The sequence below is a fragment of the Ursus americanus genome, chromosome X (genome assembly GCF_024610735.1).
Source record: "Ursus americanus isolate L20-20 chromosome X, mUrsAme1.1.p, whole genome shotgun sequence".
Classification (NCBI taxonomy): domain Eukaryota; kingdom Metazoa; phylum Chordata; class Mammalia; order Carnivora; family Ursidae; genus Ursus; species Ursus americanus.
The window spans coordinates 94,274,528-94,418,706 of record NC_142164.1 but is presented as its reverse complement, the minus strand read 5'-3'; positions in this window follow the sequence as shown (position 1 = coordinate 94,418,706).

Sequence of the window (144,179 nt, the reverse complement as noted above, 5' to 3'; positions counted from 1 at the left end):
TAACCACAAAGCAAAAACTTACAGTAATTACACAAAAGAAAATGAGAAAGGAATCTAAACATAATACTAAAGAAAGTCATCAAACCACAAGGAAAGAAAGAGAAAAGGAAACAGAGCAAAACTATAAAACAGTCAGAATAGTTAACCAAATGGCAATAAGTACATACCTATCAATAATTACTTCAAATATAAATTGACTAAACTCTCCAAACTAAATACATAGTGTATCTGAGTGGATAAAAAACAAGACCACGTATATGCTTCCTAAAAGAGACTCACTTTAGATATAAGAACTCATACAGACTGAAAGTGAAGGGATGGAAAACAATATTCCATGTAAACGGAAACCAAAAGAAAGCTGGGGTAGCTATACTCATATCAGACAAAGTAGACTTTAAAACAAAGACTGTAATAAGAGAAAGAGTGGCACTACATAATGATAAATGGAGTCAATACAGCAAGAAGATATAACATTTATAAATATGTATGTATCCAATATAAGAGCACCAAAATATATAAAGCAAATGTTAACAGACCTAAAGGGAGAAAATACAGCAATATGGTAATATTAGAAGACTTTAACACTCAACTTACATCAATGGGTAGATTATTCAGACAGAAAGCCAATAAGGAAACATTGGCCTTAAACAACACATTAGACCAGATGGACTTAACATATACAGAGAACATTCCATCCAAAAGCAGCAGAATACACATTCTTCTCAAGTGTGCATTATGTTGCAACAACATAGATTGACCTTGACGGTATTATGTTAAGCAAAATAAGTCAGACAGAGAAAGACAAATACTGCACAATTTCACTCATATGTGGAACCTAAAAAACAAAGCAAACAAAACAAAACCCAGGCTCATAGATACAGAGAACAAATTGGGGGTTGCTAGAGGGGAAAGGAGTTGGTGGGGGCTGTGGGATGGGTTAAAGGAATTAAGAAGTACAAACTTCCAGTTATAAAATAAATATGTCATGGGGATGTAATGTACAGTATAGAAAATATAGTCAATAACACTGCATTAACTTTGTAAGGTGGCGGACAGTAACTAGACTTACTGTGGTGACCATTTCACAACAGATACAAATGTCAAATTACTATGTTGTATACTTGAAGTCATATAATATTGTATGTTAATTATATCTCAAGAACTAAAAAAATACTGTGAGACAGGGAATTTAGTTCAAATAATAAAGCTTCTCTTAATACACAAGAAGTACACACACACACAAATCTATCATGTTCTAAATTGTTTACTGATCACTGTGAAACATGCATGCTCTTATATAAGTTTTAAAGTACCACAGGGGATTTATAAAAATCTTAAATTATTTGTTTAGTTTCAAAATCAGAGGTTTTGTGCCAGATCATGTGATATGTTTCCATTTTAGATCCCACACCAAAATTGCAAAGAGAATCATAATACCTCAAATCCAGAAAATTCTGGTTTTTAATTTCAAGAAAGCTGAGAAGCACATGATTAGCAAACTAAAGTGAACAGAGACATGATGACTGAATGCAACAGACTATCCTGGATTCAATCTTGGATTGTAAAACAATTGTTATAAATTATGTGATTGGGACAATTTGCATAGTTTGTATATGGACTGTAAATTTGATAATAATATTATATCAGTTTGAAATTTCCTAACATTGATCATTGTGGTATGGTTATATAATAGAACCTCCTAGAACTTAGAGATGTACGGTGAACTATTTAGGAATAAAGGACTATTTAGGAATAAAGGATCATAATATTTGCAATTTATTCTCAAATAATGTGTTACCTGCAGAGAAACTGAATGTTTTATACACATTCACACACACACACACACACACACACACACACAGGAAGAAATTTATTATAAAGAATTGGCTCACACCATCACACCATTATGGAGGCTGAGAAGTCCCATAATCTGCTGTTTGCAGGTTGGAGACCCAAGAAACCTGGTAGTGTTATTATAGCCTGAGTCTGAAGGTCTGTAAGCCAGAGGAGCCAGTAATGTAAATTCTAGTCCAAGGGAAGGAGAATAACCAATGTCCCAGCTCAAGTAGACAGGCAGGAAGCAAAAAAGGGTGAATTCCTCCTTCCGCTGCCTTTTTGTTCTTTTCAAACCCTCAACAGATTGTATGATGGCCACCCACATTTGGGAGAGCAATCTACTGAGTCCACCAACTGAACAGCTAATCTCATCTGGAAACACCTTCACAGATACACCTAGAAATAATGTTTAATCTGGGCACTCCTTGGCCTAGTCAAATTGACACATAAAATTAACCCTCACAATGGGTTAGCAAAAGTAATAATTATTTTACAATTATTATTGTTGTTATTATATGTGATAGAAATTATACTATAGGTAGTGAATAGTGTGGTGCTTCCACCCAGGCTTTATCCTCAGAGTCAAGGCATCCTTCCCCCCAGCTGCCAGAAATATGAGTTGCCAATTCATACAGCTGTGTAAATCACTGGAAATTATACTTAGCAGCAGGCAAATGCCTAGTCCAAGATTAGATACCTCTCAGGAAGCATGACTTGGCCAATGACTGCTTAACATGGTGATAAATATGGCCTAGCCTTCCTCCCTCAATTTATAACAATGCTGAAGGCCCATCCAGCTTCACAAATCTTTATAATATCGCCTGAAACTTTGGCCACAATGGCATTATGGGTCACTCTGTCCCTCTACCCAGGCTTTCCCTCTCTACTTCCCTGTTGAAGCATCTTCCTAACAGGGGTATCTCCCCCAGTGCATGCCCTAACAAATCTTGTGCCCATAATTATCATTACCATAGTCTGCCTCCTGGGAATTATGTCTAAGACAATTAGCATCAATATGATCCTATGAAGCAAACTCTAAACAGAGATTGTAGGGATATGTTACTTGCTATTCAGCAGGCAAATAGATACAAACATTACTAGTAGGTAGAATATGGTTATTATGGTTATCCCTTGACATGCTGTAAAAGTACAATTGTTCAAATCTTCACCAATGATGGACATAAATGGTATACTGGTTTTCTACCTAACAGGTAGAATATCCCTGCTGCTTAGGAGATGTGAGGAAAAATTTCTATAAATGTTATGGAATTGAGTGGCTGCTGCTATGCCCTGCAAAAGAGATAATAACAGGTTTAGAGAGACTAATCACCAATTCAAGGAAAAATATGAAAATCAGATGATATCTTTGACAGTATTTAAGGATATCTTAACTGATTGCACACAAAGAACAGAAGAGAGGACCAGGCTCTGGACTTAATTCTATGAGTCATGGAGCTTCAAAGGTTGAATTCTCGCATCAGCAGGTTTGCTATACCAAAGTCAGGTCCCTAAAAGGAAACATGGGAGTACCAAGTGAACCTGCAAGTAGAAATGAGTGCACCCCATCTCTTAATTTAAGACTTTGCAAGGACTTCAAATGCTTGCCTTCCTAAGGCACTCCCCTCGCCATGTCTTTTCCTGGAAACCATGGTATAACAACAGTCAAATTCCAACATAACTTATCTAAAAATGTGATTGGTTTGTGAAGAGATAAAAGTAAGTATATGTTGAAGGAGCTTGGTGATATATACTGGAAAGAGCAAGAAGAATGTGTATGGACTACATGCTGAGGGTTTTAGATCAAGGGGGCAGAGCATAAGATTGTTTAAGGCACAATTTGTAGATATGTAAATTCTCTCTCACGATACAGGATTTCAGCAGCCTAGCAAGGACTTCCAGTGAAGGTATTAACATGCTGCAGATGGCTTTTGGAATCTTGGAAAAAGTGAAGGAACACAATAAACAAAGTAGAAATTCCTAAAATGCTGTGACAGACAGTGGGGCAAGAGAGCAAAAGGTTCAAAGAAGTGGGCATGCTAGATGAATATTCTAATGCTGGAAACACCACCAGATGACTATGTTCTAAGGGAAAGCCTGGAGTATAATCCATTTACCAAAGAGATAAAGGATGTACCAGTATGAGGGGCAAAACCATTGCTGAGATATTCAGTATTGGCTATCCTCTGTAAGTCAGGGATGACAGTAGAAGATTCTGTTACAAAAGTAGGCCCCTGATAACAACGGTGAAGGTAGGAATCTGAGATACTAAAGGCCAGGTTGAGATTCTTATCTGTCACACTTAGGCACAATTATAGCAATGAATAACAAAGTCAGACTGGCTGCCAACAAAGCTAAGGAAATATTTAATAGACTATGACATTCCTAGTGTGAAGATAGATAGATAGCCAAAAGATTATTGGTAAATACACACAATCAAAAGAAATCCAGACGGATTATCAGGAGGCTGAGGACAACTGCCCTTTCAAAAAGTCATAGTCCATTGCAGTTTCTGGAGCTGAACCAATTCTTAGAGTTGGTTCTTAACTGCTGAGGGAGAGACTGTGTCCCCATGTAAAATGATCTTACACCACCTTAAGTGGATTTATTAGCAATTTCCCCAGTCCTTCCCTAATGCTACCTATGACCGTGTAGTAAGGTCATGCAATGGGGAAGGAAGATACCAAGATCTTTCAAGGATGGTTGGAAATGGGGTGATACCTAAGGGCCCAAAGTGCCACCATCAGACAACTCTATATTTTTTTAAAAAGATTTTATTTATTTATTCGACAGAGATAGAGACAGCCAGCGAGAGAGGGAACACAAGCAGGGGGAGTGGGAGAGGAAGAAGCAGGCTCATAGCGGAGGAGCCTGATGTGGGGCTCGATCCCATAATGCCAGGATCATGCCCTGAGCTGAAGGCAGACGCTTAACGACTGCACCACCCAGGCGCCCCCAGACAACTCTGTATTATCTATTGCTGCTTACTAAATCACCCAAAAACTCAATGGCTTAAAACAATCATTTATTATCTCATGGTTTCCCTGGGTTAAGAATTTACAGGAAGCTGGGAAACAAACTGAGAGGGGAGGGGGGCGGGGGATTGGGATAGGCCGGTGATGGGTATTAAGGAGGGCACATATTGCATGGTGCACTGGGTGTTATACGCAAATAATGAATCATGGAACATTGCATCAAAAACTGGGGATGTACTGTATGGTGACTAATATAACAAAATAAAAATTAAAAAAAATAAAAATAAAAATAAAAAATATAAATAAATAAATAAATAAATAAATAAATAAATAAATAAGAATTTACAGGAAGCTTAGGTGAGTGGTTTGGCTCAGGGATTCCAATGAGGATTCAGTTAAGAGATTAGCAAGGGATGCAGTCATTTCAAGGCATAACTGGTCTGAACGATCCACTTTTATGGTGAGTAACTCACGTGACTGGCACGGTGTTGCTGGGTGTTGCTGGAAGGCCTCAAATGTTCCCCATACAGATCTATTCCAAGACTGTTTGAGTGTCCTTACACCATACTCGCTGGCTTTAACCAGAGTGAGTGATCCAAGTGAGCATGGTGGAAGTGTGAATATCTTTATGACCCAGCCTCAGAAATCACACACTATCGCTTCCACCATGTTCTTCTTGTTAGAAGCAATTCACTAAGTCCAGCCCACATTCAAAGGGAGAGGAGCTATACTGTACCTTCTGAAAAAGCTTAAAATAATAAATGGACATATTTTTTTAAATGCAACAGCCCTTTTAGAATGGAGCACTATGGGAGCTAGATAATTAAAGGAGTCCATGGACCCACCTGATGGTCATTCTCCCAGTTCTAAAATATATAACTGAAATGAATTTACTCCATAGTTGGGAGAAATCTCGTAACAGTTCCTTGATACGTGAGGTAAGACCTATTGTAGTAAGAAAGGTGAAATGGGAGTCTTTAATATGATCAACCATATCAGACAATATGATCATTCAAAAATACCTCATTCTAGGGGAAATGGCTAAAACTAGTGGCACACTCAAAGACAATTTAATTAATAGACATACTCCCTAAAAACACTGGACTAATTATAAATTGAAGCAAATAGGAAACTCAATTGCACCTGTTGGATTGACATGGCATCTTTGCTAGAGAAAATTAGCCCAGCCTCTAGTATGTGTTGTCGGGCTCCTACTCTGGCAAATATGTTCTTTTCCACCCCTATCAGAAAGGCACATCAGAAGCAGTTCATATTCAGTTGAGGCTTGCATGAGTTTACATTAACAGTCTTGGCCCGGGTTTTAGGTAAACTGGGCTTTCTTAAGTAACACTACATAGATTAAAGGGACTTGGACCATTTAAGCATTCTGCAAATCACTGCATTAGTCCAATATATCAGGTATCATTTACCCCAGGTATGCTTTTCCAAGGTCAAGTTATGCAGAATGCCATTTCTGGAAATCAAATACTTTGTAAATTTTCAGATAGTGGTGATGGTTGAGGATCTGCAGGCAGGAAAGGAATAACCATAGTCAGTCTGAAAATCCTGATTCCCAGAGGTTCAAGCATTTTTAGCAGATAGCACAATAAAAGTCTCACTGAACATTTAGCTATGGTTCCTGCCTAAACACTTCTGGCTCTTTTGTTAAAAGACAGTAGTCACCATATTGGTAAGGGAAATTACCCTGATAATCAGGAAGGGAAAGGATTTCTGCTACATCAGTGTGTGCAGGGAACAATACGTTGAGTACTCAGGTGACTTTTCTGGTAGTATCCTGATGTGTTTCCATGACGAATTTTAAAAGTAAATAGACAAGTACAGCAGATATGACCTGAAAATGGCATAATAACCAGTGGCTCACCTTCTTTGAGGATAGTCTAGATTACCAAATGAGGCAAGCCTCCACATATAGCAGAATTGTCTGTTGAAAGTGAAAAGAAAATCTAGAACATGTAGAAGGGGAAGATGTATTAGATATGGCCTCAGGACCAACTACAGCAGTGATGGATATAGCTCATCCCACTAAACTTCCTCTTATAAATATCTCCCGGAATTGTGACTATAGAATTTGTGAGGGCTACGCCTGGATGGAGTAAACTTAAATCGAAAAACAAATGGATCTCTGCAGTGCAAGGGCAAAGGGTAGACTGTAGTAGATGTCATTTGGTGCCCTACCCAGAGCTACATTACTAGACTGATATACCTGAGCTGCTGTGAGTGTTGGCTGTTAATTAATTTCTTACATCTATGCCCTTTGCCAGAGAATTCCCCTCAGCTGGTAGGGGCTAATCTTTCATCTGAGAGGTTATGCCCCTCCATCGCCCTTCCCCCTTGCACATAGCCAGTGATTAACTGATACAAGGATACACAAAGCTGACCTCTTTGTCTCAAGGCAGGAAAACCCTGTGGTATAATTTATGTTCCAGAGCTCCCCTATTACCCCACTTAGTAGATCTGGTGAACCCCAGATTTTGGGTGAACCTGCATCTTTGATGGGCTGTTTCTTCATCATCCTGCTTTTAAAATTCCTTTTATAAGTTTTCCCTCAGGAAACTCCTCAGTAAAACACATGCATCTGATGTCCTGCCTCAGTCTATTTCTGAGGAAAGCAAGATAAGACCCCCGATAATTGTTAGGCATTCAATAACTTTGTCTCTTGATTTGTTTGATTTGGCAAAACACGAATGAATGAATGAATGAATGAATGAATGAATGAATGAATGAATTTAACATAGCACTAAAAATATATAAAAGGAAATACAATAATGTGAGTATGATTAGAAATGGCTTTCTTTTTAGCTCTAGAAAAATGCAGGTTGGGACAAGTTCATTAGGTAATATCCTCAAGAAAAGTATAAACTTTTAAAAAATCTTAATTACAGAGTCAGGGCAAGAGGTGGAATGACAAAATTGTGAAAATCTAAGAAATTAAAGTCTGTTTAGTGTCAAGTAAGGGGATAACATTTTTTATTCTTCAGTAGTGAACTGGGGGCACTATGATTACTTCATAAATATCAATCATTAGGATAACCAAAGACATTTTAAATAATTTATAATAAAGCTATAAATATTTGTTGAGTACTCGATTACATTATTAGGTTTAAAACACCATATGTAAGAGATTTATATTTTCATATTCATTTGGATCTTTTCTTTTATTTTTGATAATTTTTTTTTAGAATCTTTGAATTTTGGAAGTTCAAGGGACCCTAACAATCATCAAAACCTAGCCTCTCATTTTACAGGTAAGGAAGAAAAACCTAGAAAGATAATTTAGTATTTAACTTCTAAATCCATATAAATGTCCTATAATCCCTTCCAAGCACATTATATTTGAATAATTTCTCTCATATGATCTCTATATAATTTTTTTAACAACAAGGCCTCCAAATTACACATTTCCTATCGATGGTCACCCACAATTTAATACACTCTAAGAACTGTCACAGACTCTCTTTCAATAACAAGTATATTGGCTTTTTCAGATCATTGAATTATATAACAATATAATTTTATCCAGTTGTTTCTCTCACTGAAGATTAGGCCAAAGGTAGTAACAAACATGGCTCTTCTTCAAAGACAGCAGATGCCTAGGATATGGTAGTATTTTGTTTCAGAATGGTAAGAATAATTGTTCACGGAATGTTTCATCAAATTATCTATGAGGCATAAAATCAGGATTAAACAACTTTTAGAAATTTTCACTTATTTACCCTCAGCCCTTTTGCATCTCTAGGTCTAAGTGATGGAATTATGCTAATTAACCTATTTATGTTGCTTGCCAAACACATGTTGTGAATTATCATATAATAAATAATTTGTAGGCCTTGTTTCCTATGCTAAACTACTGATCTATAGAGATATTTAAACAAATTGACATGTTTATTTGGAAGGCAATAATTTTTTTTTCTCTTTTTAAATTCATTTTTGTTTCTTACATATATCAGGTACTCAGAAAATGATGCACAAATATTGTGTTATAAATGAAGGATGTAACATTTTACCATACATAATACCTGGTACAATCATATGAACGTATTCAAAGCAGTGAAGAGGATAGAGAAACTGTCCTATACTAAAAACAGAAAAGAATTTTAAAAAGAGAGAAGGCAAGAGAAAAGAAAGGAAAAAAATAGACCACACATATTTCATCACAAATAATAGTATCATGTTAGGTGAACCTAGTTCATAGGCACATTAGTTAACTACTGCATAACAAATTACCACAAACTCAGAGCTTAAAATACACTCATTTGTTTTCTCACAATTTCTACAGATCAGAAATTCAGTTACTGCTCAGCTCAGGGTCTCACAAGAGTGCAAAGAAGATGTTGGTCTGGCTGGATTCTCATTTGGTTCTTGGGTTCGTCTCCCAATCTCAGTCCTACAGTTAGAAGAATTCAGTCCTGTCCTTATAGCGCTGAGTTTCCCATTTGCTTTTTAGCTGAACGTTGCTCTCTTACCCTTGGCTATGGCCTCCTTTACCTTCAAAGCAAATAACAGCTTACCAAATCCTTCTCATGCTCAGAAATTTCTCTGATTTCCTCCTTGCCACCAGCTGGAAGAGATCTTTCTTTTCTTTTTTGAGACTTTTCTTTTAAAGGAACTTTAGGTGAGGCCTAACCCTAGAATCTCCATATTTTAAAGACAACTGACTAGAATTACATTAAAAAAAATCCTTTCCAGAAAGATTTTTTTTAATTTAAATTCAATTAGCCAACACATAATACATCATTAGTTCTAGATGTAGTGTTCAATGATTTATCAGTTGTGTACAACACCCAATGCTACTGAACATTTGGGAATGGGAATCTTGTGGGGACCATTTTTAGAATTCTGCCCATCACATGAAATTTACTTTTCAATAGGAAATATGTATTTGGATGTTGGTAGGTGCTGTCTGTGTATGTGTGTAGGTGACAGCATGTTGAAGATGAATGAGTGCAGCACACAGGAGGTCATGGAGGAGCAGCTTTCAAAGTCTTGGCAAAGAAACAAGCTGACAATACAGATCTATCTTTATATTTTTAAGGAAGAAGTAGGGGTTAGGTCAGGGTGATGTCTACCACTGTTTTTTTCCCCCACCCCCACAGACTGTCAACTATAAGTGAAACTCCTAGTGAAAAAGAGAGGAGCCCTGTGTTAGGAGTCGCATAAACATGCACTGTAATTCTTTCTATACTGTAGTCCTCTAGTGGGTAGTAAAAGAATCTTCTTTTTTGGTAACACCTAACATAAGGCTCAAACAATGCATAAGTTTAATTAGAAATAAATTTACTGGGATGATGAGAAAATACATTGGACTTAGTGTCATTCAAACATATCTTAACTCATTATAGTTTTTTTTCACAAACTATACAGTAGGGTGGCAGATAGTTCTAGTTGAAAAACCTTGAATGCACTCATTATGGTTGAGTAACTTGTTTGTTCCACAATTCTATGTGCTGCTGTTACTTAAGAGTCCTTGTGAATGACATCTTCTGGATTTTCATAAAACCCAACTTGCTTAATTACATGTGGTGGCCTTGTAAGTCAAGATACAGCTTGGCATGTTTTAGAAATGGCAACGAAAATTATAAATGGAATGAAGGTGTTTTCCTGAATAGAAAAGGCAAAAATTGGCTCTAGAAAGCTGATATCTGAGAATGATTTAACCTAGAAAATCCTACAGTCTTGGTTAGAATAACAAAATTGACATGGGACACCAAATTTCAGACCATTTAGAAATAGAAGTTAAATTATGAAGATAAATGGACATTCACTTAAGACAAATACAGAGTTGGCAGGATCAACCAAAATAAATATACATGCCCAACGGAATTATTATGAAAGATTTAGTCATTTTTCTACCTTTCAATATATTGTATATTCACTCCCACACTCTGGTCTTTGAAGTCTATGCTAGAGTCAAGCCTCTTGCTAAAATGACAATTCTTGTATTCATTATAGATTTCAAAAAATAATAGAGAATAAAGCTAATGAAGGTTACCTCATTTAATATTCTCATTGGTATTATGAACCTTATGTTATGAAAAGAGCATTACAATTCCAGGAATGAAGAAGATCATACTTGAAATAGATTTTGACCTTATTGGAGTAGGATGATTTAAACTGTTAGAAAAATAAGGGTATAGGGAATTATACACAGAGAAAAATAAAAAACAATACCATACATTACTCCAGATTTGACAAATAAAAATATATTTATTTTTTGGATAAGATGGCAGAGGAGTAGGGGACCCCTTTTTCAGCTGGTCCCCTGCGTCGAGTTGGATAGGTACCAGACAAACCTGAACATCCATGGAATCAGCCTGAGACGCAGGAAGATACATCTGGATCTCCAAAAAATGAACATCTCCAGCACTGAGTATTGAGGTATGAAGCGGGGAGCTGTGAATCTGTGCACAGATATCGGAAGATAAACAGAAGGGGGAGGGAGCCGCCGCGTTCGGGTGCCAGGAAGCGGTAGCCATCTGCACGGGGGAGCGGGCGGACTTGAGGACTGGCACCCACAAGAGAGCAGACTGAGACCTTGAGCCGGGGAACGTGCGGGGGCAGCTGGCGGCTGGCAGCTGGCAGTGTTAGAAACACAAAGGACAGAGACGCGCCAGCCCTGGGAGTGAGGGCTGGGACTCTGGGTGTGGGGCGCACATCCCGGGATGCTGCAGGGTTCAGCAGCACCAACAGACACAGAGTTAAAGTGGCCAGAACATCAGTGGAGAATGGTCCGCAATCCCTCTGTTCTGAGACAGAGGCTGAGATTCGGCCACTGATGCTCTGACTCTCAGAAGAGACACAGCAAACTGCCAGGGAAAGCTGCCAGACAACAAAAGCCTGGAAATACCGGCTCACAGTGTGCCCATCCCCATCCCAACTTGCAGGGGACACGGAGACTCTACCCAAACAGGGTTGCCTGAGTATCAGCATGGCAGGCCCCTCCCCCAGAAGGCAGGCTGAAAAATCAAGAAGCCCACATCCCTAAGATCCCTATAAAACAAGGGCGCACGGCCTGGGTCCCGGTCAATAACTTGGGCTCTGGACAACCCCGCAACCTCTCCTCATCAGAATGACAAGAAGGAGAAATCACCCCCAGCAAAGAAAAGACAATGAGTCTGTGGCCTCTGCCACAGAACTAATGGATATGGATATAACCAAATTATCAGAAATGGAATTCAGAGTAGCAATGCTCAAGATGATGTGTAGACTTGAGAAAAGTATTAATGAAAATGTTAATGAGAATATAGAATCTCTAAGGGCGGAAATGAGAGCGAATCTGGCAGAAATTAAAAATTCTATGAGCCAAATGCAGTCAAAACTAGAGGCTCTGACAGCCAGGCTGAATGAGGCAGAAGAACGTATCAGCGAACTGGAGGATGGGTTAGTAGAAGAGAAAGCTAAAATAGAATCTGGACTCAAAAAAATACATGCTCAAGAATGTAGGTTACCGGAGATTACTTACTCAATGAAACATTCCAATGTCAGAATCATCGGCATCCCCGAGGGTTGGAGAAAAAGAGAGGTCTAGAAGAGATATTTGAACAAATTGTAGCTGAAAACTTCCCTAACCTAGCAAAGGAAACAAACATTCATGTCCAAGAGGCAGAGAGGACCCCTCCCAAGCTCAACCACAACAAACCTATGCCACGTCACGTCATAGTGCATTTCGCGAATATTAGATCCAAGGATACAGTATTGAAAGCGGCCAGGGCAAAGAAATTTCTCACATACCAAGGCAAAGGTATCAGAATTATGTCAGACATGTCTACACAGACCTGGAATGAGAGAAAGGGTTGGGGGGGGCATTTATAAAGCTCTGTCAGATAAAAACATGAAGCCAAGGATCCTTTATCCAGCAAGGCTGTCATTCAGAATTGATGGAGAAATAAAGACCTTCCAGAATCGCCAGTCATTGACCAATTTCATAACCACGAAACCAGCCCTACAGGGGATATTAAGGGGGGTTCTATAAAGGAAAAAAGGCCCCAAGAGTGATACAGAACAGAAAGTCACGATCTATAGAAACAAAGACTCTACTGGCAACATGGCACCATTAAAATCATATCTCTCAATAATCAGTCTCAATGTAAATGGCCTAAATGCTCCCATAAAACGCCACAGGGCTGCAGATTGGATAAAAAGACAAGACTCATCCATTTGCTGTCTACAAGAGACTCATTTTGAACCTAAAGATACATCCAGACTGAAAGTAAAGGGATGGAATACTATCTTTCATGCCAATGGACCTCAAAAGAAAGCTGGGGTAGCAATCCTCATATCAGACAGATTGGATTTTAAACTAAAGACTATAGTTAGAGACACAGAAGGGCACTATATTATTCTTAAAGGATGTATCCCAACAAGTGGATATGACAATTACAAATATCTATGCCCCCAACAGGGGAGCAGCAAGATACACAAGCCAACTCTTAAACACAATAAAGAGACATATAGATAAAAATATGTTAATAGTAGGGGACCTCAACACTCCACTATCAGAAATAGAGCACCCATGCAGAAAATCGACAAAGAAACAAGGGCTTTGAATGCCATACTCGACAAGTTGGACCTCATAGTTATATATAGAACACTACACCCCAGAACCAAAGAATACTCATTCTATTCTAATGTCCATGGAACATTCTTAAGAATAAACCATGTTTTGGGATACAAAACAGGTCTCAACCGATACCAAAAGACTGAAATTATTCCCCGCATATTCTCAGACCACAACGCTTTGAAAGTGGAACTCAACCATAAGGAAAAATTTGGAAGAAACTCAAACACTTGGAGACTAAGAACCATCCTCCTCAGGAATGACTCGATAAACCAGGAAATCAAAAATCAAATTAAACAATTTATAGAGACCAACAAGAATGAAAACACAACGGTCCAAAAACCTATGGGATACTGCAAAGGCAGTCCTAAGGGGGAAATACATAGCCATCCAAGCCTCACTCAAAAGAATAGAAAAATCTAAAATGCAATTTTTATATTCTCACCTCAAGAAGCTGGAACAGCAACAGAGGGACAGGCCTAATCCACGCATGAGGAAGCAGTTGACCAAGATTAGAGCAGAAATCAATGAATTAGAAACCAGGAGCACGGTAGAGCAGATCAACAGAACTAGAAGCTGGTTCTTTGAGAGAATTAATAAAATTGACAGACCACTGGCAAGACTTATCCAAAAGAATAGAGAAAGGACCCAAATTAATAAAATTATGAATGAAAAAGGAGAGGTCACAACCAACACCAATGAAATTGGGAGGATTATTAGAAACTTTTATCAACAGCTTTATGCCAATAAACTAAGCAATCTGGAAGAGACGGAGGCCTTCTTGGAAACCCATAAACTACCAAGACTGAAACAGGAAGAAATTGATTTTTTAAATGGGCCAATTAATTATGAAGAGATTGAGTCAGTGATAAACAATCATCCAAAAAATAAAACTCCAGGCTCGGAGGGTTTTCCTGGGGAATTCCACCAAACATTCAAAGAAGAAATAATACCTATTCTCCTAAAGCTATTTCAAAAAATAGAAACAGAAGGAAAGCTACCAATCTCATTCTATGAGGCCAATATTACCTTGATCCCCAAACGAGGCAAAGACCCCATCAAAAAGGAGAATTACAGACCGATTTCCCTAATGAATATGGACGCCAAAATCCTCAACAAGATCCTGGCTAATAGAATCCTACTGTACATTAAAAGGTTTATCCATCATGACCAAGTGGGATTCATCCCTGGGATGCAGGGGTGGTACAACATTCGCAAATGTATCAGTGTCTTAGATTTTATTCAGAAACAAAAATTCAGAAATCATATGATTCTCTCAGTAGATGCAGAAAAAGCATTTGACAAAATACAGCATCCTTTTCTGATTAAAACCCTTCAGAGTATAGGAATAGAGGGTTCATTTTTCAAGCTCATAAAAGCCATCTATAAAAGCTTACAGCAAATATTATTCTCAATGGGGAAAAGCTGGAAGCCTTTCCCTTAAGATCAGGAACACGACAAGGATGCTCACTCTCGCCACTATTATTCAACATGGTACTAGAAGTCCTTGCAACAGCAGTCAGACAACAAAAATGGATAAAAGGTATCCAAATTGGCAAAGAAGAAGTCAAAATGTCTCTCTTCACAGATGACATGATACTCTATATGGAAAACCCAAAAGAATCCACTCCCAAACCATTAGAAGTTATAGAGCAATTCAGTAATGTGGCGGGATACAAAATCAATGCTCAGAAATCAGTTGCATTTCTATACACGAATAATGAGACTGAAGAAAGAGAAATTAGGTTGTCTATCCCATTGACAATAGCACCAAAAACCATACGTTACCTTGGAATTAACTTAAGCAGAGATGTAAAGGATCTATATTCTAGAACCTATAAATCACTCTTGAAAGACATTGAGGGAGACACAAAAAGATGGAAGAATATTCCATGCTCATGGATCGGAAGAATTAACATAGTTAAAATGTCCATGCTACCCAGAGCAATCTACACTTTCAATGCTATCCTGATCAAAATACCGATGACATTTTCAAAGAACTGGAACAAACAGTCCTTAAATTTGTATGGAACCAGATAAGGCCCCAAATCGCCAAGGAACTGTTGAAAAGGAAAAACAAAGCTGGGGGCATCACAATGCCGGATTTCGAGCTGTACTACAAAGCTGTGATCACAAAGACAGCATGGTACTGGCACAAAAACAGACACATAGACCAATGGAACAGAATAGAGAACCCAGAAATGGACCCTCAGCTCTTTGGGCAACTAAACTTTCATAAAGCAGGAAAAAACATCCAGTGGAAAAAAGACAGTCTCTTCAATAAATGGTGCTGGGAAAACTGGACAGCTACATGCAAAAGAATGAAACTTGAACACTCTCTCACACCATACACGAAGATAAACTCCAAATGGATGACAGACCTCGATGTGAGACAGGAATTCATCAAAATCCTAGAGTAGAACATAGGCAGCAACCTCTACGACATCGGCCAAAGCAACCTTTTTCATGACACATCTCCAAAGGCAAGAGAAACAAAAGATAAAATGAACTTGTGGGACTTCATCAAGATAAAAAGCTTCTGCACATCCAAGGAAACAGTCAAAAAACTAAGAGGCAACCCACGGAATGGGAGAAGATATTTGTAAATGATGCTACAGATAAAAGACTGGTATCCAAGATCTACAAAGAATTTCTCAAACTCAATACGTGAGAAACAAATAAACAAATCATAAAATGGGCAGAAGATATGAACAGATACTTTTCCAATGAAGACATACAAATGGCTAACAGACACATGAAAAAATGTTCAACATCATTAGCCATCAGGGAAATTCAAATCAAAACCACACTGAGATACCACCTTACGCCAGTTAGAATGGCAAAAATTGACAAGGGAAGAAACAACAATTGCTGGAGAGGATGTGGAGAAAGGGGATCCCTCCTACATTGTTGGTGGGAATGCAAGTTGGTACAGCCACTCTGGAAAACAGTGTGGAGGTCCCTTAAAAAGTTAAAAATTGAGCTACCCTATGACCCAGCCATTGCACTACCGGGTATTTACCCCAACGATACAAACATAGTGAAGAGAAGGGCCATATGTACCCCAATGTTCATAGCAGCATTGTCCACAATAGCTAAATCGTGGAAGAAACCAAGAGGCCCTTCAACAGATGACTGGATTAAGAAGTTGTGGTCCATATATACAATGGAATATTACTCAGCTATCAGAAAGAATGAGTTCTCAACATTTGCTGCAACATGGACGGCACTGGAGGAGATAATGCTAAGTGAAATAAGTCAAGCAGAGACAGACAATTATCATATGATTTCTCTCATCTATGGAACATAAGAACTAGGAAGATCGGTAGGGGAAGAAAGGGAAAAAGAATAAGGGGGTGTAATCAGAAGGGGTAATGAAGCATGAGAGACTATGGACTCTGAGAAACAAACTGAGGGCTTTAGAGAGGAAGGGGGTTGGGGAATGGGATAGGCTGGTGATGGGTAGTAAGGAGGGCACATATTGCACGGTGCACTGGGTGTTATACGCAACTAATGAATCATTGAACTTTACATCAGAAACCAGGGATGTACTATATGGTGACTAACATAATAAAAAAAACATAAAATATATATATATATATATTTAATTTTTATGTTTGTAATGGGGGGTGGTGGGAAATGACAACAGCATGTTAATTTAAATGCTATTTTCTTTTATTTCTCTAGATGTTCAACTACTTCTTAATTCTGTTAAAGGACACATAAATGCTTTAATAAATGTTTTGATTATACATAGGAAAATTAGAGATGATGTTTTGTTTGTGATAACAATGAGTTGTCAGGTAAACCTTATTAATTATGTTGAAGACTCTACTTTGTGACCATTTTTGTATGCTCAGTGAAATTTTGGAGGCTGAACCAAGAACAAAAAGTATTAACTAGAGAAATAAACCATCCTAAGTGCCCAAGCCAATAGACTGAGTTAACACAGTTAACTTCTCTCTCAACGATTTGAAGGATTCTGGATGGAGAGGACAGAAAATCTAGGAAGACCCCAGAATCAGAAGCTGGCAATAATTTAAGAATCCTTGGCTATTGTTCTCTAAAAGAGAGTCATAAGGGTGAAAATGATTATATACCCTATCTTCCAGAAAGGAGTAAGGTTCAAAAAGGTGTATCTCTTGAGAAGAACAGAAGATTCTTTAATTCCACTCATGGAAATAAATCTAAGTTTAGTGCCGTCTGTAAAAAAGAAGAGGATATATTTAATAATATAGACAAGTGAATCAGTCCTTCCATCTGGTCAAAAACACCCTTCTGCTGGTCACTTAAACCCTATAAGAGATGTAACATACATTATGAAGATAGATACTTGTACCTGCAGTTATCAGTTACAGGTGGAAATCATCTGGTTAAAACCTACCAGCAATGTGCATTTATTTGGAGATTAAGATGTAGAGGCTACTATGTTGAGTAAAGTATTTCATTTATACAAATATTAGACAAATATTCTCTAGAGAAGATCCAGACAACAAAGAGTCTGCTGTTCTGCACAGTAATCTGTAGTGGCTCTCAAATTTGTTGTGCATGAGAATAACATAGGTAATTTGTCAGAAATACTGACAACCTGGAATTCTGATTGATTACATAGGGACTGAGACCAGGTATCTGATCTAAAAAAAAGCAAAACTACTGTGATGATTCAAATTGATGTCAAAATTTAAGAAAAAATTCCAAATAAAATTTTATCTTCATTATTTGTGAAGTAAACTTTTTCTGAGGCCCTCGAAGGCATCTTTCCCTTTTGAAAACTAAATGACTTTTTTTCTGCCTTTGGTTTACTCTAAAATTGGGACTGAAGTCTGATCTTTCATGTGGAAGAAACAAGATAGCTTCTACAGTACTGTGTCACACCTAGAGCTAAGGATAGAGAGATTTATTTAGGAAATGTGTGGGGTTCCTTGGCCAATGCACTTGGGAAGCAGTCATGCCTCACATAGTCTTAAATTGGCTCTGTTGTTGTTGATGGCGACAGTGTTGATATCTCCAAGGTTTCACAGAATGCTAAATTTTACAGCTCTGCTTTGGGAAATAAAAGTCTGGACATCTGTCCATGGATGGAGAAAAGCATGTGTCCATAGGAGAGGAGCAATAATAGACAAGGGAAAATCAGTATCAAGGCCAGAAGTGATTTTGCAATATAGAGAAGTAGGAGTCCAAAAAATAACAATCCAAAATCAGGACTTCTTTGTGGAACATGCAAGAATAACTTCAGAATTCCTAGAATAACACTGCAAAAAGAATCTGGTAAATGTCCAAAATTCCAAAGTTAAGTAGCATGAGGGCTCACATTAGCATTTGGGCATTCTATAGATCTGTGTTTCTAGAAGGCTGGAGAAGTCAGAAAAAGATGCATGACATTTGTATTGATTTGGGGTAATGCTAATCAGTGAAGTGGGAGATAAACTGTGTTAAGAAGTATAATAAAAGTGTCACAACTTTTAAAAAATGTAGTTGGTTTTGGGGATCACTATATAGATATGACCTTATATTCCTTCAACCGAGCCATTGGTGACATAATATAACAGCTTTAAAGTTTGAGTGGTGATAATCCAGATCAATAATAGGTGCAAGAGTATGGCAATATGTGGTTTAAGTTCAACTGCTACTTCTTTTTCCAAAACATAAGCATATATTCTCTACCTCTATAGAAATGTTGACATGGGCCTTCCCCATAGGTCATTGAAAGAAAATATTTTTTCCTTTCAGAGAGATCCTTCTTGAATAAATAGCTTCAGGAAGGACACACAAAAAACTGTGAGTAGAGAAGAGAAAAATATTTAGCCAGCCAGATCCAGGCAGATTAATATTTAAATTAACAGGAGGAAGGCAGAGTAAGAGGACCCTAAACTCACCTTGCCCCACAGATACAACTAGATAACACTCACAGCAGTGTAAATAACCCATAACATGACCCATAGTCTGGTAGAACAAACTCCACAACTAAAGGTAGAGAAAAAACCACATTGAAGAGGGTAGGGAGGGCAGAGATGAGGTGGGGAGCTAAATGGACCACAGCCATCAATGGGCAGGAAGGAGCCACAAACAGAAAGAATGGAAAGAAACAGATTATCTCATGGGGGAGCCCATGCAGGGAATATGAATCCCCAAAACACTTGACTTTGAAAACCAGAGGGGCTGAGTTTCATGAGTTCTTATAAACAGCAAAATCTAAACCCTGGACTCTAAAAAATCAAAGAGTTTAGCTCTGGGAGAGTCCAGAGAACAATAGGAAGCTGAGTCCCAACCCTTAAAAAGACAGCACTACAAACAGCTTACAGAGATACAGCATAGAAACTACAGTTAGGAAAACATCTGGGGCACATGGGAGGGAGAGTTATCTACACATCTCACAGCATGTCCCATAGGGGCAGTGTTCATTGAGGGACTTCAGGAACAAAGGAGCTGGCAAGCACCATCTTCCTCCCCCACCCCCAGCATAAACACATGGCCACCTGCGGGAAATAGTGCAGTGCCCACATTCACTCTACCTAACTTAATTACACCAAGCCCCACCTCCCTGGGCTTTGGCAGATCTGGCCTTCCTAGTCACCTTTGCCTCAGTTCCTGTATTCTGGGTTCTCTCCCCCAGAACACTGCCACAAATCTTGCCAACACCACACCTGCCAACCCACATTATCTGAGGTGCACCTTGTTAAAATTGCATGCTCTGCCCACACAGCCAAGGTCCCAGCAGTGGTGTCAGAAAGTCTCATTTTGAATCAGACCAGTGTATCTTATTAAAACTGCACAGCGAGGGACCAAACCCTACCCACAACAGGGAGAGAGAGCCTCTGCAGACTACAGGACTGAAGGAAAAAGCAAGCAGGACACAACAGCAGGATGCACACAACACACAAAAGAGACACCCCTGAAGTGACAGGCTCTGGTGAAGAGGGAGCATTGCACCATAGGGCACTATAAGACCTTTTCTTTATAAAACACTATTTTCAAGAGCAGAGGACATAGCTGACTTTCCTAACACACAGAAACAGACACAAAGATTTAGACAAAATGAGACAGAGGACTATGTCCCAAATGAAAGAACAAGACAAAACCAGAGCAAGAGACCAAAGTGAAACAGATATATGTAATATGCCTTATAATGATTCAAAGTAATGGTCAAAAAGATACTGGGCTTGAGAAAAGAGTGGAGAACATCAGTGAGACTCCTTCAAAGAAATAGAAAACAAAAAAGTCAGAGATGAATAACACAATAAATGTGATTAAAAATATACTAGATGGAATAAATAGAGGCTAGAGGAAGCAGGGAAATGAATTAGTGACCAGGAGGACAGAGTAATGGAAAGTAATCAAGCTGAGCAGGTGAGAAAAAAAAAATTATGCAAAATGAGAATAGACTTAGGGAACTCAGCAACTCCATCAAGTGTAATAACATTCACATTACAGGAATCCCAGAAGAACAAGAGAGAGAAAAGGGGGCAGAAAATTTATTTGAAAAAATAATAGCTGAAAACTTCCTTAATCTGGGGAAGGAAACAGATATCCAGATCCAGAAGGCACAGACAACCCCCAACAAAATCAACCCAAGGAGGTCCACACCAACACACAAAGTAATTAAAATGGAAAAAAAGTAGTGATAAAGAGAAAAATTTTAAATCAGCAAGAAAAAAGAAGACAGTTACATATAAGAGAATACCCATAAATCTATCAGCAGATTTTTTTTAGTGGAAACTTTGCAGGCCAGAAGGGAATTGCATGATATATTCAAAGAGCTGAAAGGAAAAAAATCTACAGCCAAGAATACTCTATTCAGCAAGGCTATCATTCAGATTAAGAGAGAATTTCCCAGACAAACAGAAGCTAAAGGAGTTCATGACCACTAAACCAACCCTACAGGAAATGTTAAAGAGGACTCTTTGAGGGGAAAGGAAAGACCATAAATAAGAGTAAGAAAAGTAGGAAGCACAAAAGCAGTAAAAATAAGTCTATCTATAAAAATCAGTCAAGGGGCTCACAAAATAAAAGGATGTAAATTATGATACCATATGCCAAAAACATGGTGGGAAAAGGAATAAAAAATGGGCTCAAATGTAAGTGACCATCAACTTAATACAGACTGCTATATGCAGAAGATGTTATATACAAACCTAAAGCTACCACCAATCAGAAACCAGTAATAGATATGCAAAAAATAGAGAAAGGAATCCAAGTATATCACTAAAGAAAGCCAGCAAACTGTGAGGAGAGCAAGAGAAGAAAGGATCAGAGAAGAACTACAAAAACAACCACAAAACAAGTAAGAAAATGGCAAAAATAGATACTTATGAATAATTACTTTGAATGTAAATGGAACTAAATGCTCCACTCAAAAGACATAGGGTGACAGAAGGGACTTTAAAAAAAAAAAAAAAAAAACAAGACCCACGTCTATGCTGCCTACAATGGACACATTTCAGACCTAAAGACATGTGCAGACTGAAAGTGAAGGGATGGAGTAACACTATGCAAATGGATGTCCAAAGAAAGCTGGGGTAGCAATATTTATATCAGACAAAATAGACTTTAAAACAAAGACTGTAACAAGAGACAAAGAAGGACTCAATAATAATAAAGAAGACAATCCAAGAAGAAGATATAACAACTGTAAATATTTATGCATCCAATGTGGGAGCACCCAAATACATAAAACTGATAATAATAAACCAAAAGGAGCTAATCAATAGTAACACAATAATGGTAGGGAACTACACCCCACTTATAACAATGAACAGATCATCCAAATAGAAAATCAACAAGGAAACAGTGACGTTTAATGACACACTAGACCAGACCAGATACATATAACAGATATATTTAGAACATTTCATCCTAAAACAGCAGAATACACATTTTTAAGTGCATACAGAACATTCTCCAGCAAAGATCATAAATTAAGTCACAAAACAAGTATCCACAAATTCAAAATGATCACAGTCATACCATACATCTTTATTGACCATAACACTATGAAAGTAGAAATCAACAACAAGAAAAAATTTGGAAAGAGCACAAATCTATGGAGGTTAAATAACATGCTACCAAACAATAAATGGGTCAACCAAGAAATCAAACAAGAAATCAAAAATTACATTGGGAGAAATGAAAATGAAAACACAATGGTACCAAATCTCTGGGATGCAGCAGAAGGGTTCTAAGAGGGAAGTTTAGAGCAACACAGGCCCATTTCAAGAAGCAAGAAAAATCTCAAATAAACAACTTAACCTAGAAAAAGAAGAACAAATGAAACCCCAAACCAGCAGAAAGGAGAAAATAATAAAAATTAGAACAGAAATAAAGAATATAGAATCTAAAAAACAATAAAAACAGATCAATGAAACCAAAAGCTGGTTCTTTGAAAAGATCAACAAAATTGATAAGCCTCTACCCAGACTCATCGAAAGAGAGAATAGAGAAAGGGAGAGAGAGAGAGAGAGAGAGAGAGGGGACGCAGACAAAATCGGAAATGAAAGAGGAGAAATAAACAACTGACACCACAGAAATACAAAGGATTGTGAGAGAACATTATGAAAAATTATATGCCAAAAAACTGGACAATCTAGAAGAAATGTGTAAATTCTTAGAAATATATAATCTCCCAAATTGAATCAGGAAGAAGTAGAAAATTTGAACAGACTGATTACCAGCAATGAAATTGAATCAGTTATTTAAAAAAAAAAAATCCCAACAAAATGAAGTCCAGGACCAGATGGCTTCACAGGCAAATTCTACCAAACATTTAAAGAAGAGTTAATACCAATTATTCTCAAACTATTCCAAAAAACAGAAGATGAAGGAAAACTTCCAAATTCATTCTATAAGGCCAGTATTACCCTGATACCAAAACCAGATAAAGACACCACTAAAAAGGGAACTACAGACCAATATCTCTGATGACTATAGATGCAAAAATCCTCAATAAAATATTGACAAACCAAATCCAACAATATATTAAAAAAATTCATTCACCTTGATCAAGTGGGATTTATTTCAGGCATTCAAGGGTAGTTCAATATTCCCAAATCAATCAACATGATGCATCACATTAATAAGAGAAAGGATAGAAGCATATGAAAATAGCTGCATGCCTTAGTCATTGAAACCAGGCTGTACATCAGATGATATATGGAATTGTTGAATCAGCCACAGACGTCTACAGCCATATCACCCTGAACATGCCTGATTTCATAACTGTTGAATCACTAACTATATTGTACACATGAAACTAATATAACTCTGTATGTTAACTAAATGAAATTAAAATAAAAACTTTAAAAAAAGGCTGTATGATCATTTCAATAGATGCAGAAAAAGCATTTGACAAAGTACACCATCCATTCATGATAAAAACCCTGAACAAAGTAGGTTTAGAGGGAACATAGCTCAACATAATAAAGGCATCATATAAAAAATCCACAACTAGTATCATCCTCAATGGGGAAAAACTGAGAGGTTTTCCCCTAAAGTCAGGAACAAGGTGTCCATTCTCACCACTTTCATTCAAAATAATACTGGAAGTCGTAGCCACAGCAATCAGAAAACAGAAAGAAATTTAAAAAATCCAAATTGATAAAGAAGAAGTAAAACTTTCAGTATTTGCAGATGATATGATACTTTATACAGAAAATCCTGAAGACTCCACCAGAAAAACAACTAGTACTGATAAATGAGTTCAGTAAAATTGTAGGATACAATTTCAATGTACAGAAATCTGCTGCATATATATTGCACAGGAAGAACAAAGCAGCAGAAAGAGAAATTAAGAAAACAATCCCATTTACAACTGCACCAAAAATAATAAAATACCTACGAATAAACTTAAAGAGGTGAAAGACCTATACTCTGAAAACTATAAAACACTGATAAAAGAAATTAAAAATGGCACAAAGAAATGGAAAGGCATTCCATGCTCATGTATTGGAAGAATGAATATTATTAAAATGTCTATACTATCCAAAGCAATCTACAGATTTAACGCAATCTCTATCAAAATACCAACAGCATTTTTCACAGAACTAGAACAAACAATCCAGAAATTTGTATGGAACCAGAAAAGACCCTGAATAGCCAAAGCAATTTTGAAAAAGAAAAGCAAAGATGGAGGCATCACAATTCTGGACTTCAAATTATATTACAAAGCTGTAGTGATCAAAACAGTATTGTATTGGCACAAAATAGACACATATCAATGGAACAGAATAGAAAGTTCAGAAACAAACCCACAATTACATGGCTAATTAATCTTTGATAAAGGAGGCAAGAATACCCGATGGGAAAAAGTATCTAGCTACATGTGAAAGAATGAAACTGGACTACTTTCCTTACACCATACACAAAAAGAAATCCAAAATGGATTAAAGAACTAAATCTGAGAACTGAAACCATAAAAAATCCTAGAAGAGAGGACAGGCAGTAATTTTCTGATAATTTCTTAGAAAGCAACATCTTTCTAGATGTCTCTTGAGGCAAGGGAAACAAAAGCAAAAATAAACTATTGGGAGTACATCAAAATAAAAAGCTTCTGCACCCCAAAGGAAACAACCAACAGAACTAAAAGACAACCTACTGAATGGGAGGAGATATTTTCAAATGACGTATCTTATAAAGGGTTAGTATCCAAAATATATAAAGAACTTATACAACTCAACACCATAAAAATAAATAATTCAATTTAAAAATGTGCAGAGGACATGAACAGACATTTCTCCAAAGATGACATACAGAGAGCCAACAGATACATGAAAAGATGCTCAATATCACTCATCATCAGAGAAATGCAAATCAAAACTACAATGAGATATCATTTCACACTAGTAGGAATGGCTAAAATCAAAAACTGAAGAAACAGCAAGTGTTGATAAGGATATGGAGAAAAAGTTACCCTCATGCACTGTTGGTGGGAATACAAACTGGTGTACCCACTGTGGAAGATAGTATGGAGGTTCCTCAAAAAATTAAAAATAACTACCCTACGATTCAGTAATTGCACTACTGGGTATTTACCCAAAGAACACAAAAACACAAATTCAAAGGGATATATGCACCCCTGTGTTTATTGCAGCATGGTTTCCAGTAGCCAAACTATGGGAACACTTGGGCTAAATTGTTCATTGATAGATGAATGGATAGAGAAGATGTGGTGTATGTATACAACAGAATATTATTAAGCCATAGAAAGAATGAAATCTTGCCATTTGCAATAACATGGATGGATCTTAGAGAGTATACTGGAGAAACAAACCAGTCAGAGGAAGACAAATTAATGATTTCATTCACAAGTGGACTAAGAATACAGCAGGGCACCTGGGTGGCTCAGTAGGTTGGGCATCTGCCTTCAGCTTGGGACATGATCCCAGGATCCCGGGATTGAGCCCCACGTTGGGCTTCTTGCTTGTTCGGGAGTCTGCTTCTCCTTCTGCCCCTCACCCCGCTCTTGTGCTCTCTTTCAAATAAATAAATAAAATCTATTTTTTTTAAAAAAAGAAACAATACAGCAAACAAAGGGGGAAAAAGGAAACAAACCAAAAAAGAGACTTTTTTAAAGATTTTATTTATTTATTTGAGAGAGAAAGAGCACACGAATGTGGGGAGGGGCAGAGGAAGACAGAAAAGCAGACTCTCCACTGAGCAGGGAGCCCCATGTGGGGTTCGATGTGGGGCTCAATCTCAGGACCCTGGGATCACGCCCTGAGCCAAAGGCAGACACTTAACTGACTGAGCCACCCAGGTGCCCCCAAAAAACAGACTCAATTATAGAGAACAGTTACGAGAGGGGAGGCGGGTAGGAGGGTGGGGGATTAAGAATAAGAGCAAATTTATCTTGAGGAGCAATGTGTAATATATGGAACTGCTGAATCACTATATTGTATACCTGAAACTAATATAACACTATGTATTAACTATACTGGAATTAAAATTAAAAATATATAAATGAACAGACTCTTTAACATTTGCACCTGGATATCTAACAGGCATCTTGCAGTCTACAAGTCCAAAGTGGAATTCTTGATCTTCCCCTTTTGAAAATGCCCCTCTCATAATCCTAATGGCAATTTCATGCTAGTTATTCATCTCTAAAATCTTGGGAGGCATCCTTGACACTTCTTTTTTATACTATTGTCTCAAATCTGTCAGATAACCCTGTCACCATTCCTGAACTGAGCCACCATCATCGTTCTGTATTATTCCAATTGCTTCCCAATAGTGCATATACATATGTGTCTTTTCAAATCATTCAACCAATACCAATGATAATACATATTTTCCATATTGTAAAACAGTTTAAACTACCTACTAGTTGTCTACTCTTTCATGCAATGTTCAAATTTTTTGTATTTACCTAAGAAGATGTTCTGTTCTATTTCATCTAATGCAGATTTTTTAATTCTATGTAATCGTATAGATTCTCGACTGCATTACATACAATATTGTAATTGTATAATACCATATAAAAATTCAATAATAAGGATTTAAATATTATTTTTGCTTCCACTTTTTCTTCTAACAATCTACTCTTACTCTCAATACATAGTTATACTACTAAAACTTTAAGCACAAATTACCTCACTAGTAAAAATCTACCTGTAGCTTGTCATCTCACTCAGATTAAGATAATCTTTGTGAGGGTTTTATAAGATACTCAGCATTTAGAGCCTGTATGTCCTTGATCTCATTTCCAATGGTTCTCTCCTTACTTTCCGCTCTTCTTGATAAAGTCAATGAATTAATTCAACCTTGAGCAATATTTTTCTGTATAGCACTCTCATAACTACTGTAAAAGTCTTAAGAAAGAGTCCAATAGAATTGAAAATGGGAGATTACCAAGTCATGTTTTGTCTCTTTTATTTTTGGTATCAGATGAATCTAGGATGCGTATGTGATTGATGCTTTATTAACTGGAAACCAAATTCCTGCTGCCGGTTTCTTTTGGAAAGTAAACCTTATGAAGATGTATTATCAATTTTCTTTCCTGTTTAGAAGTTTCTTTATCTTATTACACAAAATTGTACAAATTGAAGCTGTTAAGAATTTTATAGAGCCGTCTGGTCTGGTTTGAAGCAGTTTTCCCTCATCGCTCCTTGACTCTTGTTCCTCCATTTAACTCACAAGGCAAATTGAACAGAAGAGCAGATGGAGTTACAACCTGTAGATGTTTCATTAGTGTCTTCATTATTCAGAGGCACTCATTTATAATACTCCAGACAGAGTCCTTTCTATGATGTATAGAAGATGGTTGGCTAAATCTGATAAGTTAATATACTCAAATCTTGTTATTTACCTCTGAATTTCTTTTTTGCCCTTAGAATAGAGTATTTTGTACATTTTAGTTCTTGATATAAAGACAAGAGGATAACAGTGGGCAGGATAAAATTGTTTTCCTTCTATACAACAATTTGAAACTCTCAAGGTTTCAGTATTACAGAAATGTTAAGCATATTACTCCATAACATCATTATGGCATCAAGCCATTGACTGAAAATTTGCATTTGTTCATGCTTAAAAATTGCTGTTGCACAGACAATCCTACTTCCCTACCTGACTATTTGCAGTTATTTTATACAATTCTGTGTTTACATATTCATTTTGTTGTTTCATTGCTTTAAATGTACACATTACACATTAACATTTAGAGTATTCACCTGGCTTCTATAAAACAGAAATAGCTTCTTTAAAAAAGATTTTATTTATTTAATTTACAGAGAGAGAGAGAGCACAAGCAGGGGGAGTGGCAGGCAGAGGGAGAGAGAAAAGCAGGTTCCCTGCTGAGCAGAGAGCCCGACATGGGGCTCCATCCCAGGGCCCTGGGATCATGACCTGGGCCAAAGGCAGACACAACCAACTGAGCCCACCCAGGCGTCCCAAAACAAAAATAGCTTTTTTTTTTTTCCCAAAGATTTTATTTATTTATTTATTTGAGATAGAGAGAGAGAAAGTGAGAGAGAGAGCACAAGCGGGGGTTGGGGGGAAGGGGCAGAGGGAGAAGGAGAAACAGGCTCCCCGCTGAGCAGGGAGCCCCTGATGCAGGGCTCGATCCCAGGACTCTGAGCCGAAGGCAGCCGCTTAACCAGCTGAGCCACCCAGGTGACCCCAGAAATAGCTTTTTAAAGAACAACAGGACAGATGTTATTTCATTTCTTTACTGGCATTTCCATGTGGCTTTGAATATTGCTTTTTGGTCTGAATTTTTCTTCACAGTTTCTTATAAGTATGAAAACAACTGTTTCCCAGGATTAGATATTTCATAGGAAACAAAAATTAATAAACTAACTTATGAAATCTTACATACTACAATATCAAGAGATTTTATGTATTACAATGTTTTCTGTGTTTCTACTACACTTTTGTATGCTTTAAAAATGGGAATAAAAGTGCTTTATTTCTATTATAGCACTTACCTTAATTTTGTATTCATTTACATGTTAACCTCTTAATATCTTTTATGCTTGAGATGATGCTTGATCTTAGAACCTAGTCTTGCAGGTTCTTAATAAATTATATTGTTGTTAGTAAATATATGATTATTCTATTTTGTGCTAAAGAGTTTTCTTATATGCAAACAATGAATCATGGAACACTGCATCAAAAACTAATGACGTATTGTATGGTGACTAACATATCATAATAAAAAAGATTAAAAAAGTTTTCTTCATAAACTTCATGTTAGGTTTTACCATCTACAGGTATTTTTGTTCTGAGGGATATGCACTTACTTGCTTTGTAATGTTCCTTTGATTTCTAGATTCAGACTCTAATTTTATACCTGAAACATAGTACAGAATTATTAAACATCTCTCCATAATATAATGTATTGGATTGACCCACAATGGATGTTTTAATTCATGTAATAAAATACATTTTTAGTTGTAATAAAAAATTCAGGATGTCAGCCTTCTAGCAGAGAAAAACAGTCACAACTTGTGCATTTTTAGATATTTTCTTGGTTATGAATTATTATCATTTCCCTTGAGTTTAAGGGCCTTAAAAAGAGACAAATTATGCCAAATACTTTTTTTGAGATGTCATTTTTTTAAATATCCTAAATGAGAAGAACCCTGAAATTTCTCACATAGGGTGAAATACAAATTTAATTTATATGCATTATAATCTCATAACTCTGGGAAGAAAATACACTGTTATGCATTTGTAAGTGCCTAGAGGTGTATGGCAACAATATCTTTAAAGTCAACATTAGTGGATGTAAAAACTATTACATGCTTTGTTAATATTGCAGTCACTGATGCCAATAATGTAAGTATATTCAGTAGACTAAATGTACTTAAAATTTGATTTTGGGAAAGAATAGAACTAGAAGACTTAACTACATAGAGTCTAAATGTAGTTCAAAAATATGTCCCTATTTCTTTTTGGTAAGTAAAAATCATGGTGAATTAATGATGTTACTACATATCATTACTCACTCACACTTTCCTCCTCCAAAATCCCCCAGGGAGGCAAAGGAAATGGCAAGGAAACCAATATGTCACACTTTGTTGGCTTATTTTGGAAGCTAAACCTAATACAAAAAATTTTGGCCAAGGTAGGTTAAAATCTTGAGAGTACTTTCTCTAGATGTGTACATTCTCTCAAAATAATATATATATATATACAATTCTATTCAATTAATGTTAGAAACAAGTACACTAAATCTATGAGAAAAAGGGGGTGCCTGGGTGGCTCAGTCAGTTAAGCGTCTGCCTTTAGCTCAGGTCCTGGGATCATGCCCTGTGTCTGGTTCCCTGCTCAGCGGGGAGCCTGCTTCTCCCTCTCTCCCTTCCCCTGTTTGTGCGCTCCTCCTCCCACCCCTCTCAAATAAATTAACAAAATCTTAAAAAAAAAAAAAAAGCAAAATAACCTTCTCCAGCTGGGAAGAGAAGAGATGAAGGAGAAAGATAACTCAGGAATATTTGAAGCAAGAGAAGGACTTGACTATAGTTTCTGATTTGAAGATGGAGAGGCAACATGATGAGGTAGCCATTAAGTTAAGTGACCCGAGATGAGAGCCAACAAGAAAATAGGAACTTGGCCCTAAAACCAAGAGGAACTTAATTTTGCCAACAACTTACATGAATTTGGAAAAAGATTGTTCCGTAGAGGCTTCAGAAAAGAGCTTAAACCGGTCAACATCTTGATCTTAGCCTTCTGGAAACTTAAGCAGAAGAATCAGCCAAGCCTACTATGATGCATGGAGGCGGAGCACAATGGTCAAGAAAGAATTCTTGAGATATTTTATGGTGAGAAAAGGTGCTTTTATTATAGCATGGGGACAGGACCATGGGCAGAAAGAGCTGCACTTGTGATTGTAAAGAGACTGATTATATAAAGTTTCGGGGGGAGGGTAGAGATAATGTAAGTCTCTAAAGGGATTTCTGTATGTTAAAGAAGAGTTATAGGATCTGGAGATCTGGCTATTGTCAAGTTAAGTTTGCTTTTAGACTCTAGCAAGACGTTAACACTAACGCAATCATGCATTCAGGAGGGCACGTGATGGAATGAGCACTGGGTGTTATATGCAACTGATGAAGAAACTAACAATGTACTGTTTTGGCTAACTGAATTTAAATTTAAAAAGAAAAAGAAAAAGAAAGAAGAAAAAGAAAAGAAAAAAGCCATGAGTTCCTTAAACTCTGCATATCTAAGGTAATCAACCTGGCAATCAACCTCATTATTCATCAGTGGGCTGAAAGTTGTGAGAAAATTTAATTTTATCTATATTTCCCTTGATTTTGTTATCCTCATCACATACCAAACTTCTGATCTATAGAAACTGTGAGATAATAAATGTGTGTTGCTTAGGACTATGAAATTTGTGCTAATTTGTTATAGCAGTTATGGAAAACTCATACAGTCATATGCAACCCACTCCTAGCATTCCCCACATTCAATCAAGCAACCGAGTCAGTGCAATCTCTATCCAAATTGCAATTATGTTTTTTGCATAAAAAGAAAAATCCTTTCTAAAATTCATATGGAACCTCAAAGGACCCCGAATAGCCAAAATAATCTTGAAAAAAAGAGTAAAGCTAGAGGTTCCATACTTCCTGATTTCAATATTTATTACAACATTTTAGTAATCAAAACAGTGTAGTTTAGGGTTAAAGACAGACATATAAGCCAATAGAACAGGATAAAGAGCACTCACATATGCGGTCAAGTAATTTCCTAACAGGATGCCAAGAATTTAAAATGGGGGAAAAGATGGTCTTTGCAACAAAGGGTATTAGTAAAACTGGATATCCACATAGAAACAAATAAAGTTAAACATTTATTCCATATATAAAAATTGACTCAAAATGCATCAAGAATCTAAATGTAAGACCTAAAATTATAAAATCCTTAGAATAAAACAGGGGAAAAGCTTTATGACCAATGATTTATTTGATAAGACACCAAAAGCATGGGCAACAAAAGTAGATTTTACCACTATATTATATCAAATTTAGAACTCTGTGCATAAAAGGAAACAGCAGAGTAAAAAGGCAACCTATGGAATGGAAATATAACTGTGAATCATATATCTGATAAAGGATGAATATTTGGAATATAAAAAGAACTCCTACAACTCAACAACAACAACAAACCCAAAATAACCTAATTAAAAAATTGGCAAAGGCTTAAATAGACATTTCTTCAAAGAAGATACACAAATGTGCAATAAGCACATGAAAAGATGGTCAACATCACTAATCATTAGGAAAATGCAAATCAATATTACCATGAGATACTATCTCACAGCAATCAGGATAGCTACTATCAAATAATAATAATAATAATAATAATAATAATAATAATAATAAAGAAAAGAAGGAAGAAAGAAAACAACTGTTGTAGGGATGTGGAATAATCTGAATTCTTGTGCACTGCCAGTGGGAATGTAAAATGATATTCCTGTGGAATATTCCTGTGGAAAATAGTATGGTGCTTCCTCAAAAAATTAAAAAATACAATTACCATATGATCCAGTAATTCCGTTTCTGGGTATACACCCAAAGGAATTGAAAGCAGGGTCTTTAGATATTTGTACACTTATGTTTATAGCAGCATTATTCACAATAGCTATTCACAAAAGCAACCCAAATGTCTATCCAGAGATGGATGGAAAAGCAAAATGTGGTATATACATACAATGGTATATTATTCAGCCTTAAAAAGAATGAAATTCTGCAATATTTCACAATATGCATAAACCTTGAGAACATTATGCTAAGTGAAATACCCCAGTCATATAAAGGCTAATACTATGTGATTCAACTTACATGAGGTACTTAGAGTAGTCAATATTATAGAGACAGAAAGTAGAATGGTGGTTGCTTGGGACTGGGTAGAGAGAAGAATGAAGAATTATTATTTAATAGGTACAGAGTTTTGGTTTTACAAGATGAGACGATTTCTGCCGATAGATGGTAGTGATGTACACTGTACAACATGAGCATATTTAATACCACTGAACTGTACACCTGAAAATGGCTAAATAGTAAATTCTATGTTATGTGTATTTTACCACAGATTTGTTAAAAATGGAAAAATTAATAGAGCTAAATATTTTTTAATTTTTTTTATTATGTTAGTCACCATACAGTACATCCCTGGTTTTTGATGTAAAGTTCGATGATTCATTAGTTGCGTATAACACCCAGTGCACCATGCAATACGTGCCCTCCTTACTACCCATCACTAGCCTATCCCATTCCCCCACCCTCCTCCCCTCTGAAGCCCTCAGTTTGTTTCTCAGAGTCCATAGTTAATAGAGCTAAATATTGACTCTTTGAAGAGAATAACAAAATTGATAAACTTAGGGCTAGACTGATGAATAAATGAAATATAAAGCATACATTATTAATAAAGGGAAAGCACAACACTAAAGATTGTCCTTATAAGAAAATTAGAATATTTTATGCATAACTTGATGCCAATACATTTAACAATTAACATAAAATAGTCCAAATCCTAAAAAAACACAAATAACACAAGATGTCATAATCCAAATTCCATTAAAGTTAATCCTTTTTAAAAACTTCTCACAAAGTACACCCCATACTCATATGACTTCAGAAGTAAAATCTTATATATATTTTAATAAAAATATCACCAATTTTTTTAAATTTAAATTCAATTAGCCAACATACAGTGCATCATTAGTTTCAGATGTAGAGTTCAGTAATTCATTAGTTGTATATAACACCCAGTGCTCATCATATCACATGCCCTCCTTAATATTACCAATTTTTAAATAAATTCTTTGAGACAGGAAAATGAAAGAATATTTATTTCACTGTATAGGCATAGTATAATTATCCCAAAACCTGACATAGGACATTATAAGAAGGAAAAATCCCAACACATGCTATTTTTTTCTCATGAATAGGTGCCAAATCATAAATAAAATATTGATAAACCAAATACAGTGTTAGATGAAAACTAACACATAATGGTCAAGTTGGTTATATTACAGGAATCAATGTAATTCTCCTATTAAAAGAAGAAAATTAAAAAATATTATCATTTCAATATATATAGAAATAGCAAACAAAAAATAGCAACTAGAAGGTAAATCTGTTAGGAATAGAATGGAACTTCTGTAATCTGATTATTATCTACTGATTGCCTGCATTAATTACCATACAAAATCCTAGATGATTCAATAAAGCAAGGGATAAATAAGAGTGTATATAAAGAGTTAAAACACTGCTGTTTGTGTATAAAGTTGAAAAGTTTCTACTGATGAACTCTTAGAATGAAGAAGTCAAATACCTAATTATACAGTACAGGAAGTGAAAAATTCTACACAGAAAACTATGAAACATTTTGAGAAACTGAAGTACTTATGCCCTAATAAATATATCAGGTCCTTAGATTGGAAGATTTGGCATATAAAGATATAAATTTTGAATTTCAACTGAGCAAAATAATGAAGAGATACCTCACTATATACATATATATTATATAAAGATATATATATCTTTATGTGCCTATATAGCTTAAATATAGATATTAACATAATAAATATATATTTGTTCTCCCAATGGCTAATAAATATATATATATATTTATAAATAAATATATACATATGTATATGTATATATATATATGTTTGTTCTCCCAATGGCTAATAAACTTAAGGCCTGGCAATCAACCTCATTATTCATCAGAGAAATGAAAATTAAAGCTCAATGAGATACTCCTACACTGCCACCAGAATGACTCAAAAGAAAAGAAAAGAAAAAAGAAAAGAAAAGAAAAGAAAAGAAAAAAGAAAAGAAAAGAAAAGAAAAGAAAAGAAAAGAAAAGAAAAGAAAAGAAAAGAAAAGAAAAGAAAACTAACACCACCAGATTCTGGGAAAGATGCAGTGCAAATGGAATTCTCATACACTGTTGGAAGTTTAAATAGATAAATACATAGTATCACTTTAGGAATCTGGTTTCTATTAGAGTTTAATATAAACATGCCATTTGTTCTAGCAATTTCATTCCTACACAAATACACAAAAGGAATGCATGCATGTATTGACCAAAAGGTATGCACAGTAATGTTCATAGCACCATTATTTATAATAACCCCAAATTGATATCATCCTAAACATCTTTCAACGATAGAATGGATAAATATATAATGGAATATTCGTACAATGGAATATCAACAGGCAATGCAAATGTACTTTATAAACTGACAACATTTTATGAGAGACAACTAAGAATAATGCTCATACAGTGCAGAAGGGATGTTTGTTTTAAGAGAAGAAGATTACCAGGATAGTGAATAATTTTATAAATTACTATGAATATTTTTGTTCATAAATGTTTTTGTATTTCTTAAAAATGTTTTCCCAAACACAACCTTATTAAGCAGAGGAATTTTATAATGAGTCCTCAGAAAATTAAAATTCTACTATGCCTTCATTAAGCAATATACACAGTGCATATATAGTTCTGACTAGAGAAAAAACAGTTAAATACAAGATTGTTAGGTAAATTTTCACAAATAAACATGCATAAAGTGTAGGAAGAGACCAGTGAGAATCAGGCAATCAGACAGTACAAATCCAATAAGTTATCATATATTACTTATGACGGTTAGTTTTATGTGTCAACTTGCCTAAACTATAGCGCACAGTTCAAACACTAGATGTTGCTGTGAAGATATTTTGTAGATGTGGTGATGATGTGGTGGATGATGTATGATCTACAATCAGTAGATTTTAAGTAAAGGAGATCATTGTCAATATTCTAAGTGGGCCTCATCTAATCACTGTATATACTGTAAAAACAAAACCGAAGTTTCCCTGAAGAAAAAGAAATTCTGCCTCAAATAGCAGCATCAACTATTGCTTGAGTTTCCAGCCTACAGGCTTGCCCTAAGCTTTTCAAACTTGCCAGCCTGCACAAACTGCCAGCCAATTTCCTGAAGTAGGTTGATCTCTATCTACATCTGTATTACTATCAAGATATATATAACATGTTTATCTACGTCTATCTCCTACTAGTTCTGTTTCTGTTTCTCTGGAGAACCATGACTGATACAGATTTTGGTATCAAGAGTGGTTCTAAAGGAACATAACCTTCAGAATGAGTTTAGGGAACTGATTTTGCAGTTTCTGAAATGTGTTCTGTAATCTGATTAGCTTTAAAGCATTAATGACTTTATTTCCAGTGTAAAAAATGGCACTAAAAGTCCATGCTGTAATGTGGCAATAGATATATGTAAAATATCACTATTGGATACTTAAAATATTTATAAAAAGGCAAGTTTCTAGGTTATCATAAACTTGATACCTTAAAACATTTTTTAGGTATCAAGTATAATGATACTGGCTGCTTAGTCCTAACTGTACTGAAGAAAGTGGGGGAAAGAAAAGGATGAGTGCAGGGCTTCAAATTCCCAGCTCAAGCACCTTATAAATGAAGGAAAATGTCTGTATTCGTCAGCTAAGCTGCATCTTACTCCATTCAGGCTGCTATTTTAAAAATACCTTAAACAACAGACATTTATTCTCAGAGTTCTTGAGGCTGGAAAGTCCAAGATTGAGGTCCAGCAGGGTTTGACTTCTGGTAAGTGCTCTCTTCTTGACTTGTAGACAGCCACCTTCTTGCTGTGTCCTCACATGGTCTTTCCTTGATGCATGTGCAAAAAGACAGAAACAGATGTCTCTCTCCTCTTCTTATAAGGTCACCAATCCTTTTAGTATAGGATCTCACCCTTATGAACTGGTTTAATCTTAATTGCCTCCTAAAAGCCTTATTTCCAATATTGGAACTTCAACGTATGAGTTTGAAGAAGGACACAATTCAGTCCAAATGAGTTATTATGTCTGACCTGAAAGAAACCTTTATTTCCTATAGCCACAGGGCTGACATTGCTGAAAACCAAACACAGAACCTCATCCTATGAGTAGTTAAATACATCACAAATTGAATAACTAACCTTGTAGGTATCTTCTATTAAAGTGAGGTCATATGTTAGGAAAGAGATAGTAAATATTGGGATGGGCACATATGAGTAGATCCCAAATAAAGCTGGGGACATCAAATCCCTAAGTTCCATTAAACCTACTTTGCCAGTAGAGGTAGTCTTTCTACCCCCACCTAAGGAGGTTAACACCACTTTACCTGAGGAACCATAAAGTACACCAACAATGACATACTGCCTTGCAAGATATTATTGATTCTCTTCTGGACCCACTCTACTGTCTTTGCATCTAGACCTAAAGACTCAATTTCCAGCAAGACTTAAAAGGTGAAGGTGAAATAAAGTTTGACCCATGAGGAAGTGTGCTCCAAAAGAACTGGATTATTTTTTCCAATTTATATAGATAGAGACATGGAGAATATATGTGAGAATGGAGATTAAGGGTGTGGGCTAAGGGTGGGAAAAAAACAAAGTTGGGTCAGGCCAATTTACTGATATGGGCCCACTAAAGAGAGACTTTGAATTCAGTTTTGTAGCTTGAAGGGTTAGAAAAGGATCTTACAGTTTATTTAGTTGGTTGGATGAAATATGGACCAAAAGGTACCTACTAAACATGAATTTCAGTGCCATAATTGCACTAGTATACTGTAGATTAAAGGCTTAGAGAGATTGGGATATTGGCCAGTTTTATTATGTAAGAAATGCTCACCCACCTGGGTAGTGTCCAGAGGGCATATATTTCACCACAACTATGAGAAATAAATTCGTAAGGGGAGCCACAGAATTCTTGAAAAGCTCTATAGTCACTCTTCTTTGTAGGTCAGACATTACAGCAGAAACTGATGCCAGTTAACTGAGATTCTTACAAGAAATGGTGGTAATTGTATCCTAAAGTAGCAGGCACCAAGGGGTAGCATTTATTCACCAAAGATAGGTGGGTATGATTAACATAATGGAAAGCAGAGTCAAAGCAGTAATCAGAATAGCCTAACTGATAAAGACCTATGGCATTGGCTAGTTAATTACAGTGTCCCCAGAAGAGAAATAGATGGGCAGTCTACAAAATTCTTATTTGACCTGTATATATGGAAGAGTTCTAGGTGGAATGGGTATTAAGGAGGGCACGTATTGCATGGAGCACTGGGTGTTATATGCAAACAATGAATCATGGAACACTACATCATAAACTAATGATGTACTGTATGGTGACTAACATAATAAAAAATTTTAAAAAAAGAAAAAAAAAGGAATGAACAAAAGTCTAACTTGAATCACCAAAACAGAGAATCACGACCCTTCAATCAATTCCCAGAGTTGAGTCAGTTTACAGACCCACAGCTCTTCGAACGAAGGAGAGGCTGGGTATCCTTGTAGAAGGATTCGGCTATACTGTTTATACCTTTAATCTTTTTCCCAGCCTTCCCCATGAGACATACAGACTTTTATCAGAGTAACTGTGCTTTGAGGAAAAGGAGATATATTTTTTTAGCAATTACTAGACACTGGCATTGAATTGATGCTAATTCCAAGAGAGCTGAAACATCATCATGGTCTACCAGTCAGAGTAGGGGCTATGGAGTAAGTGATCAATGGAAACTTAGGTCATGACCATCTCTCATCACTCTGATGAGTCCCCAAACATACCCTGTGGTTATCTTCACCCTTCAGGAATGCATAATTGGAACAGACGTGCTTAATAACTGACAGAATTCAAATACTAGTTCCCCCGTCTATGGAGTGAGGGATGCAATAGCAAGAAAGGCCAAGTGGAATCACTAGAATTGTTTCCACTAAGAAAAAAAGTAAACCCAAGCAATACCTCATTCCTGGATAGATGGAAAAATTAGTGCCACCATCAAGGACTAGAAGAAAACAAGGGTCATGATTTTCACCTCATCCCCATTAAATCTGCCTATTTGGCCTATGCAGAAAACGGATCTTGAAAAAGAGCAGTGGATTATCATAAACATAACCAGGTGATGACTGCAATCATAGCTACTATTCCAGATGTGGTTTTGTTACCTGACAAATTAACATATCCCTAATACACTGGTATATAGAGTTGATCTGACAAATGCTTTTTTTTTCTAAACCTGTTGTTGGTAAAGACCACCAGAAACAGGTTGTTTTCATCTGGCAAGCCAACAATAAATCTTCACTCTTCTAAGTTAGAGGTATATTGACTCCCCAGACCTCTGTCATAATTTAGTCCACTGAGGCCTTGCTCACCCTTCCCTTCCACAAGACATCATCACACTATTCTATTAAGTTGATGACATTCTGTTGATTGGGCCTAGTGAATAGGTAGTAGCAACAACTCTGGCCAAACTCTGCCAAATGGTGGGGAATAAATCTAACAAAAATTTAGGTACCTTCCACTCCAGTGAAATTTCTAGGTGTCTAGTGGTGTGGGGCATAATGAGATACTTTTCTAAGGTGTTGCATCTGATTCCTCCTATGATTTAAAAAAAAAAAAAACAAGGAGCCCAATGCCAAATAGGCCTCTGGATTTTGGAGGTAATGGATTCTTCATTTGGTTGTGCTAGGCCATCCCATTTACCGAGTGGCTCAAAAAGCTGCTAGGTTTGAATGGGGCCAGTTCTGAGAAGAAGAAAGTGGTCTGCAACAGCTCCAGGCCACCATGCAAGCTGCTCTACCATGTGGACCATATGATCCAGCAGATCCAATGATATTTGAAGTTTCAGAGGAAGATGGAGATACTATTTCGAACCTTTGGTAGGCCCCTATATATGGATCACAGTGCCAAGTCTTATGAATTTGGAGTAAAGCTCTGCCATACTCTGCAGATAACTACTCTTCTTTTAAGAAGCAGCTTTTAACTCACTACTAGGGCTTGTAGAGACCCACTTAACCATGGGTCACCAAATTCCCACGGAGCCTGAGCTGCCCATCATGAACTGGGTGTTAGTTGACCCATTGAACCACAAAGTTGGGGATGCACAACAGTATTCCATTATCAAATGGAAGTGGTATAGAAAACACTCGGCGTGAGCGAGTCCTGAAGAGACAATAATTACATGAAGAAGTGGCCCAAATGCCCATGGTTCCCACTTCTGCTTACTGTCTTCTCTCTCCCAGCCTGCATCTATGTGCTCATGGGAAGTTCATTACTATCAGTTGGCTGATGAAGAGAAAACTCAGCTCTGGTTTACAGATGGCTCTGTGCAATATACAGGCAGCACCCCAAAGAGGACAGCTACAGCACTAAAGCCCTTATCTGGAACCTTGCTAAAGGACAGTGGTATACAGAAATCCTTCCAGTGGGCAGAACTTCAAGCACTATATCTGGTGGTTAATTTTTTTTTGAAAGAAAAATGGCCACATGTGTGATTTGTATACTTCTTCATGGGCTGTGGCTAGTGGCTTGTCAGGATGGTCAGGGACTTGGAAGGAACCTGATTTAAAAATTGTAACCAATTTGGACTCCTCATGTCTCTGAATTGATGGGCTAAGAAAATAATTACTATACCTGCTGGGTTAATTTATTTTTATTAGTAAGGGGAAATTGATTTGCTTCCACATGATAGAAGTAAAGAAGAATATGTCTGGAATATAGGAGATCCCTTAGGGTGTCTCCTAGTACTACCATGCCCTGCGATTATAATCAATAGAAAACTTCGACAACCCAAAATCAGGAAAAACTACTAATGACCCAGAACACATCATGAATGAAGGTTTGGGGTACCCCATTAGGCAAAGAACCATTACCAACTGTGGGACTTGCTGAGAACAAAGGAAATATAGAAGGCATGGTGAAAGAAAGTAGTTATAAATACCAGCTATGATCATGTGACTGGTTGAGGAAATGAAGGCTATAACTGTTATGAGTATTTTTCCTTATTTTGTTGTAAATATATCTATATCTATCTATCTATCTATCTATCTATCTATCTATAACAAATATTATGTTATCTTCCTTTTCTTAACTACTTATATATCATAAGATGTATTCATAATAGTTGTTTACATGACAGAATTTATTTATTTATTTTTAAAGATTTTATTTATTTGACAGAGAGAGAGAGAGCCAGTGAGAGAGGGAACACAGGCAGGGGGAGCGGGAGAGGAAGAAGCAGGCTCCCAGCGGATGAGCCTGATGTGGGGCTCGATCCCAGGACTCTGGGATCACGCCCTGAGCCGAAGGCAGACACCTAACGACTGAGCCACCCAGGCGCCCCTACATGACAGAATTTAAATTACAGAATAACATGGAGAAGAATGAACACATCCTAAGGATTTCAAATCCCCTTCTGGGAAAAGGGTTATACATTCTTGTTTGTACACAAACAGTTGTCTCATGTTAGATGGAATTATGGCATTGTTATTGTGTTTATTTATAGATTAAATATGGTTAAGAAGATACATACGGGTGCCAAGTTGACAAGGGATAGACTGATGGCTAGTTTTATGTATCAATTTGGCTAGGCTATAGTACCTAGGTATTCAAGTACTAATCAATTGTGTTGATGTGAAGGTATTTTGTAGTTGTGGTTAATGAATATAATCAATTGACTTTAAGCAAAAGAGATCGTTCTTATTTATAATGTGGGATGACCTCAGCCAATTAGTTGGAAGTGCTTAAAAGCAAAACTAAGTTTTCTTTAGGGAAGAAAAAATTCTGCCTTAAAAGTCCAGCATTAATGCCTGAGAGTTTCCAGTCTGTCAGCCTGCCCTACAGATTTCAGAGTTGCTAGTCCCCACAGTTATGTATGTCAATGTCTTGACATTCTCTCTCTCTCTCTCCCCCCTCCCCCCACACACACACTGGTTCTGTTTCTGTGGAGAACCCTAGGTAACACACTAGTCCCGAATGTTTTTTATATTACTATGTTAGGCACCTGTTACTCTAGTGTGCTGTGTAGAATTTTTTACGGGCACCTGACTATTAACCTAACATTCAAGGGCAATGAAAATGCTCACAAGGCTTGAACTTTGTAGAGGACTATATTTCCCCTTAAACAAATAATTCCTCTTTCATGTTATTCTTGTTTCTAAAGGTAAAAGGAGTGGAACATTTTTAGATAAAGGATGCTTATCACTTGAAATTCACGGACAGAGCTCTTAAACTGTGAAAGCTCTCAACCCTGCTAACTTTACTGCTTTTGGAGCAAGCGTAATATAGACATGGATATAACATTTTTAGACTGACATCTCAGAAGACAGTATATATTTTAAAATGAAATGTTGAAGAAATTATCAGTAGAGTGTAAAAATTGAAGAAGAAAAAATATTACCAATATACTGTGTTTATAGAGTTATATTGTATTTTTCCTTTTCATGTAATTATTTTATAACCTCCAAACTCTAATCACACTTCTTTTTTTTTTAAATACAGAAAAGTTATTTCTTTTTTTTTTTTTTAAGATTTATTTATTTATTTATTCGACAGAGAGAGACAGCCAGTGAGAGAGGGAACACAAGCAGGGGGAGTGGGAGAGGAAGAAGCAGGCTCATAGAGGAAGAGCCTGATGTGGGGCTCGATCCCATAACGCCTGGATCACGCCCTGAGCCGAAGGCAGATGCTTAACCGCTGTGCCACCCAGGCGCCCCTCTAATCACACTTCTGCCTCCTGATACACTTAGCTAAAATTTAAGTATTAAATAATATAAAATATACACATAGAAAAATCATTACTCATCCCCCCTATATCCTCCTAGTCCCAAATCCCAAACATAATCATGATCAATTGCTTTATAAAAATCTTTAAATGCTTAATTTAAAGGCTACAACAATAGCAAAAATAATTTTGAAAAATGAAAAAGAAAATCAGTTATGATCCCACAAGCTAAACACAATTTTCATTTTTGCATATAAGCTTTGAGATTTTATGTACATAGATATTCTGCATAACTGTCATGTTATATGTGATATATATATTATGTAATGCATATATATGTGTATTTTTTACATAATACAAATGTAAATATATAATATTTTTATGTATTACATATTCCATAATTGTTTATTAAAGGCTGCATAGAAACAAGATTAAGCAGGAGTTCAGAGTATAAGTCACACTCAAGAAAGGGGAAAGAGTTATCCCATGGCAAAACCTTTTCCTGGATCTTTTGTGCAAAACCAAATACCTATTAATGGTTGTTTCCAATTTAATGCAATTTATATAATGCTGTATCATAGGTAAGAATAGCTTATGGCTACTCTTATCAGAAACCTAGAAACAATTTCTTAGAAACAAACAAACAAACAAAAACCTGAGGTGGTCAGTCCAGCGCTAATCTTGTTTTCTAAAGATACATCAATGATTTAGGCTTTTTCTATACCTCTGCCTTTATCGTTTTTCACATGGTGTCCATACTCAATATCATAAGATGGCTGCAAGAATCCCAGCCATCATGTGTAATGCCAGACAAAAGGCCATCAACTATTTCTTGAGAGATTTCCATATATAACTTGTATGTTATGTGTTTTGTATACAAATATAATTAGGTAATCATAGCTCTAGCAACACATGCATATGAAAAGCTTATATGAATACATGTGTGTGTATGTATAAATACATATACATATATATAATTTAACTAAAAAGTAGTTATTGCTCAAGTAACACATTTATATGAAAAGATATATTTGAAGGAGAGACCTCAAGGAAGTTGACAAGAAAGTAGAAGTCGACAGATTAGTCTAGGAAGTCAATTACACCATTCAGCATAAGACTTTGATGATAGTAGACCTATGCATCCCAGTAGACTGAAGATGATGCCTACCCTTGGAATATCAGAAGTGATGCTGACTCCTTTAGCCTTGTGGATAAAGTGAAGATGCCTGATAACAGAGATTTTTGAAAACTTCTGGGATTGTGTTCCATAAGAAGCATTTGTATTAAAGTTGATATTATATTGTAAGGACAGCTAAACAGGGGCAATTTAGGATGACCTTGAAGTAATGAAGACCAATCAAAAATATCCAGCTAATAATCTGTTATAATAATCCAAATATAGGCTAACATAATTCAGAACAAAGACAAAGGCAAGGAAAAAAGAAAGAAGGAGACATAATTAAGAGGAAATTCAAGGAAAGAATTTTTCAACTTTTAACAGCTTGTTCATACGGAACACATTAAATACATCAAAAAATGACATCACGATATCCAGCCTTGATTGCCTGAAAAAATAGTCACACTCTTGAGCAAAAATATACCAGTATTTATATTTGCAATTTCCTTCAGAAAGCTCTCTCTTAAATGTGAAGGATTAATAGGCATTAATTGGATATGTGGCCTACAAGTTATACATTTAATTCATTTTATATTTAAAATAATATTCAACCTTTATTAAAAATCAGTGAATCCCCACTCATTTATACTGCTGTCAGCTTTCTCTAGATGTTTAGATGTACCTTGCCAGCTATTTTACTCTTTGTTATTAGATTAACACAACCATATCTGGAAGTCTCAAAATGCCAGGCAAGGAGGTTTTAAGACATTCAGATTTTCTATGTCAAGGCCATTGTTCCTAGTTTCTTTACTGAAAATAGCATCATGGTGAATAATTTCAAACTTTTAATTGATGATTTTTCCTGTTTCAACAAGAATGTTTTCTGCAGTAAACGAATTGTTCTAAAAGCCCATAGGAGGAGCAATCTTGCTTTGGCACTTTCATTTTATTCCATAAGATGAGTGATTTGTGAGTGAATTGAGGGAATTCTATAGAACCATTTCTAAAACTGTTGTGTAAAAATGTCTTCTATAGATCATCGCATCCCTTCCAACAGTTATTAGATACTTGGGAAATGGGAGAGGAAACTGAAATACAGTTTCTTTGAAGTTTAAAGTTAAAAATATGATTGGTTACTTGGAAATTAATAATTAACTAGCTTTTAACAAAAAACCCACCCTTAACAAATTATAAGAAATTCCAAATTTATCTAAACATTTCTGCTTTTTATTTAAACTTTTTATAGATTTGGATTTTTCAAAAAGTGAAAATTTTTCTCTTGAGGTCATCATTTTTAAGCTGTAACTACTTAACAGTGTTTTATGTAATTCCTACCTTATGCAAATAAGGTTATCAGAAATAGATCAGGTGGAAATTCCCTGTGCCATGTGAAAAAAGTTATTAATACCCATCTTAAAGAAGCAAGGACTATTCAATAAAATGAGACTAGCAATCACCCAGAAAGGACAGGAGTAACCACACATGAGCTATACAGTTACACAGTTGAAATATACAACCATAAAAAACCCAAATGGAATTCCATTTAAAAACAATGGATTTTTATGTTATGCTATTTGGTTTCAAAATTCATATATTTTCTCTTTAATCCATAAGGTATTTAGATGACTATCCATTATTTTCCAGTAGAGAAAAATTATTTTCAGAGGATCATGCTTTTTTTTGGATTCTTTGCTTTTGACATCTGATTTTTTTAAGGTCTGGGAATAAGGTCTGAGAAACAAAAATATTTGTTTGGGAGAATATATTCAGTTTTTGGTTTGCAGCCAAGCTCAAAATAGATATTTGTAAGCTTTATACAAATAAAACAGATTAATATATACTCTCTTATATAGGGTAAAAACTTACCTTCCTACAGAGGCTAGTCCCTTCCCCTCACTGTCTATACTCATAAGAAAATGTTATTGTATGAAATTTATGAAACTCTAAAAATATATTATTGTATTGCTTAAATCCCAAGCAACCATACTCCTTTGGCTTAAACAAATACGTTAAAACATTTTACTATGATGTTTCTGGATTTGGGTATTGTCTAGGACTTTTTGCTTTACGTATTTTATTGCTTTTTTGTTTGGTGCATAAAAATTGTGGCAGTTTTATATTCTCTGTTGATTATTAATTGTGTTATTATAAAAACCTGTATTAGTTGTATATTTCTGTTATAACAAATTACTACAACTCAGTGGCTTAAAATGATGCACACTTATTATTATCTTACAGTTCTGTAGATTAAAAATTTGACATGGGTTTCATTGGATTTAAATCAACTGCATTCCTTCCTGAAGGCTTTAAGCGAACATCAGTGTCTCTGACACTTTTAGCTTCCAGTAGCCACCCACATTCCTTGATTCATGGCCCTCTTTGTTCATCTTCAAAGCCAGTAATGTTATAACTCTGATCCTTCTTGTAATCACATCTCCCTCTTATCACATGCAGAAAAGGTTCGCTGCTTTTAAGGACTCAAGTGATTAGGTTGGGTCATCCCAGATAATCCAAAATAATTTCCTCTTCTCCAGATCCTAAACCTGAGTCACATTTCCAAAGTTTCTCTTTTTATTTTTTTTAATATTTTTTTATTATATTATGTTAGTCACCATACAGTACATCCCTGCAAAGTTTCTCTTTTTAGTTTAAGTTAACATATTCACAAATTACAGGGACTAGAACATTCACATCTTGGAGGGGGGAAATATTCTCTCTTTTATCGTAATTAATGATTTTGGTTCTGGCATTGAATGCTGCCTTTTATGATATAAATATTGCTTGTTTTGATTGATTTTTGTTCATATCTGTCTGGTGAATTGTTTCTCATTCCTTCTTCTTTCAACATACCTCTGTTATCTTTCAAAAGTGATGTTTGGGAACTAAATATTTGCCCAAATATTTGTTCGCTTTAATTTCTGGCATTCAGGATGAATTAGTCTATTCTAATTTATTATGATAACTGATATAATTGGTTTTCTTTCTTTCATCTTATTTTAAGTAAACTATCTAATAATGTTCATTTTATTAGTACAAAAGAAAGGCAGTCAGCTCTTAAGTGCCCTGACTAGGATCAATTTAGTTTGTTAGGATAAATAACTTTGGAGTCTGCCTGTATTTCCATGATGAGGTAATTTCTTCAAGAATTGCACGCAGCAATTTATACAGTCTGGATTTCCTATACACTGCAACTTTGGGTCTCTGGAATAGCTGGGAAGCTATACTCTTGGCCCCAGGCTCTAAAGGAGGAATACAAATTATTACAAACAATGAACTTTAAGACCTACTGTCTTTTGTAAAAAACTTTCCACAAATACATCTAAAATTTCCAACAAATATATATTACCAAAAAATTTTCATTTTTCTCTTCTTTATTTGATTTAACAGAGTTAACTGTTCATAATAACTATTGCAACAATGTATTAATTATAGCTTACAGATAAATTAAATTAATGACAGCTATGTTTTAAGGGATGAGAGGGACAAATTGGAAATACTCTGTCAGAAAGTACCTGCACTACCATGAAATAGTGGAGTATTATATGAAAATGAACTTAAATTACTCATAAATGTACATGTATTATAAATTCTACAGCAACCACAAAAAATCTTCAAAAGTAGTATAATGGACATGCTAAGAGAAGAGAAAAATTGAATTATATAAAATAATTAAAATCAAAGAAGTGAAAAAGAGTGGACAAAAAATAAGGAAAATAGAAAGTAGTTACACATATGGTGCATATTAATTCAACTATATCAATAATCACTTTAAACTGTGATGTTCTACATACGCCAAATAAAAGAGACCTTAAGAACGGATAAAAAGACAAGACCTAACTACATGTTGTCTACAAGAAACCCACTTTTTTTTCAAATATTTTATTTATTTCAGAGAGAGAGAGACAGAGAGCACAAGCATAAGCAGTGGGGAGGGGCGGAGGGAGAAGCAGACTCCCTGCTAAGCAGAAAGCCTGATGTGGGGCTCAATCCCAGGACTCCAGGATCATGACCTGAGATGAAGGCAGATGCTTACCCAACTGAGCCACCCAGGCACCCCAAGAAACCCACTTCAAATATAAGATACGGCTGTATTAAGAGTGAAGGGATGGAGAAAGATATATAATGCTAACACTAATCAAAAAAGCTTGCATAGCTATACTAATGTCAAGTAAATCACACTTCAGAACAAGGAAAATTATCAGGATTATAAAGGGACATTTTATCATGATAAACTGGTCATTTCCCAAAAATGATATAACATAACAATCTTAATGTGCATGTGCTTAATGGGAGAATGTCAAAATAAATGAGGTAAAACTGATAGAACTGCAAGGAAAAATAGATGAATCCGCTATTATAGTTGGAGACTTCAACACCACTCTATCAGTAATTGACAGACCAGCAGGCAGAAAATCAGTGAGGTTACAGTTGAACAGAGCAGCGCCATCAATCAACTGAATCTAATTGACATTTATAAAACACTTCATCCAACAACAGGAAAATACACATTCTTCTCAAGCTCACATGGAATAGTCAACAAAATAGACCACCTTCTGGATTATAAAACACACTTTAAGAAACTTTTACAAAGAGAAATCATACTTTCAAACCACAATGGAATTAAGCAACAAAATAACAGAAAGGTAGCTGGAAAATAATTGGAGAGTAAACAACACACTTCTAAGTAGCAAATGGGTCAAAGAAGTCCCAAGAGAAATTTAAAATGATTTTGAACTAAATGAAAGTGAATACACTACTCATCAAAATGTGTGTGATTTGGTAAATAGCATCCTTAAGGGGACATTTACAGCATTGAATACATAGATTAGGAAGGAAAAAAACATCTAAATCTAACAGTACAAGCTTTCACCTTAGGAAACTAGAGGAAGAAGAGAAATATAAACCTAAAGCAAAGAGAAGAAAAGAAAAAAATAGAGCAGAAATGAATGAAATTGAAAACATGAAATCAATAGAAAATTAGTAAAACCAAAAGTTGGTACTTGGAAAAGATTCAGGACATTGATAAAACTTTAGCCAGGCTAACCCAGGGGGGGGGGGGGAAGATACAAATTCCTAATATCAGAAAAAAGGAGGATATTAGTACTGATTCCAAATCATTAAAGGGATAATAGAATATTCTGAAGAACTTTATGCCAACAAATTTGATAATCTAGATAAAATGGACAAATTACTTGAAAAAGACAGCTACCACAATTCATACAAGCAGAAATATATAATTGGAATAAGCCTATATCTACAAAAGGAATTTAATTAATAATTAATTACCTTCCAAAACAAAGCACCAGGACCAGATGGTTGCACTGGTAAATTCTACCATAATTTAAGAAATCATACCAATTCTTTATAATCTCTCCCAGCCAACGGAAGCAGAGGGAATACTTTCTAAGTCATTCTATAAGGTCAGCATTTCTCTAATACCAAACCTCATAAAAACATTACAAGAAGGGAAAAGTGCAGACGCAAAAATCCTCAACACAATATTAGCAAATTGACTTAACAACGTATAAAATGAATATAGAATGACCAAGTGGGATTTATTCCAGATATAAAAGTCTCATTCAATATTCAAAAATCAATTAATATAATTAATCCATCACATCAGCAAATAGCTTATCCCACTGAAGGCAGAAAATCAATACTAATCCTTTCCAGTAAGTTTTGATACATACTGTGGACCAACAACAACTGTGAATCCCTTCCCCTTCCACTTAAAATGAAGTTATTTTATTCCTTCTCCATCATTGCATAATGAATACATTGGGGGCGGGAAATTTGTCTTTTTGGATAAAGGAGCCACATCTGAATTTAACAAATACATGCAAAAAAAACATCATTTGTTTCAAGCTAGATTTGTTAACTAGATGAGCCTGTTGGCATTTCTCACTTTGAAAGGCTACAAATGCATTGAATGAAGAAAAAAATTAATATGTATACATTGGGGGAAAGCACCTGTATATTTAAATAGGAAATAAATGGACATGTCACTGCTGGTGGCTTTCCCAAAGGCCCACCAGCCTCCCCCATTCCTTAGTTTATAGAAATCCAATTTATTCCAATAGCAATATGTGTGTCATTCTCCAAGCCTTAGGGAAACCATGATTGACCTAAACCAAGCTAAATAATCCCATTACCATTTTGTGAGTGATTCCTTTTAGGGGTAAGAAGGTAAACGCACTTATGCGCAGAACCATAAGGTAAAGGATACTGGAGATTTGGGGAAAATTATACTTCTTTTAACTTTGAATGAAATTTATTTTATGAGAAAAAGATATTTGGAAATGCTTCAGTCACTTTGGGACCATGAGAGTATAAAACTAAGAATAATATGCTGAGAGTGGCATAGGGGATACATAGGGAACAAAACAAAAGCCTAGCTATCTGCCACCAGTTCTTAGGCATTTTTGCCAAATCTGGAAACCTCCAAATTTCCTGTTATATAATAACTAATTGTCTTTATTGTAGAGTTTTATTTTCTTTAGGTATTAATTAGTATATAAATTACTCTGCTGTAACAAAGACAGCCACAAATATAATAGCTCAAACCAGATGAGGTTTTATTTTCCTGTATGTAACAGTACAGTGATGCATGGGCTATCCAGGGAGAGTAGGCTGCTTGATTCTACAATGCTGGGAAAGAAACTAGGTGTATTCTGTTTCTTTGCCAATCCCTCCTGGCTCCATTGGTGGTGTCCTTATCAACATGGTCAGCATTGACACGATGGCCATATCAATCACTGTTCTAACCCGTAAGGGGAGTAAAAAAGTGGAGGGAAAGAAATTCTATTTTTAAAATAATGTGAGCAAAATGTTGCACACATCACTTCTATTCACTCCGCAATAGCCAAAAGTTAGTCTAATTGTCACATGCAGTTTCAAAAGCTTCTGGGAAATGTAACCTACAGCTAAGAGTTCATGCCCACTAAAACTCTGAGTGAATTGGTTTTATATTGCTCAAAAGATATAAATGAGAAAAAAAAGTAACAGTTTTTTTCTACATTGTTGCAACTGATAGAGTTGTCCAGGAAGAAATGATCAAAACAGTCATGTGATTCTGAGATTTTTAATAAGATGAGCATATCAAAGAATTTTGATTGTGAAATTCATGAACAATTATTGGCTGAATGAGCATGCCCCAACATTGAGAGGTAGAACCAAATATTAATAAAGTAAATTCTGTTTTCAGATATTTAAATGTTAAACTATATGTTCTAGCAATAAATACAACAGATAGTGATTTTTTCCTTTTCATATATCATTGATTGGTGTAGGAAACAGTTTATTTAGGATTTTTTTAATCTATGCTTTTAGAAGACATTGATCTGGATTTGTTCCATTTATTAAAATGTATTTACCAGATTTAGGAATCAAAGTTTTGCTAGCCTCATAAAGTGAGTTAAGAAATATTCCTACTTTCTCTCTTTTTCAAATAATTCCCTTAAGAGTCAATTTTCTTGCCTAATTTGTTGGTAAAATTCTCAGAGCAAGCCATCTGATCCCAGAATTTCTATGTGAGAAGATTAATTATACATATCAAGCAATCATATTTTCTATTTTTCTGTTCTGTTTTATCACATTTTTAAAATAAATGGAATAAATTCATTTACATCCTTTTGTGTTGGTCTGTGTGACATGTAGTATTACTCCCATTCTTATTCCTGACATTGGAAGTCTGTGCCTTCCTTTGTTGTTTCTTGGTCAGTTATGACAAGCAGTTATAAATTGCATTAGAAATTTCTGAAAACCAACTTTTAGCTTTGCTGATTTCCTATATTTTATATTGTTTTCTATTTTATTAATTTCTGCTCATGTCTAACTTATTTCTGTCTTACTTTCTCTGCTGTACAAATTATATACTATATAGATAATTCACTTTTAACTTTTTGTAGTTTTCTACTGTATGCATTTTTTTATTCTTTTTAAGGATTTATTTATTTATTTATTTATTTATTTATTTATTTATTTGAGAGAGAGAGAGAGAGAGAGAACACAAGCAGAGGGAGAGAGAAGCAGGCTCCCTAGCCTGATGTGGGGCTCCATCCCAAGACACTGAGATCATGACCTGAACCGAAGGTAGACGTTTAACCAGCTGAGCCACCCAGGTGTCCCAAATGCATGCTTTTCAAAGCTATTAATTTTCTTTACACACTGCTATAGCTGCATTCAACAAGTTTCACTGAAACATATTTCCAATATCATTAGTTTGTATTATGATCTACTTCATATTTTGTCCTCTTCTATGAATCTTGTGTTATATAAAGATACAGTGCCTGATTTTTAAACTACTGGAGGTTTTGTTGTTATTTTTAAGTTTTTTTTATTAATTCCATTGAGCATAAATAAAATAGTCAGTATGATTTTAGTCCTATAAAGTTTATTGGAAGCTTCTTCATAATTGAGCATATAATTAATTTTAGAAAATTTATAAATGCTATAATCTCAGAACTACAGACTTTAGGATGTTCTGCCTATAGGTTCTCTGTGCAGTATGGTATACATGCAAATTAGATAAAGTTTGATAATCGTGTCCTGAGTTTTTTGTATCCTTACTGATTTTTTGCCTAACATGAATTGAGAGACATCTGTTAAAATCCCCCACTTTGATTGTAAAGTTTATCTTCGTAATTTTGTCATTTCCTTTCTCTATATATTTTTAAAATATGCAATTAAGATCATAAAAATTGAGTAGTTATATGTTCCTAGTTGATTGACCATTTTATCATTATGATACTTTTCTTTATAATTAATAACAATTTCTAATTTTAAGACAATTTTATTTGAAATTTGTATAGCTCTACAAGTTTATTGTTGAATATTTCCATCACATACCTTTATTATTTTATTTAACGTATTTATCTTACTTATATTTAATGGTTGTCTGTTTTGAGCAGCATACAGCTGGAATTTGATCCAGTCTGATAATCTTTGTCTTCAAATTAGAGGAGTCAAACTTTTAAAATTTTGATGTAATTACAGATTTATTTGCATTCACTATTTCCTCCGTTATTTCCATTCTGCAGTTTTTTTCTATCAAGTGAATTTTTTTGTCTTTTTTTGTTTGTTTTTCATCTTTGTTTTCTGTGTATTTTCTCTTTTCTTTCTTTCTTTCTTTCTTTCTTTCTTTCTTTCTTTCTTTCTTTCTTTCTTTCTCCTTCCTTCCTTCCTTCCTTCCTTCCTTCCTTCCTTCCTTCCTTCCTTCCTTTCTCTTTGTTAAAGCCCTACCAGTTCTAAACTTTCCATTTGATTCCTCTTTATAATTGAAATTTTTTCTGAGATATCCTTAGTTTTAAGAGTTTGTGATTGCCTCCTAGTCATTTTTGTAATAGCTATTTTAAATATTTGTTATATTATTCCAACATCTGTGTCATGTTGGCGTTTGTTTCTGTTCCCTGTGCATTGATACTGGCTTCACTTAACATATTTTGAGTATATGTACTTCACCTAGATATTTTGAGTATATTATGAAACACTGCATCTTGTTTAAATTCCAAGAATAACATTGATGTTTTTGTTTTAGAAGCTGGTCAACCTGTTTTTTTCCATCTCATATTTCCATCTCACATTCTGTGGGCTATGGTTCCAACAACAGTTGTTTTCAATGTATTTGTAGTACTATTCTTATTTGTCTACTGTGTGCCGTCAGTCTGTAATCTGAGCCTTGGTCTATTCACTGGTTTAGTTTATTAGCTTATTCAAACTTTTTGCTGTGTGAATAAGAAAAGATCCACTGTATGAGCCATTTAAGAATGAGCCTAGAATTTCACAAAACAATGTTATGTGGTCACTGTCCCAGCTCCTCCCTCTCAATGATACCTCCTCTTTTCCCCTAAGGCTGCTCTTTTCAGTTCTCTGTCCAGAAAGTTGGGCTTTGATTTCCTGACTCTACTATACACTTACGCAGTTTTACCTGTATGAGAGGGGCCAACCATAGGAAGAAAAAGAGAAACAAATTTTGTCCTCATACTTTTGAACCACAACTCCACTGAATAGAAATGAAGGTTCCCCTTAATCAGAATTTTGGCTCCTGCTGCCAAAACCACCATAGAATTTCTTGGGGATCGGACAGTGAAAGAACAGAGAAAATAAAATATATATATTTATGAAGGATTTTCACATTCTTTCTAAACTTTAGTAGTACCCTTACATTCTCCTTTAACTAGAATTAGAGGGCTTCTCCAGTCTCTTTCTGCATTCTGGTGACACTTTGATTAATTAACTTCAGGCTGCGAGATACTGGTAAAGAGAAAATGGTAAATTTGCCACCAATTTGGGGACATTTCAAATTCCAGTCATTTTCCCTAATCTGACTGTTAATATTTACTTTTTAGAAATCTCAATAGCTGCCTTATGTATTCAATCCAGATTTTATAGCTGTATACAGAGAGAAATGCAATGGAATGTGTTTACTCCATCTTAATCCAAAATTGAAAGTTCTGAGGGTCTCCTTTCCTTCAAGCATTCTATGAAATCTCCTTCTGTTTTTGCCATCTTCTTACCTTTCCACTTTTTTCTTCATGAATTTTATTTTACTATTATTATACTAAGAATGGGAGCTAAAATAGGCTAGCAGTGAAATTGGACCGGGAATGCAAATTTAGGAAAGGATGGAGACTTTCAAAATGCAGATAATGAGGAATGGGAAACAAACTGTAATGATGCAGTGCCTTATAGAACCCCAAACAGAAGGGGAAGGGACAAGAGTAAAATATTTTAAATTTCAAAACACCAGATTAAGGCAGAACTTTTATTCTAATTGAAATTTTTATTAGTATTTTGTTCTACCTGCATAGCTAATTAAAAGTTACCAGCAAGTAAGAATTCACACAGTGAAAATCTTAGCTCATACAACAAGGCATAATACAATCTTACGGATGCTCATAGCCATAAAGAGAATAGTATTTTAAAGCAATATGAAAGTATATATTCTCTGAAGAGATACATTTCAGACATTATGATGAAATAAATGTTTTGCTTGGAACAGTAAGAGACGGTGAGTAATAATCTTTAAAAAGTTCCAATAATTGTAAAATTTTTAGTTATATGTTAATTTTCAGTCTGATATTTTGTAATAAATATAAAAATAATATTATTTATAAAATATTTTAAGGCATTTTATTTTCATCATAAAATCAATAAATGGAGGAAATGTTAAGTTGAATTGTATTCTAAAAATGCACATAAAAAGAAAAAGCCAGCAATGCTTAGCCCCATAGGACTTTGCATTTAAATAGAAATTGTTATAAAAAAGCATTATAATAGCAGTTTAAAAGCACTGGGTGTGAAGGCAGGCTTGAAAGAACACCATTAGTAATATAGCAATAATATTGCATATGTCTGAAAGCATATTAAAATGATAATGAAAATGAGGCCCATTTTTTATTAAATGTTTATACTTAAACATCCTGGTCATCACTAGAAAACAATACAATTAATTTTACACTTTTTCCATTCTTCTCTTTTAAATTTGAAGATTCCACAGTGGTATTTTCAACTACTTTTGGCAAATTTCCCTGCAGCTTCCTCTTGAAATCTTTTGAAATAAAAATCTTGAAGGATTTTTTCTGTGTGTGTGTGTGTGTGTGTGCGTGTGTGTGTGCATAATAAACATATCAATAAAAGCATCTAGCATATTGATTAATGCAAATTGAGGAATAACAATTTTGAGCAACTCTAGCCCTTTGTAAAATATACTGACATTATTTACAAAAGTGGTATATATGTCAAAAAACTATGGTTATTGTGGTCAGTGATTTTCTGTCATATATATTGTTTAGCGTTTTTTATTGTCTAGCCCCAGATGTTAACACCCAGGACATATCAAATTAAGAAGTAATTAGTAATTTAAAAATTCTGATTATCACAATGTGATGATTTAATAATTGTTACTGATAATAAAGCATCATAATTAGCTTCTAGATTTATACAAGTGCACTGGTTTCACTAAAACAATATAATCAAATTCTATGAAGGAGATTTTTTAATTATTAATTTTCTGTAAAAAATAAAAAACATTAATTTTTTGTAAAAAATAATAGAGGGTTCTGTTAATTATAATGCTTTCAATAACTATCAACTTCAAGAGGGAGGAATAGCATTAGTATTGCCCTGATCAACTCTGAAGTCACATATTATATAAACCTATAAAACCTATAAATGGCAGATGAATGCTTAAAGAGGGAATCAGACTATGGACTCCAGGAAACAAACTGAGGGTTTTAGAGTGGAGGGGGTTGGGAGGATGGGCTATCTCGGTGAAAGGTATTAAGGAGGGCATGTATTGCATGGAGCACTGTGTGTTATGCAAACAATGAGTCATGGAACACTACATCAAAAACTAATGATGTACTGTGTGGTGACAAACACATCATAATAATAATTTTAAAAAGAGGGAATCATATTCCTCTCTGTAACCAGATTCTACATTACTTCTTGAGAATGTATTTCTCATATTGGGAATTATGAGAAACTTTAAGGAAGACTGATTTACATATAGTTTTTCTCTTGATTGACGAATGTACTTATTATTTTGAGGATAATTCACTGTGACTGGAATCCTGCCAAAAAAGAAGGCAAGGGCAAGATAGCAGGTACGATGTTTATATTTTGTAAAGTACAAAGAAACGAGGAATGGGGGAAAATCCTTTAGAAATAAAGACTTAAAGGATGAACAAATGGCTGGTTATACAGAATAACAGTTATTACACCAAACTTTAGCTTTGTAATAAATCATTTTAGAGTAAATGAAGCTGGAATGGAGTTAGCAGACTATCTTGATGAGAAAAATATTCCTCTCAAGAAGCTGAATTTTATGTGCAACTTTCAGGATATTTTCACAATAGTCCACTAATTTATTGATGTTTAATTTGCATGCCAAATGTGTGGCATTTTGAAAGAAGTACAAAAGACTACTATGTTCAATCTAATTCAACAAGTATTCATGAATCCACTTACGTATTCAAGGCACTATAAAGAATACAAAAGAGATAATGAAAACTGCCCCAGCCCTCAAGCAACTTTTAAACTACTGGGGATGACACATGGCACCATTAAATAAGTAATTAGCTGCCGAAACAACTGGTACAAAGATTGGGTACTATAGAATTTCAGACTAGAGATAAATAGAAAAAAAACTTGAATGATCAGGAAGTCTTCATGAAAGAGAACGGCATTTTTGCTGTCACTGATATAAAATTTTTAAAAATTTATATCCAACCAACATATTTTAGTACCATCTATGTGTGAGATTCTGTCCTATACGGTGCAGAACATGTAAAAATAATTGAACCATGTCCTCAAAGATTTTATAACCCAGGAGAATAATGAGTTCACAAATAACTGTGATATAGGCAAAATATCATATGTTGCAAATGAAACAAAATATAGAATAAAAGTATAACAAGTTCAGAGAAAGGAGTTATCACAAGTAAATAAAAAGATTCAGAAAAATAACATGGCATTTCAAATGGTGTTCAAAGGAAAGTTTAGGATTTTAGCTTTCTGCAAGAGAAAAGTAGCTCCACTAGTAAGAAACAATCGGAACAAAAGCTCTGGAGGTAGGAAGAGCACAGGTTCTATTTGACATAAAGTAAATAGCAGTAAATAAATGTAGAAAATGGAATGAATTGTCATACTGTACATTGCCTTAAAAGTGAAGAACACCATTGTTACTTCTCTAGGTAGTGAAGAACCATTGAAGTTTTAAACAGAGAATAAATTGATTAGAGCTGTGATTTAGAAAATTTAGTGGAACAGAAAGTTTTAAGGGTGAAATGAAAAGAAGTTACTATAGCCAGGTATATATATGTGCCAGAATGGATATGAGAAAATATACGTTTGGAAAAACTTAATGGATCCAGGAAAGGACCTATCAATAGTCAACCACGGTCATTCCCATAAAGCACTTGGCTCAATAAGCCCCATCACATGTTTAAAGCTTACAATTGGCTTCTTAATTTCTCATTCTTTTAAAGCTACCAAAATTTTTAGGAAAGTCTTAACATATGAGACCAAGACAAAAAAGCTGAAAAAGAAAATTAAAAAATGAAGAGACAGTATAGGTAGAACAGTGGCTCTCAACTGGGTACAATTTTTCTCCCAAGGGACATTCTGTAACATACGCAGATAGGTTGATTATCACAATTACTGAGGTGCTGCTGGAATCTAGTATGTGGAGGCCAGGGATGGTTGTTAAACATCTTACAATTCACAAAATATCCCCCCACGACAAATAATTATTTTGCCCCAAATGTCTGTAGGACCAAGATTAAGAAATTTTGAAATAGAAGAAGAAAATAAAGCAATAATAAATACAAATTTTCTCAAAAATAAGAGAACTTAAAGCATCTATGAAATAACAGAGGCTATTAAAAGTGAGAATTCAGTGATCTCACTATAACTCTGAGTTTAAGAAATGATGAAATTTAAAAAATAATAGAGACTTCTAGTTTCTGTTCTGGCATGTGAGGAGCTTGGAAGTCATCACTCCAATCCTCACAAGAAAAAAGCTGAACACATTGAAAATGAACACCTCTTCTTAGACCTATCAGAGAATCAACACACAGAGCAAACTACAGGATCCATAATTGAAGAGACAGGAAGGTACATAGAAAGAATCATAACTTAAGGGAGCAGAAGTTCAGGAGCAGAAACAAATATGGGGATTAATGCCAAGTAGGCAAACATACACTATTATGATGAATTGCTGGAGGCCCAGTGTGGACATAGTTGAAGGTTAAAAACTTCAGCAGAAGGCCCCATACTTTGGTGAGTTTTACCTCAAGGAGCCTCCTGGGTTTCCACAGTGAAGATCAGAAGAAAATCTCCTTAAGCTTCTAGCAAGTAGAGAAGAAAAAATTGCTCTTTTGAAATTCATCCAGAGCTTCTTTGTTCTTAACAAGGTTCACCTTCAAGAGTATCAGTTTTACTAGAGTCTAACTACCTAACTCCAGCCCCATTTAGCCTTCTATGTGGGGGGAAGGATAAACCAACTTCAACCCCCTCTGACCTTCCTGTTTCATCTAAAGGGGTGGTAGTCCCTGAGAAGCACTTGTGAAGGTCACAAGCCAGAGCAAAGTTTCACCAATAGTCTAAGATCCAATCATAGGCCTATAGAATACTTCTCCCATATTTTACCACAACATCAGTAGGGGTCCTGTATAACAATAACAATAGAATACAATTGAAAGAATACCATATCTCAGACTTATGATGAAAAAAAAAGAATAATTTTCTAGGGAAACCCTAAGACATCAGGGAAGGCAAAAACAAGGACACCAGAGGAAAAATTAGCTTCTGACACCTACAGCTACAGCCTAATGCCTAGCCAGACAAATCTAAAACCTAACACTAAAGGACTATTTTCTTCAATTTTTATTCAATACATCATATCTGGCATTCAAGAAGAATTAAAAGTCACAGTAAACTAACATAATATAATAAAAAATCATTATTAAAAAAAAAGTCACAGTAAAAGTTAAGAACACAGTTGGAAAAGATGAAGCAAGCATCAAACCAGGCTCAGATATGGCAGCGATTTGGGGATTATCAGAGTAGGAATGTGGATTCCATTGTTTCATGAACTGCTCTATAGTGCTATTTGGGAAGATTATTAAATATTGATTGAATGTCTTTGAAAAAATAGTCTTCTTCAGACTATTTCTCCTTTGTGATTTTTGATAAATTGTATTTTCAAGAAATTGGTTATCAATTTTATGATTTTTTTATGATTTGACAAAATCTAGGTTATCAAATTTATGATCATAGAATGGTTCATAATTTTTTTATTCATTTAATGTCCATTAGATTAGTAGTGATGGTCCCTCTTTGATGTCTGATGTTAGTAATCTATGTCTTGTTGCTTTTTTTCTTAACTTGGGTAGAGTTTTATCAATTTTATCAGTTTCTTCAAAGAATGAGTTTATGGTTTGGTTTAATTACTGTGTACAACCTCATGTTCTGATATATGTATACCTTTTGAAATTATTGCCATAATCAAGATAATTAACATATCCATTACTTGACATAGTTATTTTGTGTGTGTGTGGTGAGAGTTTTTAAGATCCATACTACTAAACAAAATTAAAGTACTGATTTCCTATTTTCAATTTCATTGATTTCTGCTCTAAATCTTATTTTTAAAAATTTTCTTACTTGTGGTGAAATTTATTGTTACTTCTAGTTTCCTAAAGTAGAAGCTTAGATTATTCATTTTAGATCTTTCTTCAATTCTATTGTATGCATTCAATTCTATGAAATTCCCCAGCACCGCTTTCATTGCACCCCATAAAATTTAATAAGTTGTGTTTTTACTTTCCTTTAGTTCAAAATATTTTTAATTTTTATTGAGGATTCTTTTTTGAACCATGTGTAATTTAAAAGTGTGTTGTTTAAGGGGAAAAAAGAAACATTCCAAAAACGAGACTCCTAACTATAGAGAATAAAAAGAGGGTTACCAGAGGGGAGGGAGTTTGGTGGGGGGACGGGTGAAATAAGTGATGGGGATTAAGGGTGTACTAATCACGATGAGTAAAATACAGAATTGTTGAATCACTATATTGTACACCTGAAACTAATATAACACTGTATGTTAACCATACTGGAATTAAAATAAAAAAAAACAAATTAAAAATGTGTTGTTTAATCTCCAAGTATGTTGGGGTTTCTGGCTATCCTGTTATTGATTTCTAGTTTAATTTCATTGTGGTATGATAGCGTATTTTGTATGATACGTATTATTTTAAATTAGTTAAATTGTGGTTGTTTTATGATCCAGAACGTGGTCTATCTTGGTGAATGTTGTAGGTGAGCTTCAGAAGAATGTGTATTCTGTTAGTGTTTTATGAAGTAGTCTATACATGTAGATTAGATCCAGGTGGTCAATGATACTGTTCAGTTTATGTTACTACTGATTTTGTGCCAACTGAATTTGTCAATTACTGACAGAAGTATGTTAAAGTCTCCAACTATAATAGTGGATTCATCTTTTCCCCTGCAGTTCTATAGTTTTTGCAACATGTATTTTGATGCTTTTTTGTTAGTTGTATGCACATGAAAGATTATTACATCTTCTTGGGGAAGTGACGATTGTATCATTATGCAAAGCTCCTTTTTATCCCCGATAATTTTCCATCCTCAGAAGTCTGCTTTGTCTAAGATTAATATAGCTTCTTCAGGTTCTTTTTGATTACTGTTAGCATGATGTATCTTTCTCCAATCTTTGACTTCTTTTACTCTGTCTGGCTTTTTCACTTAGCATAATGCCCTCCAAGTTCACCCACATTTTCACAGATAACAGTATTTCCTTCTGTTTTAAAGCTGAATAATACTGTAGTGTGTGTGTGTGTGTGTGTGTGTGTGTGTGTGTGTGTGTGTGTGTGTTTGGGGGCAGGGGTCACATTTTCTTTATTTCTTTATCCATTTAGCCAAAGATGGACATTTAGGTTGTTTCCATATCACTGCTATTGCAAATAATGTTGCAGTGACCATGGGAGTGCAGATTATCTTTCCAAATTCCAGATTTAATTTCCACTGGATATATACCCGGAAGTGGAATTGCTGGATCATATGGTAGTTCTGGAAATTACAGAGTTTTCTATAATGTCTACAGACAGCAATTACATCCCACTAACATTGTGTAAGTGTTCCCTTCTCCCCACAACTTTGTTAACATTTGTTATCTCTTCTCTTTTTAATAAAAGATATCATAACAATTTTTCTTGATAATTAGTGATGTGCAGCACCTTTTCATGTACCCATTGGCCAGTTCTATGTCTTCTTAGGAAAAATGTCTATTTGGGCATTTTATTAAATTTTAATTGGATTATTTATGTTTGCTATTGAGTTGTATTAATCCCTTATATGTTTTCAATATTAACCTCTTATAAGATATATAGTTTGCAAATATTTTTGTCATTACATAAGTTACCTTTCCACTTTGTTGATTGTTTTGTTTCCTGTGCAGAAGCTTTTTAGTTTGATGTAGTCCACTTATTTATTTTTGCTTCTATCACCTGGGCTTTTGGTGTTATATTTTAAAAAATAATTGCCAATACTGATGTTAAGTTTTCCTTATTTTCTTCTATGAGTTTTATCTTTCCAGGTCTTACACTTAAGTCTTTCATCTATTTATTTAGAGTTAATTTTTGAGAATGATGGGATATAGGAATCCAGTTTCATCCTCTTGCATAGGTATCCATTCAGCCACACTATGTCTTTTGATTGGAGAATTCAATCTATTTACATTTAAAGTAATTATTGATAGAAAAGGACTTACTAATTCCATCTAAATAATTGTTTTATAGCTGGACTGTATTTCCTTTGCTCTTTTCTTCCTCTCTTATTGGCTTCCTTTGTGAATTAATGATTTTTTATAGTGCTATGCTATGGTTCCCATGACTTTTTTCTCTAGTTTTATTGAGATAAATTTGACATACATCGCTGTATAAGGTGTATAGCATAACTGTTTCACTTAAAAATATTGTGAAATGATTACTTTTGTAAGTTTAGTTAGCGTCCACCACCTCATAGAGATACAATAAAAATTTTTGATTCCTTTGTCTTTATCTTTTGTGGATCAGCTATAGGTTTTTGTTTTCTTGCTATTATGAGGATTATATAAAACATCTTTTAAGAGTACATTTCAAGCTGCTAGAACTTAATTTCAATTACATACAGAAACTTTCCTTTCACTCCTTACCCCCTTATACTTTTGATGTTACAATTTACATATTTTTATATTGTTTATCCATTAACAAGTTAGTGTAGCTATAGTTGTCTTTTAATACTTTTGTCCTTCAACCTTTATACCAAAGTGACTAACATATCAACATATACTACTAGAGTATTCTAAATTTGACTATACACTTATCTTTATTCAAGTATTTCATATTTTCATATGTTTTCATGTTACCAATAAGCATTTTTTCATTTTAACTTGTAGAACTCCTTTCAGCATTTCTTGTAAGACATATCTACTGATAATGAACTCTCAATGTTTCTTTTGTGGGAAGGTCTTTCTTCTCTTCATTTCTGAAAAACCTCTTTAGTAGGGAAAGATTTCTTGGCTGGCGGGGTTTTTTTTCTTTCAGCACTTTGAATATATCTTCTCATTCTCTCTTGGCCTTCAAGCTTTATGCTGAGAAATCTGCTCATAGCCTTATGGGAGTTTACTCAGATGTGAGGAATTTTTTTTTCTCTTGTTGCTTTTAAAATTCTTCATCTTCAGGCATCTGGATGGCTCAGTCAGTTGAACATCTGCCTTTGGCTTAAGTCATAATCTCAGGGTCCTGGGATAGAGCCCTACATCCTTACATCAGGCTTCCTGCTCAGGGGGGAGTCAGCTTCTCTCTCTCCCTCTGCCCCTTCCCCCTGCTCATTCTCTCTCTCTCTCTTTCAAATAAATTCTTTTAAAAAATAAAATTCTATCTTCTATTTTAGACAGTTTTATTATAATGTGTCTTGAACAAGATTGTTTTGGGTTAAAATCTGGTGAGAGATTATAGCTTCATAAATTTGGATATCTAAACCTCTACCCAGATTTGGAAAGTTCTTAGCATTTTTTATTTCTTTAAATAAGCTTTCTGTCCCTTTCTCCTTCTAGAATTCTAACAATGTGTAAGTTGTTTCATTTAATTGATTCTCATGTTTTCGGTATGCTTTATTCACTCTTTTTTATTCTTTGTTCTCCTCTGACTGGATAATTTCAAATGACCTATTTCAATCCCACAGATTATTACTTCTGTTTGATCAAGTCTGTTGTCAATGTTTTCTATTGCATTTTTCATTTCACTCACTGAGTTCTTCAGTTCCAGATTTTCTGGTGTCCTTTTTTATCATCTATCTCTCTCTTGTTTTGTTTCATGTGCTGTTTTCCTGATTTCAATATATTGTCTTTCTGTGTTTTCTTGTAGCTCATTGAGCATCCTTAAAACAGCAATTCTGAATTCTTTTTTGGGGCAAATTGATCCTGCAAAGCCAGACCAAGTTTCGACAACTTCCTGTTTACTTTCTCTAGGGTGGTGCTGAATGTTCAAATTTATCTGATTTCTTTCAGTCCCACAGACTTGGGTTGGTTTTCAGCAAATATTCACCAGCCATCTGCAAGGGTTCCTACTTGCTGTCCTCAGGGGCATGCACAGGAAGCCAGCCACAATGTGGGATGGGTGTGGGAGAAGCCTACAAAGTGATGGGTATGTTCATGGGCCAGCTGGGGTGGGCCACAGGTGAGGTATCCCCAGTGGCTCATGGGTGGGCTTTCCAATGGAGTCTACAAAAGCGGTTCATAGGATCTCTGTCCCTTTGATAATTTCTAAGCCCTGCCTATTTTCTTGGCTCCTCTCTGCACATCAGTCATGCAGTTTGCTTCAGTATTTGGGTGGGTTGAGACAGAATGGGCCTCACTGTAAGCATCCCACTTAGCTGGGGAAGCCAGGCATTCACTCTCACACTTTCACTTTCCCCTATGGGCGAAATTACCAGGCTAGAAGGGTCTCCTGTGGCACTGAGTTGTACCTTCTTGGGTAAGCAGTAATGTGGATAAAATAAAACTGTTCCCCTCATCCTCTTCAATGCATCTAATCTCAGATTTTTTGCTCCAACAGTATGCTGAAAGCTCTTCTCTGGACTCTCAGACTTCCACACAAGTACTCTTGTCCATGGGTAGCTATCTAAATTAGTGTTCTTTGGGGCGCCTGGGTGGCTCAGTCAGTTAAGCGTCTGCCTTCGGCTCAGGTCATGATCCCAGGTCCTGGGATCAGCCCGGCATTGGCATCAGGCTTCCTGCTCAGTGGGGAGCCTGCTTCTCTCTCTCCCTCTGCCTCTCCCCAGTTGTGCTCTCTTTCTCACTCACTCTCTCTCTCTCAAATGAATAAATAAAATCTTAAATAAATAAATAAATAAATAAATAAATAAATAAATAAATAAATTAGTGTTCTTGGGTAGAAAAGGTGGTAGAAAACTCTTATTGTACAATTTTGCTGATGTTATTCTCAATATGGTAAATATTAACAATTCTTAAATTTCAGTGGTAGTCGCTTGACATGCTGTCAAGGATATTTTTTGTATGTCTGAATTAATTAAAAATAAATATTAATATTAAAATGTTATAATTTTTTAAAAAGATTTTATTTATTTATTTCACAGAGAGACAGCCAGCGAGAGAGGGAACACAAGCAGGGGGAGTGGGAGAGGAAGAAGCAGGCTCCCAGCAGAGGAGCCTGTTGTGGGGCTCCATCCCGGAATTCTGGGATCACGCCCTGATTCGAAGGCAGACGCTTAATGACTGCGCTACCCAGGCGCCCCTATAATTTGTTTTATAAATAATGAATATTTTATATAAATAAAAGACATTTTTGGAAAGATTAGGTTAAATTTTTACTAATTATCTCTAAGTAATTGGGTTATAGTTGATTTTAATTCCCTTCCACATTTATTTCTATATTCCAAAACTCTTATCTAGTAAATACTTTATTGCTCTTATATAAAAATACATTTTACATAGAAAGAATAAAGACAATTTTAAAATGGTATTATTAGGTAGGGAGCAAGAGGTCAGTTATGGAGGAAGAGAGGATTGGTGTGTTTTGTAATTGAGAGGATATGATCTTAGTATCTTGTTTTCTTTTCAGCTGTTATGATCTTTTTAAGCTAAAATATTTGGGGATGCTACTAACATAGTTTCTGCTGATATATAGGGCAATTCTATTGAAGGTTTGTTTAACCATTATCCACTTCTGGTAAACAATCATCTCAGAATATTAGATGTGAAAATTCTTAGAATCGTAAATGTTATAGTAGGGAGGCCTTAAAGATCAACTAGTTTAAATCTTTCACAGATTACAAAAACTGAGCTCCAAACTGATTAAATTACTTTAGACCATACAGCTAATAATGGCAGAGTTGTGACTAGAATTAAGCTCTCCAGACTACTTATTTGCAAGAGTATCATGTTCCCTATGTACTTATTTATTTTCTCTTTACTAAAGGAAAATCAGCAGAGAAAACCAAGAGCAAAAGAAACAGATTATGTGACTTATAAAGGTGCAATTCAAAAATCATGAGTATCTTTAATGATGTTTTCCAGGACAGTTGTGAAAATTAAGTTAAATGCATTCCACATTAATAAGGCATAATTCATACAGCTCTTCCTATTATATCATGATTCAAAGGGTGTGTCATCTTTAATATGAAAAACATCCAGTGTATGTTAATCTAGATGTCAATAGGAGACTGATGTCACATTCAAATGGGGAAACAGTGGACAGTTTAAGGAACAGACTTGGACAAGGGAAGTTATGGGTCACTGGAAACTGAAAAGCCATGATGAAGAATCATGGTAGTAGAAACACTAGGAAAAAAAACATATCCACCCCAGAAATGAAGGAAAAAAATGATACTAGTGCTTGCCAGAAAGAGCTGTGGTTGAGTCTGTAGCTACACATATGATTTCAAACAAAATCAGCTGTTACCTTCTTCAGAAGAACATAGCCATTGATGGCCCAAAAGAGTGGGAGCCAGATGAATAAATACCAAAAATTAATTTTCTTACTGTTCTCCAATTTTCTGCCAGGGCCATTAACTGATTGAAACTAACTGGAACCCAAAGGTCAAAGGAAGCCACTGATGTTTCTTATAAGGGTAAAATGAGTAAGAGGAGATTAGATCTGGAACAACAAAGACGATCTACCAAACCATAGTTCAACGTCAGGCAGTGAAAAAGAAGAGACAGACATGGAGGAGAGAAGAATGAGAACAAGCTGCAAATTACTGGGAAATTCTATTACCATATTTAAACATGATGATCTTCAGAGAGTAATACCCTCCTTAATTTTGTACTAAAGTTCATCTTTTGGACAACTCTAACTTGAAGCCATAGAGAAACAGATTTCATGCATTATAGTTCCAAGCTTTACCAACTTGAAAATAGAATAATCCAGGGCAGATATGTTGAATTTGAAATGCTTTCTGGATATCTAAATCACTAAATTCAAGGAAATTGTCTTTACGGACACTTCGGAATTATCAGCATATAGATGTTAAAACCATAAGAATAGTGAATTTACCAGTCAGTAGACACAGAGAAAAGAGGAGGTACAAAAAAAATTTGAGACATTCCGAAGTCAAGACATAGAATAGGGAAGAACCAGGACAGGAAATTGAAAGCAGCCAATAATTTAGGAGAAAAATCAGGAGAGTATAGTGTCATAGAAACAAAGTGAAAAAGCATTTAATTTGGGAAGGACTGACCATCTGTGTCAAAATAAGATGAAGACAGAGATTTAGTAATTAGCCTTAACAATGCACGGATAACCTTCATTAAAAAAATGTGGTGGAATAGTGGGGCCAGATGCCTGATTGAAGTAGATTCAATAGAAATTTGGAAAGGTAGGATGCAATGACTACAAATCCTTAACTAATTTTTCTGCAAAGTTGAGCAGAGGAATTTCAAGGTAGTTAAATGGAAAGTGAGGTCATTTTTGAATGGGGAAAATTAGAATACATATAATACTGAAAATGATCCTATAGGTAAAAATGATGCAAGAGACACCATGCAGTGAAATTCTTGAGTATGAGAAAGTGGGTATATATACTGCATAAAAAGATTTTTTGAACTTAGGCTCATGGAAATTTCATTCAACATAACAAGAGGCAAGACAGAGTATATACACACAAGAGCAGTTTAGTTGGTTGATGGAGTAATGGGAGATTGCAGTAATTATCAGTAGATTCCATCTATTTTGTCACATGGAAAGCAACATCATCACCTTTAGGTCAAGTTAGGGGAGGTAATGGAAGTTTGAAGAGAAGAGTTATAAAATGGTTATCCAGAAAATTGGAGGAATGAAGGCATTTTGAGGCAGCATTACTGTGTCATTTGAGGTTATTAATCAGTGGTCCATCCTTGTATGTATATATGCCAAGCTTTTCTAATCTTATCAATTGATCTGTGTATATATCCCTCTGCTAATACCACAATCTTATATACTGTAACCGTAGAGTAGACTCATATGAATCTTCCAAAAAGGAAGAGTAAATCATCCATGTTTTTCTTCTTTTTCAAAACTATATTTAACTTTCCATAAAAATTTAAGAATAATCTTTATATCTCTAAAAATATATAAGTAGTATTTTTATAGGAATCATTTTAAACCTATTAGCGATTTGTGGAGAATTGACATTTTTATTATTTTGAATCTTCTAGTTCATGTACACAATGTCTCCCCATTTATTTAGTTTTTCTTTCATTGATATTTCATTCTATGCTGATATTAAGATGAAAATATTAAGATATTCATTTTTATGTTTGGTTTCAGCAGTTTTAATATGATGTTCTTATGTGTGGCTTTCTTTCTACTTAACCTTCTTGTACTGTGTAACATTTCTTGAATCTGTGTCAGTAATGTTCTCCAGCTTTGGAAATTTCTGTCATTTTCTCAAATGTTGCTATACCATCTTTCCCTCTCTTCTCCTGGAACTCTAAATATAAATTTGTTATTCCTTTTCACCATGTCTCAAATGTCCCCTACACTGATTTCCCTGTATATATCCCATTTTTCAATAAACAATTGATTTTGGCTATTTTCTTCTGGTTTACATTTCAGGCTTTTTTCTTAAGCTATTGAACCTGGTATTAAACCCATTCACTGAGTACTTCTGATTATTTATTGTATATTTTAGTTCTAGAGGATCAGTTCTTTTAAAAAATATTTTATTTATTTTGAGAGAAAGAGAGAGTCAGGGGAAGGGCAGGGGGAGAGAATCTCAAGCAGACTCCCCACTGAGTGCAGAGTCTGACAGAGGGCTCCATCTCTCGACCCAGGAGATCATAGACCTGAGCCGAAAGCAAAAGTCAGATGCTTAACCAACTGAGCCACCCAGGCACCCTAATAGACTATCCATTTTTTAAAATGAGTTTCAGTTTTATGCTAAAGTTTTCCAAAGTCATTAAGTTAGTAATTTTAGTCTTTGTCTAATATCTCCATTATTGGACTATATTGTAGATTAGATATAATTGTCATTTTTCCCTCTTAATTTTTCATTAAGTTGTATCTTTTCCTATGTCTTATTACTTTCTATTGAGTATGGGATATTATGTATAAAAAGTGTACTGAAACTTTGAAGCTCTATTTGATATTATTCACTTAAGAGATTTACTTTCGCTTCTCTTACACAATTATGCTGATGGAATATTGCTTCTATCAAATGGGAATGACCTTATAATTGGAAGTTGGGCTTTAGTCCTTATTGAGGTTGGGCTATTTCTGGTTCTCTCTTACTCTTACAGCATGACCTTTTGGAATATCAACAGAAAGTTTAGGGTGCTAGTTAGGTTCCTCTACTAGGAAGACTCTGAACTCCCACTTTTCTTCAACCCCACAAAACTTTTGAACCATTTTCTTAGATTCTTAGTTTACTACCTGTCACAGTCTTCTCACTTCTGTGTCAATTAACTGCTCCTTCTGAATTGGCAAATACTACAAGGAGAAAAACAATACTGAACTTAAGTTTTATATTCTAATAAGGAGATCGAAAACTTCAAAGCTTAAAACTTTTATGGAGGGGTAGGAGAATGCTTTGGAAGTCATAACAGGGAAGAGAGAACACTTAGGTTTCTTCCAGGTTTAGTTCTAGGAGGATATGGAAAAAACAGCCATTACTTGTAAAAACTGAAACAGAATTAGTCTCAAAAGGGAAAAGCTAGATTTTAGTACAAAAAGAAATTGAAGGAAACTACACTGAAAAATTTGAGGCTATGGGAGATTTTAAGTTACATATTAAGGCATGACCAGTTTTGAGAAGATATAATTGCAGATAGTAAAATAGAATAAAATGTATTAGAGCTGTTGTATGTTTTTTGTTTTTTGTTGTTGTTGTGATGGTAGTTTTTTTTTGTTTTTTATTTTTGCTCTGTAATTTCCATGAGATTCACATAAAACATCCTATGTCATATGGTCAGTTTTAAGTCAATAGGAAGTTAAATTTGAATACATTTCAAAACTTTACATATTTGCTCCTCACCACACATCTTATATTCTGATGTCACACTTTACATCCTTTCATTTTATGTATCCCTTAAATAATTATTATAGTTTTAGCTAATTTTATCACTTTTGTCTTTTAATCCTCATACTGGCTTTATAAGTAATTAATCCACTACCTGCACTATATATTTCCCTTTACCAATGAGATTTTTACTTTGGTATGTTTCTATGTTATTAATCAGTGCCATTTGTTTTCAGTTTAAAGTAGTCCCTTTAACATTTCTTGTAAAGCTAGTTTAGTGGTGGGGAAAAAACAATTTCTCCTTCAAGTCTGAATGATAACTTTCCTGGGTAGAATATACTTGGCTGGAAGTTTTTTCCTTCTAGAACTTTGAATATGCCATGCCATTCTCTTCTGGCCTGTAAAGTTTCTGCTGAAAAAATCTGCTGATAGCCTTATGGAGGTTCCCTTGTACAGGACAAGTTGTTTTTCTGTTGCTGATTTTAAGATTCTCTCTCTAACTTTTGACACTTTACTGATACTTTTGACATGTTACACAGATAACTGTGACTTTACTATCTTGATATGGATCTCTTTGGGTTCATCTTGTTTGAAACTCTCTGGGTTTCCTAGACCTAGCTGTCTGTTTCATTCCCCAGGTTAGGGCAATTTTCAACCATTATTTATTCAAATAAGTTTTCTGCCTCTTTCTCTCTCTCTTCTCCTTCTGGTACCTGTATAAGGTGAATGTTATTTTGCTTGATGCTGCCCCATAGGTCTCCTAAGCTATCTTCAGTTTTCAAAATTCTCGCTGCCTTGGTTAGATGAGTTCCACTGTCCTGTCTTCCAGCTTGCTGATCCTTTCTTCTACTTTATCTAGTCTGCTCTTGAATCCCTGTAGTACATTTTTTCAGTTCAGTTATTGTATTCTTCAGCTCGGTGACTTCTGTTTGGTACTTACTTATATTTTCTATTTCTTTGTAAAATTCTCACGGTGTTTATCCGTTCTTCTTCCAGTTTCAAAGAGTTCATTACTTTGAACTCTTTATCAGATAAAATACTTATCTCCTTTTTATTATGATCTTTTTCTGAGGTTTTATCTTGTTCTTTTATCTAAAACATACTCCTTTCTTTCCTCATTTTGTTTGACTCTGTGTGTATGTTTTTATTTATTACGTGAAGCAGCTACTTCTACCAGTCTTCAAGAAGTGGCCTTGTGTAGGTAATGAACCTTATTGTTCAACCTTACATTAGCTCTTGGTTGTCTCTCAAACCATTGTGATTGTCTAAGCATTCAGATTTATTCTTGATATGCTCCCATTGTTGAAGGTTCCAAGACCTGTCAGTGATCCAATGGAAGGAATATCATTTAACACTTAATTTCAGGCTCATGGAAGCCAGAGACTCAAGGAACAAATTTTAAAATGTGCAAATATATATGGTCCTGTGGGACCACAATTATAATCCCTGCTGGCCTCCAGACCAAGAGATCTGGAGTTGCCCCTGGGTGACAGTTGCAAGCTCCTTTCTGGTAGGTATTGTTGAGCTGTAGTGACATCAAGGAAGTGAGCAAGGGGGTGTCTCCTGCTTATATTGCCTGGAAGCACCTCTTTAGCCTCTAGCTCTTTGACAAATCTGAAGCTTGTCACTTAGGCTGAAGCTCTGGGACAAGTTAATAGGCCTTCTTCTCAGGAAGACTGAGACTGTGTTTCAGTCTGCTGCCTGCAGTGCCCTGGGGGTCGTGGCCTGCCAAGGACTGTCTATTCAATTGTTACAGTCCTATGGAGCTCTGGAACACCAGCTGTCTTGGCCACATGGGCCATGCAATCAAGGGATGCATTCTGTGTAAAATGCATGTACTCATCACCTTTAGTAAGCCAGCTGGAAATTGTAGGGTGTGGGGTGTACTCACTAGCTTGAAAAAGGCAGCAGGAAAATGCCTTGACTGCACATGCCTGTCAGCTTCAGCAATGCAGTGGGAGAGTGCTTTGTCTGTGCATACCTGCTGACTTTAACAAGGGAAAAGGAAAATGCTGTGATCACTCAAGCTCATCAGTCCCAGCCAAGGAATTGGGGAGAGTGCTGCAACTGCCTGTCCTTGCCGGCTTTAGCAAGAGAGCAGGAGAATGCCATATCCATTTGCACTTGCCAACCATCTTGCACCATCCCATTTCCTTGTTTGACTCTTATGCAGAATAATCATAATTCCTTGACTTGTTAGTCCTGTTGAATCATTCTAAAGATTCTCTAAGTCTAAGGCATAACAAAATCAATGTTAGAAGATTATAAAATAGGGGCGCCTGGGTGGCACAGCGGTTAAAGCGTCTGCCTTCGGCTCAGGGCGTGATCCCGGCGTTCCGGGTTCGAGCCCCACGTCAGGCTCCTCCTCTATGAGCCTGCTTCTTCCTCTCCCACTCCCCCTGCTTGTGTTCCCTCTCTCGCTGGCTGTCTCTATCTCTGTCGAATAAATAAATAAAAAATCTTTAAAAAAAAAAAAAAGAAGAAGATTATAAAATAATTGTGGTAGTGCTTTTTTAATTTTGTCATATGTAAATAAGCTAATACTACTTGTAGAGCTGTATTAAAGTTTTAGGAAATAAAAAAAATGACACCCTTAGGCAATTTTTTATACATCGTAAACACTCGGTGAGTATCTGTTATTATAATTTTTTTCCTCAAAAAATGTATTAAACTGAAGAATAGTGCCTTTGTCCTCACATTTTAAGATACTTTAAAAACAGAATGTATATAATTATATTTGTAAACATCAGTGATTTTTGGTGAATGGCAAAATGTAATATGTACTCCCCCCCACCAGAAACAGTGTGACTAAATTACTGCTATACCCTGAAATACACAGTTACCTAAACTTGACAAAATATGGTAATGCCATCACTATCTATCCTGATGAACAAAATGGAAATATTGGGGATATCCTCAACTCCTCCATCTTATTTATTTTAATTAGTCAGCTGATTCCATGCTACCTTTCCAGATTTATATTCCTCCCTTAGCCCATGTTCTCCTTGTCCCCCAATTCCTTATAGCCTTTGTTGTAGCCATGGTATATGGATTTTTGTTCTCTCTATACCTTAGCATAAGATCTCCTTGTAATCTGGACTACACGTGTTCCCCCTCTCTATTCGGTGAACTCACTCTCTCTCTCTCCCCACTCTATTTGCTGAACTCACTCACTCTCTCTCCATATATATCTCAAATGATTAAATGTTCCCCTTTTCCCCATATCCCAACTTTTGCTAAACTTTTATTTGAATATGTACCACATATCAATCACCTTGTTAATGCTTAATTTTCAACACTATCATCCAGAGCTCTCTTCATTTACTGGATATGAAACCTGGGGAATGGAGACTTAGAGTTTAAATCACTTGTCCAAAATCACACAACGGCAGAGTAAGGATTCCAAAAACAATACTAACAACAAGTACATTACAGTTGGGCCTAAACCACATGGAACGGGTTAGAGGGGGCAACCCATGTGCAGTCAAAAATCTATATATAACCTTTCATTCTTTAAAAACTTAACTACTAATAGCCTACTGTTGACCAGAAGCCTTACTGATAATGTAAACAGTAAATTAACACATATTTTATGTTATATATATATATTATATACTGTATTTTTACAATAAAGTAAGCTAGAGGAAAGAAAATGTTATTAAGAAAATTGTAAGACAGAGAAAATACATTTACAGCACTATACTATACAAAATCTGCATATAAGTGAACCTGCACAATTCAAACCCATATTGTTCAAGGGTCAACTGTATGTAACTATTGTTGGTCTGTTTCTTCTTTCTGCTGTAGTTTTTATTTAATACAGTGTGATCTGTTGAATATTTGGTATTTCTCACTAGATTATAAGCACCTTAAAAACAGCTATATAAGTTCTTACTTGTTTTTTACATTTAGAACCTTACACAGCATTTGACATAGAATAAATCCTTGTGAAAGTTTTGAACTGTTGTTTGAAAACTTATCAATTCTTTCTTTGATTGGATATTATGGTAGGAAAAAAACATGAATTTTTATATTTGGGAACTGAGCTTTTACCTTAAATATGCTACATATTTGTAGCATGTGCTTCAAGAAGTCAAGTCACTCAGTATCCTTAAGTCTCAGTTTTAAAAATCTGTCAAATGAGAGTGATGGTGATGATGATGATGATGATGACGACGACGACGATTTTAAGTTTTTGGCATAGTACATTGTTGAAAGAACAGCATATAAATGGAATAAAATCCTACTTAAGCTAAGGAAATACTCTGAATAGGGCTGATACAATAATTAAAATGAATAAACCGGATCTGTCAAAACTAAGTTTCTTATACATGTTAAATTAAGTCAGCACCTAAAATGAGGTTAGTTCTATCAAACACTACATTCTGCTTTCAGGATTAAAATAATTCTAACAGGAGTTAGAGGTCACTATTTTAGTTAAGTGTTCTCTTTTGTTACACAGTTTGTGGAAATAGCTTACTCTCACATTTACCTTAATTTAATATGCATACAGGCTCACCCGGGGTTGCTCAGACTAACTGCAATCCTGGTATTTAAGAGGAAATAGACTCCGTTTCTAATATTGTCAATTCAAAATAGAAATAGGGTGTCTGGGTGGCTCAGTCAGTTGGGTGTCGGACTCTTGGTTTCTGCTCAGATCATGATCTCAGGGAATTGGGGTTGAGCGCCACCCGCTTGAGCCTGGCAACAGGCTCCATGCTCAGTGGGGAGTCCCCTTCCTCTCTCTCTTTCCCTCTGTTCCTACCCCCCACTCATGCACTCGCTCTCTAAAATAAATAAATCTTAAAAAAAAAAAAACCCAGCACTGAATGTCAAACCCATATTTAGGTAGAAGATCTATCTCAGGGGCACCTGGGTGGCTCAGTTGGCTGGGTGTCTGCCTTGGGCTCAGGTCATGATCTTCAGGTCCTGGGATCAAGCCCCGTACTGGGATCCCTGCTCAGTGTGAAGTCTGTCTCTCCTTCTCCCTCTGTCCCTCCCCCTGCTCATGCTCTCTCTCTCACTCTCTCTCTCTCCTCTCTCTCAAGTAAATGAATAAAATATTTAGAAAAAAAGATCTATCTCATTACCATTTTCTTCATATTTCTTAGAATCCGTGGGTGAGAAATAGGAGCTTCTTGGAATCTTATGGAGTTGGGAGTGTGTGTTGTAGGTCATTAGAGTAAGAATTATGAGTCAATGCAACCTAATGAGAAAATAATGGTAGGTGCAAATCCAGTGAAATTTGAAAAGCACACATTTCAAAAATCACTTAATCTCTCTAAGCTCCAACTTTTCATCTCTAAAATGAGGAAGGTATTGCCTACATTTACTTTTTTCATAAGTATGGTGTGAGACACTAATTGAAAAAGATATTGATTCCCAGCTTCCAGAGACTGTCATGGCTTGTCTCCCTTTCTGATTTCTTCCCATTCAGTTTTCCTTCCCTTCCTCTATGGTCATCTGTGTTATTCCTTATATTCCACATATGAGTGAAACCATATGATAATTGTCTTTCTCTGCTTAACTTATTTCACTTAACATAATAGCCTCCAGTTCCATCCCTGCCAATGCAAATGGTAGGTATTCATCCTTTCTGATGACTGAGTAATATTCCATTGTATATATGAACCAGGAGATGGGTATTAAGGAGGGCATGTGATGTGATGAGCACTGGGTGTTATACGCAACTAATGAATCATTGAACACTACATTAAAAACTAATGATATACTACATGTTGGCTAATTGAACATAATAAAAAAAGAAAAGGATTTTGAGATATAAAAAATGAAAATTCCTATTTAAAATAATGTGCTTGGGGAAAAATATAATAAATTTTGCATTTGCCAATCTCAAAAACCACTGTTTTCAGAATTAATTATATTAACACAAAGGAGAACACTGGCACTAAAATCAATTTAATATTTACAGTATTTTATATATTTTGTGTGATATGTTAGAAAAAACTTTCTCCAATGTTTTTACTCAAAAACTCAATTTTTAAATACTGAGATTAAGTTCTATTTCCTTAAATAAGATTTTATAAAATATACTGCTATCATAAATGGAAAAATATCACAAAGAGCCATCAAATTAAGGAATAATAATTTCATGATAATATGGCCTTTATATCTAAAAATTTTCTTTTTTCACTTTAGGACACATACATAACAAATAAATCTTATCTCTTAAATGTTTAGATCAGTCATTTTTATTATTACATGTCAATTATATTTTATTTTTAATTTTTTCTAAAGCATAAAATAGATTATATGTTAATTCAAATATATAAAAGTAAGGCTTTTAGTCAAAATGGAGGATACCTTCCAATTCTTCAATTGTTTCTTTGCCAGTTTGGGTATTAGACATTACTAATTTACTTATCTGAATGGTTATGCATTTTCTACATATGGATGACAACTTTCTTGGTAACTTAAGTATTTATCTTTACATGGTAGCATATTTTCAAAACATATTTCTTAGTATCCATTTGAATATGGTGCTATAGAAATGGAATAAAATTGTAAATCTCCTGACTGATAGAGTCCAATGTGACACAGGTATCTGGTGCCAAGATGCTCTATGTCCTCTAGCCTGCTGGAGTCACCCACTGAAGTCCAAACTATGTTCTTCCTGGACAATTTGGGTAGCTCAAAATTGATACTTCATTACACAGAGTAATTTAGTTCTCTTTAAGGGCTTCCAGAGAGTGCCCTAAAGAGTTTCTCTATTGTATTCATAATAGTCTATCAAGATATTTTCTTTAATAAAAGGCCACACACCTGAGAGTGAGATGATGCTGAGATCTTAGGAAACAAACATGTCTGTGTTAGCTGTGACTTTAAATAGCATTTTATCTCAGATACATATATATTATAATTCCTTGATTCTATGACATCTATGATGGTAGAAAGCACACAGAATTAATGATAGCTATAATTGGGCACAAGAACAAAGGCCCAATATCAGAATTACTTTCTAATTTTTATTTTTTCAGGTAAACAATATAGTGATTTTTTTTACATTGATTATAAGACACACCGGATTACATATGTTTTGTGTATATCATTTTAGTGTAATTGTAGACATTACTTCCTTATATGAGTTCATATTTTAATATAATAATTCTATAAGGTAGATGTCATCTCCATTTTACAAATGAGGATACTAAAACTCAAGGTATAAAGTGAATTGCCCATGTTCTCTCAAACCCTAGTTGAGGTAGAATTTGGCATGGATATTCTCACTTCAATTCCAGAAATATTTCTACTACATTATTAGAGTAATTTAGATTATTGGGTATGTAGAAGCTAAAGGAAAACACTTATATTAGCTAAGAACAAAGAGCATTCATAGAGTGGCTGGAAAATGTGATGTCAAGTAGATGTAGCATAGAAACTTGACAATATGTTATTTCTAGTAATTATTAAGGAAATGCTTCATTGAGAATGGAAGGCAGAAAATGACTGTGAAAGGGAAAAGCTAAGGTGAACATGATGAGAGGGCCATCCTATCTAAAAGATATAACACATGCTATATCCTGTCAGATTCTTAATTAAAATTGTGTATTTATATGTATGCCATATATCACCATTTTATAGATTTTCACATTAAAGCTCTTCTATATAATCCAATCATTACTGGAGTGGTGTATCATTATGAAATTGGACATATTTTATTCTCTTTGTTTCATTTAGCATCACTCGAGGATTTAGTAAGAAGAAACAAATTAATAGAATGTACTTTTAGGTATCTGGGGGAAAATAGTATAAAAAAACACTAAGATACATTGGATGAGTTTTCTTATGATTCTGATGTTGAAGAAGACTTTGCCTCTGTCTAAAACTTGGATTTTATTATAGTTTGAAAAATATGTTATGATATTTAAAAAGGAAAAGCAGTTGCTTACAAGTCATCCTATCATGGTGATCTCTAAAGTTCTTCCAGTTCTGCATCAGTTTCTACAACAGTTTCTTACCATGTTCACTCAGGACACTAAGAAAATTTAGAAAATATTCATGTTTTTTTCAAAATCTAGTCAGTTACACAGAGAACAGTTTAAAATTAACTTGTACCTTATTTTCCATCTAAAATTATTTTAATTACATGACTTCATGTTCTTCTCTTGAATTTAGCCACTTTGGCAATGCAATACCAAACAGTGAATGAGGGGGCAGATCCATCATAATGAGCAGCAGAATACAGAGAGGATGTACTCCAAAGGCTATTCAGAGATCCTGTATTTCATAAGTCCAAAGAGACTGTCTATAGACAAACACTATTGCCATCTGTTATTAATGATTACAAAAGGTTGAATTTTGTGTTGGGAGATAGTCCCTCTCCCACAGGTTGAAGGTTTAGCAGATTCTAAATTTTTTAAAAGATTTTATTTTTATTTATTTGAGAGAGAGAGCAGAGCTCCAGATAGAACACACAAGTGGGGGGAGGAGCAGAGGGAGATGGAGAAGCAGGCCCCCACTGAGCAGGAAACCTTAAATGGGGCTCCATTCCAGGACCCTGGTTCATGATCAGAGCTGAAGGCAGACACTTAACCGACTGAGCCACCCAGGTGCCCCCTAATTTTTTAATCATGATAATCATAAACTTTTTAAAAAGTTTTAATCATAATAACCACAAACTTTTTTAAAAGTCGTATTTCATAAATCATCATTAAACTCTTTCTTATTACAAGTATACTCTTTGAAGTCTACATAAAATAATATAAAATAATTTTTCAATGTGTACAAGTCAGTTTTTCACCACATGGATGTTTAACAAAAAGGGGAGAAATAAGACCAAAAATATTCAAATTTTTCAATGCCAACTAAGAAATTAAGGATTCATTATTTTACCAAGTGTTCAGTTTTAAGTAGCTAATTACTTTCATGCATTTTATAAAATTAATGTATTTAGTGCTGCTTAAAAATTCATTTAATATTTGAGGATAGATCTTTTTTATATAAGCTATGATGCCTTTTCACCTGAGATTGGTGTGTTACTAAATACCATACTGGTTTATAATGAGTGAAATATCCACCATAGCTGAAGACTGTGAGCCAACAACTTGAGAAGCTGGGAGAAAGAGTGAGTCCATCCTGAGGAATGATCTGGACTCTACCTGATGTCATCTGCTATAACCCACTAAATCTACTACAAGGTGAAAGAATAGGGTTCAGAGAAGGATTTTAAAATCTAGGTCTTGAAGATAAAAATTATGCTATTGAATAATGATAAACAGATACTCAAGAAAGCAAAGTCACAGTGGCATGAAAGGTAGTAATGTATTTAAGGAAGTACAAGCATAAATTATACATAATATTTATTATTTACAGTAATAATATTATGATGATGATGACCCAAGTAAAGAGCATTTAGTAAATGATAACCATGTGTCAGAGGCCATGTAATTATTTTATATATACAGTAGAGTCAAATATTATTTAATGTAACCTGGACAAATACTAATAATGCAGAAGTGTCAATCTTTCTTTCTTCTAGCCAGGACTCTTCTTCTAAAGTGGAAGAGTCTTACTTTATCTATATATATATATATCTCCAGTCTCTCCTTTGTTGTAAAAATTCTCACTAATGTATAAAGAGGAAATGACAGACTTTAGGAAATAGAGAAGGGAGTAGTGCTTTCTGGCACAAAAAAAAAAAAAGCATAGTCAGTGGGAAGGTGGGTTGTGGTTATCAAAAGTCAATACAAAGAATTCTTGTGGTGATATATAACTATTTAGTTTCTTGACTGTAGTGCTGGATAGAAAAATGTACACATATGATAAAACTGTATAAAACTAAATAAACATGCAAACATGAGCAAATACGCACACATAAACACACATACATATGAGACCAAATAAAACTGAGGAAATCTAAATCAGATGGATGGATTGTATCAATGCTAATATCCTGGTTTTAATATTGTACCATAGTTTTTCAAAGTGTTACCATGAAGGATAAAAGGTGCATGGAATCTCTTATTATTTCTTACAACCTCATGTGAATTTACAATTATCCCCATAAAATGTACCATTTAAAATTTTAAAAATAATCTAACTGGGCATTTTTAAAGATTAAGTTCCATTTGATTTCATATTATTGCCTGCTACAATAATTTAGGGGTAAACTGAAACAGATGTTGTTGGAAGTATTAAGTATTATGTAGAAGGCTTCCCTATATTTTGCTTATTTCTTCCTGATACTGAACACAATAGACAGATACCTGTCTTACACCACCAATTCTACAAACAGTTAAAAGTGTCTTTGAGAAAATGTGATGATTCTGGACAGAGTGCAGAACTTAAGGAACAATCTATTAAGGTTACCAGGAGAATATAGAGTACCATTAAGAATAAAAACAACAATGGCACACATATATATATTGAACACTTATGTGTCATGCATTGTGCTACTGGTATGTTCTTTAAGTTTTTAATATTCAAAACAATACCTCAAGGTAGCTCATATTCTTGACATTTTATAAGGAGATTGAATAAATTTCTAAGATCATGGAGCTAATGAGAGGCACAACTGGGATACATATTCAGATCTTTTTCTAAGCTTCATGTCACTACCTCTCTGGTATACATCAGGAGTAAAGTAAAGCTCAGTGACAGCTCAGAATCTGGAGTATGGGACAAAAGATGAAGTACTATGTCTTAACTATATATTTTGTGAGTCCAGGTAGATATACAGAAGACTTAGAGAAAAATCAGAGTGAAGGATCTGGGCAGTAATTCAGGAGCCATCTACTTGTGCATTTTAATGCTGCTTAAGGGAAAACATTATGGCCAAATCTCTAGGATAGGATGGAACGTAGCTATGGTTGAAAAATACATATTTTTCTTTTTTGCAGGTTTTCTCTCTTGGAACTTTAAAATAAATATATCTTTTATCCCATGTAAATTACAGCTTATGTTTATAATTTGAGAGCACTGTGGAAGCCTAGCTGAAACTAACCTTAAGAAAGTCTTTGTTGGCTGTTTTTTCCCCCAAAGGAATAGTTGACACTACTACAGGTAATCTAATAAGGAAATTAGGACTATAGGTGCAATATGAGAAACACGTCAGTACAGATACAAACCAGGCATAAAAATAATTACTTTTTCATTATTTCTGTTTACACCTCTACTATCTCTTTCATTTTTTTTCCTCTCTCCCTTTTCCGTTTTTTAAAATATCTTTTAGTTATCATTCTATTCCATAATTTGCTGCTTCTTTCTTCATATCTCTCTCCCTGGGTTTGTCTGTTATTCTCTTCCCTATCACATAACAATACTGTCTGTTCTTAAACACGAATGCAGTCACTAAATGCTTATCACTTTATCTCATTGTAAAATATGAAATAAGACCACCCACATATCACTCCCTCTCCTCTTGAAAACCATTTCCCTGTGTGTAGACACTAAGCTACAGCTTAGACATGAATGTATTCCTACTTATTTTAATGTAATAATCATGGAAATTATCACGATAATCTCTTTCTGAACTTTTAAAATGCATTTCTTATAAAATACATCTTTAAGTTTATCCTTGAATATATCTCATTTCTTCACCACCATTCATATTGCACATTCAAATTTATTTTACGGTGTGGGCTATTTTTGTTTTACAAACTCAGAATTTTCTTTCTCTCAGCAGTAATTGTCTATTCTCCTCATGTGGGGCTATCCAAGCTTTGCCCAATGGAGGTCTTTGTTGCACACCATCCAAGAGGCACAGGTCAGCAACCTGCTGTGATGTTTACAGATGTTCTCCTTTTTGATGAAAGAGGAAAGAAGCAACAATTCACAGTTAGCTCTCAGTCCCAGTATACCTGCTTATCTTGAGAAGATAAGATAACTAGTCAAGTGGTCTGAAATCTCAGGCTGAAAAACTACATCTCCCTGGATATGCATTTGGCTAATTTGGTGAAAGAAAAGTAATAATTTAGAATCATTTCTTCATCCATATAAGTATGAGATAAAAGCCACTTTTTTGTCCTAATTAAATTTAATGTGTTTCTTCCTTGGTTGTTCTGGATGTACTTAAGCTACTACATCAGTTTATATTCCTCTCTCTTTACATATTTGAGGAATCTGAATAGAAATCTTTCAAAGTACTTCAAAGCCCAAATTTATTCAAAATCTACTCTTCAGAATAATCAGAAAAACATATTAAAAGTATACTTAAAAGGAGAGAAGTGATTGAAGATTGCAATGAATTTAGTTTATAATTATTTATTTAAAGGTCATTTTCATTTGATTTCCCCAGTGGCTAACAGAAAACAGAGCCCTTCAACTCCCAGCAATAATTACAAAGAAGTACAAAGTGCACTAAAGTTCTTGATATTGGGTACTGTGGGGAACAATTTTGCCCTCAGAGACACATTTTCTTCCATATATAAATTCATAAAAAGATCTTTCAATTCATTTGAGCTCATTCCAATTGCCAATTTTAATAGTCTCTCAGCTATATTTAACAGTTTAGAAATCTATCTCTCCTGAATTTGCCCATTGTGACAATTATTAATCATTTTTATTTAACAGCTTCAAAGCTCCAGAGATATTGAGTATATTATGTGGACTCATTCAATACATCTTTCTGATGTAACAGATCCTCAAAAATAAACAACCGATATTCTTAAAGTCATTTTAAGTAGAAGTCATTTACTTTTCCATGGCAAATAAAGTAATGAACACCAAACTAAACACTCACTGAGCAGAGGGACGCCTGGATGGCTCAATTGGTTAAGTGTCTGCCTCTGGCTCAGGTCATGATGCCAGAGTCCTAGGATCGAGTTCCACATCATTAGGCTCTCTGCTCATCAGGGAGCCTGCTTCTCCCCCTCCTTCTGCCCCTCCCCCTGCTCCTTCTCTCTCTCTCACTTACTCTGTCTCTCTCTCTCAAGTAAATAAATAAAATCTTTTAAAAAATAAAATTTAAAAATAAACACTTACTGGGCAGAGGCCAAAAGGAACTAACAACAATGTGGGTAAAAGAAGCTAGAATTTTTCTAAACTCATAAAAGATCAAAGAAAAAATAATTACCACAGAGCTATACACGTAAAGGCACATTATAACGTTGAGCACAATCTTGGAACTTTAGAGTTACAAGAAAACTTACAGCAAGGATTTCTAACTTTTTCAGGAGACAAGACTCTTTCATGCCTCTGATTAATGCTATGAGCCCTGTACACCTGGAAAATGTACACCTGAAGTGTACTTAAAATTTCACTTCACTATAGGTAGTTTAAAGAAAATCTGAAGATCTCTAACGGCTCATATATTTCAGATTAAAAACCACTGCCTTAGTTGTAGCCAATCCATCTATTTTATAACATTAATCAGCTTTATTACATACATAAATGATGATCTGATTATTCTTGAATACCTCTAGCATCAGCAAAATCACTAACTGTCACTAATTGGTCACCTTTTCCTCCCAAACCCCAGTTCTTAAGAATAGATGAAATTAGAAAGGATCAAATATAATAAAAAATTAGGATCTCACCTATGTAATTATCAAGAACTTTGAGGCAGAAGAAGATAATGCTATTAGCCTCCTAATCTCTCCTTAACATTTTATCAGTGAAATCTCAGGGAGGAAGGGCAAGAATATCATTTTAGCTAAGAAAAATGGAAAAAATCAATTGCATTGTACCCTAAGTGAGTAAAAATTGTATTAATTTAAGGGAGTAGTCAGTATGGAATTTTGAAAAGAAAGTAAAGCATTTTTCCAGTTTTATCAGACATTGGATTTGGGTTGCAGGAATGGTACAGGAATGTCCTAGATGAAACATCTCTCAAGGTTATCCTTTTCTTTTCCTGGTCACCAAGAGACTTTCTGATTATTCATTTTATTTCTCAAAGGCCTTATTACTGGAAGGGAGATGCCCTGGGTAGAAAACATAATCATCCAGTCACTGAAATCTAAGTCTCACCCCCTTACCACCATCATTTTTATTTAATTCAGTCACCATGACCCATATTTAGTTTGAGTCCATTAAAAAACTGAATAATCTTACCCCTTTTATTAGGTCATGTCTTTTTCATATTGTATTTTTCAGTTGAATCTTGGACATAAGTACAGAATATTACTGTCAATTTGTGACAAGTTTTTCTGGAACTGGTAACACCAATCAAGTTATTTGAATATAAGTTTAGTAGTGCATGTGCTAGTAGTTGTAGTACACAAAAAAATTGAAGTGCTGGTAGATAAGGTTGAAATCCCTCCTATTATCTAAAATTACTGAGAAACTCTCAGCTTTCATCATTCAAAAATGTATTTCTTACCCCTGTTAAAATCACAGAAAAGTATATAGAATAAAATAAGACTGAATAAGACCAATAGAGATAGATACTGGTACAATTTAATAAGGGGCCATTTGGAACCACTGGCCTTTGTATTAGTTTACAGAGGCTGGTATAACAAATTACCACACACTTAGTGGCTAAAATCAAAAGAAATTTATTCCCTTGCAATTCTTCAAGCTTCTCCAACTCCTGTGCTAGGTGTGAATGTTAATCTCCATGACAAAGAACCCTAGCTTCAGCAGGCTATTCAAACCACCAACTTCAGGGGAAACAAGAACTGACCCTGGCTTAGTTTTGTCCTCATTGTCTTTACCTTGTGCTTTTGGGGTCCAATTAATTCTTGCTTTCAGCATTTTGCACCCATTTTTTTTTTACCTGACAGCCTGCCCTGTATTTCCAGCTCCACCACCATCAGATGTAAAAACAAAAGATTCTCGGATACTGCTTAACTAGCTCCCATCAATGTAGAGTTCAGAGGGTGGAGGTGAGAGCCATGAACAATTATTAAGGGACTTCCAAGACTTATCTAGGTCAATGTCAGAATTTCCATGGAGCAATGAAGTTTTACAACTCCCATTTTGCCCCTTTGTTAACAGTATCTATAAGCACTTACCTCATGCCTGTCTCACCAATGTATATATGGTATGTGAGGAGCAGATGACTTGTCTCTTTAGTTTCACAGGTCTACAAATTGAGAATTGTGCGGGAATAGCTGAACTACATCCAAAAGGTTTGTCTATCCCTGAACCTAATTTTTATGATGAGATTTTAGACCCTGAGATGATATTGTAATGGGACAAGACTTTTGTGAAAATGAAGAGGGGATTAATATATTTTGCATGTGGGGGATGTGAATAATTCAAGAGCAGTAGGCAATGTTCAAGATGTCCACTAATGATTCTCACCTCCTGGTATTATTGTCCTTGCACCCTTATGAATCCCCTACCTCTTGAAGGTAGGCTGGATTATTGACTTCCTTCAGACAAAAAGAATGTGACAAAGATGAGACTATATCACTCACAAGTTTAGGTTACAAAACGACTGCAGTTTCCATTCCTGCTCTTTCCATGAGTTTGTATAACCAGTGGGTCCTGGAGCTTGGAGCCCTGAAAGTCAGCTGACTCAGCACTGGGCAAACCCTAGAGCAAGTGATAGCTGTGTTGCCACCCTTAAAAAGACAACAGCCTGGGATGCCTGGATTTCTCAGTCAGTTAAGTGTCTGCCTTCGGCTCAGGTCATGATCCCAGGGTTCTGGAATCGAGTCCCACATAGGGCTCCTTGCTCAGCAGGAAGCCTGCTTCTCCTTCTGCCTCTGCCTGCCATCCCTCCTGCTTGTGCTCTCTCCCTCTCTCTCTCTCTATGAAGAGAGGCAACATAAAAATGGCAGTTTACACAATGCAGGAGGCAAATTGATTTTGGCACGTGTTGAGGGACCTCTTTGAAAACAAGGGAGGTAGCAGGTACCATTTTCCCTCTCAACTCCCAGTATAAACACAGAGCCACCTGGTAGGGACAGGGCTGTACAACCATTTGTAGCCTTGGCCCAGGGCTCAGGGCAAATTTTGTTAAAGTTATGTGTGCACACCATGCCCAGGCTCCTGGTGTACTGTTGCCACCTAATACAACACCCAGCTGCCACACCACACCCAGATGCATGCCCCCAGCCACCACTGTGTGCTGAGCCCAGCCGTACACAGCCATCATGACGCACCATGACCAGCCTTATACCCACAGCTCCTCCAGTGCTTCAGGGAATCCAGCATAGAACTAGTGGTCCAGCACAAATTTTGCTAACAACACTGCCCCACCCCCAAGTTCCCCAGTGAAGCCTCCTCAGAGCTGACCTTCCTGGGTCCCACTAACACCACAGAGAGCAAGCACAGCCCACAACAGGAAGAAAGGCAGTGCAGACAATTGCACTCAAAGGAAAAATGAGTCACACACAACAGAAGGGCATAAGCAACACACAGAGGATACTCTCCTGAAGTGCCAGGCTCTGGTGAACAGGGGACACTGCACTGCAGGGCACTCCAGGATCTCTTCTTCATAAAGTCACTACTTTCAAGAACAGAAGACACAGTTGACTTTCGAAATACACAGAAACAGAGAAAGAAAGGCAGACAAAATGAGGAGACAGAGAACTTTATCCCAAATGAAAGAACAGGACAGGGCACAGCCAGAGATTTAAGCAAAACAGATAAAAATAATATGCCTGACAGAGAATTTGAAATAATGATCATAAGGATACTCACTGGATTTGAGAAAAGAGGGGAAGACATGAGTGAGACCCTTAGGACAAAGATAAGGAACCGCATAGCAGAGATAATGGGTTCAATAAATAAAATGACAAACAGGCTTGACAGAATGAACAGCAGGCTGGAAGAAGCAGAGGAATGAATTAATGACCTAGAAGACAGAGTAGTGGAAAGTAATCAAGCTGAAAAAAGAGAAAAAATAATTATGCAAAATGAGATTACACTTAGGGAAATCAGTGACTCCATCAAACATAACATTCCTATTATAGGAGTCTGAAAAGAAGAAGAAGAGAGAGAAAAGGGGGCAGAAAATGTATTTGAAGAAATAATAGCAAAATACTTCCCTAATGGGGAAAAACAGATATCCAGATCCAGGAAGCACAGAGAACTCCCATCAAAATGAACAAAAACAGTTCCACATCAAGACATATTGTAATTAAGTTAGCAAAATATAGTGATAAAGAAAAAAAATTTAAAGCAGCAAGACAAAAGAAGACAGTAACACCCAAAGGAAAACACAAAAGGCAAGCTGGGGATTTTTCACAGTAATTAAGTTAGCAAAATATAGTGACAAAGAAAAAAATTTTTAAAGCAGCAAGACAAAAGAAGACAGTAACACCCGAAGGAAAACACAAAAGGCAAGCTGGGGATTTTTCACAGAAACTTTGAAAGCCAGAAGGGAGTCACATGATATAGTCAAAGTGCTAAATGGGAAAAATCTGCAGCCTAGAATGCTATATCCAGCAAGGCTATCATTCAGAATAGGAGAAATAAAGAGTTTCCTAGACAAAAACTAAAGGAAGTTGTGATCACTAAACTAGACCTGCAAGAAATATTAAAGGTAAGTCTTTGAGTGGAAAAGAGAGACCAAAAGTGAGAGTACAAAGCAGGGAACCGAAAAGCCGTAAAAAAATTTCTGTAAAAAATCAGTCAAGGAACTCACAAAACAAAGGACATATATACTAACATACACATAAAACATGGAGAGGAAACTTGAAAAGAATGGGTTCAAACTAAAACAACCATCAACTTAATATAGACTGTTACTTTCAGGAAAGGTTATATACAAGCCTAATGGTAACCATATATCAAAAGCCACTAATGAACTTGCAAAGAATAAAGAGAAAGAAGACCAAATATATCATTAATGGAAATAAGCAAAGCATGAAAGTGAGAAAAACAAAAAGGATGAGAGAAAATCCTCAGAAAAAAATACAAAACATATAATAAAATGACAATAAATACAAATCTACCAATAACTCCTTCTAATAATTCCTTCTAAATGCTCCAATCAAAAGACATAGGGTGACAGAATGAATAAACAAACAAGACCCATCTATATGTGGCCTAGAAGGCATTCATTTCAGACCCCAAAATGCCTGTAGATAGAAGGTGAGAGGTAGGAGAAACATTTATCACATAAATGGATGTCAAAAGAAAGAGTACAAATACTTATTTTGCACAAACTAGACTTTAAAACAAAAACTGTAACAAGAGACAAAGAAAGATATAATAATAAAGGGGACAATCCAACACAGAAGATATAACAATTTTAAATATTTATGCACCAAATATTTGGGAGCACCCAAATATATAAAACGGTAAATAACAAACTAAGGGAAATAATTGATAATAATACAATAATACTAGGGGACTAAGATGGACAGATCATCTAAACAGAAAATCAACAAAGAAACAATAGCTTTGAATGACACACTGGAACAGATGGAGTTAACAGATATTTCAGAACATTCCATCCTGAAACAGTACAATACACATTCTTTTCAAGTGCATGCAGAACATTCTCCAGAATGGACCACATATTAGTCAACAAAACAAGGCTCAATACATTCAAGAAGATCAAAGTCATATCTGCATCTTTTCAAGCTGCAACACTGTGAAACTAGAAGTCAACCTCAAGAAAAAAACTGGAAAGACCACAAATACATGCAGGTTAAGTTACGTGCTACTAAACAATGAATGGGTTAACCAGGAAATAAAAGAAGAAATAAGAAATTTCATGGAAACGAATGGAAATGAAAACACAATGGTCCAAAACCTTTGGGATGCAGCAAAAGTGGCTCTGAGAAAGTTTATGGCAATATAGGCCTACTTCAAGAAGCAAGAAAAATGTCAAAATAAACAAACTAACCTTACACCTAAGGAAGCTAGGAAAAGAACAAAAAAAATATCTAAGGCCAGCAGAAGAAAGGAAATATTAAAGACCAGAGCAGAAACAAATGAAATAAAAGCTAAAAAAACAAACAAAACAAACAAACAAAAAAACAATAGAACAGATCCATAGAATGAGGAGCTGGTTCTTTGAAAAAAAATCAATAAAATTGAGAATCCTCTCACTGGACTTATCAAGAAAAAAAGCAAAAGGGATCAAATAAATAAAACCACAACTGAGAGGGGACAAATAACAACCAACAACACAGAAATACAAACAATCATAAGAGAACATTATGAAAAACTATATGACAACAAATTGGACAACCTAGAAGAAATGGATGAATTCCTAGAACCATATAACCTATCAAAACTGAAATAGGAAGAAATAAAAAAATTTAAACAGATGAATAAACAACAAAGAAACTGAATCAGTCATTTAAAAACTCCCAAAAAACAAAAGCCCAGAAGCAGATGGCTTCACAGGCAAATTCCATCAAACATTTAAAGAAGAGTTAATACCTAACTCTCAAACTATTCCAAAAAAATAGAACAGGAAGGAAAACTTCCAAATACATTCTATGAGGCCAGTATTACCTGGATACCAAAACCACAAAAAAAGAGTACAGGCCAATATCTCTGAGGAACACAGATGCAAAAATCCTCAATGAAATACTAGCAAATCAAATCCAACAACACTTTAAAAAAAATCATTCACCACAATTAAGTGGGATTTAGTCCCAGGTTGCAAGTGTGATTCAATATTCACAAATCAATCAATGTAATACATCACATAAATAAGAGAAAGTATAAGAACCATATGATCATTGCAATAGATGCAGAAAAAGCATCTGACAAAGAACATTCATTCATGATAAAAACTCTCAATAAACTAGGTTTAAAGAGGGCATGCCTCAACATAATAAAGGTCATCTATGAAAAACCCACAGCTAATATCATAAATGGGGAAAAACTGAGAGCTTTTCCTCTAAGGTTAGGAACAAGACAAGGATGTCCACTCTCACTACTTTTATTCAACAAAGTATTGGAAATCCTAGCCACAGCAATCAGACAACAAAAGAAAAAAAGGCATCTAAATTGGCAAGGAAGAAGTAAACCTTTCACTATTTGCAGATGAATGACATGATACTCTGTAGAGAAAACCCCAAAGATGTCACCAAAAAATTGCTAGAACTGATAGACTAATTCTGTAAAGTTGCAGTATACAAAAATCAACATACAGAAATCTCTTGCATTTGTATACAACAATAATGAAGCAGCAGAAAGAGAAATTAAGAAAACAATCGCATTTATAATTACACCAAAAACAATAAAATATCTAGGAATAAACCTAACTGAAGAGGTGAAACACCTATACTCTGAAAACTATAACACACTGATGAAAGAACTTAAAGATGATGCAAAGAGATGGAGAAACATTCCATGAACATGGATTGGAAGAAAAAACATTACTTACATATCTATACTACCCAAAGCAATCCATACATTTAATGTAATTTCTATCAAAATACCAACAGCATTTTTTACAGAGCTAGAACAAACAATCCTAAAATTTGTATGCAACGACAAAAGACCCTGAATAGGAAAGCAACCTTGAAAAAACAAAGCAAAGCTGGAGGGATCACAATTCCAGACTTAAGGTATATTACAAAGCTGTAGTGATCAAGACAGTATGGTACTGGCACAAAATTAGATACATAGATCAATAGAACAGAATAGAAAACCCAGAAATGAACCCACAACTATACAATCGATCTTCAACAATGCAAAAAAGAACACAGTCTCCGCAACAAATGATATTGGGAAAACTGGACAGCAACATGCAGAAGAATGAAACTGGACCACTTTCTTAAACCAAACACAAAAATAAATTCAGAGTGTATGAAAGACCTTAATGTGAGGCAGGAAACCATCAAAATCCTGGAGGAGAACACAGGCAGCAACCTCTCTGACCTCAGCCCTAGCAACTTCTTACTAGACATATTATCACCACAGGCAAGAGAAATAAAAGCAAAAATGAACTATTGGGACTTGATCAAGATAAAAGCTTCTACACAGCAAAGGAAACAATCAACAAAACTAAAAGGCATCCTATGGAATGGGATAATATATTTGCAAATGACATATCTGATAAAGGGTTCATATTAAAAATCTACCAAGAACTTATCAAACTCAACACCCAAAAAACAAATAAATCAGTTGAGAAATAAGCAGAAGACATGAATAGACACTTTTCCAAAAAAGACATCCAGATGACTAACAGACACATGAACAGATGCTCAACATCACTCATCATCAGGGAAATACATATCAAAACCATGATGAGATATCACCTCACAGCTGTCAGCATGGCTAAAATTAACAACACAAGAAATAACAGGTGTTGGTCAGGATGCACACAAAGGGGAACCCTCTTGCACTGTTGGTAGGAATGCAAAGTGGTACAGCCACTCTGGAGAAGAGTATGGAGCTTCCTCAAAAAGTTAAAAATAGAACTACCCTATGATCCAGCAATGGCACTACTAGGTATTTACCCAAAGGACACCAAAATACAGATTCGAAGGGATACATGCACCCCGATGTTTATAGCAGCATTATCTACAACAGCCAAACTACAGAGAGAGCCCAAATGTCCATCAACTGATGAATGGATAAAGAAGAGGTAGTATATATACACAATGGAATTACTCAGCTATTGAAAAAAAATGAAATTTTTCCATTTCCAATGACATGGATGGAGCTAGAGAATATTATGCTAAATGAAATAAGTCCATCAGAGAAAGACAAATACCATATGATCTCAGTCATATGTGGACTTCAAGAAAGAAAACAAATGAACCTATATGGGAAGGGGGAAAGAAAAAAAGGAGAGAGGGAAACAAACTATAAGGGACTCTTAACAATAGAGAACAAACTCAGGGTTGATGGAAGGAGGTGGGTCGGGTATGGGCTAGATGGGTGATGGGGATTAAGGAGGGCACTTGTTATGATGAGCACTGGGTGTTGCAGGTAAGTGATGAATCACTGGATTTTACTCCAGAAACCATTTTTGCACTATATATTAACTACCTAAAATTTAAGTAAAAAGTAAAAAAACTTAACTTATATACGATGGAATATTACTCAGCTATCAGAAAGAACGAGTTCTCAACATTTGCTGCAACATGGACGGCACTGGAGGAGATAATGCTAAGTGAAATAAGTCAAGCAGAGAAACAATTATCATATGATTTCTCTCATCTATGGAACATAAGAACTAGGAAGATCGGTAGGGGAAGAAAGGGATAAAGAAAGGGGGGGTAATCAGAAGGGGGAATGAAGCATGAGAGACTATGGACTATGAGAAACAAACTGAGGGCTTCAGAGGGGAGGGGCATGGGGGAATGGGATAGACTGGTGATGGGTATTAAGGAGGGCACGTATTGCATGGTGCACTGGGTGTTATACGCAACTAATGAATCATCGAACTTTACATCAAAAACCAGAGATGTACTGTATGGTGACTAACATAATATAATAAAAAAACATTAAAATTAAAAAAAAATTCATCCTATAGCAAAAAAAAGAGGTGATATATATATATATATATATATATATATATATATATATATATATATATATATAATGGAATATATATGGAATATGTATATATATAATGGAATATAACTCAGCCATAAAGAAGGAAAGAAAACTTGTTATTTGGAATGACATGGAGCTATAGAGTATAATGCTAAGCAAAATAAGTCAGAGAAAGTCAAATACCATATGATTTTACTCATATGTGGAATTTAACAAATGAACAAAGGGAAAAAAGCAAAGAAAGAGGGACAAATCAAGAAACAGACTCATAATTAGAAATAAGAGACTGATGGTTACTAGAGGGGAGGCGGGTGGGGGGGGATGGGTTAAATATGTGATGGGGATTAAGTCGAGCACTTTTCATGATGAGCACTGGGTGACGTATGGAAATATTGCACCACTACACTGTACACCTGAAACTAATATAACACTATATGTTAACTAACTGGAATGAAAACAAAAACTTAAAAAAAAATAAGAGTAACATGTACAAACAATATTTGCTGGAAATTTTTTTTAAGATTTTATTTATTTATTTGACAGAGAGACAGCCAGCGAGAGAGGGAACACAAGCAGGGGGAGTGGGAGAGGAAGAAGCAGAGGAGCCTGATGTGGGGCTCGATCCCAGAACGCCGGGATCACGTCCTGAGCCAAAGGCAGACGCTTAACAACTGCGCCACCCAGGTTTTCTTTATTTTCTCACCTTGTATTTGGGCAACCACAAAGAATTTCATAGTTGGAATTACCTGAAAGTAGGTAAGTTTGATCACAGCTAATCCAGATTTTAGAATTTATAGGCTTTATATCTGGGGTATCTTGTATATTGGGCTTTTATTATTAGAGTATCTTATGGTTGTCGTTTGCTGTTGTTGAACCTCTGATGAGATATGTTACACAATGGTGGCTAGAAATAATTAGAATGAGAAAATAGAAATAGAGTAAGGAGTAAACTTTTGACTTCATAGTCAACGAGTTTGAAAATGGAACTTTATAAAGGCCTAAAATTAAAAATGAGGAAATGGTGGATGAATTTTCCTCATTAAAAGATCTTTTTAAAAAATTTTGAGAATTTGAAGGAGTAAAGAAGGGCCAGAATTCTGAACCAACTCAATCTGTAGCTAACCTTCTCAAAACATGAAGAGAGACTGTTGAGGAAAAAACAATCAACCAATATGGTTGACGCAAAATGCTTCATAACATTCTAACCAAATACATGCATATAGTTCCATGGAGAAGAGCACTAGTGTCCCAGCTGAGGGACCAAAAGTGTGTGGTTTCCTCATGGTCCCAGGCAGGCATGGGACCCACAACCAGTATAGTGAAGAAAGGGGACTGGAGTTCACTCTGGGGACCAGAAGTGCTAGCTAAGAAACCAACAGAATTCTGAGGCCCTTAATCAGAACTACATTCCTGCATACTTAGCACCACAATTTGTGAGAAATTCAAATACAAATATTAGCACTCAAGTTGAGTTGAACCAACTGAGAGACACACTGGTAAAGGCTGGTTGGTGGGTACAGCCTGCTATAGGGGCTGCCTGAGCTTGCTAATTCCCCATACCTCCCTCCCAGTCTAGACTTGGAACAACCCACTGGAGGGAGGTTTTGGGTCTGCAGAGCGATTCACATCTCCAATATTGCTGGGTGGAAAGAGAGGAAAAAGAGACCACATCTCTCATACTCAGAACCTTTGTCAAAATGCCCACTCAAAAAAATGCAAACCGATGGATGCTGCCCACCAACAGTGTATTTCACTGCATCTGCACGTGTCATCTTATTCCTTGAGGAAACCAGGGGAGAAAAGTGTTATCCCCCAACACACACACCTGACAGATTCCTTTAATCTCTTTACCCATTGGGCTTAACTCTGTTTCAATTGTTTTTTCCCTCTGTCAGGAATGGTCTTCCTTCAGATATTTGTAAGGCTCCATAGGTTCTTTTATGTCTCTGCTAAAATGTAGCATTTTCAGAAAGGGCTTTCTTCAATACCCTATGTAAAGTAGTAAACTATATACCCATTACCATTAATCTGCTTCATGCTTTTTCATATCACTCGTCATCATCTGTCATATTATAAATGTACTTCTTCATTTGTTTAATTTCTATTCCCCTCACTATAGTGTAATCTCCAGGAAAGTAAGGATATCGTATATCATGCTTTGTCTGCTGCTGTTTCCCTAGTGCCTAAAACCACATTTTAGATCCTTCCAAAATATTTGATAAAGAAATGGTTCAGTATTAGAATATGTGGCAGCTGCAAGGTGTGCTGATAGCCTCCAGCTGCAACACCTATGAAATTCACCACAATGTTTACACTGAAGGAAACTCTCCCTAGGACTGCTTCTAGCCAATGACTGAACATAACAAAGGTACTAACTAGAGCATGCCCATTCCTGCCCAATGCATGTCTCCTATAGTGAGTAATATGAAGACCTGAAATATAGGCTGGGGCTCTTCTTATCTAATTTTCCTTCCCTTCGTCTCTCTCTTCATTGGTGTCAGACCTGATTCATGGAATATGTCTCTCCCTTCCTACTCCTGTTTCCTTGCCACTACTTCCTTCACAGGCATTTCCCCCAATAAATCTTTTACACTTTTATTTCTATCTTGGTGTTTGTTTCTGGGTGAACCTAAACTGACAAAGATTATTGTTTTGAATTAACTATTCACTTTTTAGGAATCAGAATTATGCATACTTTGTTTGAAAAAGAATTTTTTAAAGAAAAAAATAAGATAACTACGTTGTGAGAGAGACATTGAGAGAGAAATATAGAGAGAAACAGAGAGACAGGAGGAGAAACAGAGAAAATTTTCCCTTACCTTCACGGAGTTGGGCTTGTCTTAGTGTAGCAATTGTCAGGATCGTGCCTGGAAGGAGGAAGATCCAGGCAGTAAATGCAAGAGAGCATTGAGAATGAAAACAAGAAAAGCTGAACAAAGGGGCTAACAACAAACACATAGCAGAAATCAAACCATGATAGTTAAAGTGGGGGAGATTTAGAAATTAAAATGGGGTAAAAGGCAAGACTGGAATAAAGTGAGATGGTCCAGTAATTTTCTACAAAATGAACCACGGAACATAATACTGATCTTATGGTTGTGTTCTTGGGCATTCTGCAGGTAAATAATTATAGCACATTCATGTTACAATATGCTTCATCAAACATGGATGTAGATAATAAAAATTCAAAATACATTTTTAAGTTATATAGTGTTTATTTTTTTTAAAAGATTTTATTTATTTATTTGACAGAGATAGAGACAGCCAGTGAGAGAGGGAACACAAGCAGGGGGAGTGGAAGAGGAAGAAGCAGGCTCATAGCGGAGGAGCCTGATGTGGGGCTCGATCCCATAACGCCAGGATCACGCCCTGAGCCGAAGGCAGACGCTTAACCGTTGTGCCACCCAGGCGCCCCTATAGTGCTTATTTTAATAATCTGTGTCTTTATTATTTTAGTCTGTGCTCTGGTATGTTAGATATTAAGAGAAATGTTCATAAAACACAATACTGAGATTCCCAAAGATCAGGGAAAATTCCAAGAGAGTCCCAGAGACCAAAAAGACATGGCCTTTAGCACCTACATGATGGTACTAAACAAAGTAATTGACTACAGGAAACCACATTCATAAAATTTTCAGTGCCTTTTCTGGACTCCTCTCAATTATTTCTTTTGAATATTATAATGCCGTTAATGGACATTGCATCATGCACATACCCACAAGCTAACTCACAGATTGACTTGAGAGCTACAGTGCAATAGTAATACGGGGCATGTGATCTAAGAATGAAGGGAGGATTTAAGTTGAAATGTGAAAATTATCAATCTAATTTATAAGCAATACTGGAAAATTGACTTTTTCAGCATGAATAGGACATGAAAGGTTTGGGGGCCCAATAATCCATTTTAAATTAATTATTTACTTAGAAAACATTTCTGGACACATTCTTTAGGTATTGGTGATCTAGGAATGTCAAACAAAATAGATAGCCTCTTGCTCTTGCTGATATTTGATATGGATTTCAAAATATTTCATCATGATTCTGATGTTGTACCAATGGAATTAGGGCATTTAGTTACAGGGGAAAAGTCACATATAAACACTGGCTAGAAATATTATACAGTGTAAAAATATATTCTATCAATTTGAAGCATTAAAATCAAAGGGGTAGTTTGCCAGCAAAATGTTATTGGAAGGAGATACTTTGTAGTATATGCCCATATTTCCTTCAGAGAAGTGGAACAGACAGACTAGCGTCAAACACATTAGAGGCATCCCATAGTACAGACCCTCACATTTCAGTAGAACTTTCATGATGCGACTAATTAGCAAGGTGCTTAATCCAAGGGAGTTTAAAACTGTCAATGGGCTGAAAATAATTGACTGCAATGTAGGAAATGCAGAGGATAATATTCAATACAAAAGAGACTTGACACTAACAGTGTTTGTACAACATCACCTCAGTCTTAATGTGACAATCTTAAGTGCCTGGTACAACAGCAAAACATTCAAAGTGTTGCAACATCTGACAGGCAAAATCTGAAAGATGCATATTTCCTTCAGTGCAATAGACTAGATAAGAGTAACTTGGAAAATGAAATCAGTTATCTGCTGAGTTAGATCCTAAAGATCTTGCTATAAAGAGCAGAGTATTAGTGATGCTCAGAAGGAAGTTCTTAATGCAAGTCGTATAGACATAAATACACATAATGATGGAAAAGTGGAAATGAAGAGAAAGTACACACAAAAAATATGGCAGTAACGAGAGAGTCTCTTGCTTCACTTCAGCGGGTTATGAAATCAGTATTTGTCAAAAGCCAAGCAGGCAATGAAAGTTACATTATAAATTGTATCATTAAATGGGATGATCCTGACACTTGGTTGTCAGAAGACAGAGATCTGTATTCCACAGGAAGTAACCACTGACCAATGATTTCATTCTTTTTGGAAGGCCTTCTGTGTAGTGAGAAGACAGAAAAGATTTAGATAAATTTAAATTCTCCTTTATTAAAATATATTTCCCTGGTAAGATGATTGGCTTTTTAGAAATGGTTAAATGTCAAGTCATGAAGAAATTTGATGACACATGTAAATCCAGGCTCAACTGTGTGGTTATAAATGCCATTCAAAAGCCTTGTAGCATGCATCCCCTATTAGGTCTTCACTGTTCTCTTTATTTGTCAATACAAGCTCTTTTAGTATATCTTACACAAATCTCTCGGGGCAGCAAACTATTAATCTTTAGGAAAACTTGCTACAAAGACTTCCCTTTATTATATGGAAATGTTTAATGTTTTCAGCATGAGTCCAGCATTACTACAGGAGAGTATATCATAGGGATTTTGAAGCATTGGATCAAACTTCCCAGATACATAATGCATCCCTCTTGCACAGCAAGTCAAACAGAAAAGGGCATGGACCGGGCTCAAAGAGTTGGTAACGGTGATGGAAATTTCACTACAAATAAGATCTTGCATCCTTCTTATTTACCATGAAAGCATCCATAGATAATAACTTATCTATCTAACTAACTTGAGTAAAAACTTTGCTAGTTTGTGTTCTTTCAAAAGCAAAGGGTCAAACAAAGATTTGAGTATAGGCCATTTATTTGGAGGTGATCAAAGGAAACGAATGAGGAAGATAATAGCAAAAAATAAGAAAATGTCAAAAAAGGATGTGGTAACAAGTACTTTTTTTTTTCTGAGAGAAACTAGGGCTTAGTCCAAAAGGGGTCATCTTAGGTACCATGTAGAACATGACTTGGAATTACCTCACTAGTAGCCAAGGTGATTGGTACAGCTGAAGCAGCTGTAGGCACTTCCTTATTGACTCCCATCCCTCACTGAGAGTTGTATGGGAAGAGACGCATGGGCTTAAATACCCAACATGATCAGCTTGCAACTGACCATGCTCCATATTCTTGGACAAATCCTTCAGACAGAGAAGAAGTGTTTGGATATAATACATCTTGTTAAATTGGAAGTGAATTGTCTAAATTAGCAACTTTTAGAAGCTGGTAGATAGAGCTGTGTTGTTTCCACAAGATGGATGAAATGGTAAGGGCCAATTTTACAGGTGAAATATTTGTATTCTCACATTTTTTCTGATTATATACACAAAATACTTAGTGGTAGTTATCTATAGTTTATGTGTATATATATTCAGGGTTGTTTTTTTTTTACCTTTTAGTTTTCTTTGTTGAATGTCTGCAGTACTTAAAAATAAAGATGTAGGTAAAAAAACAAATATTTTTTAAAGGATTTTATTTATTTATTTGACAGAGAGAGAGAGACAGCAAGTGAGAGAGGAAACACAAGCAGGGGGAGTGGGAGAGGAAGAAGCAGGCTCCCAGTGCTCCCTGCTCTGCTGGGAGCCCCGATGTGGGGCTCGATCCCAGGACCCTGGGATCATGCCCTGAGCCGAAGGCAGATGCTACAAGACTGAGCCACCCAGGTGCCCCCAAAAACAAATATTTTAAGGTGTTTGTTTGTGAGATCTGGGATATCAAAAATATGACTGGTTATTAAAATAGGTAAATGACAAATCTAGAATGCAAAATCAATTTTGCATGTTATGTCAATAATAAAATAGAAATTACAAATATTTTATCATCTGTATTTAATCTAAAAATAGACTTACTAGCAAAATCATGTGCTCTACCATTGGTTTGCAGTTAGTTATTTAAAAGTAACTTAAAGCCTTAAGTTTGCTCATACACCAAAACAAGTGTATACATAAAAATGTTTTTATTGGACCTCTAAACATATTGGGAGTTCTGCAGTCTAGGTTGTCATCTCTCTTAGAATCTGAATTCACTATAAATCATATTTTTTAGCAATTCCAAGTAGATACATTAAGGTCACTTATGAGTCACATATTGTTTGGAATACCTTTTAAAATATGTGGGTTCTAGACATGCAAACTTAGGGTAGCCAGTTTGCACTTAAAACCCAACGAAGAAACCACCTGAAAACATGAAGAGTAGATTCTCTGAAAGAAAAAGACTCAAACTATCCTACCAGTGTTTCAAAATGAGTGATTTCTACAATTATTTCATTAAAAAAAAGGTTAAAGCATATATATGTGACCTATGTATGTGCGTATGTGTGTATGGGGGGGTAAGTGATTTTGATTACTATGGATATCTTCATAACCAGGAAATCATTCAAACAAATTTAAATCTTCCAAAGTGTTCAGATTTTCTTGCTATTAGAATTACAAGATAGGGGGTACTTTTATATACTTACTACTGTTTTTGTTAGATGGAATGGTAGAGTTTTTCATATTTTATCTAGTTTATTTTAAAAAGTTTATTTTCAGATATTAACTAAAGTTGTTTCAAAAGAAGTCAATTCAATGAACCAATAGGTTAGCCATTTATTTAAGAGAAAGGATGGTACGGAATAGAGAAAATTAGGTTTCAGAGTAAGACAGAGTAGCATGTAAATCCTGGATTGCCTAGCATTAAGTATGTATTATTTAAAAATTTACTCAAAATATTTCAGTCTCTATTTTTCATATGTATAACAAGAATAATTATTCCTAACTTGCAACATAATTACGAGATTAAATAAATGCATATGATTCCTACCCTTTAATATCTGTGCATTAATTGAAAGTTATAAATCCTAATCCATTTGATTGTTTATTCAACGGCACGGACTAATGGATTTTTATTTCCTTTAATCAATTATAACCCATAAATACTATTATTTATTTTGATGCTCACATTTTCTCAGGTTAGTCTCTTGTGTTCTTTTGATATATCCATATTTTTTTGAGTCTTTACTATTCTCTGGTGCAAAAGGGTGTTCTAGGCTCCTCTTGAATTTTTCCTATCTTCACACTGAATAATGGTATTTAGAAACCAAGGTCAATGCACTGGGTATGCTCTTTGATACTCATATGTCATTCCTTCTTAAGTCTCTTAGCAAGTACGTTAAGTTTATATCAAAATTTCCAATTCCAGTCCAATAGTACTCCTGTTTTCATATCAGCAACCCCATTCTCTAATAGTGAGAAACTTGTATCCCAATTATCTTCAATATATTTACTCATCTAGAATACACAGAAAATAGCTTCAGAATTGACAAGCTCATGCTACTGCTAAAAATAACCCTACTAATTATAGTTCAATATTTATTTTTAAATACAGTGAAATATACAAATCCTCATTGTACAACTTAATGAGTTTGACAAATGTATGTAACTGTAAAACCCACAAATGAATTAGGATACAGAATATTTTCATCACCCCAGAATATTCCCTCAGGCCCTTTTCCAATCCATTCCCTTTTCCAAAAAACAACTTATTTGATGATTGCTTTCAACAGGGATTAGATTTATCTGTACTAGAACTTAATGGATGGAATAATGCAGCATGTGCTATTATAGCCAGTTTCTTTTGTGCAGCATGATGTCTGTGAGATTCATTCTTATGGTGGAACGAAAGCATAATTTCTTCCTTTTAATTACTGAATCTTATTTCTCATATTAATATACTACAATTGGTTTATCCATTCTCATGTTGATGGAAAATTGGATTGTTTATAAAATTTTTCATAATTAGGAAAAACGCTGTGATGCACTTTCCTATACAAGTCTTTTGTGAACATGTATATTCTTTACTATAGGGTAAATACCTTACATGCAACTAATGAGTCATTGAACACTATGTCAGAAACTAATGATGTAAACATAATATAATAAAAAAATCATTAAAAAAAAGAAACTAATGATGTACACTATACAGTGGCTAACTGATAATTAAAAAAAGGAAAAAGGAAAAAAAAGAAATTGCTGGCACTTAGATTGGCTGTATGTTCAATTTTATAAGAAACTATTAAATAGTACATCAAAGTAGTAATAGTATTTTACTCTCCCACCAGCAATGTATGAGTTCTGGTTGCTTCATGGGGTTATTATTGTCATTGAAAAGGATTCAACATATATATTTGTGAAGAGGTGACATATTAAAAATAATTTCTTCCAATCTTTGAAAGTGCTATATCTTATCATATAATTACGTCACCTTTAATATTTTTCATTAATACTTTGAAATTTTTAGTATAGCAGTCCTTTTAATGTGATTGCTGCTAGTACAGAGAAATATTACTGATTTTTTTAAAGATTTTATTTATGTATTTGACAGAGAGAGAGGGAACACAAGCAGGGGGAGTGGGAGAGGGAGAAGCAGGCTTCCCACTGAGCAGGGAGCCCAATGCGGGGCTCAATCTCAGAACCCTGGGATCATGATCTGAGCTGAAGGCAGACGCTTAACGACTGAGCCACCCAGGCACCCCTGAGAAATATGACTGATTTTTATATATTGACCTAATAAACTGTGACTACACTAAGTTCAATTATACTCTTGCCTTGTTGATTTCTTAGGACTTTTTATATAGGACTTTATATATAATCAACCTTTAGATTTTTATTTTTTTGCCCTCAGTTTATTGTTCTGGCTTAAGCTTCCAGAGAATGTTGAATAAAAAAAGTGTTTAGGCTAAACACCCTTCCTTTATTTTGGAAATTAGGAGGTATGTGCTCAATATTTCATTATGCAACATAATTATAGATGAAGAATTTTCATACACACCTTATATTAATGTGAGAAAGTATTCCATTCCTAGTTTTTGCAAGTTTTTATTATAAAAGAGCATTGCATTTTTAATAGCTTTTTTCTGTGTCTATTTAACTACCAAGAGTTTTTCTGCTTTATTTTGCTAATGTGGTGAAAATATTTCCTGATTTTTGAATCTTAAACAAACCATACATTCCTGGAATGAATCTCGCTTGGTCATGCAGCATATAATCCTAGATTCAATTTTCTTATTTTTAAGGAGGTTTGCTTCTAGGGGCACCTGGGTGGCTCAGTCGGTTAAGCATCTGCCTTTGGCTCAGGTCATGGTCCTGGGGTCCTGGGATGGAGCTGCCTGTTTCTCCCTCTCCTTCTATCCCTCTCCCTCACTCATGTTCTCTCTCTCTCTCTAGTAAATATGTAATTTTTTTTAAAGGAGGTTTTCTTCTAGGTTCATGAGGGATATTGCTGTGCAATTTTTCTGTTTTAGGATCTTCTCAGGTTTTGTTACAAGGTTATGCTGGTGTCATATAACAAGCTGCTAAATTTTCCTACTTTCTTGATTTTTAAAAATAGTTTTGTAAGATTGGTAATTATTTTCTTTTTAAGTGATTTATAGAATTCTGCACTGAGACCATCTGGGCCTAGATTTCTTTTGTTTTCAAAATTCAACCTATTTAATAAACATAGGATTATGTATATTTTCCCTTAATTCTTATGTTACCTTTGGAAAACTGTGTTTTTGACAGATTTGTGCTTTTCATCCAACTGATCAAATTTATTGTCATAATGCTTTAAAAAATTCTCTTATTATCCTTTGATGCCTATAGGCTATGTAGTGATATCGTTTCTTTTATTTGTTATTGGTAAATTATGCTTTCTTTTTCTCTTGATTATTCTTGCTAGCAATTTAACAATTTTATTACTCTTTCAGAAAAATAAACTATTGGTTTTATCTAATATTCTCTATTTTCATCTGTGTTCTATATCATTTATTTTTTATTATTTCCTCTTTTTTTCTTATTTTAGATTTAATTTGTTCTCCCCTTTTCTGACTTATTGAAATGGAAATTAAACCACTAGTGTTAATTCAACATAAGCATTTAAAGCTACAACTTTCTTATCATATGATCTCACTGATATGTGGAATTTAAGAAACAAGGCAGAGGATCATAGGGGAAGAGAGGAAAAAATGAAACAAGACGAAACCAGAGAGGGAGACAAACCATAAGAGACTCTTAATCTCAGGAAACAAACTGAAGGTTGCTGGGTGGGGGTGGTGGTGAAGGGGAGCCTGATGCCATCTGTTGCCGTTCCATTCTAGTATAACGCTACAGAAGTAAAACCAACTCAAGTTTTCATCCTGTTGAGATCAGCTGGGAACACTGTGATGCTTTTGATTTTGTCTAGAAACCTGTCACTTCAAGATAATTTCTGAAGAGGTGGCTGGGTAATGGACAGTGGGGAGGGTGTGTGTTGTGGGGAGCACTGTGTATTGTGAAAGACTGATGAATCACAGACCTCTACCCCTGAAACAAATAATACACTATATGTTAATAATTTAAAAATTATACATATTTTAAAAACTACAATGAGATATAATCATATACACATCAGAATAGCTAAAATCAACAACACAAGAAAGAACAGGCATTAGCAAGGATATAGAGAAAAGGGAGCACTCATGCACTGTTGGTGGGAATGCAAACTGGTGCAGCTACCCTGGAAAACAGTATGAAATTTCCTCAAAAAGTTAAAAATGGAACTATCCCATGATCCAGCAATCACATTACAGAGTATTTACCCAAAGAATACAAGAACACCAAGTCGAAGGGATACATGCACCCCTATGTTTATAACACCCTTATTTTCAATAGCCAAGATATAGAAGCAGCCCAAGTGTCCATCGATTGATGGATGGATAAAGAAGATGTAGTATATATGTACAATGGAATATTACTCGCCATAAAAAAGAACAAAATCTTGCCATTTACAACAACATGGATGGAGCTGGAGAGTGTAATGCTGAGCAAAATAAGTCAGTCAGAGAAAGACAAATACCATATGATTACACTCACATGTGGAATTTAAGAAACAAAACAAACCAGCAAAGGGAAAAAATATCTAAGAGAGAGAGAAAGACAAACCAAGGAACGGACTCGTAATTATAGAGAACAAACAGATGGTTACCAGAGGGTAGGGAGATAAGAGGATGGGTTAAATAGGTGATGAAGATTAAGGAGTGCACTTGCCCTGATGAGTACTGGGTGTTGTATGGAATTGTTGAATCATTATATTGTACACCTGAACCTAATGTAACACTGTATGTTAGCTAACTGGAATTAAAATAAAAACTTTAAAAAAAATAAAATAAAGCTACAACTTTCCCTGTAATTTCTGCTTGAGTTGTTCTATAACAAAAGCATATGTTTTATTTTTATTGTCAACTAACTTGAAATATTTTATTTCTTCTATGACTTATTCTTTAACATGTGGGAATTTTAAAGTGTCTTGATCAATTTCTAAATATTTGAAGATTTTATGTTTTTTCTTATTATTTTGAACTACATTCCCTTGTGGCTAGTAATGATAAATGATAAATTAAAATATTTTTATATTTACTGAGCATTCTATGTGAACCTAAAAAGTATGTGTATTCTAAAATTATTGATTGTAGTGGACTATTAAAGGCAATATGGTTGGGTTGATTAATATAAAAAGAGAATTTTTTATCTCTTCTAAATTCCTACTTTTGTTTTGCTAGCTTGATCAATCACTCATAAAGGTATACTAAAACTCTGAATTTGTGGATTCGTCAGCTTTTTTAATTTTGTCACTTTTTGTTTCATGTATGTATTAGCTTCCTAAACTGCCATAACAAAGTATCACAAACTTAATGGCTTATAACAGAAATCTATTGTTAAACATCTTGGAGGTCAGAAGTCTGAAATCAGACCGTCACAGTGTTGATTTTTTTTCTGAGGGATCTAAGGGAGAAATTGTTCCAGGCCTCTCTTCGAATCCTAGGGATGGCCAACAATCCTTGACACTTTTTGCCTTGTAGAGGATCACTTTAATTGCTGCCTCCGTCTTTACATGGTATTCTATGTCTCTGGATCTTCACATGGCCATCTTCTTATAAGGACACCAGTCATATTAGATTAAGGGTACATCCATGAGGTATGACCTCACACTAACACAACTAATTATATCTACAATGACGTATTTCCAAAAAGGTCACATTCTAAGACACTTAGGGTTTGGACTTCAAAATATCTTCTTTTGGGGGTGGCACAATTCAACTCATTTACAGTGCATTTTTTAAACTCTTTTAATAAGGAAATACACCTTTGTCACTTTTATATTTTTCTGATGAGTTAATTCTGATCATTATGAAATAACTTGCATTTGCGGTATTACTCTTTTTCTCAATATGTTTTGAGTTGTATCTATTATTTTCCTATTTATTTTTTATTTAGTCCATCTGTTCTTTGTTTTTCTTTTCTTTCTTAATTGTCTGAGTATTTTTTTAAACCCACTGCAATTAACTTAGTGGCCTTTTAGCAATACCCCCTTTGCATTATTCTTTTTTTACTGTACTTTCTCTATGGATTAAAATGTTCATACTTAAGTTATAATGTTCCCTCAAAGTTAATAGTTTACCACTTTAGATAAAATTCAGTAACCATTTTATATGCCATTGTTTTTTAAAGTCTTTCTTTCTTTCTTTCTTTCTTTCTTTCTTTCTTTCTTTCTTTCTTTCTTTCTTTCTTTCTTTCTTTCTTTCTTTCTTTCTTTCTTTCTTTGGTGGGGATGGATCTCAGGACCCTGGGTTCATACTCTGGGCCAAAGGCAGATGCTTAACTGACTGAGCCACCCAGGCATTCCTATATGCTATTATTATAGTATGCTGGATCTCAGGACCCTGGGATCATACCCTGGGCCAAAGGCAGATGCTTAACTGACTGAGCCACCCAGGCATTCCTATATGCCATATATATATATATATATATATATATATATATATATATATATATATATATATATATATATATTTCGCACAATATTGTATTTTTCTCCTGGAAAGGTTTAAACACTTTTAATTAATTTCAGAAAACACTAAATTTCTCCATATATTCACCATGTCTAGTGTTGTTTGCCCTTCTGTATATTTGAGTTGCACCTGGTACAATTTCCCTTTAGACGAAAGAACTTACTTTTGAAAGTTTTCTGTTTTAGTTCTGCTGGTAACATATTCTGTCAGTATTCATTTATCTTTTTTTTTTAAAGATTTTTTATTTATTTGTCAGAGAGAGAAAGAGAGAGAGAGGGGAGCAGGCAGAGAGAGAAGCAGGCTCTCCGCTGAGCAAGGAGCCCAATGTGGGACTCGATCCCAGGACCCTGGGATCATGACCTGAGCTGAAGGCAGACGTTTAACCAACTGAGCCACCCAGGTGTCCCTTCATTTACCTTAAGATACGTATTTCGAAAGATATTTTCATTGGGTATAAGATTATAGGTTGACTTTTTTCTTATTTCCTGCACATTAAATATGTAATTCCTCTGACATCCGGGCTCTGCTGTTTCTGATGAGAAATAAGGTATACTGTACTTAGATCTGATTTTCTTATTTATTCCTCTTTGGGCTTCATGGGACACTAGATTTGTCAGTCTGAGTTTTTCACACAATTTGTAAGTTTTCAGCTATTACGCCTTCATATATTTTTCTATATCATTCTCTTTCTTCTCTCCTTTGGGGAATGCGAACGTGTGTTAAACTGCTTGATATCATCCTACATATCACTGAAGTAGTGTTCATTTCTTTTTAGTCTTTATCTCCATTTTCTTCAGGTTATTCTTTCTGTTGCTCTACCTTTACATTCACTGAAATTTCTTCTGTCATCTCCTTTTTCCTGTTAATCCTTTAAAGAGATTCTTTAATTTTGTATTTTGTACATTTAAATCTAGAATTTCTGTTAATTTTTCTACATCTATTCACTTATTTTTCTATATCTATTCACTCATTTGGATCATTTTTTTCCCTTAAAATACTGAAACAGATTTACAATAGTTATAAGTCCTAATTTGTTTATTAAAACATTTGAGTTGGGGCGCCTGCATGGCTCAGTCAGTTAACTGTCTGCCTTCGGCTCAGGTCATGATCCCAGAGTCCAGGGATCAAGCCCCACATCAGGCTCCCTGCTCAGCAGGGAGTCTGATTGTTCCTCTGCCTCTCCCCCCCAAAATAAATAAATCAATAATTAAAAAAAATAATATATCTGAGTTACCTCAGAGTCTGTGTCTATTAACTGCTTTTACTCTTTGACTCTTCACTACAGGTCACATTTTCCCATTTCTTTGCTTGACTTGTGAATGTTACATTGTAGATAGTCTGATTTTATCTTCCTCTGATGAGGGCTGATTTTATTTTTTGTTTTAAAGGGCTGTTAAATCTGTCTTCTTTATTGTGGGAAATAGGTGAAATGTCTGCTCAGTTCCTTAAGCCTTCTCTTTCTTGTCTTCTTCTATGATCTTATGCATATTTTGATGCTTTCTTTTCTGTGGTTCCCTTTGTTTTCTGATTTCCTACATCACATTTTAGATGCTCTTGCAGCCCTAACCTCCATTCTCTGACTGCTTTTGTCAACAAGATAAGAGCTTTATTTCCAAATTCTAGTGATTTCATGTTGTCCATAATCTGGGGTGGCCGCTCTTATAAACAGCTGTTTAAACTCTAATGTTACCCAGTGTAAATCCCTTCTTGCAAGTGTGGATTCCTTCCACTTTCTGAGTTTCTGCCTGCTTTTGATTGTTCTCCCTAACTTGTAACAGTGTTTTTGTTTGTTTCATTTTGGTTTTGTTTGTTTTAATATTTTATCCAGAGTTTATAGGTATTATCTGTGAGAGGATTAATATTGTGCAAGTTAATCCACTTTTACTAGAAGTGGACCTTGTTATTTTTTTTAAAGTATACACCATTTATTATTCATAGATTTTTTTTTTGCTTTAGTTTCAAGAAATTATTTCTTTTGCTTTATAACTACTAACATGTTTTTCTAACTTTCCCAAGTCTACACAGATATCAAGTGTTAGAGGCAGGATTTGACCTCTGGCAGTCTAGTTGCTATGGTATGCTACATTGAAAAAAAATAGCCAATGGTTTGATCTAACACAAACATCAATTTCCAAAATTGCTCAAATTCACAAATTTACATTTAATGTGTTATTTGAAAAAATGAAACTATAAATATAATAAATATGTAATCCTGAAAGTATCTAAGAACTATAGTTATTATTGTCCTCTTCCAATTTCTGATAGCAGTTCCAGAATAAGTGGGTCACATCTGAAGAGAAGGAAGTAGATTTCTGACTTAGAAAATAATAAGTTATTTCAGGCAAGCAGTGCTACCCAGGACAATGGATCAGAATATGGCTAAGTAAAGAAATTAAAGGAAGGAGGAATAAGCCTGACATGGTAAAAGATGACAGAGAAGAAAACTAAGAGAGGAGGAACACACTAGTCAAAATGATGATAAATAAGTTAAATGAGAAGGCAATGGTAAGTCAGAAAATATATATGAGGAGAAAACATTCAGACAGATGTTATTTATATAACTAAAATATCTGAAATGTGAAATGTGGAATTTTTTTAGGCTCTCTGGAGGAAAAGTGTTATATAAATGTGACTTGACTTATTTTACTTCTTGCTATGAGGCAGAATATTACATGAAAAAAATACCTCTGGCAGGACAGAGATTTTTTTTAATAGGATATGGAGGTGACATTAGCATTTCACATCAAACTATGGATAAATCAGCTACTCAGGGAAAATAAAATCCAAAACTCCAAAATAAGTTTTTAAGGACTTATACTCTAAAATTTTGAATTGAAAACGTGAAAGTTGTGAAAAGATATCAATATTTCTCCTTACTCAGAGGACAATGTACATAATGTGAAATTTGAAATATTCCTCAACTGAAAATTAGAGATTCAAATGTTATCTCTAAATATAATAATTATCTTATTTTTGTTAAATCTACATTTTTATGAACTTGCTATTACAGAGTAAGTTATAGCTATGTTGATATTTTGTTATTATATGGATAATAATATATTTAAGAATTAGATTTTTCTAATTCACCTTTGCTGAATATGAATATGTTGTTATAAATATTACTTCATATATATAATTTTTAATTATAATGACTTTTATTATCTGAAATACTTATGTTTGTAATATAAAATTTTAAAGGCTCATCATATAGAAAGACCACATTTCCAGTTTATTCGAAAAATCATGACTTATGTCTTGTTCTTTAGGCTCCTCTAGTTTATTATTTAACACAGAATGATTTTTTACTTTTTAAAATTTTTAATATTTTAAATTTTACAGAAAAGTTGCAAAAATAGTACAGAGAGTACCTAAATGTCCTTCACTGAGCTAAACTAAAATGGCTTTATCTTATATAACCTTATTATAGCATCAGAAAATTAACACTGATTCAATGCTACTAACTAATCTAGAGACTACAGTTATTTTTTTGTTTTCTACTTTATGCCTCTTCTGTAGTCTACATTCTAATTCAGAATCACATGCATCAATTTTTGTGTTTCCGTAAGTCCTCAGCCTTACTTTGTTTTTCAACACACTGACACTTTTGAAGATTACTGGCCAATAATTTTGTAAAATGATTAGACAGAAATTATGCATTTTTGGCACAAATACAACAGAAGCGACAATGTCCCTTTGCCAGTGCATCATTTCTGGAGCTATGTGATATCAACATGTATTATTATTGGTTATGTTAACTTTATTTTTTTTTAAAGATTTTATTTATTTATTTAACAGAGATAGAGACAGCCAGCGAGAGAGGGAACACAAGCAGGGGGAATGGGAGAGGAAGAAGCAGGCTCATAATGGAGGAGCCTGATGTGGGGCTCGATCCCAGAACGCCGGGATCACGCCCTGAGCCGAAGGCAGACGCTTAACCGCTGTGCCACCCAGGCGCCCCAAGGTTATGTTAACTTTAGTCCCTTAATTTAGGTTCTGTTGGCCAATTTATCCCTCTTTGTCATTAATAAGTATATTTTATGATGATAAGACTACAAATATCCTGTCCCTCCTTTTACCCACAAATTTTAGTGACCATTAATGATTCCTGCTTATAAGAATTATTATTGCAGTATTTACATAATTATAATTTGCTGTTTCTATCATTTTTTTCCCTGTACTTATTAACTGGAATTCTACTGTAAGGAAGAGCTGTCCTTCCCCCCTTATTTATTTATTTACATGATTATTTATATCGATATGGACTCATGTATGTTTATTCCCAGATTTGGTCATTAGAAACTCCAAGAAGTTGGCTTCTGGGTACCTTTTAGTCATACACCCTGTTTGGGCTGCTATACCAAAAAACCATAAACTGAGTGCCTTATAAATAACAGATACTTATTTCTCACAGTTCTGGAGACTGAAAGTCCCAGACCAGGGTGCCAGCATGGCCTAATTCTTGTGAGAGTCCTCTTCTAGGTTGTAAACTGTTAATGTCTCATTGTATGCTCACATGACAAAGAGATTTAGAGCGTTCTCTGGGGTCTCTTTTACAAGGGCACTAATCTCATTCATGAAGTCTCCACCCTCATGACCTCATCATCTCCCTAAGATCCCACTTCTTGATACCATCACATTGGGGCTTAGGATTTCAACACATGAATTTTGCGGGAATATTAACATTCATTCTACTGTAAGTCCATCATTTTCTAGTGATTTCTTACTTTCTGGCAGAACCAGAAGTACCAAGAAGTACCAAGATAATCTTGCCTTTTCCTTACCCTATCGCTGGTATCAACTATTTCTCCAAGAATCCTTGGTTCCTTTAATTAGAGAATAGTATTTAAAAACTAAGACAGTAGCACTAAGTTTGACCATTTACTGCTACTGGGTTGTCATTGCTTCTAGATCCATCATCAGACAGAGCTCAGAAATCTCTATCTTTATCTCTGTCTACCTATCTATCTATCCATCCATCCATCCTCACAATCATCTTTATTTCTAAATCTACTGATCAGTATATATAGTAATTACCATTATTCCATACCGACACATCCAATTCCTATAGAACACCTAGCGTCCATTTTAGTCTTCTTTCTTCCTTATTTGTAACGACTTTCTCTGACATTGAGAAACCCAATTCTCATTATCCACAATATATTTACTTATTTCTAGTATATACGTATTGCAGTTTAGTATTTCTAACTCATACTCTTTTGAGTACAAATTTATTATCTAGAATATTTGTGTTTCCGTTCGTTTTGCCTTACAGGATACATTTACAGTTTTTCAAAGTTAGTGGGGTTAGTTTTTTTCTTCTTTCCCTTCAGTATGGCTGTAAGTTTCAATTATAATAGGGTTAGATTAATTTATTACTGTTTGCATTCTATTTTTTTTGGTTCCCATATTTTGGGTTGCTTTTAACTCTTTCTTTATTTTATTTATTTTGGGAGTATGTAGAACATTAACTCAGCTTAGAGTCAAAGCTATACAAACAAGTATCATCAGAGAAGTGTCACCCTTCTATCCTTACTACACAATTCTCATCCTCCATTCTTATAACCACCCACCTCTTATAGGTAATTAATCTCATCAGACTCTATTTTGTCCTTTCCATAATTAGGCTGAGTGTGCTTGTGTGCATCCTCATTGTTACATGACTGATAGCCTAATACAGGTACTTTTTATACTTTGATTTTTTTCACTTACCAATATGTATACTGGAAATTAATCCATGTCAATTCATTGAAATCTCCAAAAAAATTTTTACACTTTTTAGTACTCATTTCTTTGTATGTGCCATAGTCTATTCAACCACTCTCTTTATATAGGCATTATTAAGGTTTCTCCCAATATTTGTCCTGCAGTGCAATGTGCCCTGTTGATTAGAACCTGGCACTTCAGGAGTATGTCCTATGTGTGTTGCATGTGCCCCGGTGTTGCGGCTTAGCCACTTTTGTCTTCAGTCCAGTCATCTACAATGGCTCTCTTTGCCTGTTGTGGGAAGATTTGAGTCCCTATATTGTTAGTGGGCCAGTCTAGGGCCACCTCGAGCATAAGTTGAGTCAGACCAGCCATCTTCCAGAAATACAGTAGCACTGTACTGCTGGGCACTTTCCCTGTGTTATCCCCTGAGAAGCTTTAGTTGGTGGGTGGAACCTAAAGTCATACCAGATGTCTGCCCCCAGCCCACTGCTGGGGTCACAGTCAGACTGGTGTGTGTTTATCATCCCCTCTCCCCAGGGCCCAAGTCATTTTGGAGTGCTGTTGGCTCCTATCAGGGCTGCTTGTACACTGACCGGCTTGTGCCACTGCTTTAGATGGGATCTGATCAAGAGCATACTGGAGGGGGCAGGTCCACAGGAGAACATGGGGTTGGGGTGCACAGTGTTAGCAAGGTTTGCAGGATCTGCTGTGGAAGGGGACTTGGAGCTGGGGCCTGGCTTGGAGGGGGCATTCTGCAGGAGAATGAAGCAGTGGGCCTGTTGTTAGTGAGTTAGGTGGAGAGTTTTGGTGCTGCGCTGGTTCCGGGAGGTGTCCCTATATCTAGGCTGGGGGGTGGAGGAGGGAAAAAGTGCCCCCCAACTCCTTTGTTCCTGAAGAGATCTCCCAGTGATCTGTGTCCTTCCAGCACATGCTCTGAGATTAGTAAATAAATCTCCCTCCTTTTCATTTTCAATCTACTGTTTCCATGCTGTATCTCACTGGGGCTGCTTGTTGTGCTGTCTCCTTAAGGGCAGGGACTCAGTTTCCTCTTGCCCTCCTGAATCTCCCAGAGCCAAGCCCACTGATTTTTAAAGTACTAGATGTTGAGACCCACTGACTGTAAAACCCCATTAAATTATGCCCCTCTGGTCATCAAGCAGGTTCCTTGTGCCCGCTTGAGGGTCTGGTCCTCTCCCCTTTCTACACCTGTGGTGATTTTCCCATAGATAGTCCCATGGGTCTGTTTAGGTCCCGACCATGTCTCTTCTCTTCCTACATTCTTCAATGTGGCCTCTTCTCTACATTTAGCTGTGGAGAGTCTGTTCTGCCAGTCTTCAGGTCATTTTCTGGGTTATTTACACTGATGTAAGTGTTATCTAGTTGTATCTGTGGGATAAGTTGAACTTAGGGTCCTCTTACTCTACCATCTTCCCTGGAGGTTAATTTACTACATATTTTTAATGTGAAACTATTATGTAGTGAAGGGAATAGGGAGTTCAATGGATTTGACTTAGGACATGTGTGTTCCAGTGGTTGGCAATGGGGTTCTCATATGTTTGCTCAGTGTGAAGAAACAGTTGGGTTAGTTGTGGCATGACTAAATGAAGACCCAGTGCTAGGATGGGGGTGAAGGTATGGATGGCTGGTAAATAGAATCAAAATAGCGAAGAAAAAGCTCACAAAGAAGAACTTTAAATTGGCTACATAGAAAAATAATTTAGCTACTTTTCTTTAGATTTTGTCTATTAACTTTAAGAAACCACAATCAATAAAACTCGAATTTCTTTTTGTATTTAGTAGATCCATATCTAACATTTCTAAAGCCTACAGAAGTACATAAATAAACAACATCGTGTGGGGGAAATAAAAGGGCTTTTCCTAATCAGCATCATTTAGCTGGTTAGGTTTCAGGTCAATATATCCAACATAAAAAGAAGGATTCATTAACATGTGACATTCCATTAGCATATGTACAATAAAAGCACTGATGTTATTGGAGAGCTGTGTCATAATTCTAAGATTTTATTGGATTCTAGTATTTTACAAATATTAGAGATGACACTCATTAGATACTACACTAGATTAAACATGAAAATTATTATCCTCATTTTAATACAATTTTAATGCTATAAATGCCAAAAGGATTAACTGGATGTGTGAATAAGTCACTACTAGATGTTCATTCAGACAAAATTCACACAGATTTTTGCAGGGACTGAAATTACATGTGCTTTCAAATACAAAATAGATAAGTGAATCCATGGACATTCTCATTTCTCAGAGAATGAATCAACTCAAACTGTTAATTTTACAGGAAGTTTTCATTTGTATTTCTATCCATGAAGAGTAAAATTTAACCATTTTAAATAAAACAAAGGATAAAGAATTATGCCTGCCCCTGGACCATTATCTCATACGTAGATTTCCAATAACTGTTTTGCTGAGTCCAGTGGATTTCACTATAAAGACTGTTTATTAGAATACAAAATCTACCAGTCATCTAATTTGAGTCAATTCTTTTTACTACCAATTGTTCATTTTAAGAAATAAGATTGTTTTCAATCATGTCACTCCTTCACATCCAGTAGCAATCTCTTTGATTAAATCAAACTTTAAAAATGCATTCCATTTTTTCTCTCCCATGAACATTAGACAGTCTGTTGAATTATGTTATACACCTTATCTGTAAATCTGTATGTGATAGCTCTTTCCACAGAAATCAAAGCATTTCTTACTCCCTTCAATGCTATCAAATTTTCTCCTTACTCATAAATCATCATTCTGAGTATCTTGATTTGAGAAAAAGAAAACATGTTTGTATCACAGATTTAAACACTAAAAAAAGATACTTATGTGTGTATATGTGTGCACATGTGTGTAACTGTATGTGTTCTATGAACACAACTTTGAACACCTACTCTGTGTAAGGCATGTTCTTTAGGGCCATGGTAGTAAAAAACTATATTTCCTTCTTTGTGATTATGAATACTTGACACAGATTCTAAATATTTGCATTTTAAAACCATTTTCCCCCTCTATAGTAAGGTAATATAAAATTGAACAAGATAATTTCCATATCCATTACATTGCCCCTTTATTATTAAAGTGACAACAAATTGGTTCAGAAATCAGATTTTTGTATCTACAAACTCTGACATACAGTGCCCCAAAACAAGAGTGAAGAGTAAAATAATTCTAAGCACCCAAAATATTTATACAATATTCCAAGAGGAAACTTGAGTTCTCCTTGAATGGCAAAATAATACACCAATCAAGAGCTGGGCTACCTGGCTTCAAACCTAGGCTTTTTCAATTTCAAATCCTGAAGAAAAAAGCAGCTAAATTACTTTTCATAGTGCCAAATTCAAATTATCTTTTGCAAATTTCAAGTTCCTCAACCATTTTAATTCTAGTTACCATGCACCCCCATCTTCCCCTGCATCCTCTTGGTGGATTATGGTAAAGTATTTACATATAAATATATGTAATTCTCTCAGCTCAGTATAGTAGGTACACAGCATTAGCCATTTTATATAACTCAATTAATATGCTTAACTATAATAAACATTTCACCAAATAATTTCAAAATATGTGTTGTCTCATTTTTTATTAATGATAAGCATTAATATAATGAAGGGTAGACTATGATCAGTAAAATAGAAGAAGATTTTAAAATCTGGTTTACAAACAGCAGAGAGCAGATTCTGCTGATAACTTGAAAACCAGAGGGGAGAAAGGTTAAAAAAAAAAAAACAACGTACCAAAAATCTCAAAAGCGAATGAAAACTGCTATGACTCACATATTCATATGAGTTGAATAGATATTCATAAGTACTATACCACTTTATCAGAGGAATAGTAAATATAAAACACAAGTATTGCCACTTCATCCTTCATCCATGAAAGACATTGCTAGTCCATTAGCAACATTCAACACTTTGACTTAATGAGAACATAGTATCACCCTTTCCACACTGTTCCATGTATCTGCTTTAGGGTGTTGGTGTTAGACACACAGAATCTAGAACCTCGCTCCTTAATTTGAGTCCTTAGTAACTCTGTTTCTTAACATCTCTGTGCCTTAGTGTTTGCTCAGATAATAAAGTATCTACTTTAAAGGATGGTTTTGAACCTTAAATTAGATGAAATAGAGCTATGTAAATGTCACTGTTATAATTATTATTACCCTCAAATTACTGGATTTCACAATAAAATGAATCAAAATTTTAGGTTAAAATATGCTAAATAAAATAATTAAACAACAAAAGTCTGGCGTATATAAAACAATTTTAATTTTTCCTATGCAAAATGCCAACATTAATCTATTTTTTTATTTAAAAAGTAAGCTTTGATTATATGGAAGCATCATTAAATTGAGACCATTAACATGAGTTGTTTTCCATGTTACCTTTCAAAGATGTATTTTATATTCCTTTTTGGCTATATTTTCTTTCAGGTAACTGGAGATTATTTAGTAAATCACTCTTATCAAAGTCTGTAGCTTTATACTTCTCTTTATAACTTCTATCCAGGTCCTTGCTCCCAGATTTCCTTGATGTCCTCCTGTCTACAAGTATATTCATACCATTTGGATGTTTTATTAATCTCTTATGGATAATTAAATTAAATGAGGAGAGAAAGAAAAACTATGTCATTTTATCAGACTCCCATTGTTTTTTGCTCTTTTTGAGTAAATATTTATACAAGAAAATTTGTGGAAAAATTGAGGATTACATAAAATATGCTTTTCTAATAATACCCTAATTTTTTTCACTTTTCAAAGAATTAAGATAAATTTTGACCTTTTTCTAAACATATCTGTGAATATTATATACCGTACCAGACGAATTTTAAATATCTTGCATTTTCTGGCCATCAATCACCAAGTCATGATGCTAATGATTCTATATACAATCTGAACACATATTTAAATTTTTATATCCATAATTTTCACACACTGTTGCATGTCATTTCAGTGATCCAAATCTTACAAAAACAGGATAACTATATAAATTAATGGTCTGCATCAATAATTCTGCATTGAGAATAAAAAATTGTAGTTGCTTAAAGCAATAATTTGTCATTGTTCATGAGTGTATGACTGAGTTGGCAGTTCTGCAGATCTGGGCCAGCCAGGACTGCTGTTGGATGGTTTACTCATATGTCTTTATTTAGCAAATATGTTGGCCATGGGCTGGTTGTTACAGGATAGTCTCATTCACATGTCTGGAGATAGGACAAATAGCTGGGGACGAGGGTGGCTGAACTATGTGTCATTCACCACTCAACAGGTTAGCTTGGAGGTCATTATTTGATAATGACAGGGTTCCAAGAGAGTGAGTGGAAGAATGCCGTGCTTCTTGAGTTCTAGGTTCATAACTGGCAGGTCACTCTTGCTGCATTCTATCTGTGAAAGAAGTCACAAGAACAACCTAGATCTGTGTGGTGGGAAACAGACTTTTTCTCTTGATGGGATGAGCTACAAAGTCACATTTCAAAGGGACATGGGTAATGGGAGAGAATAATTCTAGCCATCATTGTAAATAATCCACAATACCCTCTTATACTTCTTTGATTATTTGCGCATTTACCTTTGTACACTTATAAAAATTCTACAAGGACTGAATATTGAGACACTCGGATTTAGAAATGTAAAGAAATTTCTCTTTGATGGAAAAAACAGATCTGCTTTTTATTCACACACAAAGTTGATTATGGATTAGAATTTTATCTCCTGATAAACTCAGTTTTATTTTTAATTTAATGTCTCTTAGTTACCAAGAAACTGTTTACAAATAAAAGAACACACTGAAAAACTTTCCTGGTGAATATATGAATAAAAAATAAGTGAACAACTACATTTTATCTATTCATGATGTTTTCTCTACTATAATGCTATTGTATTCAATGAACTAAATATTCCAGGATAATAAAGACTGTATAGATGCACTTCATATTATTTTATGTTTTTAAGTAGGCTCCACGCCCAACATGGGGCTTTAACTCAAGACCCTGATATCAAGAGTCTCATGTTCTACTGACTGAGCCAGCTAGGTGCCCCTATAGTTGTACTTTAAACAGTATGGCAGGGTTCCTAAATTATGTGTCCTATCACTGTCATGCTTATATAATATTCTCTGTATTTCAAATACTTGTGCTAATTTAAAAATCCACGATACTAAGCGATTTTCGAATTTTACCTAATCAGAACGCATTATTTCATATTTGATAAAGTTCAGCTATATTCAAACATATTCTAATAATCACCATAGTTACTTTACAAGTATAGAAGACATAGGCAGCAAAAGATGAGCCTTCTTGTATTAACAGGCAGCCCCCAAAGCTCAGTGGTTTAATCTAATAAAAGTATCTTATGCAAAGTATTTTGCATGTCTGACTGACATTCCAGTTCAGCTGTCTTTCATGTGTTGGCTTAGCTTTCCAGAGTGCATGGATTTCATGACACCTCCATGAATGTCATTAAAAAGTAAAAAGCAGGTTGGTCAACCAAGTTAAACTTCTTGATTACTTTCAACTGAAAGTGGTATATATTTCTTCCACTCACTCTTTTTTAGCCAAAGCAAGTCACAATGCCTCTCTCAGCTTCAAAGGGGAATAGGACCATGCAATGCTTCAGTATGCCCAAAAAGAGAATAACTGGAAATATTAGTGAGCTGTGCTAATGTTCCCCCATAACTGTTACTAATTTGAATAATAAAAACTTCACTCAATCTTTTTTAATTTCTTTAAAGATTTTGTTTATTTTGAGAGAGAGAGAGAGAGCAAGCACAAGGAGGGGCAGAGTGGGGGGAGAGAGGGAGAGAGAGAGAAAGAGAGAGAGAGAGAGAATCTCAAGTAGATTCCATGCTGAACACGGAGTCTGAAGCCGGGCTCAATCTCACAATGGCGAGATCATGACCTGAGCCAAAATCAAGGGTCAGACACTTAGCTGACTGAGTCATCTAGGCACCCCTCAGTCACTTTTTAAATAAGAAATCCAAAGAGACTTGGACTCCCCATGAATGTAAGAGAAAAGTAAAATATGAGTAAGGCTTTTCTAGCCTAACAAAGAAAACACATAAGTTTAGAGGTATCACAGAGATGTCAAGATGTTAAAAATAGAGCTATCCTACAACCCAGCAATTGCAATACTAGGTATTTACCCCAAAGATACAGATTTAGTGAAAAGAAGGGGCACATGCACCCCAATGTTCATAGCTGCAATGTCCACATTAGCCAAACTGTGGAAAGAGCCAAGATGCCCTTCAACAGATGAATGGATAAAGAAGATGTGGTACATATATAGAATGGAATATTATTCAGCCATCAGAAAGGATGAATACCCACCATCTGCGTCAACATGGATGGAACTGGAGGGAATTATGCTAAGTGAAGTAGGTCAAGCAGAGAAAGACAATTATCATATGGTTTCACTCATATGTGGAACATAAGCAATAGCATGGAGGACCATAGGGGAAGGGAGGGAAATCTGAAGGGGGAGAAATCAGTGAGGGAGATGAACCATGAGAGACTATGGAACCCAGGAAACAAACTGAGGGTGTCAGAGGGGAGGGTGGGGGGAGGGGGTAATAGGGTGATGGGTATTAAGGAGGGCATGTGTTGTGATGAGCACTTGGTGTTACAAGTAACTAGTGAATCACTGAAAACTACATCCAAAACCAATGATGTACTATATAGTGGTTAACTGAACATAATAAAAAAATAAATAAATAAAAATAAAACCTAAACTCTAGGGGAAAAAAAAAGAGATGTCAATTTAAACAGAATTACTGGGGGTGCAATTATTGAGTTAGATATCCAATTAGAATTACAAACTTTTTAACGATTAACATTTAAAAACTTTAGCAACCATCTTGTTTCAGGGTACCCTAAATATTTTTGTCAGATGTATGGAAAATTTTAAGAAAGAAAAGCTTTAAGATGGAGAAAAAAATGGCTTTTTTGTATCTGTAGAGAGGGACTATTTTCTCCTTTTGGTGGAGACTTTTTCATGGAAAAACTACACCACTTTTTGTTTTTTAAAGCTAAGAAGTTGATTTAAAAAGAAGGCCAGCAGGAAAAGTACAAATGTCTATGATACAGAAAGGAAAGGGCCAGAATGGGATTGTTAGCAAATAGAATATAGGCCATATTATCTTCTGCATCTACACTGACTATATAGTGTATATTATATGTTTTAATGGTCCTATTTCCCCTTGAGCATATCCCTCACTGGATGCAATAATGCTTAAGTTTAGAGAAATTTTAAAAATTTTTTGGTGTTGCACACAAAAGGTCTCTATATAATACAGGCCAGCCAGCTGGGAGGGGTAACATACTAATAGCTCATTATTCATAAATAATATATAACAAATATGCTAATCAGATTGACTGGAAATCACCTATTAAGAAGTGAGTTGACAAAATATAAGGAGGGACAGCTTATGAAGGAGTGGCAAAAGAACAATACAATTCTGGTATTTGTTTAATAATGTGTCAGAAAGAAGGAAAGACCTTTATAGGGGGGCTGTAATGGGTCATTTGGTAGTCATATGACAACAAAAAAATGGTTATATGTTAGAAGAAATAACGATAATGAAAGGTTGATGGACTTCATAATAGACATAAGACAGACCTTGGGGTGCCTGCGTGGGTCAGTAGGTTAAGTGTCTGACTTTGCCTCACGTCATGATCCCAGGGTCCTGGGATTGAGCCCTGTGTCAGGCTCCCTACTAGGCAGGAAGCCTGTTTCTCCCTCTTCCTCTGTCCCTTGCCCCTGCTTGTTTACTCTCTCTCTCTCACTGAAATGAAAAAATAAAATCTTTAAAAAACAAACAAGACAGATCTCAACAATTTCCCTAAAATTGATGCTGGTCATCTTACTTCGGATTATCATATTTTACTGCAACCAAACTTTACAAATCTGACATTTAAAAGTTATACGGAACTGATGAATCATTGAACATTGTATCAAAAACCAATGATGTACTATACCTTGGCTAATTGAATTTAAATTAAAAAATAAAATAAAAGGTCAAAATATTAAAAAATAAATAAAATAAAAGTAATATGCCCTTAATTATGAGGATATCAAATGTGTGTAGAATTAGCAAGAAACTATATGAGAAGTTTGGCATGTATAACATTTTGTCTTCATTTATGTTGATAACATCACTTTATTAGATTTGGACAAGAGTAATACATTTGTTGCTTGTTTCCTTCTTTGGCTTTTTTTTAGTCACATTTATTTATAGAGAAGCTGCTTGTTTTACAAGACTTTTAAAGTGTTCTTCACTGAAATGAACTTGGCCTAGGGGAAAAATACATTTGTATCAGAAAGTATTTAATTAAGATACAGAATGTAGGCTCTGTGACCTTCATTGTCCTCTTTTCTCTGATCTTATAAACTGATTTTTTGTACTTCAATGGTAAATTTCAATGAAAAATTAGTATAATTGCTTGTAAGCTTTGGAGAATTAGAATGCAACAACACCCTGTTCAGTCAGTCTAACCCAAAACCCAGCTCACTATTAGATTTTCTATATGCAGGCTAGATGATAGGCCAGTATTGTCAGAGCTGCCATCTTTATAAATTGAGGCTCTTTCCACTTGACAATATTAAGATACCATATTGTTTTTCACCCCAAGTTAGGCTGTAAGGGCAGAGAAAGTTCAAATTTGTAAATTTTTGTCATCTTTCAGGGAAGAACTACCTGTGCTCCATTTAGAAAAGTGACTATATTTAAGTAATGGAAAAGACATTCTTTTTTTTTAAAGATTTATTTATTTGAGAGAGAGAGAGAGAGGGAGTGAGTGGGGGTGGGAGAGAAACTAAAGCAGAGTCTCCACTGAGCACAGAGTCTGACATAGGGCTCAATCTCATGACCCCAAGGTCATGACCTGAGCTGAAACCAAGAGTCAGATGGCTTAACCAACTCTGCCACCCAGGTGCCCCTGGAAAAGACATTCTTAAGTGAGAATGTGGCTTATATTATTAAGATACAAAATTATCCTGCTCATTGTTTTGCTGATCTTCATCATAAATGTTTCTGTCTCAAGTGTTTAATACTCTGCATCTTAGAATTAAATAATGTGACATGTGCTAATATTTGAGAGTGAACAGGAGGATTAATCTGAAAGGCCATCCATGTGCTGAAAGGAATCAAACCATTTTGTTGTTTCTCATCATTCTTAATGTATTAAAATTCAGGATATATATATACGTACATACATATATATATATGTATATATATGTATGCATATATGTATGTTTTACTTTATACTGAGTTATTATCTACAGTGCTAGAAAGCCCAGCCTATTAGCGTTATGTTTATCCATGCTCTGTAAGTGTGCTTCTCACACTGCTGGCCACTTTATAAATAGGCTCTATTTTTCAAAATACAGTCATGGGACTAATATTAATACATGCTGAAAAAAATTGCTGAACATGAACATTTTATTCAAACCATCTGCAACGCCATCTTGAAATATAAAAAATTATATATTAGAAAGTCATAGGGGCGCCTGGGTGACTTAGTCAGTTAAGTGTCCAACTCTTGATTTCAGCTCAGGTCATGATCTCAGGGTTGTGAGATCAAGTCCTGTGTCAGGCTTCATGCTGAGTGTGGAGCCTGCTTAAAAGTCTCTCTCTCACTCTTCCTCCACACTCCCCACTCATGCTCTCGAGCTCTCACACTCTCTCTAAAAAAAAAAAAAAGAGGAGAGCTTGGATGGCACAGTCAGTTGGGTGTCCAACTTTTGGTTTTGACTCAGATCGTGATCTCAGGGCCATGGGATTGAGCCCCATGTTGGTCTCTGTGCTCTGAATGGATTCTGCTTGTTTCTCTCTCCCTCTTTCCCTCACCCCTGCTCGCACTCTCTCTCTCTCTTTCTCAAAAATAAATAATCTTTTTAAAAAGAAAGTCATAAAAGATTGCTTTAAGTTTATTAATTGATTCATTTTCCTCAAGTACAGTATGCCCATTCTCTGACTAGAAAGAGAAAAAAAAAACCTCTTTGACACTATCTGCCATCTGTTTCCCTAGAGTTAGCTTTGTAAACAACTTCTGGTTGTGACCGTTTACTACATGCATTTACAAAACTAGTATTTTTTGAACATAGCCTGTGCCAGGCTCTACATTACACACTGGGGATACAGTAGTAAACAAGGCAGGTATGGTCAGGGAATTAAATGTTATTGCAATCTAGCAACTCTGCAAGATAATTTATAACATGCAAACACACACACACACACACACACACACACACACATGTAGCTGGCATAAAACCACAAAACAGCAAAGTGTTACTTCAACTGGTGAGTCGAAGTTCAATCCCATAGGCAAATAATTTCCTGGCTGTTTGAAATGAGACAAGAACTAACTCTAGAGTAAAGAAATTTGATGGGATGACCGAGAGAAGCTCTCAGCCTGAAATAATACAACTTGCACAAGCCAGGGAAGCACATAAATAGGAAGATGCTGTTGGTGTGCCCAACTAGACTGATGAAATAAAAACTGGAGTAGAAAAGAGACCATTTTAATCACTCAATACTAAGGATTTTGCCAATACACTGGTAAAAAGTTTTAATAGTTAACAACAAAAGCACTGAAATACAGATGGCAATTAAGATCACTCTTGTTATTTCATATTTATATGTAATTGATTCAAGCCTAATATTTCTAATTCTATGGGAAATTTACTTGCCTCCCCCAGACTTATGTAAATGTCCCAGAATTTCTTATTCTCATGGTAAATTCCTGTTCCTAGTACTTTCCACTAGCAAACTCTAGATCTTACATTTTACTGCTCTTGTCTTCTTTTTGTTACCTAATGTGCCGATGTGCAACTCAGCCTGTGTTGATTACTGAAAAAAAAAAAATCACTTGCTTATATCATCTGTGTCTGTAGCATATTTTACAAAAAGTTTGGAGTCATGAAGAAGATTTATATCAAGCAATATATTATATTTAGATATTAATTGCAGTTTGCAAAAGTTTTTTTAGTACCTGACAGGTATTTTTCTACTGGCCACCTTTCTCAGGATATAGGTTCTAAAAAATTGCTGAATGTCTTCAAAGGAGAGCTACACACTCTATAAGCACACACAGATATCAACACAAATGATTCTTCTCCACAGACATATAAATAAATTTTGTCCAGTAGAAATGCAATTGATCTCTCCCTTTATAAATCACTTATACATTTCATTGTAAATATTTTTTAGCATTACTTATTGCTTATATGTGTGGTTCTTCGAAATCTCTTTTAAACTAGTTGTAACATTCTTACTGATTTCCTTATTAATAAGTTAAAGAATATCTTTGACAAGTATTGTGTTCATTTTATATTTGTGCGAAAGTCATAATTATAAACTTTTTTGAAACTTAACCTTTAACAGGCTCCAGAACAATTAGCTAAATCCTTTCTTTCTCTTCAAGATAACTCATTTCTCCTTACTCCTCCATTTTCAGGAATCCTTTGCGCTTACTATCAGAGACTCAATTATTCTTAGCACATTTTCTGTAAGGACTCATTGTGCATCGTTTGACAAAGGGCCATAATAACGGGTTTCAACTTTTAGCATCAGAAAACAATTTGAAGCAATTGAAAAATTCCCTATATTCTTCTCTCTCCCCCATTGGTCTTTGCAATGTGAAAAGAGCAGTATGGATTTTTGCTTCCTATGGATATGGATTATGCCATGACTGTTAGAAATCAGAATTAGCAGCCACGCAGTATGATTTTTTTTTACCCTGCTGTACACCTGTACTGTATATTGAAGTTGAGGCTCTTACGTATTTACATATGATTCATTCCATAAACTGAAATAGGTACTTCTTAGCAAATTGCTTTTTTAAAATAACTTTCATGATTTCTAGAATTAAAAGAATCTCTGTCATTCTTAAGCAGATGTCCTTTAACCAGGGGGGCCCACAAATACAGAACAACAATCAAAATAAAATAACACATCCTTCTCCACCTTTTTTTCTTTTCTCTTTTGGAAGACCTCTCTAGGATGACTCATGACCAATCTGATTTCAGGCATTAAGAAATCTGACTGAAATTGAGGTCTGCATCATTCTGCAAAGTCATAAAAAGTTATGGATTAATCATAACTTTACAGTTTGGAACATTATTCATCTATCGTTAGAAGCTCACACTTCAAAGTTAGAGTGTGCATACTCATAGGAAGGAACAACTAACAGGATGGCTGAAATTCCATGTGAATTGAAAACTCCTTGTTTCATGCAATTGTAATCATCGGTGTACCTGAACCCACATCGATCTTCACTTTGGCCATAAACACAGTAGCTATATAACACTAAGAGAAGAATACAATGGAAAAATGGAAAAAGCTAACATATATTTAACTTTTACAGATATTTCCTTCCTTTAATTAATTTACTATTAAGTAAAACTTAAAAGAATATAAAGATGTGAACATGAAGATAATGCTAACTATAACAGTCACTTAAGACAAAGAGGTATGTGTCTTCCTTTCAAATATAGTAAAAGGGAAAATATAAACTATGTTGACTCAAAAGAAACTGCAAAAAATTTATTTATCCAGTCCTCAACATGGAGAGATATCTTAAATCTTGGATTAGCATAAGAAGTGCTCTTTAAAAAGTAGAGCTATTGCTTAGAAAATATAAGAAAAAAATCCATTATTCAAGTTATAAAACCTATGATTATATTTACCTTTTTAACTTTCACAAAGAAAATTATTCTAGTGTTAATGAAAATGAGAAATTGGGATTGAAATGTTATATTATTATAGTAAAAAATGAACTGCATATAAAGTATACTGATTTAAGATTCTATTAATGCAAAAATATGTAATTAGGTCATTATTATTTATAAAATACAACACCAAATGAAACATTTAGCTTAAAATACTTCCTGTATCCTCACAGCATACAGTGAACTGGGAATTAACTGTCCATTTCTTTCATCAGTATAAATAAAAAAAACAAATAATATGGAATCCAAGGAGAAAAAGTGAACAGCATATGACTGGGTCAGTATATATGCAGACTCAATAATTCCATCTTTAAAATCTGCACTGTTGGTCACAGCTGGACTAATCATGCAATAAACTGCACAGATCATAAAGACGGCCAAAATAATTATATGGGTCAGGAGGGTGGCCCATTCAGTTTGCATATTTGAATATGATCTGAATGAAAAGAAGTTGGCCACAATGAAAGAAATTACTCAGTAATGTAGATCAAAGCAGATAATCAGCATGGATAATTCAGGCCTGAATATAGATGCAGAATATAGATTATGACTTTTCACAAAATTTCCAGCTAACCCTGTTCTGTCAATGTATATTGATCTTCCAAAAGGATTTTACTTCACAGGGACACCTTGGAAGTTTCCAGAAAAACTGACAAAAAACACAACATCTCTTAGATCAGCATTGATCATTTTCTTTTTCTCTTAAATCATTAGAATGGAAAGTATTTTGTTTTCCTTTCCTCAGTGCTATACATACACACACATACATACATACACACACACACACACACACACACGTATCAATAATATTCCTACTCTTTGGTACCCTCTTAGAGAAGAAAACGAGGCCCTGAGCTAGAAACAATTCTAATGTTATTATTGAAATATACAAAATATTCATGTAGATTATAAAATCTAAAATTTCAGAATTAATTTTAAAAATACCATTTCTACTGGGGAGTTGTATTTACCAAAATGTTTTTTTCTTTCTTGGGTCTGTGTGAAAATCAGTATATATTTTTTAGTGGTAACATTTACATACAATAAAATACACAGATCTTAAATGAATAGATTGATGAACTTTGACAATAGCTTACAATACATAAGTATAATGTATACAGTTACCAAGATATTGACAATGTTGTTTTTACCCAGGCCTTGTGATACAATTAAAGAACTCTCCCCAGGAAATTGACAGTAATACAATAATGGTAGGGGACTTTAATACCCTAGTTACATCAATAGATAGATCATCCAGATGGAAAATCAACAAGGAAACAGAGGCTTTGAATGACACATTAGACCAGATGGACCTATCAAATATTTATATAGAACATCCCATCCCAAAAAAGCTGAGTACACATTATTTTCAAGAGCACATGGAACATTCTCCAGGACAGATCAGGACAAATCACATATTAGGCCATAAAACAAGTCTCAATAAATTCAAAAAGACTGAAATCAATTCATGCATCTTTTTTTTTAAAGATTTTATTTATTTATTTGACAGAGATAGAGACAGCCAGCGAGAGAGGGAACACAAGCAGGGGGAGTGGGAGAGGAAGAAGCAGGCTCACAGCAGAGGAGCCTGATGTGGGGCTCGATCCCATAACGCCAGGATCACGCCCTGAGCTGAAGGCAGACGCTTAACCGCTGTGCCACCCAGGCGCCCCAATTCATGCTTTTTTAAAATTCACGCATCTTTTCTAACCACAATGGTATGAAACTAGAAATCAATTACCAAAAAAATTAGAAAATTATACAAACACATGGAGGTTAACAACATGCTATTTAACAACCAATGGGTCAATGAAGAACTCAAAGATGAAATAAAAAATAGAGAGCAACGAAAGTGAAAACACAACAGTCTGAAAACTTTGTGACCCAGCAAAAGCAGTTCTAAGAAGGAAGCTTACACCAATGACAGGACTAACTCAAGAAAACAAGAAAAATCTCAAATAAAAAACCAAACCTTACACCTACAGGAGCTAGAAAAACAAAGCTCAAAGTTAGTAAAAGGAAGGAAAAGAAATAATAATTATAATAATTGATGAAAAATCACGGTATGAATAGTGTTGGGAAAACTGAACAGCAACATACAAGAGAATGAAACAGGACCACTTTCTTACATCATACACAAAAATAAACTAAAAATGGATGAAAGACCTAAATGTGAGACAAGAAATCATCAAAATCCTAGAGAGGAACACAGGCAGTAACCTGTTTGACATCAGCCATAGCAACTTCTTAATAGATATGTCTCCTGAGGCAAGGGAAACAAAAGCAAAAATAAACTATTGGGACTTCATCAAAATAAAAAGCTTCTACACAGTAAAGGAAATACTAAAAAAAAAAAAAAAAAAAACAAAAACCTAAAAAGTAACCTATGGAATGAGAGAAGTTATTTGCAAGTGACATATTTGATAAAGGTTTAGTATCCAAAATATATGAAGAACTGATACTACTCAATACCCAAAAAAACAAATAATCCAGTTTAAAAATGGGCAGAAGACATGGATAGACATTTATCCAAAGAGGACTTAGAGATGGCTAACAGACGCATGAAAAGATACTCAACATCACTGATATCAGGGAAATACAAATCAAAACTACAATGAGATATCACCTCACACCTGTCAGAATGGTGAAAATCAACAACACAAGAAACAACAGGTTTTGGTAAGGATGTGGAAGGACGTGAAGGAAAGCACTGTTGGTGGGAATGCAAACTGGTGCAGCTACAGTGGAAAACAATATGGAAGTTCCTCAAAAAAGTTAAAAATGGAACTACCCTACAATCTAGCAATTGCAGTACTAGGTATTTACCCAAAGAATACAAAAATACCAATTCAAAGGGATACATGCGCTCTCATGGAAGATGGTGGAGGAGTAGCAGACCCCTTTTTCAGATGGTCCCGAGTCGAGCTGGATAGGTACCAGACCATTCTGAACATCTACGGAATCAGCCTGAGATGCAGGAAGATACACCTGGATCTCTACATATGAACATCTCCAGCGCTGAGTACTGAGGTACAAAGCAGGGAGCCGTGAAGCTACGCACAGATATCAGAAGATAAACAAAGGGGGAGGGAGCCCCTGCGTTCGGGCGCCGGGAAGTGATAGCCACCTGCACGGGGGAGCAGACGGACTCACGGACAGCACCCGCAAGAGAACAGACTGAGACCGTGAGCCGGGGAGCACGCGTGACCAGTATGAAAACCAGAGCTCCAGACTGCACGCGAACCACACTGAAACGGAGCACCAGAGCGCCCGGGGGCTGGTGGCTGGCGGTATTAGAAACACAAAGGACAGAGACACACCAGCCTTGGAATTGAGGGCTGGGATGCTGGCTGTGGGGCGCACATCCTGGGACACTGCAGGGTTCAGCAACACCAATAGAAACAGAGTTAAAGTGGCCAGAATACCAGTGGAGAACCGTCTGCGATCCCTCTGTTCTGAGACAGAGGCTGAGATTCGCCTACTGCTGCTCTGACTCTCAGAAGAGGCACAGCAAACTGCCAGGGAAAGCCGCCAGAGAACAAAAGCCTGGAAATACCAGCTCACAGTGTGCCCATCCCCATCCCCCCTTGCAGGGGACAGGGCAACTCTACCCAAACAGGGTTACCTGAGTATCGGCATGGCAGCCCCCTCCCCCAGAAGGCAGGCTGAAAAATCAAGAAGCCCACATCCCTAAGGTCCCTATACAAGAAGTACACACTGCCTGGGTCCTGGTCAATAATTTGGGATCTGGGAAACCCCGCAACCTCTCCTCATCAGAATGACAAGAAGGAGAAATTCCCCCCAGGAAAGAAAAGACAATGAGTCTGTGGCCTCTGCCACAGAACTAATGGATATGGATATAACCAAATTATCAGAAATGGAATTCAGAGTAACAGGGTCAAGATGATGTGTAGACTTGAAAAAAGTATTAACAAAAATGTTAATGAGAATATAGAATCTCTAAGGGCGGAAATGAGAGCAAATCTGGCAGAAATTAAAAATTCTATGAATCAAATGCAGTCAAAACTAGATGCTCCGACGGCCAGGGTGAATGAGGCAGAAGAACGTATCGGTGAATTGGAGGATGGGTTAGTAGAAGAGAAAGCTAAAATAGAAACTTGGCTCAAAAAAATCCAATCTCAAGAATGTAGGTTATGGGAGATTACTGACTCAATGAAACGTTCCAATGTCAGAATCATCGGCATCCCTGAGGGGGTGGAGAAAAACAGAGGTCTAGAAGTAATATTTGAACAAATTGTAGCTGAAAACTTCCCTAATCTAGCAAAGGAAACAAGCATTCGTGTCTAAGAGGCAGAGAGGACCCCTCCCAAGCTCAACCACGACAAACCTACGCCATGTCATGTCATAGTGCATTTTGCAAATATTAGATCCAAGGATACAGTATTGAAAGAGGCCAGGGCAAAGAAATTTCTCATGTACCAAGGCAAAGGTACCAGAATTACGTCAGACCTGTCTACACGGAACTGGAATGAGAGAAAGGGTTGGGGGGCATTTTTAAAGCTCTTTCAGAGAAAAACATGCAGCCAAGGATCTTTTATCCAGCAAGGCTGTCATTCAGAATTGATGGAGAAATAAAGACATTTCAGAATCGCCAGTCATTGACCAATTTTGTAACCACGAAACCAGCCCTACAGGAGATATTACGGGGGGTTCTATAAAAGTAAAAAGGCCCATAGAGTGATACAGAATAGAAAGTCATGATCTATAGAAACAAAGACTTTACAGGCAACATGGCATCATTACAATCATATCTCTTAATAATCAGTCTCAATGTAAATGGCCTAAATGCTCCCATAAAATGCCACAGGGCTGCAGATTGGATAAAAAGACAAGACTCATCCATTTGCTGTCTACAAGAGACTCATTTTGAACCTAAAGATACATCCAGACTGAAAGTAAAGGGATGGAATACCATCTTTCACGCCAATGGACCTCAAAAGAAAGCTGGGATAGCAATTCTCATATCAGACAGATTGGATTTTAAACTAAAGACTATAGTTAGAGATACAGAAGGACACTATATTATTCTTAAAGGATGTATCCAACAAGTAGATATGACAGTTATAAATATCTATGCCCCCAACAGGGGAGCAGCTAGATACACAAGCCAACTCTTTACCAGAATAAAGAGATATATAGATAAAAATACGTTAATAGTAGGGGACCTCAACACTCCACTATCAGAAGTAGACAGACACCTAAGCAGGAAATCAAAAAAGAAACAAGAGCTTTGAATGCCATACTAGACGAGTTGGACCTCATAGATATAGATATAGATATAGATATAGATATAGATATATATATATATATATATATATATATATATATATATATATATATATATATAGAACACTACACCCCAGAACCAAGGAATACTCATTCTATTCTAATGCCCATGGAACATTCTCAAGAATAGACCATGTTCTGGGACACAAAACAGGTCTCAACCGATACCAAAAGACTGAGATTATTCCCTGCATATTCTCAGACCACAAGGCTTTGAAATTGGAACTCAATCACAAGGAAAAATTTAGAAGAAACTCAAACACTTGGAAACTAAGAACCATCCTGCTCAGGAATGACTCGATAAACCAGGAAATCAAAAATCAATTTAAACAATTTATGGAGACCAATGAGAATGAAAACACAATGGTCGAAAACCTATGGGATACTGCAAAGGCAGTCCTAAGGGGAAAATACATAGCCATCTAAGCCTCACTCAAAAGAATAGAAAAATCTAAAATGCAGTTTTTATATTTTCACCTCAAGAAGCTGGAACAGCAACAGAGGAACAGGCCTAATCCACGCACAAGAAAGCAGTTGATCAAGATTAGAGCAGAGATCAATGAATGAGAAACCAGGAGCACAGTAGAGCAGATCAACAGAACTAGAAGCTGGTTCTTTGAAAGAAGAAATAAAATTGACAAACCACTGGCAAGACTTATCCAAAAGAATAGAGAAAGGACCCACATTAATAAAATTATGAATGAAAAGGGAGAGGTCACAACCAACACCGATGAAATTGGAAGGATTATTAGAAACTTTTATCAACAGCTTTATGCCAATAAATTAAGCAATTTGGAAGAGATGGAGGCCTTCCTGGAAACCCATAAATTACCAAGACTGAAACAGGAAGAAATTGATTTTTCAAACAGGCCAATTAATTATGAAGAGATTGAAACAGTGATTAAAAACCTCCCCAAAAAACAAAACCCCAGGGCCTGATGGTTTTCCTGGGGAATTCTACCAAACATTCAAAGAAGAAATAATACCTATTCTCCTAAAGCTATTTCAAAAAATAGAAACAGAAGGAAAGGTACCAAACTCATTCTATGCGTCCAATATTACCTTGATCCCCAAACGAGGCAAAGACCCCATCAAAAAGGAGAATTAAAGACCGATATCCCTAATGAATATGGACGCCAAAATTCTCAACAAGATCCTTGCCAATAGAATCCAACAGTACATTAAAAGAATTATCTACCCCCAAATTACTAGAACTCATACAGCAATTCAGCAACGTGGCAGGATACAAAATCAATGCACAGAAATCAGTTGCTTTTCTATACACTAACAACATAACTGTAGAGAGAGAAATTAAGGAATTGATTCCATTTACAGTAGAACCAAAAACCATAAGATACCTAGGAATAAATCTAACCAAAGAGGTAAAGGATCTATACTCCAGAAACTACAGAACACTTATGAAAGAAATTGAAAAAGACATAAAAAGAGGGGAAAACATTCTATGCTCAGGGATTGGAAGAATAAACATTGTTCAAATGTTTATCCTGCCCAGAGCAATTTACACTTTCAATGTCATCTCTATTAAAATACCATTGACATTTTTCAAGGAGATGGAACAAACAATCCTAAAACTTGTATGGAACCAGAACAGACCCCGAATCGCCAAGGGAATGATGAAAAAGAAAAACAAAGCTGGGGGCATCACGTTGCCTGACTTCAAGCTATATTACAAAGCTGTGAGCACCAAGACAGCATGGTATTGGCTCAAAAACAGACAATATAACAATGGAACAGAATAGAGAGTCCAGAAATGGACCCTCAACTCTGTGGTCAACTAATATTTGATAAAGCAGGAAAAAAATACCCAGTAGAAAAAAGAGAGTCTCTTCAATAAGTAGTGCTGGGAAATTTGGACAGCTACATGTAGAAGAATGAAACTGGACCATTCCCTTACACCATATACAAAGATAAACTCAAAATGGATGAAAGACCTCAATGTGAGACAGGAATCCATCAAAATCCTAGAGGAGAACATAGGCAGTAACCTCTTCAACACAGCAAGTTTTTTCATGACACATCTCCAAAGGCAAGAGAAACAAAAGCAAAAATGAACTTTTGGGACTTCATCAAGATAAAAGCTTCTGCACAGCAAAGGAAACAGTCAACAAAACTAGGAGGCAACCCACGGAATAGGAGAAGATATCTGCAAATGACATTACATATAAAGGGCTAGTATCCAAGATCTATAAAGAACTTCTCAAACTCAACACCCAAAAACTAAATAAGCCAGTCAAAAAAAAAAAAAAATGGGCAGAAGACACGAACAGACACTTTTCCAAAGAAGACATACAAATGGCTAACAGAAACATGAAAAAATTCAACATTACTAGCCATCAGGGAAATACAAATTGAAACCACAATGAGATACCACCTTGCACCAGTTAGAATGGCAAAAATTAACAAGACAGGAAACAACATGTGTTGGCGTGGATGTGGAGAAAGGGGAACACTCTTATACTGTTGGTGGGAATGTAAGCTGGTACAGCCACTCTGGAAAAAGGTATGGACTTTCCTCAAGATGTTAAAAATAGAGCTACCCTACAACCCAGCAATTGCACTACTGGGTATTTACCCCAAAGATACAGATGTAGTGAGAGGAAGGAGCATACGCACCCCAATGTTCATAGCAGCGATGTCCACAATAGCCAAACTGTGGAAGGAGCCAAGAGGTCCTTCAGTAGAAGAATGGATAAAGAAGATGTGGTTCATATATACAATGGAATATTACTCAGCCATCAGAAAGGATGAATACCCACCATTGGCATCGACATGGATGGAACTGGTGGGGATTATGCTAAGTGAAATAGGTCAAGCAGAGAAAGACAATTATCATATGGTTTCACTCATATATGGAACACAAGCAATAGCACAGAGGACCACAGGGGAAGGGAGAGAAATCTGACGGGGGAGAAATCAGAGAGGGAGATGAACATGAGAGACTATGGACCCCATGAAACAAACAGAGGGTGTCAGAGGGGAGGGAGGTAGGAGGAGTGAGTAACAGGGTGATGGGTATTCAGGAGGGCATGTGATGTGATGAGCACTGGGTGTTAGACGTAAGTAATGAATCATTGAACACTACATCCAAAACTAATGATGTACTATACAGTGGCTAACTGAATATATTAAAAAAAAAAAAGGGCAGAAGCCCTGAAGAGACATTTTCCGAAGAAGACATACAGATGGTCAACAGACACCTGAAAAGATGCTCATCACTCATCATCAGGGAAATGCATATCAAAACCACAATGAGATATTACCTCAAATCAGTTAGAATGGATAGTAACAAAAAGGCGAGAAATAACAAGTGTTGATGAGGATGTGGAGAAAAACGAACCCTTGTGCACTGTTGGTAGGAATGTAAATTGGTGCAGCCACTGTGAAAAACAGTATGGAGATTCCTCAAAATATTAAAAATAAAATACCATATAATCAAGGAAAATGAAAACACTAATTTGAAAAGATATATGCACCCCTATGTTCACTGCAGATGATTTACAATAGCCAACATATGAGATGGACTCAAATGTGCACTGATAGATGAATGGATAAACAAGTGGTATGAACATACAATGGGAAAATACTCCTCCATTCAAAAGAATGAGATCTTGCCATTTGTACCAACATGGATGGACCTAGAGGGTATTTTGGTAAGTGAAATGAGTCAGTGAAAGACAAATGCCATATGGTTTCACTTATATGTGGAATCTAAAAAACAAAACAAACAAACAGAAAACAGACTCTTAAATACAGAAAACAAACTGGTAATTGCCAGAAGGGAAGTGGGTGGGTACATGGGCAAAATAGATAAAAGGGATTAAGAGGTACAAACTTCCAGTTATAAAATAAGTCATGGAGATGAAAGGTACAGCATAAGGAACATAGTCAAATATCGTAATAACATATGGTGACAGATGGTGACTACATTTATTGCGGTGAGCAGTGAGCAATGTATAGAATTGTTAAATCACTATATTGTACACTGAAAACCAATATAACATTGAATGTCAATTATACTTCAATAATAAAAGAAAGAAATCTTCCCACCCATTTGTGTTATAGGAAACAGCTTACTACAAAGAAACAAGCTTCCCTATATGACCTAAGACTTATAAATATCCCCTTACCCCTATATGACAAGGCAAAACACAGACCCTCCAAATGTCCATTCTTTGCCTCGTAAATGATTAGCTAAACTGTTTTGTCCCCGCTGATCAATCAGAAACAAATATTTGGGGGCGCCTGGGTGGCACAGTGGTTAAGCATCTGCCTTCGGCTCAGGGCGTGATCCCAGCGTTACGGGATCGAGCCCCACGTCAGGCTCCTCCACTATGAGCCTGCTTCTTCCTCTCCCACTCCCCTTGCTTGTGTTCCCTCTCTCGCTGGCTGTCTCTATCTCTGTCGAATAAATAAATAAAATCTTTAAAAAAAAAAAAAGAAACAAATATTTGTTACATAAACTTTGGTTAAGTTGCTCTCCTTCCCTAGGCTCCTGAACTCTGACCCACTCTTACACGGAACCAGCACATAGCCCCTCCTTAATGGCCCCTTCTGAAAATAAGCTGACTTCAGGTTAAAACCTTCTCTAATCTATTTTTCGATCACACCTCTCTCTCCTCCTACTTTCCTCCACCTGGTTCTTTACTAGCCCTAAGCCTTGTTCACTCCTCCCTAAAAAGAAAAGCCCTGTCTGCCTAACCTTTGAGATGATTGCAGATTTTATGATCTGAAAATTCTCCTTGTTGCAATAGTCCCCCTCCCCTTATTGCAATTAAATCTTTCAAGTACTCTCCTTACCAAAATCTGGATTTATTTTCACTTGACAGTTATTGGTGCCCTGACTCCAATGGAGAATGGGCCTCGCTTACAGACTCCCCCCATCTTTGTGGCTATAATGGCACCTTGCAGGTCCTTCGAACTCCTCTTCTGTTCAGCAATTCAACTATCTTTTGATGAATTCCATTCCCAAACCAGTGTTCTGCATGCCCTATCTGTTGTAAGGAGTTACTTTGATTCCTCAACGCAAAGAAACTTCTCCTTGGCCTTTCTGTGTGAACTCTTCTGGTTTTTTTCTTTGCTCTTAAATTTGGGGATTATTTGAACAAATTTCCTTGGCAGGGATGGGAAGCTTAATTGTGCCGGAAAATTAATCAAGCAAGACTGTTTACTGTTTCATTTAAGATCTTAGCTCTGATTTCATTTTCTAATCCCATGGGTACCTCTAACTATCAATTGCCCCTCCCTCTGCTCCTCCCACTGACTATGCTTCAACATTATGGCACTAATTCAGTTAAACATCTTTAAATGTAACATTATTTCACTAAGGTTAATTTGGAACTGCAATGACTCTCTGGGATTCTTGTGATCTCCCTAAATGTGTTCATCTATGGGGGTCCCTTGAATCCTGGTAATCCAAAACTCCCTCAGAACAATCTGCATATTTCTCATGGCATTAGGAAGCTGAATAAGTATTTTCTTGGTCCAAGGTTAATCAGGCTATTTAGTAATATCAGTCTTATCTGAGCCCATTAGGTCTCTGAAGGATCATTTGCCAACCTCAACTGTTGCTCTATCACCCATTCCAAACACAAACGCATGTTCCTCAATTCCCTCTCCTTCATCCTTAGCTCCTCCAAACCTGTTTCTGTCTCCTTCACCTCCAGGTTCCACTCATCATATTTACCTGCCTTTCCTGAACTTAACACTACTTTTCCAGCCCTCTTACTTCCTACAGTTATTCAAGACCTTGATTCTGCTCCCCCAGTGCTGTGTTCCCATGGACAAGAAGGGGCAGAACCTCAACTGCCCGCCCCCACAACAAGTCATATTTAAGCCTTGGTCTTGAGTTAACTTATATGCCATCATAAAGGATTCCCCTTCTCCTAAAAAGGAATAGAGATGAATTTTCTATAAAATTTAAGTTATTGCTAGGGGTATATTTTCCTGAGCTTTCTGATCTGTGTGAATTAGTCCAACTTCTTCAAGAACCTGAAGATGGCCCTATGGCCATAAGGCCAAATGTGTCAAAATGAAGACTTACAATTAAACTAAAGTGCACCTATAACCTAAAACTGAGATAAGGAAATCAACGGAAAAATGTTAGATTCCATTCCCATCTAAAAGCAAATAGTCAAAGATTCAGGAGTGCAGACAGCAAAGGGATGGATCAATTTCTAACTGTAGGCACTGCTTAGAAAACATTTGGAAGGATCATTCAGATATAAGCCTAGATGATCACATGACATTCACTTTAGTCACCAGTTTTGTTAATGGGTTCCATGCTGAACTGAGAGAACATATTCAAAATATTGCATTAATTGGCAAAATGCCTCCCTCTCTGAGATCCATGCTTTAGAAAAATACTATGAAGATGTATAGGATAATAAACCTTAATCTAAAAGTATTTACTCACAGCTCTCCAACTGAAACCAATTGAGGGTAATCATATGAAGGACTGCAAGTCATCCTCAGCATCCCTTCGATCTCCCATACATCAGAACACCTGTAGATACTGTAAGAAAAAGGGATATTGAACTAAAGATTAACCAAAAAGAAAAATAAATCCAAGTCTCAATGACTCCCCCAAAGGGATCTTCTTCTGTCTGCCCCCAAATACTTTTTTTTAAAGATTTTTTTATTTATATATTTGACAGAGACAGCCAGCGAGAGAGGGAACACAAGCAGGGGGAGTGGGAGAAGAATAAGCAGGCTCCCAGCAGAAGAGCCTGATGTGGGGCTCGATCCCAGAATGCTGGAATCACGCTCTGAGCTGAAGGCAGACACTTAACGACTGCGCCACCCAGGCGCCCCAGCCCCCAAATACTCTAAAACACACTGGATGAAGAACAGCGCAGAGGACCACAGGGGAAGCGAGGGAAAACTGAATGGGAAGAAATCAGAGAGGGAGACAAACCATGAGAGACTATGGACTCCAGGAACCAAACTGAGGGTTACAGAAGGGAGAGGGGTGGGGGGATGGAGTAACCAGGTATTAAGGAGGCCACGTGTGGTGATGAGCACTGGATGTTATATGCAACTAATGAATCTTGAACACTACATCAAAAACTAATGATGTACTAAATGCTGAATAATTGAACATAATAATAAAAAAATAATATAATAAAATCTAAAAAAAAAGAAAACTAGATTTTAACTCCCTAAATCTCATGGCTATCCTTACCATTATTTGCATGTCTTTTCAGTGGCTAGAAGCTTCTCCACGTAAAAGGGCCATTATTACTATTGTCACACTTCTACAGCAGGAATTTTCCCCACCTAGGGCATTCCACTTGACCTCTCAAGTGAAGAGGGAACAGATTTCGCTGGTAATGTTTAACATAGAACTCTGAGTTCTTCCTTTGTCCTACAAATTACACTGTCCCAATCACACCTACTTATCTGAAATGATTGAGTGCCCAAATAATTAAAACTAAAATTTGCAAAACTCTCAAAAGAACTCAATCTTTCATGGCCCAACATCTTGACTTTGGCCCTGACTAGTGTCAGGTCCTCTTTTACTGAACCTCACCTTTATTCCCCTAGGAAATAATTACAGGCAGGCCTGTAAGAAATCCATATTCCACATGAACAATAGAAGAATTCAATCTAATTAACTCAAATATTCTTAAAAATTGTGAGGGACTTATTAACTATACCTACATTTATTATTAATAAGTTAGGGTTGCTTTTCCTCCAGTCACCAAAACTACTTCACAATCTAGAAACTGGACACTTTTTCCTCTGGAAATGACATCACCAAAAAACTAACATTGATATACTCTGGTAGGGCACCTATACCATCTTCCTTACCACTATCACTCCAGCTGAATTTCAGGGGATCTAACCATTCTTCCAAATCTCACAGTTAAGAAGGCACAAGATGTACACAGAATGGAAATCTACTCCACCTGGCGATCTTAAACTGAAGCCCTTCCAAGAGCCCAAGAAACAGAAGGCTTCATGAAGTAAACAGCTTTCCTAAGAACTGCAGATCAAGCAGATGACATCTCAACATGGTCAGATTCTACCCAAAATGTCAGAATAAGACCTCTCCGTATCTGTCTGTTTTCTATCTTTACCATTCTCATTTTCCTTCTTTGCTGCATCTTTCTTCTCTGTTACCACCACCATCCTTGGCATCCACTTAATTCTCCCCACTGCAACCACAGCCTTCCATGATGATTTTTCACTTGTGTTATTTTCTCACTCTTCCCTTTACCCAAGCTGTTCCTCTTCTGATAATTCCTCCATCCTTTCCAGGACCCCCTAAATTATGGCATTCTTTTACCCAAATTATACCTATAACCCATAACCTTAGCTGTGATTGTTGGTGATGCACTCCTTTCTCCTTTAAAGTTTTCCAGCTTTCCACGAGTACTCCTTTCCCTACCTGGAAACAATACTATAAACATGATCTTCCACCTCTTCACTTTCTGGGAATATACTCTGTTTACAATCACAATTATAAGCTACAAGAAAGCCATAATACTTTTTTCAGTATTATTGAGGTATAACTCAGAAACAGAAATTGTATATATTTAAGATGTACAACACGACCATTTGATATATGTATACACTGTGAAATGACTGCCACAATCAAGCTAATTAACATATCCATCACCTCACATAATTACCATTTTCTTTTCTTTCTCACTTTGTGGCAAGAACACTAAAGAGCTACCTTCTTAGAAAATTTCAAGTATATAATACAGTATTGTTAGCTATAGTCACCATGCTATTCAATAGATCTCCAGAACTTAAGTATAACTGAAACTTCATAATGTTTGATCAATATCTCCCCATATCCTCTTCTCCCCACCCCTGGAAACCACCATTCTACTATCTGCTCCTATGAGTTTGACTATTTTACATTCCACATATAAGTGAGATCATGCAGTATTTGTCTTTCTGTATCTGGCTTATTTCACTTAGCATAATGTCCTCCAGGTTCATCCAGGCTATTGCAAATGGCGGGATTTCCTTTATTTTTAAGGCTGAATAATATCTCATTGTGTACATATAGACCACATTTTATGTATCCATTTATCTGTTGACTAACATTTAGATTGTTTCCATACTTTGGGTATTGTAAATAATGCTGTAATGAACATGGGTGTGCAGATATATTTTTGAGATCCAGATTTTATTTCCTTTGGATATATACACAGAAATGAAACTGCTGGATGATGTGGTAGTTCTATTCTTAATTTCTTGAGGAATCTCCATACTGTATTCCATAATAGCTGTACCAATTTACATCTCACCAACAGTGTACAAAGGTGCCCTTTTCTCCAAATCCTTGCCAGAATTTCTCATCTTGTGTCCTTGTGATTATAGCCAGACACTGTAACAGGTGTGAAGTGATATCTCACCAAGGTTATGATTTACATTTCACTGATTATTAGTGATAATTAAGCTTTTCGTATACCTGTTTGCCAACTGTATGTACTCTTTTGAGAAATGTCTATTTAAGTCCTTTTCCTATCTTTAAAATCTGTTTTTAGGGGTTTTATTGCTATTGAGTTGTATGAGTTCCTTATAAATTTTAGATATTAACTCCTTATCATATATATGTATTTCAGGGCACCTGGGTGGCTCAGTCAGTTAAGCATCTGCCTTTGACTCAGGTCATGATCCTGGAGTCCTAGGATTGAGTCCCGCATCAGGCTCCCTGCTCAGTGGGGAGTGTTTCTCTGCCCCTCCCCTGCCTCATGCTCAGTCTCTCTCTCACTTGCTCATTCTCTCTCTCTCTCTCTCTCATATAAATAAATAAAATCTTCAGAAAAAAGATATATGTATTTCAAACATCTTTTCCTGTTCTGATGTCGTATGCAAAAACTCATTGCCAAGACCAATATCAAGAAGCTTTTCCCCTATGTTTTCTTTTAGTAGTTTTATAGTTTCGCATGTTAGTTTGAAGTCTTTTAATCCAGCACCTGGGTGGCTCAGTCAGTTAAGCATCTGCCTTCAGCTCAGGTCATGATCCCAGAGTCCTTGGATCAAGTCCCACATAGGGCTCCCTGCTCAGCGGGGAGTCTGCTTCTCTGCCCCTCCCCTGGCTCATGCTCTTTCTCGCTCACTCTCTTCCTCTCAAATAAATAAAGTCTTTAAAAAAATGAAGTCTTTAATCCATTTTGAGTTGATTTTTCTATATGGTGTAGATAAGGGTCCATTTTCATTATTCTGCATGTGGATATCAATTTTCCCAGTACTATTTAATGAAGAAACTATCCTTTCCCCATTGTGTGTCCTTATTAGACTGTCGAAGATCCATTGATTATTTATCCATTAACTTATTACTGAAGAGGGCCCTGATATTTTAAATATCTCTGTCTCTTAAGTTTATAGAAACTTGTGTTTTTATAGCAATTTCACTGAGTCCTTCTTTAGAAGGGAATTACTGCTTGATCAGCTCTCAAGTCCTAGTAGTCCCAAGAAGAAGTCCCAAGGCCTTCTTCAATTTTACATACCCATCTCATTTCTAACACTGTTCTTCAGAACATCTACCCCCTTCCCTGTGTTCCTAGACTTGTTTACAATTTGATGCCCTTTTCCTTAAAATTCATATCTCCAGATCCATTCTTCAAAGAAACAAAATCTCAACCTGATTCTGTAGAGGTTGAACAAACTGGAAAATTACTTAATAATTATTTTTACTCTCTTTAGACAACTCCCAGTAATATTTATTTTGCCTGTGAAAACAAATTTTATTGGTAGCTACCTTCCTATTGGACCTAATTCTCCTATCTAAATAATCTCATTAGCCCTTACAAGATCTTTAATCACACTATCCTTTCTTTCATCTTAACTTTTCTGATACCTCTGACTTAGGCATTTTTAGTTCCAACAGAACTAAGCAAACTAAAACCTCTCTACTATGTTACAGTAAGATTCCAGCTTCTAAAGGGAACTGTGACTCCCCCTTTTCATTGGCTGTGTAGAGTCCTTGAAATGCAAAGCCAAGGAACTGAGAGTAAAACTAGAGGATTTACCTGCTATTGAGGACCATGTATAGGCAATATTCTTGCCTAGAGCCTCCTTTGGGTGAGCCACTTAGGAAGTATATCAAAACTCCAACATTTTTCAACGTTTGTTCTAGAAAGTAACAAGAATTATGGACAATCTCACTGAAACTACCAATATCATCACCCTGGAACTTATAGAATTCCGTGGAACAGTCTTTCACAACCACTGGGCATGGCACGAGAGTCTGATTTCGCAAGGCGACAATTGTACAGTGGTCAGAAGTGGCTGCTGTGCATGTGGTCTCTGAAACAACCCTGATATCTATGTCATCACTAAAAATATTTGCAAAATGATACAAATAGAGAAATGTGTTGGGTAATGATGATGCCTTCACTCTGGCATCTAGAAACACATGAGGGCCAGTATCCTGGGATCCTCTTAATTAGCAAACCTGAGGCCTTAAGACTCAGTTTTACTCCCTTATTCAGCCCTCAGTAATTATTTTGTTATATTATTAGCCATTCGTCTTCAAGTGCCAGATTTCTAAGACCATCCAACAAATGTCAGTCTAACAAAATGTTCAACAGATCATTCAACTCATTTTTTTCAGCAACATCAAAAATCTTTAGGACACTTTGCTTAGACTCAGCTTCACTGCACTCCCAGGGTCCCTTAAGTTGTCCAACAATAAATGAACAACATTCATCTCGAACAAAAGAGGAGACTGACAACACTGAATTTTACCCAAGCCCTGTGATCCCAGTAAACAACTAAAATTAAAGAAATTGCCCCAGAATTTGTGATCCAGGAAATGGCTTACTGCAAAGACACACTCTTCCTCCACATGACTTAGATCATGCATTCCTCTTGCTTATCTATAACAAGGGTAGATATAAACCTTGCAAATTTGTATTATTTGCTTCAAAAATGCTTAGTTGAACTGTTTTGCCCCCATTAATCAATTGGAACAAAGCGTTTGTCAACCAAAATTTACTTAAGTCTCTCTCCTTCCCTAAGGCCCCTGAAATTAGACCCACCCTTGCCCTGAACCAGCATATAGCCCCTCCTTAATGACACCTGAATATAGGCTGACTTCAAGGTAAAACCTTCTCTAACTTAACTGTCCAAGCACACCACTCTCATCCCACTTTCTCCCACCTGGTTCCTTCTAGCCTGAGTCTTGTTTATTCTTCCCTATAAAAGAAAAGCCCTCTTCTGAATACCCATTGAGATACTCAGATCATATGGTCCTAGTGTTCTCCCTATTGTAACGGCACCCCTCCCTTTATTGCAATATCCTTTCCAATGAAATCTCTGCTTACTTAAGTCCAGATTTGTTCTTTTTTTTTTTTTTAAAGATTCTATTTATTTATTCAACAGAGATAGAGACAGCCAGCGAGAGAGGGAACACAAGCAGGGGGAGTGGGAGAGGAAGAAGCAGGCTCATAGCGGAAGAGCCTGATGTGGGGCTCGATCCCAGAACGCCGGGATCACGCCCTGAGCCGACCGCTGTGCCACCCAGGCGCCCCCCAGATTTGTTCTTATTTGATAATATAGAACATTTCCTTTACCCCAAAACATCCTTCATTTCCTTCCCCCTTCAATCCCTGCCCTATACTTTAAAGAAGCAGATTTTTTAACGATTTTTTCCACCATAGATGTTTCACCAGTTCTAGAACTTTTTATATGGAATAATTAAATAGGCATTTTTTTATCTGCCTTCATTTTCTCAGCAAAACTCAGGCTTTCTTAACAAGCAGCATTATGGATATTTTGAGATAGATAATTATTTGTTGTGAGGGTATCCTATGTGTAAGATGCTTAACAACATCCCTGACCTCTATCTACTAAATGCCAGTAGCATGTCCCGCTGTTGCCCATTGTGACAACCAAAAATATCTCCAAGTATTGCCAACATACTCTGGGGGAGCAGAGCAAAATTATCTTAAGTTGACAACTACTATGGTTTGAGGTTTGCCCATTCTGTTGTATGTACATTGTTAGTTCCTTTTTAATACTGAATAGTGTTCCACTTGATGGGTAAGCCATATTTTTAAAAATCTATTCTCAACTCAGTCGGGTTAAGCGTTGGACTCTTGATTTCAGCTCAGGTCATGATCTCAGGGTCTTGAGATTGAGCCTTGAGTCAGGCTCAGTGGGGAGTTTGTATCTCTCTCTCTCTCTCTCTCTCTCCTTCTGCCCCTCCCCTCTCTTTCTCTCTCCAAAATAAATAAATCTTTGAAAAATCTATTCTCTTTTTGGTGGACATTTGGGTCATTTCCAGATTTTGTCTAATTTGAACGCAGCTGCTATGATCATACTTCAAAACATGCGCATCTTTTCGTACATGTTTTTACTTTTTCTGTGTAAATACTGAGTAGTAGGTCGTGCTTAACTTTATGAGGAATTGCCAGACCACTTCCCAAAGAGGTTTTACCATTTTATTTTACTCCCTCGATAGGAATTTACCATATATCTTTACATATCATATGTTATCACAATATGATAAATTCAGTTGCTTACATCCTCACCAACATTTACAGTGGTCAGTTTTCTTATTCTATGGTGTATATAATAGTATGTTTGTATTTGCATGAAGACTAATGATGTCAAGCACATTTTCTTATCCCTATTGATTATTCATAAATCCTCTTTCTGAGATGCATTCCCAAGTCTTTCAACCTTTTGACCTTTAATAAATGGGTGTATTACCTTGATATTATTGAGTTCTGGAAGTCATTTGTATATTATGTCAAATATATATTTCACAAATATTTTCTCACAGTCTGTAGCATGTGTAATCCTTTTAAAACTGTTTTAGTTAAGCAAAAGTTTTGATTTTTTATGAAGTCCATTTATAAATTGTTTCTGGTTAGTGCTTTCTGGAGGTATTTTGCCTCCTTCAAGATTGTGCAGATGGTCTCCTATTTTTTCTCCTAGAAGTTTCATATTGTTAG